Raw genomic sequence first — 143,495 nt, 5'->3', positions numbered from 1 at the left:
GTGTTCCTAATTTATAAATATCTAACCAGCAATTTATCACCTTATTTCCATTCTTATTATCTAAATTTCCAACGTTGTGTCTCAAATTTTCGATATCATTTATTCAAACCTTAAAAATTTAAATTTAGCCTAATAATTATCCAAAATTTGTCTTTTCTTCCAATCTTCTTCCACCGTCTCCTCTCCCAGGTCTCGGATTCTGCCGGTCATCTCGGCCAGTTCCATGTAGTCTATCAGTTGCATCTGCCATTCTTCCAGTGTGGGTAAATCTTGGGTTTTCCAGTGCTTGGCGACGAGTATCCTTGCTGCTGTTGTTGCATACATAAAGAATGTTCGGTCCTTCTTTAACACCCTCTGGCCGACAATGCCCAGAAGAAAGGTCTCTGGTTTCTTAGGAAAGGTATACTTAAATACCTTTTTCAGCTCATTATATATCATTTCCCAGAAAGCCTTCACTGTAGGGCAAGTCCACCAGAGGTGAAAGAACGTTCCTTCATTTTCTTTACATTTTCAACATTTGTTATCAGACAAATGGTATATTTTTGCAAGTTTGACTGGGGTCATGTACCATCTATATATCATTTTCATAACATTTTCTTTCAAAGCATTACATGCAGTGAAGTTCAACCCCATGGTCCACAACCTTTCCCAGTCCTCAAACATGATATTATACCCAATGTCCTGTGCCCACTTTATCATAGCCGATTTGACCGTTTCATCTTGTGTGTTCCATTTTAACAGCAAGTTATACATTCTTGAAAGTACCTAGTCTTAGGCTCTAACAATTCCGTTTCCAACTTCAATTTTTCCACCTGGAATCCTAACTTTTTGTCAAGTTTAAAAACTTCTTTAATCTGAGCGTAATGTAGCCAATCTCGCACTTTGTCTTTCATTTTCTCCAAACTCTGCAATTTCCAATTATCTCCATCTTTTTCTAATATTTCCCAATACTTTGGTCATTCGGCCAACAGGGAGCAGAGTTCTTACACAGCAAACAGACCTTGCCTGGGAGGAGCCTTCAGGAGCACATGAAAGTATCTTCTTCCCTAAACAAGGAACCTGGAAGGGATGAATTCAGGGGCAGAGAAGCATAGCAACAGAAAAACTCAGTAACTAAGAGTGAGGTTGCAGCCATCCCATAATTAGGCAGAGCCAGCCACTTGTCGCCGGTGCAGCTACACACATTTGCAAAGCAGATAAACTTCCTCACACTTATTTATGTATTTAGTAATGCCCTTCATTTGCAGATCCCATGGGTAGCTCACAACACAACTTGTGCAGGCAATTGGTCATCTGGATTCACTTGAGAATCACCTGCATCAAAGGCCACTGACAGGTCCAGCAGTAGCGACACCTGAAGCTGCCTTTTCCTGAATTAGACCATTGAACGTGCACTGTCTGGCAACAATGGCCCCCCAGGATTGGAGGCAGGAGGCATTCTCAGTCTTCCTGGAGATCCCTTCAGGGGTAGCAGCAGGGCAGTCAGGTACTGGTTTACTGGGCAAAGTCAATAACAAGGAGCCTTTACTCCCTACCTCCCTCCCTTTCCCATTTCTCTGCTGGAACAGAGGCTACAGTCCAAGGCCAGCCCCTGGAGAGGGTGAGCTGAGCTTAGGCACCCAGAGGCAATACAACATTGGAAGGGGCCCCTTTGGCCTCTCCCCATTTCTTCAAGAACAAGCAAGTGCCAATTTTACTATTTTGCCACCTGCAAATCAAGCAATTGGATCCAGATTGTTTGAGTTTCTCCCTGTGTGATAAAATATGGATAAAAGCACCATCACTTTATAGCAGCAGGAAGGAAAATAATTGCAAGGATCCAAATGCTGTCTCAGTTCCATGTAAGTAAGGAGGCGTCTCTCTCTCTTTCTGTCTCCCCTGGGAGAACAGCTGGGCTGGATGAGTTTTTCTCCATCGGCAGCAAGAAGCTGGGGAGGGGGCAACACACAATTCCACCCCCCAATGAAACCAATGAGATAATGAACACTCTGGATAAAGGGGTGGCGGCTTTGCAACCATGACTGCCATGGGGAAGTGTTCCTATTTGGGCTAAGATTGTGTGTGTGTGTGTGTGTGTGTGTGTGTTCACATTATCACCTTAAAGCACAGTGAAGTTGTTGTTTTTGTTGGTGGATTTCCCAGCTCTCTCCCTGCCACCCGCCGTTCACATCAGCAGGGCTTCATTAGTGTCAGATTCATTTCTGTTCACAGCATTGATGAGCAGGGATGCCTTTGCCCTCTGCAAAGGTGCTCCCAACTTGCATGGAGATGGATCAGGAATGGCTTAAAGACTCCAGTCGGTTTGAGAAACAAGGCATCAGAGAGGAGCATCTTATAACAAAGTACAAGATATGCCTGCATTTTGGATAGCATTGTGTCAACGTGGATTAAAAGCCCAGGACTGGAAATGCAGTGAGTGCACAGTGAAGAGAAGTGTGGACAAATCCAGAGGGAGGCTGGAGACAAAGGACAGCTTCCTCTTCTTGCCCCTTCCTACAGCAGGTCTACTAGCTACCTGCTGGTTATGAACTACAAAGCCCCATATGGCTTAGGCCCAGGCTATCTGAAAGCCTGTATTCTCCCATATGAACCTTCCTAGGCACAGATCTTGGGTGGAGGCCTTTCTTTTGGTCCTGCCACCATCACAGGTGCGCTTGGTGGGGAAGCAGGAGAGGGCCTTTTCGGTGGCTGCTCCAAGGCTTTGGAACTCCCTTCCCAGAGAAGCCTCTCTCCTTGCTGTCCTTCCACTGGCAAATGATGACAGGCTTTTGGAAACTGTGTGTGTGTGTGTGTGTGCGCGCGCGCGCGCGCGCATGTTCTTGCGTGCGTGTTTAAGAAAATGGATTTTAGTAGTGAGGTGCTGTTTTTACCATCTGTATTTTTATATATTTGTTTTTGCATTGTTTTAATTCCATTACAGCTGAATTATTTTGCAACAACTGTCTTTTATATATCTTTAACCTTCTGTATTTTATCTGTGTTGTTTGAGTCTAGGTCTGAAGGAAAGGCGGGATATAAATGAATGAATGAATGAATGAATGAATGTCTGCCTACAGTCATAGTTCTTCAAGGATTGCTTTCTCTTGGGATTAATCTGTCAAGGACTACATGCTTTTAAGCCACCCACTTTTTCCCCTTCTCTGCCCCCAGCAGCCTGCCAGAGGGGTGCAGATGGCTCTTGCTATGGATCTGAACTGATCGCTCACAGAGGGCTTTTGAAAGGAGGCCAGAGGCTGCCCCTGGTAAGCTACACCAAGAAGTAGTACATGCTCTTTGACCATATAGGCTCTATTTATTTATTTATTTTTAAAGAAAATGATTAGAGCTCACACCCCTCACGCACATAACTAAAGGCCCATTAACTCCAATAGGTCAGCACATGAAAACATTGTTTGCCCCAGCCACAGCTAAGAAACCACCCCATGGTCTGAGCTTGCAAATGTCCTGTAGGCAAGGCATGGTTTCCATTAGTCTGTCTGCTCCCAGTTTCTATCCATTCAGCACTCAGCTCTAGAAATTTGTATTGGATGGATTTTGTAGGTAGGACAGAATATATTATTTTACTGTTTATCCTCCCCGTTACATGTGTGAGCAGAATGCTTAAAGTAATCAGTTTAGTGTTTAGACTTAATATGCTTAGTTAGCAGAGTTTAAAACACCATCCCTTGCAGCAACTTTGAGTCTAGGCTGTACAGCCTTCTTGTATTTATCCAGGCTAAGGTAGCAGACTGGATTTTCCTGTTTCCCCGTCTAATGCAACGGACTGTAAAGTAAGCATAAAAATAGTGTTTACTTACATAAAATCTTGCACTTGATTTCTCCCAGTAACAGTAACAAAAACAAGGCAGGCAAATTCTACTTCTAGATTACAAAATAGAGTTCAAAATGGAGTGTTCGCTGGAGCGGAGTACAGACATCCGTCTGCCTCAGAAGCATACTGAAAAAAAGAAAATGAGTTCTGAGGCAGGAGGGAGTAGGAAAGATTAAAACCTTTTTGTCTTTTTCCCGCCAAAGAACTCACATCACACAGAGCTCTGTCTCTGCCAATTACATTGTTTTTCTTTGCAAGCTGTTTATCTAGAAATTTTAGCTCTCTGGTTCTTAGTCCCTAGAGTTACTAAACATCAAGAATGCATTGCTATTTTGGCTGCAAACCCCCATAGCTTGCTCATGCTTGCCTTCGCTGTAGCAGAAAAGACTCCTGAGGTGAAGCAATGGCAAGAAAGGAAGTCTCTTAATTCAGAGGTAGCAGCAAACCACAGTTAGTGAGAATTGAGGTCTGCAATGGCAGCTTTGACCTGTTGCTTGATATCCTGGCTTGGCAGTCCTCATAAACCGTGAGTTGATAGAGGTTCAGACATAACACAGCCATAGTTTGGCAGGACATCTCAGTGAAGCCATTGCCTACTGAAGCACTTTCTAATTTATTTATATACTACATTTTTATACCATCTTTTCTTCCAAGGAGCTCAGGCTTGTGCACATGGTTCTCTCCCTCTCCACATTTCATCCTCACAACAACCCTGTGAGGTAGGTTGGGCTGAGAGGCAATGACTGGCCAAAGGTCAACCAGTGAACTTCATGGCTGAGTGGGGATTTGAACCCTGGTCTCCCAAGTCATAGTCCAACCCTCTAACCATTGTGCCACATTGTCAGTTTAACAGGTTGGCTGCCAATTCTTGCATTTCTGTGCATCTATAAACTTCTAGTGCATGTCCCCAACCCCAGTTTTCCTTATGCAGTTATATCAGAAGGTGCCTTAAACCAAGCCAGACCATTGGTCCTCCCAGCTCACTTTTGCTTTCACTGACTTGGCAGCAGCTTTCTAGGATCTCATCCAGGGAGGGCATCTTTCCGAGACTGGAACTGGGGCCTTCTGCATGCTGAGCAGGTGCTCTGTCTCTGAGCTCCCCCACTGCTCTGCAGTGTGGCTGAGTTAGCTGCCAGCCACATGCTCAGAACAGCTCAGAAGCCGTCCCAGCAGCAATGTCACCAGAGTCACAAGGCAAGGTGGGCTGCTTAACATGATTAACATCTGGCCTCTTTTGCACTGACAGATGTTGTCACTTTGAAGTCAAGAAGGACTCTTCCGCTGACTGGCAGCAATGGCTCTCCAGGGGTTCAGGTGAGAGACATTCCCAGTCTTACCTGGAAGGGCTTCTAACGGGGAGTGAGCCTGGGAGCTTCTGCATGCAAAGGAGGACCCTTCCCCTGAGTTCCCCCTCTTGCAAATGCAAAAAATGACCCCAACAATGTATTCTGTTCCTTTTAGCAGCATTATCTGGTTCCAGCACCCAGAGAGGAAGGAGAAGACTGGATTGGAGAAAGCATTGGATTTAATGGGGTGGAGGGGATGTCTCCCTCCAAGGGGCAAGTGAGCTATAGGGAGGGAGGAGAAGGCTAGCCAACAATGAGTGGGGCTTGCAATTTTAAGACGGCTCTTTAGATATATAAAAGACTAAGTAGCTGCTGTTTCTGTTGTTCCAGAGGCTCACAAGGACGGGGAAGTGACACTGACTAATTGAATTCTGAACAAGCCAGAGCAATGCAAATATCTGACAAATGGATTTAATTGCATTCACGTACAATGGAGCTGAGATCTAAAAGGTCAGCGAGAAAATGGAAAGGGTCCCTGGAGTGCTAACAGGGAGAAGTTGACTTTAATACACATTCATCACATTTTATCATCTAATTAGTCCACACAATGCCAGACTGATAGACAAGGGCCTAAGCAAAAGTATCGATTGATTATTACCCTGGTATCTATCATATTACCTTCAGCCAGACAGCAACGGGGGCCCTGGCAGCTGGCTATTTAGTGCCTCAGCAGCAGAACTAGTCAGGGGAGGGGGCACGTAGAGTGATAAATTGCTTTTCCTATAGCAGAATTCAGAGGCAGGGAAGTATTTCATGCCTACAGTGAGTGATAAAGAGATCCTGCTGCTGTATCCTCCCCTCCTTACGGCGAATTCTTACAAATTAAGCTGCCCCAGATGGGTCTGGTGCTGCCAGAATAGAAAGTGGTTCTGCAGTCGAAGGCATTTACTCCCTTGTAAAGCATGCTCGTTCGATGGGCTGGCACAAGACATTTTGCTGCTTGGGGCTAAGATGGCACCTTCAGAACGGGCAGTGGGATAGTGTCGCCCAGCATACCATAAGTAACATGCTTAGAGGGAATGTTACTTATGGTAAAAAGCAGAGGACAACGTCCCCACCCTAAGAGGCATACAATATAAAAAGTGACTGCTTGAATTCTACTGGATATTTCAGACCGCAACTTCCACCATCAGCCCCAGCCAGCCAGCACTGCCAGTAGGATTCGGGGGAGCTGATTGTGAGAGGCTGTTGTAACTAGATGCTGGTCCTCTGGGGAGCTTATGTTAAAGAGCAGCTCAGCAACTTCTTACAATACATACATATATTAAAATATACAGAGGATTAGGCTGCATGAGTCATTTCCAAGAGAGAGAGAAACAAACTATCTTTCTATAACTCAGAGTCTACCAATCGCCCATGTACACACACCCACACCCACACCCACACCCACACCCACACCTACACCACTGTTATAAAGTTAGGGCCCTCATAAGACTAGAACTTGCAGACATCCGGCGAAGCTAAATTTGGGGTGATTCAGGACAGACAAAAGACAGGGCTTTTTTTCACGTGGTGCATAGCTAGAACTCGCTCCCTCAAGAGGCAGGGATGGCTACCAACTTGGATGGCTTTAAAAGACAATTGGACAAATTTGTGGATGAGAGAGCTAATGATGGCTACTAGGCATGATGGTTCTGCTCTGCCACCCTAGTTGGAGGCAGTAATGAATACCAGTCGCTGGAAGCAGCAGCAAGAGAGAGTGTTCTTGTGCTTGGATCCTACTTGAGGGCTTCCTATTAGGATACTTTTTAATCAACTGGCTTGCTTTCTCCATCACCTGGCCTGTCTGCCCCAAAGAACTTTCCTGTGTGCCTTTGGCGCTGATACAGACTGAGCATAATGAAAATAATAACGATTCAATTCTTGTACCAAAACTGGCTAAGAGGAAAGGTGTTGAGAGGTGCTGTCTTTAATTAACTGCTCTTCCAAGACATGCTCAGCTTTGTTGTACTGAGAAGTGTTTTCCCTTTGTTATGATCTGAGCTGACATACATCAGTCAATCTGAGGATTGTTGGATTCACGCTCCGTAGTTGCCTCCAATGCATTATCACACATCTAACTAGTGGAGAGCATTCCCAGACTAGTGCAAAGCTGCCAGCAGCCCAGTATGCTTCCAAAGACTGGAAAAAGGAAGATCATGTTATCTTGATATTTGCTGGAGCTTGCTCACTTTCTACTGGGTTACTGCAATGCACTCTATGTGGGGCGGCCCTTGAAGATGACTCGGAAACGTCAACAAGTCCAAAACACATTAACCAAAATAATGGCTAGGATTACATTCATATAACATCTGTTTTCCAACAGCTGCCCATGTCATTTGGGGGCCTAATTCAAGGTATTCAACTTGGTATCTAAAGCACTAAATGACCAAGGCCCCAAATATCTGAGAACCTGTCTCCTTCCCTACAGACTCTCTTGGGTACTGAGATGAGCAGAGGGGAAACCTCTCAGTAGCTCCACCACCCTCAAAACTTTGTGAGAGAGGGGCTTCTCTGTGGCAGCATCAACGTTGTGGAATTCCCTCCCCACAGAGATGCATCTGACACCTCCAGCATCCAGCTTTCATGCTGAGCTGAAGACACATCTCTTTACCCTGGCCTTCCACACCTGAGATATATATATATATATATTAGGACCTATCCTATTCTAGTGTTTGAAATCACCTTACAGTTGTATTTTCAAATCTTGCAGCCTTCCCTGGCCTCTTAGGGTGCAGAGTGGGCAACAACATGTCACCACCCTAGCCTCCAAGCATCATGATGACATCACTTCCTGCTACTCTGTAGGGAGTGTCCTCCACCTGGAATACCCAGAACTGTGTTGTTCATGTTACATTCATTGTCTCCAATCCATCTCTTCTCTTTTGTTGGCTGACAGGCATTTTGTATTGACTCCTGAAATTGATCCATGCCACATCAAGGAGGACAGCTTCCTCCCCTGCTTCCCCCACCCCACGGCCAGCCCATCCCAAGTCTAAATAACCCAGTCCCTCTGTCAACATCAAGGAAACAGAGACAAGCTAAACAGAGGAGGGCTAGGAGAGCAGTATAATTTCCGAGGGGATCAAAGTAAATGGGTCCGAACTCTCAGCAGTTAAATGCTTTATGTACCTTGGAGGTGCCTTAAAAGTCAAACAACCCAACCAATAAACAACCTGCTGAATGAAAACTGAAAAGTATAAGAAGGAGAGCAGATCAAGCTCTCTGGACACTGCTTCCTCTTCAGAGATCTTCTAAAGCTTGTTCTTGCCTGGGGAAATAGCAGTGATATGTTAGGCCAGTGCAGAAAACACAAAGCTGGATGGTCTAGTGGTCTATATTCCTCTGTTCCAAAAATGCTCAAAGAAGCTCTGTTCAATCATCACACTATAGAAGCAGCTCTGAGTGGGGTCCCCAGGGCTCGGTACTGGGCCTGGTACTTATCAACGTTTTTATCAATGATTTAAATGAAGGGGTGAAGAGAAGCCTTAACAGATTTGCAGGTGGCAAAAGACTGAGACAGCTAAGACTGAATAAGTCAGGAGTGAAATGCAAAACGCTCTTGAAAGAACGGGAAGCTGGGTTGAAACGCATGACAACAAAACTCAAATCCAAATGCACAGGTCGGAGCGAAACAATATAAACTTAAAGCTTTTGCAGATGACCTAGTCTTGACTTTGCAGGAGCCAGAATCTAGTACAAAAAGAGTATTATAACTGATTCAAGACTTTGGTCGGGTGGCGGGATTCAAACTAAATAAACAGAAAACTAAGGTGTTGGGGAAAAACTTGACAGATACAGAGTCAGAACGGTTTCAGAGAGAAACAGAACTAACTGTGGTTTAAAAAGTAAAGTACCTAGGGGTAAACATAACAGCAAAAAATCTGAGTCTATTTAAGGATAATTATGAAAAATGTTTGTCTGAAATTAAGAGAGACTTGGACAGTTGGACAAAATTGAAGCTGTCTTTGTTAGGCCGAATTGCTGCTATTAAGATGAATGTATTGCCAAAGATGTTGTTTTTGTTTCAAACATTGCAAATTGTGGACAAGACGGAGTGTTTCCGGAAGTGGCAGAGAGATATCTCTAAATTTGTCTGGCAGGGCAAAAAGCCCAGAATTAAGTTTAAGATATTAACTGACGCGAAAGAAAGAGGGGGCTTCGCCCTGCCAGACTTAAAACTGTACTATGAAGCCGCAGCTTTCTGCTGGCTAAAAGACTGGCTACTTCTTGAAGACACTGATGTGTTGGATTTGGAAGGTTTTAACAATGCTTTTGGCTGGCATGCATATTTATGGTATGACAAAGTTAAGATCAATAAGGCCTTTAAGAACCATATTGTCAGGAAAGCAGTATTCAATGTCTGGACAAAATACAAAGACTTATTGGAAAACAAAACTCCGAGGTGGCTGTCCCCTCTGGAAGCCAAGGCCCGAAAAAGACCCAATATGGAGGCCAAATGGCCAAAATATTAGGAAATATTAGAAAAAGACGGTGACAATTGGAAATTGCAGAGTTTGGAGAAAATGGAGGGTAAAGTGCGAGACTGGTTACATTACGCCCAGATTAAAGAAGTTTTTAAAAATGACAAAAAACTAGGGTTCCAGGTGGAGAAATCGAAGTTGGAGACAGAATTGTTAGAACCAAAGACTAAGGTACTATCAAGAATGTATAACTTGCTGTTAAAATGGAACACACAAGACGAAATGGTTAAATCTGCTATGATAAAGTGGGCACAGGATATTGGGCATAACATTATGTTTGAGGACTGGGAAAGGTTGTGGACCACTGGGCTGAACTTCACTGCATGCAATGCTTTGAAGGAAAATGTAATGAAAATGATATACAGATGGTACATGACCCCAGTTAAACTTGCCAAAATATACCATTCGTCTGATAATAAATGTTGGAAATGTAAAGAAAATGAAGGAACATTCTTTCACCTCTGGTGGACTTGCCCTAAAGTGAAGGCCTTCTGCGAAATGATATATAATGAGTTGAAAAAGGTATTTAAGTATACCTTCACTAAGAAACCAGAGGCCTTCCTCCTGGGTATTGTCGGCCAGAAGGTGTTAAAGAAGGACCGAACATTTTTTATGTACGCAACAACAGCAGCAAGGATACTCATTGCCAAGAATTGGAAGACTCAAGATCTACCCACACTGGAAGAATGGCAGATGCATCTGATAGACTATATGCAACTGGCAGAGATGACCGGCAGAATCCGAGACCTGGGAGAAGAAAGGATTGAAGAAGATTGGAAGAAATTTAAAATTTATTTACAAAAATATTGTAACTTGATTGAATGTTAAGAAGGATGCTTGATCATAAATAATTGGCCACCACTAAACTAGATTGGAATTTGATGATAAGTGAGATTAAGGAAAAGACAAACCCTTTGGGAGAACTATTAGATTATATTTAAACGAGTGGATATAAGATTGTAAACAAGATGATAATTTGCTTGAAAAAACTTTTTAACAATGTAAGTGGGAGCAGGAGACGTGAGGAAGTCTAAACAAGTTATGAAATTTTGTTATGATATAAGCAATGTTGTTTGTTACTTATGCTTTTCTTTTACAAAAATCTTAATAAATATTTATATATATATATAAAAAAAAATCCAAATGCAAAGGTATAGGATGGCAAACTCTCCAAGTGTCCCTATTTTCCAGGGACAGTCCTAGATTTACAGAAGCCATCCCGGTTTCTGATTTTATCCCAGAATGTCCCACTTTTCCTTAGGAGGTCCCTGTTTTCATGGGATAAATGTTGGAGGGCATGTGATATTTAGAAGCACTGTTGCCTCCAGCTGTGGAGGCAGAGCATAGCCATCATGGCAAGTAGACATTAATAGCCCTTACCTCCATGAATTTTTCTAATTCTTTTTTAAAGCCATCCAAATTGGTGGCCATTCCTGCCTCCTGGGGAAGTGAGTTCCATAGATTAACTTTGCACCATGTGAAATACTGTCTTTTCTTTTATCCATCCTCAATCTTCCAACATTCAGCTTCATTGGATGTCCACAAGTTCTAGTGCTAGGAGAGGGAAAGGAAAATCCTTATCAATCCCCTTTCTCCATGCCATGTGTAATTTTATGAACTTCTATCATGTTACTTCTTACTCGCCTGTTCTCTAAACTAAAAAGGTCCCAAATGCTGCAGCTTGTCTTCATAGGGGAATCACTCTGTCCCCTTGATCATTTCAGAAGATTTTCCAACTCTACAATGTAGTTTTTGAGGCCTGCTGGTCTTGTTACATTACCTGCTGTGGGTTTATTTTTCACTATTCCCTTTTGCTCCTGGAAGTGCCATAACTTCCATATTCATAACAATATTGTGCTGGTGTTACGCTGGTGTAAGCAGGCACTCAGCAAGTGGAGCAGGATGGCTGGATCAGCCTGTCAGCCCCTGTGAGCCGAGTGTAGTACATGCATATTTGATCAAGGCGGAACTCCTGGATTAGATTAGATGTTTTGGTGTGAACTAGTTTTTAGAGGAAATGTCAAGGAGAGAATACAGAATCAGAATTGTACTAGCATAAAAAATAATAATAAAATACACGAAGCACCTCGGAGATGAGATGAGCCTGCACTCTGGGTTCAATGAAAACACCACACATTTTAGGAAGGATAATGAGACTTTCAAAGCAATAGGGAATGAGGGGACCTCTGAGGAGAAGAATAGAAACATGGAATTTTAGAGTTGGAAGAGACCCCAAGAGTCAACTGGTCTAACCCTCTGCAATGCTGGAATCACAGTCAACCCTTATATCGCTGTATTAAAAAGTGGGTACTTAGACTCAATGGGGCACCATGAAACTGACATCCCCCCTGTGCCCAGCATAGGTCAAGAAGAATGCTAGGGCTCTTACTGAGGGTGAATCCCACAACATGTTCTTGACACGGTACAGTAACAGTGTATTGGTGGTGGGTTTATTCTGTTTTAGCTGCTTCTGTGATGCTTACCTAACTATGCCGAAATGTGATTGATGTGCGGAGGGGCTGTAGTGCTACAGAAGTGGAACAATCCCCCCCCCCAAAAAAAAGAAAATTGTGGTATGGACAGTTACAGGATTTCAGCAGAAAGTTATGGAATATACAGTGGTACCTCAGGTTACAGACGCTTCAGGTTAGAGACTCCGCTAACCCAGAAATAGTACCTTGGGTTAAGAACTTTGCTTCAGGATGAGAACAGAAATCGTGGTGGCAGTGGGAGGCCCCATTAGCTAAAGTGGTGCTTCAGTTTAAGAACAGTTTCAGGTTAAGAACGGACCTCCAGAACGAATTAAGTTATTAACCCGAGGTACCACTGTACCCTGATTAGAGGTGAAGCGGTGTGATTCCTCCAAAACATTTGTAGGTGCAAAGTGTATTGAAAGTGGGATTGCGTGCGACCACCTCAGTAGCATCATGAGCACAACTCCTCATGAAAGTGAAATAAAAAGGATGCCTGGAGGAGCCCTTAAAACCCACATCCTATCTAGAGCAGATAGAAATGCAGCTGGGGAGCAGGTTCAGGTGCTGGAGATGAAGCCAGGAAAGAAACCAAGGAAGAAGGAGAAACCCAGAGCCCACTGCTTTTTATAAAGGCCAATTCACCCATGAGGTGTGGTGGAGAAACTGCCTCAGGAGGGAGTATCCACAGGGGCTGCAAATCTTTCTTCCACCCTTGTTCCTAATGAAGAACTTCAACCATCCCTTCTTCCCTGGCAGGGGGGTGCCATTGTGTGGTTCGCCTCAGGTGCCAAAATGTCTTGGGTTTTTATTCCTGTGCGTCACACTCCAGATGCTATTGGGGATTGAACCTGGGACCTTCTGCCTTCAAAGCACGTGCTCAAAGCTGTAGCCATTTCCCACTTATGGGGAGGGGAGCAAACACAGGTGAAAAAGAAGTGTGAGTCTACCTGTCTCTTATGCCATGGGGTAGGTTCAGTAGCTAAGGCACAATACAGGGCTCCACATGGAGATTCTCCACAACTAAGGATCTGAGACTCACAAAATATTTTTTTTTTATGTGTTATACCCTTGAATGTACACAAACATTCTTGAATGTACACAAACTAACAAACTGGTTTATGCCCACCTCATGCACACAAATCCTCACCCTTCCAGGTTTCCACATGCAATAGAGACTATCTTGAGGGACCATCTTGGTTGTGCATCCTTCAAGACCTGCTCTCTGCCTTTCCAGCTTCTTTCCCCCAGGTTGAAGAGAGTGGGGCCCTGACTGACTGACTGACTGACTGACTGACTGACTGACTGAGGATGCCTACCAATGGCCCTTTCATAGAATCATAGAATTGTAGAGTTGGACAGGACCCCAAGGGACATCTAGTCCAATGTCCTTCAATGCAGGAACCTCAGCTAAAGCATCCATAACAGATGGCCATCCAACCTCTGCTTAAAAACGTCAAAGGAAGGAGAGTCCTCTTTTAAAGCCATCCAAGTGGATGGCCATCCCTGCCTCCTGTGGGAGTGAGTTCCATAGTACAACTGTGCACTGCATTCAGAAGGGCTTTCTTCTGCCTATTCCAAATCTTCAAATGTTCAGCTTCATTGGGTCTGGCCTTATGTGGTTGAGAGTGGAAAGAAAGACTGGAAATGGAATGAAAGCAAGAAGGACCTGCAGGCAACCCTTTTTGCATTCAGTTTGGCATCTCCCCACCCAAAACAAACACACACCTCCCCAGCAGGCTGCAGCCCCTCCCCCACCCCGCCAGCCCCAAGCGGGCAGCAGAGCCTGTTTGGTGGGAAAGGAAAGTCCTTGAGCGGATGGATCTGAGCAGCCTTTTAAGGAGTAATTTAATGAGCAAAGGCAAAACAACGTTTTGAAATGACTGCCATACGGTGCCACTGGTTCTATCGTATCCTCTTGGTGCCAAGTTGCATTTGCATGGATTTGCATAATTTTTATGTCAGACCATATGGAATGGGGTCTTTGCCAGTGGCAGGGGCTTTTCTCAAGCTGGCTTCGTTAGTATTCCAGAGTATCACGTTGTTTGCATTTTTTAAATAATAAGAATGTGTGTGTGTGTGTATTCCTGTTGCCTAATTTGGAAGGCTTAAGTAACTTGGTGTAGCTGTCACATGATGGAGTTGCTGTAATAATAATATAGCCTTCCTTCTGCAGAAGACCTGCAATACTACAACTGAGGCCACTACCGTGTGAGGTCAGCTTGCCCTGACAGAGCTCACCTTGCTGGCCATCAGCTCCTTTCACTGGTATCCAGAAACATTACTAGCTCCAACTATGTAGCCAGAGTGCAACCATCATGGCTAGTAGCCTTGGATAGTCCTCTGCTCCATGAATTTGACTGGTCCTGTTTTAGAGTCATCCAAGTTGGCGGCCATCCATGACTGCTTCCTGTCATGGCCACCAACTTTCATAGTTTAACCACGTGCTGCATAAATTAAGTGCTGTTCTGAATCTTCCAACATTCGGCTACATTGGATGCCCATGAGTTCTAGCATTAGGAGAGAGGGAGGAAAACTTTCCCCTAGTCATTTTCTCCATGCCATGCATGATTTTATCATGTAACCTCTTCCTTGCCTTTTCTCTGAACTAAGAGGCCCAAAACGTTCCTCGTAGGAGAGTCACTCCATGTCCTTAATCATTCTGGTTGCTCTCCCCCCCCCCCCCCGAACCTTTTCCAACTCTACAATATCTTTTTTCGAGGTGAGGCAAGCAGACATGGTAAGCCAACTCCTCCCACAGGGAGGCTTTCCAATCAGATCAGGAAGTGCAGGGAGCCCAGGCAGGCTGCAAGAGGGCAGGGAAATCTGATAAGTGGAAATTAAAAGCATCCCTCCGCCCTCAGCCACCTCAAAAGGGCAAGGTGAGCTGAAAGACCCCCCCACACAATAAAATCCTAAAGTGCCCCTAGAATGAAGCAGAAATATTGGAGCCTCTTTTGCAGGAGAAGAAAACGTCTGAGATGCTGAAGGTCAGATTTTGGTACAGCACTGCCATCTCCCCCAGATGTATCCAGAGGTTCGCTAGTTCTTTAATGCTTATTTTCTTAACGTTCAGGGGGACTTTTCGCTTCTTGGTTCATGGGTTTTAATAAAAACCATTCTTTAATTTGTCTTTGAGGTTTGGAGTGTGCTTGTGGCGAGCCCAGGGGACCTGGCTCCTCTGATGTGCTCAGGCTAATTGGCTTCCTGATGTCTTCTTGTGCAAAAGGGGAAGCTGGAGAGAAGGAAGCAGGACTCGGCACAGGTGCCCTCTCCCCTCTGCAGTTTCCAGTAACCAATCTTATTCAGAAGCACTACTACCTCCAACAGTGGAGGCAGAGCATAGCCATCATGGCTACTGGTGGGCAGCCTCCCCACCTTCCTATCCCAACAGAAAAGCCCAACTGAGGAGGTCATGAGTTTTTTCAGGAAATGGCCACTGCCAGGAAGGCTGCAGAGGGCAGCCCTCTGGAAAGAGATGCTCTGCAGGACGAAGGAGAGGAACCTCACAAAACAGCCACCTTGAAAGTATGGCAAGCATGACAAAAACCCTGCACCCCAATCCATGAGTATTTCACACACAAAGAAAACCCTGCCTCCTTTCATAATTTCCAAGTGTAATTTTTCTCTCTCTCATAAATTGATAGAGAATGGTCGAAATGAATTTTAAAAGCAGGAGAAATTTTTGGCACAGCACTAGCTAAAAATAATTGGTCCTAAGAGGAAGGGGGAAAAACTTTTGTTGTTCAATGCATTCCTTGCCTGCCAGGAGGAGTAGCTGATCTCTGATCATTCTCTCTAGGCTTTAACACTTTTCCCATCCTTGCCAACAGTTCACATTGGGGAACGCTGATATATCGCCATGTGGCACCATATCAAACGTTACTGAGATGTCACTTGAGCCAATGTCATGAGCCTTCTTTGTTTTATAGAAGCAACAGCAACTAGAGAACAAAGAGCCAAAACAGAGCTACACCCAGATCCTGTTAGCCTCCCTGAGGAAGGGAGGCCCCCTGCAAATCTTTGGCACCAAAATCTGGCACATCCCCACCTCTCACCTTCTGTTAGAATAATAGAATTCTAGAACTGTAGCCTTGGAAGGGACTCTGAGGATCATCTAGTCCAACACCCTGAAATGCAGGAATATGCAGCTGTCTCATACAGGGACCGAACCTACGACCTTAGTGTCATTGGCCCCATGCTCTACCCAACTGAGCATCTGACTTCCTGGTTGTGGTGCCCCAGAAGCTCCATGCACAAACCTATCAAGCTCCCCTTTGATTTATAATTACAATTTATTACTCAACCATCACCCTGAGGTCCCAGGGCAACTTACAACAATTAAAACACAACATTCATGTTAAAACACATTGTTACACAACACTAAAAACACCCTTAAAATTAAAGAAATAGGTTGACTGCAAATCTTCTCTAACCCCTTTTAGTTTCATCCACATCAGAAAGGGTATTTTATGCATCCAACCACAAGTCCTGGAGGAACAGCTCTAGGGACTCTTGCATTTAGGAGTAGCTGCAGGCGTGCAGCTCATTCACAGAGTCTGTGAATTATTTTCTCAGTCTTAAATTTAAAATAAACATGGTAACCGATCATGCCTTGGTCCAGGACTGCTCAAGGCCTCCTAGGGCTGCTTGGCAAAAAAAAAAAAGTCAGAAAAGTTGTAAATCAAAGTCCTTTTCTTACATCTCTTGCTCTTCTGATGTTGTTTCTGGTCTCTGCTGGAGAAAGACCCTTTGCTAGATTTCTTTTCTTTGGAAAAGAGACGAGGGAGCAGAATCTGATGCTGTACTATAATCATTTGCCAAAGAACCCCGCTCCCCTCCCTCCTTGTGGGGTTCCTCAGAGTCCAGAGCTGTGATTCATTTATGAGATCGCTCATGTTTCCCTCCCAATTAGCCAAGAAAAAACCCTGTTAGTAGTGCAACTGTTTCTTTTCTATCTCTCATTAATTCATCCTGAAACAAATTTTCCCAGTTGGGACACTTTGCAGAGCGTAGCTAACTATGGAACTCGCTCCAACAGGAGGCAGTGATGGCCGCCACCCTAGACAGCTTTAGAACAGGATTGGACACATTCATGAAGGGTGTGGGGCATTGAAGGCTTTGAACCACGATGGCTCTGCTCTGCCTCCACAGCTGGAGACAGCAATGATTCTGAATACCAGCTGTTGAAAATGGCAGAAGGGGAGAGTGCTCTTCTGTTTGGGTTGCCAGATTCCCACAGGCATCTGGTTGTCTCAGGGCTGGCCCACTCATGAGGCAAGGTGAGGTGACCACCTCAGGCAACAGGATCCGTGGGGGCAGCAGATCCCAATGGAGATCTTTATTCCCGTCTTGTTACTCATGTAGATCTTCACTTACCCCTTCTTCGTTGGTGGGGAGGAACAAATCATATTATAGTTCACTTCAGGCACAAAAATATTTTGGCCTGACCTGGGCCAGCCACTGTGAGAACAGGATGCTGGACTAGATAGGTCCCTGGCCTCATCCAACAGGCTCTTCATCTATTCCAGGGGTGCCCAAACATTTTTCAAAGAGGACCAGATTTGATGAAGCGAACATGCATGAGGGCCGACCAAAGTTGAAAGTTGTTGAGCTTCTTTTAAGGATTTTACCCCAGGACATATACTGCCACAGGGGCCAGATTTAATTGACCGGTGGGCCGGATTAGGCCCCCGAGACAGACTTTGGGCATGCCTGATATATTCTGATGCTCCTCTGTTCTAGAGCTGCCCTTTTTACAAACCTTTAAACATTGTTCTCCATAATTGTGGGTATCTATCATGTGAATCATAACATGTTCAGTATACATTTGTTCAATATAGGGCTCTTTTTAAAGTAAATCCTCCCTCTTGGTGAAACTTCCCAGTCACATCCTGCTAGGATCATTCATTCATTCGTTCATTCCTCATTCATTCATTCATTCATTCAGAATGCCTGTATCCAGCTCTATTGTCCTGAGAGGCTCTTAAAGTGACTGGCAAAAAATCATCGTAATGAAGGTCACATCCGCATCTCATAGCCAGAACAGAAATAACATTGTGTTTCTGTGGTGCTGGTATTATTCAGGGGGTATTGAGAACATATTGTTACCAGCCAACCCCAATCTCTGCTGAGCAGCGTGAGATTCCAGGGATCTTGGCAGTCAACCAGGGTTTGTGTTTGCCTTGGGGAAAACGAGGCACAGTGGAGACTGTAGTGTCTTTATGAAATATGGTTTATTTACACATATTTACCCCTGAGTCTGGATGGAGAGAAGGTTCCAAGCATCACATCTCAAGAGAGTCATGCTCTCCACAGCATTGGATTCAAAAGCAGCCAAAATGCCATCTCTGGGTCTCCTCCACATGGTGTGTCCATCCCTCAGCCTGCATGACTTATTGCCCCACTCTTCTTCCAAAAACCCTTGCTAAAATTGCAACCCGTGCCTCACACAAAAGGCTATTTTTTCCTGTGGTGACATCATGCCCCCTGTAACCTTGGCAACCTCCCCTCCCAACTCTGCTATTGTCTTTTGTTAACTAACGCACAACTGGGGGAAGGACTCCACCCAGATTGCCAGGCTGCAGGATGACTGTGCAGAAAGGAACAGCCAGCTTGTGATGCAGTGCATTGTTAAACTGTGGAACTCACTCCCACTGGAGGCCATGGTGTCAACCAACATAGATGGCTTTCAATGAAGATTAGACAAATTCATGGCAGGTAAGGTTATCAGTAGCTATTAGGGTTTGATCAGCTGCTGGAAACTGTGGGATGTGATACATAAGTAGCAGTCAAGTACAGTTATACCTCGGGTTGAAGTAGTTTTGGGTTGAGCGTTTTCAGGTTACGCTTCGCGGCGACCCGGAAGTAACAGAATGTGTTACTTCTGGGTTTCACAGCTCGCGCATGCGCATACACTCAAAATGATGTCACATGCATGTACGGAAGCAGCAAATCATGACCCGCGCATGCGCAGACAAGCAGACACGGGTTGTGTTCACTTTAGGATGTGAATGGGGCTCCGGAACGGATTCCGTTCGCATCCAGAGGTACCACTGTACAACATTCCTTGTTTTCCTAGAGTGAACATGAAAAGGGGATGTTTCTTCCAGCCAGTCGAAAACATCCTGTTTCCTCCTGTCCTGGAGCATCCTTCCTCTTGCATGTGTCTAGGGGTGGGTGTGACCTTACCTGTGCAGGTAACAAAAGCACAAGGCATGCAGCCATCTTTCTTTCTTTTTGACTTCCTCTCTTCGTTGCAGCAACTTTTTAGCCAGAGATGCTCTGTTGGCTTTCAGCTTTCAGCCAACAGAGGACAAAGAGAATATATCCATATGGGATGGGATCACATGTATCTGTAACTAAGTGTGCCTTCAGGGATCTATCTGTGAACTGATGACGCTGTGAGTAAACTACTTTTATATCTCTTAAATAAGATTGTGGCGTGTTTATTCTTTTAAGAGGGAAATAAGGGATCTTACCAGGAATCTATATTGAGAAGCTTAAACAAGCTTGCAACCAGCTACCCGCTATGCGTTTAAAGGGGAATGTTAAAACTCTGCTAAGTTATAGAATTTGCTAGTGCAAGTTAGGAAGGATATTAATAAACAGTATATCCTCTCCTGCCTCCCTGAACATTCCCACAGAAACTGCAGGAGGGGAGAGTGCTCTAGTGCTCAAATCTTGCTTGCTGGTTCCCCATAGGCATCTGACTAGCCACTGTGAGAACAAGATGCTGGACTAGATGGGTCATTGGTCTTAGCTAGCAGGCTCTTCTTATGTTCATTTTCCTCTGTAGCCCCAACCCAACATGTATTGTTAATACTAGTTTTTATTTTATTTTTTAAAAGCATGCTTAATTTTTTACTTTGTAGGAAAAGCAAAATCTGGCCCTGCACTCCAGAGCTGGATAGGGTCCTTTATTGCTGCTTTCCCTTCAAATCAAAACTGGTAGTGCTGAGCATGATCACACACACCCCTCCCCATCTTAAAATGTGATTAACGTCATGTGTTGGCTGCTTCTGCCAGCTCACAGCCCCCCGCCCAGCCGCCCCTCGCATTCCGGATTGCTGCCTTGTTTTCTGCGCGAGGCAAAGTGGTTCCCTCTCCTTCCACATCAAGGCAGTAACTCCAGCATCACTCAGGAAAGGCAGAGACCTCCAGAGATGTTTAAATTACCAGCCGTGTCATAAATCAAAGGCAGAAACAAGACTTAGTGAGGCTCCCTCCCGTTGCTGGAGCTGGGAAAGGCTTCTGTATATTTATCGGGATGGTGAAAAGAGCAGCCAGCCATCGCTGCATTAAGGAAAAATTAATCAGATCGCAACGCTTGGCATGCCTGCCGTCCAAAGATGCCTCCCCTCCTTTAGGCAGTGCCATGGCATGGCTCATCTCCCACCCTATTGCCCCCTCCTCATTTGTCTGTTTCTTTCATGAAATTTATACACCACTTGATTACAGTGGTACCTCGGGTTACATACACTTCAGGTTACAGACTCTGCTAACCCAGAAATATTACCTTGGGTTAAGAACTTTGCTTCAGGATGAGAACAGAAATCATGCAGCAGCAGCAGGAGGAGGCCCCATTAGCTAAAGTGGTGCTTCAGGTTAAGAACAGTTTCAGGTTAAGAACGGACCTTCAGAACGAATTAAGTACTTAACCCGAGGTACCACTGTTTAAGAAAAGCCCTCAGACCAGTTTACGAAAAGAGAAAATTATAAAATCAAGAAAAATTTACAGCCATACTTCATGTCTCTGGGGTGTGTGTGTGTCAAGTGCCTTAACATTAGAACTTGTGGGCATCCAACAAAACTGAATGTCGGAAGATTGAGGGCAGACAAAAGAAAAGTCCTTCTTCACGTACAGTGGTGTAGCGTGGGGGGTGCAAGGGGGCCCGGCCGCACGGGTTAGGGGGCGCAAATTACTTGCCTTGCCCCAGGTCTGACAACCCACGCTACGCCACTGTTCACGTAGTACATAGGAGCCAATTCCTAGGGGCTGAGGAGTCTTTGCCCCCCCCAATAAAATATTTGATGCCCCCCCAGTTGATTGGCATTGCCATTCAAATGGTGTGCGTTCACTGTGTCGTGTGATCAATTATACGGGTGGGCTTACCTTGCGTCCCCCCCCAATATTTTATTCAATTTGGCACGGAAACTGTGGGGCATTCATGGAGGAGAGGGCTATCAATAGCTATTAGATCCTCTCCCTGTAACCTCACTTCCTGCAGTGAGGGAACTGCCAGAAGGCCCTTGGTGCTAGACCTCAGTGTCTGGGCAGATGGCTATGCTCTGCCTCCACTGCCAGATGTGGCAATACTTCTGAATATCAGAAACCACAGGAAGGCTCCTCCATGCGGGTGCTGATTGTGAGCTTACCACGAGGAGGAGATGGATTGAGGATTAAAACCGTAAATTAAAATATAAACCTCCTGTCACATGTGTGTGTGAGAAATATGAGGGTAAGTAGGCTGTGAAGCCCTTTTTAGTAGAATAAAAACACTATCCCAGTTTTTTGTGGCCTGCTGGTCTTTCCCCTCTCTGCCCCCATTGCTAAGAATGAACCACATATTTTAGTAAAAACAAAGAAGTTTACTTACATTTCAATGCAGGCAACAAATACTTCAATGCAATTTGTTTTCATTGAAATATTTTCTTGGGTAACAAAGGTACAGTATATACAACATCTCTGTTTTCAATTCATATAATCTTTTCTACAGGTCAGTTACATTTGGTGTGAGACACTGATGTCGTGAGCTTTGTGAGGTTACAGGGAGAGAATCGAGGAGATGGGGGGAGAAAGAAGGGGGAATCTGTTGGGGAATTAATGCAGTGAGCCCCTCCATCTTGTGCTTGGGTATTATATATATGTAAACAAATTCACATATCCTGAAGACACCACAGTCTCTGCTGACCTTAATTCAAAGGAAACTGAACCTGGAACCCCTGGAATCTCTTACCACCAGAAACTGGGGTGGTGTGCGACAGTAGTCTTTAGTTTTTGCAGTTGCCATGTTTTCTTCCTGTTCTATACATCTCATGTTTTGCTTTGCTGTGTGACATTTCAAAGGAAGTCTTTTCTTTTTGGGAAGGAACATGGGATGATTTGGGGGATGGGGACAAAGCAAAACATCAGCCTGAAGCCCCCCAGATAGCAATTCTCCACTCGGCTCCTGCCTGCTTCTCAGCCTTCCCTGACCCCGGACAGCTGCCACGCGCTGGCAAGTTCAGGCCAGGAGCTGCGATGCGTTGGGCTGGTGAGTAATAGCTTCTTATTGGAGTGTGAAGATCTTCCTATTTTCCTGATTTATGCCGCATTTAAACTTTCAAAATCCACTTAGCTGAAGGAGGCCTGGGAGCCAAGCCCTCTCTGCAAATGACCTGCCTCCTCTCTCCCTGATATCTCTGAGGCAGGAGATGGAATAACTTACACTATCTATTTCCATCGTATTATGCCAGGCAGGGGCTCTCCATCACAGCCCGCCTTCCCTCGCTCTCTCTTTCTCTCTCTGATAGCGGTCTCTTTTCTACCTTTCCAAGTGAGGAGGGCCTGGATTGAGCCAGAATGGGCCTAGTTGAGCTTATTAGGAAGGGTCTTGGCTTCCAGCTCCCTGTGAGATGGATCTGGGAATCACAAAACACCAGGCACCAAGCCTAGCCTGATTCCTCTTCATTTCCAGGTAGCGGATGCTTCTCGCTTTCTTCCGTAATAGAGATGTTCTTTCAGGTTTACGATCTGTCGCTCAACATATCATGGAGGCGGAAATGCCAAGCAGGGCCACTCTTATCATTTCACCCTGAAAGGGAGCTGGGAAATGGCAGCCTTGAGGCATGGAAATGGAAGATGTTTTGCCCATTTGCATGTGAAGCTGTGAACGGCCATGAGCAGGGGTGGGGGGGACAGCCACGGCTGGCAAAGCTTTGCTATGGTTCCTCCAAACCATAGTTGCTCACCACACCTTGCCATGGCTTGACCCCATTGCCTTTCTTCTGGACTGGGAGCCACACCCCTCCCTCCCATCCCACAGCATTGCCAGCTGTGGAGGATCTGAGCAAGGCTGGGGCTCCGGCAATTCTTGAATCCAAAATAGGCCTCAGCAATCTTTGAATGCCCAAGGCCATCCTTGTTGTTCAGGCCCGGAAAAGTGGTTGACAAATGAGTTTGGGGCCAAATGAGCAACACCCTCTGTGGGGAAACACCTGACATTTCTAGGAGGGCTTATTCTTTACAGACAAACAGAAGGCACCCCCAGAGTTTGGTTCACACATGAATGTTCCCCCTTCCTTGGTGCCTGCAGTGTGTGAATCACTGATGGGTGTGCCGCCACTGATGCCCCACTCACCAGCTGTGCAGCAACCTGAGAATAATGAGACTGTCCTGCAGCGGAGGGGTAGTACCTCTCGTGGGGGGCACATTGTGCTCCTTCTGGTGTAGTTTGTCCATGTTTGGTTCCCTCCCTGCACTCAGGTCTCACTATGAGCATATCCGGGAGGCAGGGGGCAACTGCCCCCCTAGGTCAAGTAAAACAATAGAAATAACTAACTGACCATTCACATCAGTTCTGCCCATGTAACAAAAGTCCTGTCCCCCCAACAAAAAAATCCTAGCCATGCCCATGGCTCTCACCTGTGGCTCCTAGAAGCTGTCAGCATGTGACAGTGGCCACACGCTAGGAATGGCTTCAACTGAAACCAGCTGAGGGTAGCCGATGAGTCTCAAACCCTTGGTGAGTTAGGGACTTCCCCTGCATGCAAAGACAGGCTCTGATGGGTTGAGCAGACAAAACCAATAGTGGATCCAATGGTCAAGAAGGCATTTTCTGCACATTCTGTAGAGGGAGGTGAGGGGCAGATGGGGCTCATCAACCTGGGAAGGTAGCCCATCTAGGAGAAGGACAACTCTGATCCTAAAGTCCTGCTGCCTTGTGGGATATCTTTGGGAGAAGAAAGGGCTAAGGACAAATCCAGAGTGGATTCCTCAAGACAGTTTGATGGCACCTTGTACGCCTCCTTCCAGCGACTCCTGCAGCCAAGCTGGTGCCAAATGTATTGCTCTGCTTTCTTTTGGACCACATCAGTGAGACTGAGTGGGGAGTTGTGTCATCTGGGCAGCCTAGGACCCCCAAACACATTGCCAAGGCATGTGCCCCAGAAAGGTCACTTTGGTACTGCTAACACAGTCATTTGACTTCACACCTGGAGGCACACACCACTGTCTATTGTGACATATGCCAACAACTCTGCAGCCTTCCATGGTGTGGTGAAAATGGTGGGGTGTGAAACACAAAGCAGTCAAATACAATATTCCTAGAGTGGACATAAAAAGGGGATGTCTGGACCAGCCAGTCAGAACTTCCTGTTTCCTCCTGGGCTGGGACAAACCTCCTCTACATGTGACCAGATGTGGGCGTGACCTCACCTATGCAGGTAACAAAATAGCACAGGGGAGCCATCTCTCTCTCTGACTCCATTCCTCAAAGAAGCAACATCTCCTTAGCCTGAGACGCTTTCTAAGAGAGGACAAAGGAGCTATCTCCTTATGGGATAGATTCCATGTGTATATATTTTGTAACCTAAGTCTGCCTTCTGGGATCCATCTGTGAACAGGATGTGTGAGTAAACTTTTTTATACTTTTATACAAGACTGTGTTGTGTCTATTCTTTTTAAGAGGGAATAAAGGTGAATTACCAGGAAACTTATTTTAGAGGCTTATACAAGCCTGGCAAACCTATCCGCTGTGAAAGTTTAAAAGGGGAATGTTACTCTGCTAAATTGTAGAACTTGTTAACACAAGTTGGGAAGGATATAATTAAACAATATATCCTCTCCTGGGGCCCTGAATATTCCAACAAAAATGTATAGTGAAAAGCTATTCTCCTCCTCTCAGACACCAGACCTCGTAGGCATCCAATGAAGCTGAATGTTGGGAGATTCAGGGAAGATAAAAGAAAGTCCTTGTTCATGCAACGTGTTGTTAAACTATGGAAACCACTTTCCCAGGAGGCAGTGATGGCCACTAACTTGGATGGCTTCAAAAGAGGATGAGAAGAATTCCTGGAGGAGAAGGCTATTGATGGCTCCAAGCCACAATGACTTTTTCCCCTATCAGAGGCAATATGCCTCTGAGTGGGAATCCTAAGTGGGGAGAGTCCTCCTGCTGCTGCTGTTGCACTCAAATCCTCCTTGGGGACTTCCCAGTGGAAGGTGGCACTTGGCTGGCTACAGTGAAAAGAGGATGCTGGGCTAAATGAGCGTTTGGCTTGTAATGTGCAGGCTGGCACAATAGAACAGAAAAAGGGTATCAAGGGAGTAATTAATCTGTGCTAAGGGAGCTGGAGCAGTGTTGTCCATTTGCAAGGCAGTCCTGCAGAGAGAAAGAGGGGCAAGAGAAAGATACAAACACACGCGGGCACACTCCAATACACCACACATTTCCCAGGAATAACCTCTGCAAAAACACCAGTTTGAGCCAGGCTTGCTTTGCTCCTTCCAGGACTTGTCAAAGCCGGAGAAGAGCCTCCTTGCTCGGCCTGTCAGTCCCAGTCTCGCGTTTGCCTAACGCCCGTAAGGGAGCCGAGGGGGGAATCCACCAGTTACAGAAAATGATTTACAGGAACGCCCAGGCTCTCCATTTCAGCGGTCTCATGTGGACCATAAAAATATATTAGAAAGGAATAATCTTTATCTGGACTGGAGCTGCGAGCAGAACCGCTTGTCCAGCGGAGAGCAGCAGCGAGCTGAAATCTCGCTGATGCTGCTGCTCTTGGGCAGCCAGGCCGGACAGGAATCCTGGGAAGGGTTTATGGACGCCTCGGATCAGGACGCGCCACCTTTCCCTTCTCCAAACAACGCGCCTGTCAGATGCTCAGAGTCAGCCCGCGAGCGCCGTCGCGGCCGCCTGGCTAGGCGAGCAGGACCTAACAAGCCCTGCCGAAGGAAAGCCTCCTCCGTGCAACGAGCCTCTTCCCAAGTGACGCGTGAACTCGGGTCTCTGGCTTCCCTTCTCAATTTACGGGCTCTGCAACCTGCCTCGGCCCGGAGGAGAGTAGCGGTCAAGAGCGAGAGCGCTGAGCAGGGGTGGGGCATGTCCAAATGCCACTTCCGACGCAGCATGGCCAGAGCATTGATCACGGAATGTCCGGCCCAAGGATCAGATAGGCGCATCACACGGAGGTGACATCGCTAATTCCGTCACACAAACACACACAGAGCACCCAGGCCAGGTAGGCCACTGATGTTCCCAAGGGGGAAACTGGGGCAGAGAGGAAGCCACGTGTCCCGACCCAACCAGCGAATCGAAAGGCAGAAGCTGGGCGCTTTGGGACCGGGTGTACCCCATTCTAGAGACAAACAGCTCTGAACCCCCTCACTGCGTCCGGCTTCGGAGGCGAGGCGGCTGGCTGTCCTTGAGCCTCCATCTCCGTAGGCACCTCCGTAGGCACCCCCCCGGGCTGGCCGAGAAAGCTCCAGTAGACCCTATCAGGTCAGGGGCTCTCTGGGTGGGCTGCCGGAGCTAGTAGCTGCCGGGCCCGCTGCTTCGTCCCCGCCCCAGCAGACAGCCCTCGCCGCGTCCATCCTCCGTCCATCCCTCCCTCCCTCGTCCCGCCCCGCCCCGCCGCCGCCCCGCCTCCTGCTCAGCACCCAGCACAAACTTTCGCCGGGGACTCCCTCGCTCGGAAGCAGCAGCAGCAGCAGCAGCAGCAGCAGCAGCAGCAGGAGCGGGAGCAGCAGGAGCAGCAGCAGCCTCGGCTGGGCAGACGCGGGGCCCGCCCGGGCGGCTGTGCCATGCGGGGCTCCCCCCGAGCAGAGGCGGCGGCTGGGGGGCCGGGGGCCGGCAGGAGCAGCAGCAGGAGCAGCGGCGGCGGCGGGCCGTGCGGCCGGGGGGGCGGCGGCCGGCGGGCGGCTGACAGGATGCGGCCGGGGCTGGGCACGGGCAGGCGGCATGGCCCCCCCGCCTAAGGGCCCCCCCGCCCGCAAGCTGCTCTGCATGTGCAGCCTCTCGCTCTGCCTCACCTACGCCTGCTACAGCCTCATGGGCGGCCCCGGCGCCCTCCCCTCGTCCCCGCTCGCCCCGCAGGGCTCCCCGCTCAGCCCCTCTGCCGCCGACACCCCTCCGCCGCGCAACGGGAGCCCCGCGTGGCTACGTACCCCTTCGCCGCCCTCTGTCTCCGAGCCCAGCCGCGCCTGGACCGAGACAGACCCACCCTCAGCCAGCAGCGCCCCGGACCGGGACCTCGGTGTTGGCGGCGACAGCAGCAGTAGCAGCGCCAGCGTTGCTGCCGCCGCGGGCTCCGAAGCTGCCGCCGCCGCTGCCACCGCCACGCCGGACTACGGGGAGAAGCGGCTGCCGCAGGCGCTCATTATCGGCGTGAAGAAGGGGGGCACCCGCGCCCTGCTGGAGGCGCTCCGAGCGCACCCCGACGTCCGCGCCGTGGGCACTGAACCCCACTTCTTCGACCGCAACTACGATAAGGGCCTCGACTGGTACAGGTGAGCAGCGCGCGGGCGCGGGAAGGGGGCACTCGCTGGGTAAAGGCGCCCAGAGGTTGCGCTGACACCGAGGAAGAGCGAGCATTGGGGTCCACCTCACTCAGTATTGTCCACACGGGCTGGCGGCGGCTCTCCAGTGATCCAGACAGGGTCCTTTTTGCAGCCTGACCCGGAGATGCTGCCGCGGATTGAAACGGGGCCTTTCTGCTCTGGCACGGAGTAATGGCTAGGACTTTCCGGCGGCCGGCCTTGAGCCTCCTGTTGGTGGCCAGAAAGCGGGGCCCATGTCGCCGAAAGGTCCTTGGGCCAGGACGATTGGAGCTTGCCCCCTTCGGAACCAAGCTTAGCCCTGGGTGGGTGGCGGGCTCCGTCCCTCCGGGACAGGAAAGTCACCTCCGAGGGTTCGATTTCTCCTTGGGGCAGTTCACCTTCGCGAGTGGCGGGGCGTTTGCCGCCACGTGTTGCCCTACACCCTTGGCTTGGGAATCCCAAGGGAGAAAGTTCGTTCTCTCCCGGCGCTTTAGGGCAGCCTCTCGCCTCCACTTGCTTAGACGTGTCACCCTGCAAGCCAGGAACCTAGGCTGGGAAAAGACCACCTCCCCGAGAGGCTAGGTGATGTGGTCTGAGAGCTGCTCTCGCCGCGGAAGGGTGTTAAAGCAAGCGAGGCGCGGAGCTTGTTTGCGCAGCGCTGTCCATGGTCCTGAAAGCCGCCCTGTTGTGGAGAAGGGACCACCAATGCTTGGGAGAGCCGAGTGCCGAGTGCAAAGCTTGTGAGGGGCCAAAAGACCAGAGCGACTCTCCCTGCCCATGAGCCGCAGGTGGCTCCTTGCTTGTCAAAACGCAGTTAGGGAGTCAGGAGAGCTCAGGTGCCACAGGAGAGCTCAGCTCAGCTCAGCTCAGCTCTCCTCCTGAGAGCCGCTTGCGCTTGTCCCTTTCATTTTAAGAAGATTGTCCAGCTTTTCAAAGCTATTCACAATATTTCGGAGATGTCCCCAAACAAAGTCATTCTACGTTCCACCCTCCCACTCACCCCTGAGCAGCAAAGTCCTAGACCTGGTCGAATTTGGGGTTGGAAAGCGGCCCCCTGCCCCTGTGCAATTGAGGGGAACCCCTGAAAACTCAATCCTGATCCCCTGGGATAAGAACTTTGTGTTGAAACGCTCTGAGTATTACCACCACCACCCGGTTTTGTAGTAAAATGCTGTCCAAGGCGCGCTCTCCAAAACCGGCTCTTCTGAATCCCTTCCTGGGGCAGAAAGCAGAAATTCCTCAAGGCAGGCTGAGGGCAGAGTTATGAGCTCCGTGCGAGGTGTCGCCCTGTCGAGCAGGGACTCTACGCCTCTAGGCAAGTTTTCTGAGGGAGATTTGAAGGCTTCAGCCGCCCCTCAGGTTTATGTACCTGAGCGCTAAGCCTGCCTTGTTCAGGTGCCGAGGAGTCCGAGGAGAACCGGGTTGCTGATGGGAAAGGAGATCCCCGCAGCCACTTGCCTGCGCTGTAAAGGTGAGAGGAGCGGGCATGAGGAGGGATGGGGACGCTCTCGGATGGGGCGCCCTCAAATAGCCAAGGCTTCATTTTATTGAGGGCCCCCCTCATGTGTTTTTGCTGAGGTGTAAATTATTATTATCACCTTTAGTTCGTTAGTCTCTTGTTACGCACAAAGGTCTTTATGTGACTCGCAACAAATTTGAAAGCTTAAATAAAAAGGCACTATAAAACTTACGCAAAGTGCATGCAGTTCATTAAGAAATATAATTAATAGATGGGCTGGAAGGGCCAATGCGAGGCAGCCAGTTTGTTGCGGGCGGGGGCCACAGAGGCGGCTTTGCTCTGGGGCCTTCCTGCTTTGCGAGTGCCAGAAATGGGGGGCGCCTGGGGGGCTCGATCGGCGATAGCTTCCTTCTCCTGAAAAAAAGGTTTTAGACCGATTATGGTGCCCGAACAGCAACAGCAATAGCAGCTGGGGGTGCGTGCGTGGGAATGCCCCAGAGGGGTCCAGGGCACCCAGACCCACCGCGGGTGCAGCTGTGCCTGAGCTCCCGCTTCTCGTGGGCAGCTTGAAGTCTTCCTCTGGGGCACCCGAGAACAGGAGCAATTGGTGGGTGCCCCGGAAGAAGCGTTACAGTGACACGATGTTCCCGTTGGTGTTTCCAGGAGGGTTTTCTCCCTGCACATCGCCTTAGATGTAAAGGGGAGGCTCGTGTCTTTCTGTCGGGCGTGCGCGAATCTCTTCGGAATGGTAGTTTGCAACTCCTGCCCCCCAGACCCCTTCCAGAGGACAGTTCCACCGATCTGCTGCACAGAAGGACCCTTTGCTTTCCTTGCGCAACGGAGTGGATGGAGGAGCCACAAGCTGCCTGATCGGCTCGGCAGCCGGCCCCTCCTCCTCCTCCTCCTCCTCCTCCTCCTCCCCTCCCCCATCCCCGCCTGGGCAACGAGAACACCAAGCTTCCTCCAGGCTGTTGATCCCACATTCTCTGTCATTTGCTCTGTGTGTGGCTAATCCGGTTCAGTTCAGAGCCAATTATAATTGGGTGTCTCCGAGTCTAAGATATCTGATTGTGTCTGTATGGCTTTGCTTGCACGTTGCAGAGAAATCAATGGAGTCCCTTTCTCGGCAGGCAATGCTTTCCCAAGGGTTGTGGGAGCCTTGGGCTTGCTGTGCCAAAGTGTCATGCCTGGGCCAGGGATTTAAGCTGGGGGGCCACCCATACATATTAACAGGCTGCTTCTTAGTGTATGTGATAAAGGAGAACTGGCTGTATCCACCAATAGTTCTCTCCTCGCCACCCGCCACCCTCCTTGTCACCAGACAACCTGCTTAGAAGGTTGTTACACTGAGTAAGGCTGTTGCAAGAAAGTGCTGCCCCATAGTAGACTTCACAGGGCCCCTCACCCCACCCCATTTCACCCCAATGAAAGGACAGGCAAAGGCACACACTGGCAGACACCATCCAAATGATGGCACAGATACATTTACCTGGTTTATTTGAAAATGGAGGTAAATGTTAGCTCTTTCTTTCACATTTGCGCAGCCTATAGTATCACAAAACAGCTTTTCAAGATGCACAACCTTTTAATTCAAAGCTAGTTAAATGTGTAAGTCCTCTTCTTCTGATGCAAACTTGCAACAGATTCCTTTCAAGCTACTGCTTTTTCAGTTTTTTTAATTACTAATCCTAAAGTTACCTGTCAGGTTATGTCAGTCTAAGGACATGTGAGCAATGGATCAACCTTACATGCAGGTGGGCGGGCTACACCACTGACACACAGCTACGTTGAGACAGACACATTTCAATGGGTCTACTCTGAGTAGGACTTAGTTGGCTGCAACGCTTCCTGTCTAGAGTGTTTTGTTACTCAAAATCATCTCAAGGTGTTTGTGTGCTACCAGCTTGCATATTGAGCACCCCAAGAATAGTGGAGTTGGCTGCGGCAATCAGTTTTGGTGTCTGTTCCAGTGGCCTGTTTTCATGCATTTGTTTTACCCACAGCTCAGATTTTGGTGACGAGGGGAAAGTGTGCATGGTAGGAGTCACTTGAGGTTGCTTCCAGGTGGAGAACGTGAATTAGCAGAGGAAGGTTGCAATAGGCAGAGGGGGGATGACTCAAGAGCAGAATAAAAGACAGTTCAGCTGCCTACACAACTCTCTGTTTTGGAGGCCCAAGTGCTTGCTGACTGATGACAGTCCTGAATTATCTGCACAGAAGGTTGTGCTGTGTGATGGTTCCTTTTGCCTCGTGGTTGACACCACCCAGTAGAGCAGAGCAGCTTCGTGAATGAAAGCTCTGCACACGTAGCAGCAGAGTCCATCCTGATACTTTGGGTATGTTGGGCTCCACACTGTCTCTACAGGAAGGAATTGGCTACTTCTGATAGACACTGGTGACATAATGGTCTCCGATGTGGGCATGTCCTGTGGCATCTTCTTCTTTCTATTAAGAAATTAATGATTTGTTTTGCAGAAATCCCTAGTATTTGGGGTGTTCACCTGCACTTAAATTACATCCTTGTGGTATGAGGACAACAAAAATAATAATATATTTTGCTTGCCTTTATGGTGACCGAGAAACTGGCTGTGAGGCCAGAAAGACACACTCTTCACCATCTCCTACTCAGGGGTCAGAAAATCTCACTGCCCCTTCTACAGCTTATAATCATCACTCTCACTGAGATGCCTATTTGGACATATGGACTTCTTGTATTAATCTATTTGTTTAAATTAGAACAGATTGAAAGTTCTTCTTGTTAATGTAAGCCGGCTTAAAAAACCCCACACCTTATATCCTTTCTGTTTCCTATATCAAAAACAACTACAGAAGCTCATCGTACAAAATGGGCAAGTGCCACCCCTGCCTGGCACAAGGACATCTCTTTCCTCCAAGCCTTCAGTCTTAAAGAATAACCCTGTGCGATCTGAAAGCTTGCTTCAACCAGTCCTTAGTGCCTGAAATGCTGCTTCGCGGACTCTGTGTGCTTGGCTCACTGAATGACTCTCTCCTCTCATTCATTGACTTTGAATATAGTCATAAACATAGAAATGCAGTGGGTGTGGTTGCGAAATGGAGTCCATTTTCTGCAGGCCCCCTTTGATGGGTTGGGCTGCAGGACAGACTTGGAAGCCTTTGGGCTCTCAGCAGCCAGGAGAGCTGGCATCCGCAACGCCTGCTCCTTCCTGTTAACATTGGAGAGATTTTGAAAGCATCTGAACTGGGGCAGTGTGTTTTTCTTCCTGCCTGGTGATATAAACCATTCCAACCCCTTGGCAGTTCCTGCGTTTTGGCGGATGCTTCCTGTGTGTCTGGAGGGGGAAGGTGTGTTCTATATCCACTCGCTTCTTATATCTTTGGGAAGGGCTATTGATTTTCTTGGCTCCTGCTGAGTGCTGTTCTGTATATCTGAGAGGGGGGGGGGGCTTTCAGGTGCATCATGGATCCATTGCGCTTAGGATGTCTTGGGCTGTGGAGGAAAACAAACTGCCCCAAAGATCCATGGAAACACATGTGCATCCCTGCTCTTTCTTATTACCTTTTGATCCCACGTTTTTTCTTCAAGGTGATGCTAGGGTGGCGCTCCTTTCAGTGAGGTCTCCTCATCTAAGGACCAACCCATCTTTGGGTCCAAGAGAGAAGCAGGAGGAGGAGGTTGTAAGCATGATGCAACTTAAGATACACTGTATCAGTCTAAACAGCAAGTCTGTAGAGACAGGTGACAGGTTAAAGGTACAGTGGTACCTCGGGTTAAGTACTTAATTGGTTCCAGAAGTCCGTTCTTAACCCGAAACTGTTCTTAACCTGAAGCACCACTTTAGCTAATGGGGCCTCCCGCTGCCGCTGCACCACCGCCACACCATTTCTGTTCTCGTCCTGAAGCAACGTTCTTAACCTGAGGTGCTATTTCTGGGTTAGTGGAGTCTGTAACCTGAAGCATATGTAACCTGAAGCGTATGTAACCTGAGGTACCACTGTAGAAGGATATTCTGGGAATGTGGAGGTCGCTCGCTTTATCTGTCTTAACCCCATGCCATGCCCTCTTCTGCAAGCTGAGTTGCAACCAAACTTCCAAGCTATTGGCCATGACCTTGCCAGGGCCCATGCTTTGAAGAACACCAGCTGCAGGGGAAGGTTGTTCCCCTTGTGCCTTGCTTATGAATGGGCAACCCAGACACAATGCCAACAGATGATGATGATTAAAGTTTCTCTACCACCTTTCATCTGAAGACCACGAGGTAGTTTGCAATATAAAAAGACAAAAATACATAACATAATAGCAAACAAAAACAATAATCCCCCCATACACAGTTTAAAAGGTCATAGATTGTTTAATTAGCCAAAGGTCTGGGAGAAGAGGAATGCTTTTGCCTGGCACCTACACATATGTAACAAAGGTGGCTGTTGAGTCTTACAAAGAAGAGCATCCACAAGTGGGGAGCCATTGCAGAAAAGACCCATTCTCGTGTTGCCACCCTCCAGACCTCTAGAGGAGGCACAAAAAGAAGGGTCTCAGATTATGATCTCAGCAGGATCCTAGTCAATTCATATGGAGACAGGTGGTCCTTAAGGTATTGCAGCCCTGAGCTATTTAAGACTTTACAGGTCAGAACCAGCACTTTGAATTGGGCCCTGAAACTAATTGGCAGCCAGTGCAGTTGGGCCAGAATTGCCCCTGTCCCCTACGTGGAGCCAGCTGGCCCTGGCTGTCTTAATTTCTGAGTTAGATAATCTTAGGGCTTATTCGTTGTCCCAGTATGGCACATGTCATGCCAAAGACACTTATGGGCAGTGACCAAGGTTTTGGGACTGCAGTAGAGATAGTTCAATGAGCTCCTAACTGGCCGAAAGGAGCTACACCCAATGGGAAATCTGAAGTTTCACATGTGGGCTGAGCTGCATGTCCAATTTGGCTTTCCTGCTCCCTTTTTTGTGACTGTGAGAGGCACCTTGAGTGTAAAGCAGGCACCCATTTTCACGCTCCTTGCACCTCCTACTCCATCATCCATAGGCTCCCACAGGAGGAAGGGTGGAATAGTCATGCACTAAATAAAAAGTCTATTGTCTGGTTTAGGCAACAGGAAAGTCAGTAGTGGGTGCAGTTAGGTGAATTAACGGGTCTATAGATATGCAAAAAGCAGGGCCCCTCCCATGTCCCATGTCTGCTTGAGAAAGAGCAGCATTCACTGCTCCCTGGGAACAACCAAATGACTTGCTTCCTAGGAGAACTGGAGGCGAAGGCCTTGAAGGTTCCAAGTGAGAGCTGTGGCGGCGGCACACGGCAACACAAATTGGTGACACCTTGTATGGAGGGAGGACTGAATCTCCTGCGTTGCTCTGTGGCTTTCTTCCTTCCTCTTGTTGTCATGGGGACCTTCCCCCCTTTTTCCCTGAGTTATTATACTGTGCACTTCAGCAGAAATTTTATTGCTTTTGGGGCTGGTGGGGCTCATGTGGGACATTTTTCACTGCTCATGGTGCAGTGGTAATTTCTTTCAAATGATTTTTGCTTGAAGTGGTTTCAATGAATTGAGAAGGGTATGAGTATGAATGAACGGCTAAGCTTTTAGCACCGAATCCAGCGCAGGGACACACACCATCAAACTTCCTCGAGCATTCACTGTGGATATTATAATTTTGCTGGCACTACATAAATAGGCAGCGGGCCACCGTAATTTAAAATCTTCTTTGAAATCTGCTTTTCTATCCTCTTTGTAATGTATTGCATGGAGTCCCCAATGACCCCCAAAGTTTCATTGGCAATTTATTTCCACTATCCAAAGTTTTAACCTTCATCCTGTTATCCAAGCCCTTTCCGCCTGCTGCTGTAAAGATTAGGCTGTAAGAAGCTGGGAACTTGCCTCTTGCCTTAGATCTTCAAGGGGTGGGCAAGGTGGCCGTAGTGCAGCCCTCCAGGCCCTCTCTGTAGCCCTGTGGACTTTTCCCAGACCATGTCCAATCCCTGGTCCTGCCCCACATGCTCCGCCAGTGTCCCTGCCTGGCAGGAATGTGTCCTTGGATTGTCACAATCCTGCTTGCCTGGGTAGAGAGATGTACACTTAAGGGAGCTCTGTGCCCTGCATGGATGAACTGCAGCTACAGTATAGTCACACCTGTTACCCTGCCAACACTGGCATGTGGCCCCTGGATCGTGCCTATGAGGAAATTTGGCCTCAGGTTGAAAGAGATTTCCCAACCCACTGAAAGGAGGTGCCAGAGGATGGTGCCACCAGGGGACCTCCCCTATTGATGGGTTCCATAGTCCATTGCCTCTGCCTCATTCCAGCCATGCAGAAGACAGGTTGGCCCTTTTGCCTGCTGGAAATCTTTAGCATTGTGTGCCAATGGGGTACCTGCAGCCCTTTCCACATAAAGGCTTGAGATACCTGCTTCCGCCCCACTCCACACCCCATGAGAGCTACTGAGGTCTGGTGGATGCAGAGGTAGGCTTTGATCTGGGAGACCTGAACCCCATTCTTGGCCATTGCCCCTGGCTAGATCAGTCTATCTATCATTCTCCCAGCTTCTGTTCCTCATCTGCAAAGTGGGAATAATCTAGAGCTATGCATGATCTTGCATATTTCCCATGCAGGTCTAAACCCACTGCTGTGGAATGAGGAAATCAGTGGAGAGAAGGTTCTGCCCCCTTAGCCACTTCTGGTCACCCTACTGGAAACATCCTTCCTTCATCTAAGTGAGCCAGTGTGTGGTAGTGAGAGCTGTCACCCAAAACATGTGGAAGAAGTAAATGCCTCTGAATACCCATTGCTGGGAATTGCAGATGGGGAGAGTGCTTGGATTCCACTTGTGGGATCTGGTTGAAAGAAACATCTGGTTGACCACTGTAAGGACAGAATGCTGGACATACGAGGAACAGCTGAGGGAGCTGAGAATGTTTAGCCTGGAGATGAGAGGATTAAAAGGCAATACGATACCCGTCTTCAAATATCTGAAGGGCCTTCACATGGAAGATGGGGCAAGCTTGTTTTCTGCTGGTAGGACCCAAACTAATAGCAAGAAAGGTCAGTCTGACTGAACCTTAGAAAGAACTTTCTGATGGTAGGAGCTGTTCACCAGTGGAGTGGACTCCCTTGGAAGGTGTGGACTCTCCTTCCTTGGAGGTTTGTCAAGAGAGGTTGGATGGCCATCAGTCAGATATAGTTTAGCTGTGATTCCTTTTTTTTCTTTAATAAATATTTATTAAAGTTTTTTGATACAAATACCCAAATAATAAACAACATTGCTTATATCAAAACGTGGTTTCATCACTTCTTTGGACTCCCTCACGTCTCCCGCTCCCACTTACATCGTTAAAAAGTTTTTCCAAGCAAATTATCAACTTGTTTACAATCTTGTATCCACTCATTTAAATACAATCTAGTAATTCTCCAAAAGGTTTGTGTTTTTCTTTAACCTCACTTATAATCAAATTCAGATCTAATTTAGTGGTGGCCAATTATTTATAATCTAGCATCCTTCTTAACATTCAAACAAATTACAATGTTTTTGTAAATACATCTTAAATTTCTTCCAGTCTTCCTCAATCCTCTCTTCTCCCAGGTCTCGGATTCTGCCAGTCATCTCGGCCAATTGCATATAGTCCATCAGCTGCATCTGCCACTCTTCCAATGTGGGTAGATCTTGCGTTTTCCAGTTCTTGGCAATAAGTATCCTTGCTGCCGTTGTTGCGTACAGAAAAAATGTTCGGTCCTTCTTTAACACCTTCTGGCCGACAATACCCAGAAGGAAGGCCTCTGGTTTCTTAGTGAAGGTATACTTAAATACCTTTTTCAACTCATTATATATCATTTCCCAGAAGGCCTTCACTTTAGGGCAAGTCCACCAGAGATGAAAGAATGTTCCTTCATTTTCCTTACATTTCCAACATTTATTGTCAGACGAATGATATATTTTGGCAAGTTTAACTGGGGTCATGTACCACCTATACATCATTTTCATTACGTTTTCCTTCAGAGCATTACATGCGGTGAAGTTCAACCCAGTGGTCCACAACCTTTCCCAGTCCTCAAACATAATGTTATGCCCAATGTCCTGTGCCCATTTTATCATAGCCGATTTAACCGTTTCGTCTTGTGTATTCCATTTTAACAGCAAGTTGTACATTCTAGATAGTACCTTAGTCTTTGGTTCTAGCAATTCTGTTTCCAATTTCGATTTCTCCACCTGGAACCCTAACTTTCTGTCATTTTTAAAAACTTCTTTAATCTGAGCGTAATGTAACCAGTCTCGCACTTTATCCTTCATTTTCTCCAAACTCTGCAATTTCCAATTGTCTCCATCTTTTTCTAATATTTCCCAGTATTTTGGCCATTTGGCCTCCATATTGGGTCTTTTTCGGGCCTTAGCTTCCAGAGGCGAAAGCCACCTCGGAGTCTTGTTTTCCAATAAGTCTTTGTATTTTATCCAGACATTAAATACTGCTTTCCTGACAATATGGTTCTTAAAGGCCTTATTGATCTTAACTTTGTCATACCATAAGTATGTGTGCCAACCGAAAGCATTGTTAAAACCTTCCAAATCCAACACATCAATGTCTTCAAGAAGTAGCCAGTCTTTTAGCCAGCAGAAAGCTGCGGCTTCATAATACAGTTTTAAGTCTGGCAGGGCGAAGCCCCCTCTTTCTTTCGCATCAGTTAATATCTTAAACTTAATTCTGGGCTTTTTGCCCTGCCAGACAAATTTAGAAATATCTCTCTGCCACTTCCTGAAACACTCCGTCTTGTCCACAATTTGCAATGTTTGAAACAAAAACAACATCTTAGGCAATACATTCATCTTAATAGCAGCAATTCGGCCTAGCAAAGAAAGCTTCAATTTTGACCAACTGTCCAAGTCTCTCTTAATTTCAGACCAACATTTTTCATAATTATCCTTAAATAGACTCAGATTTTTTGCTGTTATGTTTACCCCTAGGTATTTTACTTTTTTAACCACAGTTAGTTCTGTTTCTCTCTGAAACCGTTCTGACTCTGTATCTGTCAAGTTTTTCCCCAACACCTTGGTTTTCTGTTTATTTAGTTTAAATCCCGCCACCCAACCAAAGTCTTGAATCAGTTGTAATACTCTTTTTGTACTAGATTCTGGCTCCTGCAAGGTCAAAACTAGGTCATCTGCAAAAGCTTTAAGTTTATATTGTTTCGCTCCGACCTGAATCCCTTGCACCAACCGGTCCCCCCCCAGGACCGAAATGAATAGCAGAGGGGAAATTGGGCAGCCTTGTCGTGTACCTTTTTCAATTTTAAACTCTTCTGTAACCACATTGTTAACTATCAATTTTGCCTTCTGCTCTGAATATATTGCATCAATCCCATTCTCAAAACCCCGTCCCACTCCCATTTCTTTTAAATTTCCCTTCATAAATTTCCAAGAGATATTATCAAAGGCCTTCTCCGCGTCTATGAAAATTAAGACTGCTTTTATGTTTATGTCTGTTTGCAAAAGTTCCAAAATGTCAATAATGTTTCTTGTATTAGCAAACATGTGTCTACCTGGGAGAAAGCCTGCCTGGTCTTTATGGATTACTTCATTTAGCTGTGATTCCTGCATTCCAGGGGATCGAACAAGATGACTCTTGGGGTCTCTTCCAACTCTTCCATAGAATCATACAGTTCTATGATTCTGTGATATTGCTGGGATCCTCCTGTGCACCTTTCCTCTTCGCTTCTGTCAGGCGCCAGAAGGCTGTCATGATGCAGCAGGCTTTGCAAAACCTTCTGCACCTTCAGAGGAATCTGAGTTCCTGGGGGCAAACCTACCCATTGCAGACCCTTCTCCTTCCCACAGTCTTCATCCTGGGAACTCTTCATTTCAATCCTGTTCCATGTTTAATGCTGCTGTTTCCTTTCAATGTAATTTATCTCAAAAGTGGTAGAAAGGACCCCCTTCCTTTTTTAAAAAAAGGAAAACTCTTTTGAAAGATGGAGACAGAATTTGTAGTTATATAAAAAGAATTGGCTATTTCTGTAAATCTTCCATTTTCCCCTTTCCTTCGAACCAGTTTGGTAAATGTTGTCTCTCTCTCCTCCCTCCGTCATGTCAGATTTTACATCCTGCAAGCATCAAAGTATGGATCATAAACCCCTCAGCTCTTTATGACTTCAGCATTACAATCGCCAGGCACATTTTATGCAAATGAAGGTATTTACCTCCACAAGCTCTCCCATGAAGTGTGCCAGCTTCTCTGAAGAATTTATTTTGCTACATAAACAGGAGAAGAGTGTACCTAAAATTCATTGTAGGCGTTAAAGCCATGTGTGCCTTCAAGGCTGTGGTGCATGTGCCGTTTTGAGGGTTGGTCTAGAGGGGGCTGAGAGGTGAGCAGCAAAGGCACCCACAAAGTCAAGCCAGACAAAGAGAGCTGGAATCCCACTAGATAAGTGGTGGGGAACCTTTTTCTGCCCAAGGGCCACATTCTCTTCTGAGCAACATTCTGAGGGCCACATGCCAGTGATGGGTGGGGCCCAAGGCAAAAGTGGGTGAAGCAACAGAGGTAAATTTTACCTTTGTACAGGAGGCTAGTTTCTTCACACATACCCTCTCTGTGAAGCAGGGGCAGAGAGGATTGTGGCCTGGCAAAAGGGGGTGTGGCTAGGAGAGGGGGTGTGGTCTTGGCAGAGTCCCAAGGACCAGATAGAGGCCAACATTTGGCCCTCAGGCCCTCAGCTCCCACCTCTGCACCTGACCATCCTTCCCCAACAAGGCTATGCCGGCTGGGTCTGATGGGAGTTGTAGTCCTAAATATATGGAGGGTGCCATGTGCAGAAAGGGATAAAAATGGCATCATCTTCTCTGTTGGCCAAGATACTCAACTGAGTAAGATAGCATAAAGTCTACATGCTTGGGTAATATATTACCCTCTTCCATGTTTGGAGTTCTACCTCCACCACCAACAAAAAGTGTGGGCTCACTTGTGCTTTTGTGTGCGTTCTTCATGGGAAGGGGTGACTGAAGGGTGTGTGGTCATATGGAAGTGGTGTGCAGGGTGTGTTTTGTGATGAGGATGGAAGAGCTAACAGCTGGTGCATTTAAGTAAGCAATGAATCCGCTAATGGGTTAGGGCTGGTGGTCTCCAGCACCTAGGCACAGTGTTGACCCCTCATCATGTCCCTGGCAGGCAAAGTAATAGAACAGAGGAGAGAGATCTGTTTGCTGAGATCAGGGAGGCCCCTTCCAGGAATGAAATAGTCCCTGCCTCAATCCCAGCTTCCTAAAGAGACCCCCCCAGTTCCACCTGTCTGTCTGGTGCAACCTCCTCCCTGGGGAGTCCACCAGTCCTTCCATAGAAGAGTTTGGTGTGTCCCTCCAGCTCCATTTAAGTTGTGTAAGCTTCCCCCCCCCCCAACAAAGGGCTGGTAGCTTCCAGATGATTCTCTGGCTTTCCTGGAGGAGGTCTCTGATTGACGATGGGCTGTTCCCTCAGAGGATACAGCCAGGCATCGATCCTGCCCTATTTTGCATGCAAAGTCAGCTCTCTTCCCTTTTGGCTAATTTCCCGACTATTTATTTGAACTAAATGAATCCCAGCCTCATTCAGGACCTCTCAGCACGTACGTTTAACACGCCTCAGCCACTTATTTTCATTAGGTGTTTTACCGGGTGCCTTAGGGTGTGCTGTTGGCTGAAGAGGCCTACAGGAAAGGACCCACACAGGGGAAGAAGGAGACAAGGTATAGGACTGGGTCACCAAACAGGGCCATGGCGTCCCCATCCATTTTGAGAAAGGATCGATATCAGGCTAAAGGCTTCAGCCCACACTGTGGATTTGGGAGGCTCACTTGGGCTGAGAGTGTCTTCATCTCATAATCCCAGGCAAGCCCCATTCTATCACCGACCCAGAGAACAGTTGCCATAACTGCTGTGCAGATCCTTGCTGCCACCCACAGGGGAAGTGCCCTGCCTGAATTGTACCCTGCTTCCAGGCTCAATAGTTTTAGGTGAGTGAGTCAGAAATGCTACAAGGAAATCTCTGTCCCTATCCATCCTTAGTCTAGGGAAGCCTCTGCTACTCTGCTGGATGTCTTGGTGTGTTTGCCAACGCTTTCTCCTTCCTATTCCTTTCTTATGGAGCATCCCTCTGATTTGATGCTTGCTATTTCAAGAGGGTGTCATTCCCGTGCAGAGTGAGAAAAATCCCACTGCACTCAATCCAATCCCATTGAATTGAACAGATTCCTGCTTGGTCTTCCAGGAACCACCTGGTTCTTCTAGAATTACTATTACTACTACTACATTTATACCCCACCTTTCCTCCAACAAAGTGGTGTACATACTTATCTCCCCTCTATTTTATCCTCACAACAACCCTGTGAAGTAGGTTATGTTGAGAGGTGGGACTGGCCCATGATCCCCCACTGAGCACCACGCTGGGTCTCTCTCATACTTAAGAGCGACTGGATTTGTAGGTGTTTTTGGTGATATCATCAACTGCCTTGAATGCTCTTGTCCTTGCTGGCTGCTGGTCCGTTTCTGGGTATGTGAGAAGACTAGAGGAAGGTAGCGATGGAGTTGCCACCACTCCTCCTCTTATGTCTGTGCTATTAGAGAGTCATGCACCCCCACTATTTTTTAAAACTAAAATGAAATTGGCTTTTGCTAAAATTGGGGCTCTCTGTCTGTCCTGCTGCTCCCTGCATAGGTATGATGATGTCACACAAGAAGTGCCCCTACCAGAAGACATAGAGTTGTCAGCTTGTGAAATCCACTTTGCTGGAGCAGTTTGGAAGTGGAGTCAAGAAACCCAGGAGGCTTGGCAGGTCTGGGGGCTGGTCCAAGGTTGAAGTCTAGTGTCTTCTGCATTGGGTTCCATCTCCAAAGCTGTGTCTTTGCCTAGTACAGCCTTCTCCAACCTGCTGTCCTCCATATGTTTTGAACTACAACTCCCATCAGCCCCCAGCCCCCATGGGCATGTTCCCAACCACCAGACCATCTTATGGCCAGGCTAGCTGGGACTGATGGGAATTGTAGTCCAAAATATCTGGAAGGCGCTAGACTGAGGAAGGATGACCTAATACAACTTTTAAAACAATAAGATCAAGCAAATCTCTATAAACAAACAATGGGCCCAGAGCACTCTGTCCTAAAGTGGTTAACGATTTGTTTTCCTATTTGCATAAGATCACAGGAGCCAATTTGTCTTGTCACTATTATCTTGGAGACTGATGTGTTAATTACTAGGACTGCACCAAATATTCTCTTGTGTTTGACTGGAAATAGTGCAGAGCAGGGGGAAGAAGTTTTCCTGAAAAGGCCTTGAATCCAGATAATCAAACCTTCATTGATGCTTTTTGCTGCTGGTGTTGCTTTCATGTTCCCAGAAATAGTCACTTGGCTGATCCCAGCCAATTGGGGATCACACCATGAAAGGGCCGATGTCATGAGGGTATGTAGCCAATCAGCTTTATGCTACATTATGACTTCACTGAGAGAGGAGCATAAGTGAAGAGGCAGGCGTGCTCACTGCCACTGCAGGTAAATGGCTGGAAGAGAAGGACTGTTATTATTTCTGTTTACATGACTGTATTTTGAGAACATTCTCAGCAATTTCAGCCCAGTGCCATTACTAATGCATTGCTGCCTTGCTCTGAAAATTTGGCATTTCTGAAAACTTGTCACAGTGTCAGTTTGCTTGGTTGTCAAAGGAAGCTTTTGTACCGGTCTTCTCTTTCTTTGTTAGATGTACAGTGGGAAAATGTATTCTGGTTTGTGTGTGTATGCATGAACACACAGTCATGATAATTCCCAGCAGTTGCCTTTGGATGGAAGCGGGGAGAGAGGGGGTCTGTGGAGCTGTACAGCGCCCGAACTTCATCAGCCAGCCCCTTTGCGGATGAAAAGGGGCATGTCTGATGCTATGGGCACCCTCTGCGCACACCTAGATGAAGAGGAGCCAAGGTTCCTTACTCAGCTCAAAATCCTCTGGAAGTCTGAACAAATCAAAGTGCCAGAGAGGAGTGCCTGGAGCCACGACTTCATTGGCAAAGCAGCACCTCCGGCCACAGAGCTGGAAGATCCAGCGAGGCACGCAGCTCATTCCTATGCAAAAAGGGTTTTTATCTCTCTAAATGCTATTCGGCATCATTACTCATTGCAGGGAGGTGATGGCTGGCCTTGTTTAATGGGCTGAACTTTGCAACCTGAGCTGAAAGCTTATTTGTGCAGACTTGGGCCTGATGCTTTATTGCTCCTAAATTGTACAGATGATGTTAGAGCAAATGTTGTTAGGCTCCCCATTAAGGTTTGTTAAAGTTTCATACCAAGGGCTGCTTTGCACTCTTTTTGGTCCACAGAAGTAGGTCTCACATCATTGCTGGGTGACGTGAACTCAACTGTCCCTGGGGTCTCGGCAGCAATTCCAGAGCTGAGGCATCACTTTTAAAAAGCAGTGATATAATGTCTGGATGAGGAGTGAGGAGCCCTGGGCCTGGGTGCCAACATTGGCCCCCCAAGCCTTCCTATCTGGCCCCCAGGCAGTGTTAGAAACTCAGAGATATAAGCTAGGCACCTATTGGCTCCGTAAACCAAGGTTACAGTAGCCAAAACTGAATGTGTAGTTGTCATTTTGGGGCAAGACAGCTCTAAATTCTTGTTTCTTAGATGATGAGCTGGTGGTATTTGATTATCAGTTAAACATCTGGCTAGTTCAGATGACATATTTGAGCTAGCTTGAGAACTTTGAGAACTGAAGGAAGAAAAGTCACTTCATCCAGGGAGAGTCCACATATATACTGGCCTATTCTGACCTCTTTTTCTTAATGGTGACACATCTCCCATCACTGCCCAGGCACCCCAGTTATAGCATGGCATCTTTTCTTGTCTGCATCAGCCCTGGTGGGCTATTAGCCATGGTGGTTGTGCTCTGCCTTCACAGTTGGAGGCAGCATTGCTTCTGAATACCAATTGCTGGAAATCACAGGAGGGGAGAGGGATCTGGTCCTTGAATCCTCCTTGCAGGTTTCCCATTGGGGCATCTGTTTGGCCACTGTGAGAACAAGATGTTGGACTAGATGAGCCATTGGCCTGATCCAGCAGGCTTGTCTTACAATCTTATGTTCCACTGCCAATGTAAAAACGTATTTCTTTACCCTGGCATTTGTTCATTACCGCCTGCTGTTCTGCTTCATATATTTTCTGATCTGTATTTATTTATATTGCTGCGTTGGCAATACGTTGCTGTTTTGTTTTGTTTTCTCATGTCCCAGCATGGAGCAGTGGGACAGAAATGCTTCCCAATCAGTAAAATAGAATAATACGAGCCTCTGAAGGCAGGAGCTGGAAAGACTCCGGGATGGGGAATGGGTATGTAGCATTGGTTACAAGATGCACTTGCAAACACAGCAAGTTCAGAAGTGTGACACAATACTTTTTAAAGGGAGGCGGGAGAGAATCTGTTCTTTCCTGCACTGGTTTGGTTCCCCTTGGCTAAAACATGTGGAGGGTTTGATAGATGGGATGTGAAATACCTGTGCTGCAGAGGGTTGGCCTAGATGATCTCTGTGGTTCCTTCAGCCTCTTAGTTCTATGGTTCTGTGAAATGCTTGTGTGAGCCCAGTCATGGTGTGCTATCAGGAAGCCTTTTCCCTGGGTGCTGGAAGGCAAAGAAGTGAGGAGGGGGGCTGGACTGAGCGCCACTGCTCCCTTGGTGTGCCATAATGGCTGTGCTGGCCTGACTGCCCCTCGCTCTCCTAGGTACTCACCCTGTTCCTGCAAGGCTCCTGATCTCTCCTTGCATTCAAAGATTCCTCAATGCAGGCAACGCTCTTCTGCCATTCCGACCTCCTGGAGCACCAATTCCTCTTTGTTAACATGTGTGAGCCCCCGTGCGTGTTTATTGCTTGACTCTTCGGCGTTTAATGAATAACCTCGGTGTTACATTAATGCAGGTTTTTGTGTTGTAATTAATATTTGTGTTGCCATTGGAAATGGTGGTGAGTCAGGGAAGAGCCAGGGCAAGTTTAATTGAATTGCGTGCAGTGCTGAAAGGATGGAGCCATTAAACGTTCAGCTGCAGAATGATGGGGTTGGCTGGATTCCTCCACCCACCAGGTCAGCCTCAGGTGGAGGTGGCAGGAAGTAATTTTGCCGGGTGCTAAAATCTTGGTGGTCTCCAGACCCCAGGTGTGAAGTCCTAGAGCACCAAGGGACAGGACCCTTTTTATTTCCCTGCCCACCAGCAAATGAAAAGGGGAGTTTGGTCACAAAAGGCCAAAAGCAGAGGCTCAGTGCTCCCTCTGGGGCAGGGTTGGGAAAACTTTCCCAACCCAAGGGCCACATTTCCTTCTGGGCAAGCTTCCAAGGGCCACACTCCAGTGGTGGGCAGTGCTAGATTAAAAAGTGGGTGGAGTTTTAGAGCTATTCTTAATGAAATTTGCCGTATTCTACATTTCCGACATGGGTTGCCATACGTCCGGATTTCCCCAGGCAATTGAGCTCCCAGACACTGTTTTCAATGACCAAATCCCGGCTATGTCTTGGAAATTCTGGACGTATGGCAACCCTAGTTTACACACCCACCAACACCCACGCACCCATTTCTAGCCTCGATCCAGGGAAGCAAGAGGCTTCACTGAAATTCATGGGCAGCATTCCAGCCAGGCAAAAACACTCAAGCAGGGTGCAAAACAGGGCCAATGAAGGCTGGGGTCTGGGGAGAGTTCCAAGGGCCAGGCAGAGAGGTCTGGAAGTTTGCATTCAGCCCCTGGGTTCACCACCTTTGCTCTAGGGCAGACATGGATTTGCTAGGCAATTTCTTTAAGGACCTGAGTAGGCCCGTCAGTACCAATCTGTATATAATATAACCCCTGTCTTGGTCACTTACAGTAAGTAAGAATCCTGGCCAGGCAACCTTCATGGGTTTGGGAATGATCTGTAGACTGACTTGCAGGGATGCGGTCAGCCCTGTGGTCTAAACCAATGAGCCTCTTGGGCTTGCTGATCAAAAGGTTGGCAGTTTGTGCGATGGGGTGAGTTCTCGTTGCTCTGTCCCAGCTTCTGCCAACCTAGCAGTTCAAAAGCATACCAGTGCAAGTAGATAAATAGGTACCACTGCAGCGGGAAGGTAAACAGCATTTCTGTGCATTTTGTCACAGTCCTCCATGCGCCAGTAGCAGTTTAGTCATGCTGGCCACATGACCTGGAAAGCTGTCTGTGGACAAACATTGACTCCCTCGGCCTGAAAAGCGAGAAGAGCGCTGCACCTCATAGTCACATTTGACTGGACTTAACCATCCAGGGGTCCTTTACCTTACCTTACCTTATGAATTGACATATAAGCAGTAACATTAGCTGCATGAGACCAAAGGTCTGCCTACACTGAGATGAAAGCCAAGAGTTGGAGAGGCTAAAAAAAGAAAGAAAAGAGAGTGAGGATCCATTTGGATGAAAAGGACTGTCCAGGCTGCAAAAACATTCACTTTCCAAGCCTGTGTGTAAACAGCTCAGTTGGTAGAGCATGAGATTCTTAATCTCAGGGTTGTGGGTTCAAACCCTACCTCGGGCAAAAGATTCCTGCATTGCAGGAGATTGGACAAGATGACCATCTTGGTCCCTTCCAACTCTACAATTTTGTGATGCTGTTGAGGTAAGAATTCACTTCTAAGGACTCTCTTAAGCTGTGGTTGCTGCCTGCCTGCAATGCCTCTGCCCACTGGAGCCTTGTCCAGCCCCTGGCAAGCCATGCCACTGACTCTTCTGTAGAGCTGCTTTCCTCCTTGTAGCTCAGCTGTGACCCAGTCCAGGTTCTGTTTCCAAGAGTCACCAGTCAGGCACCTCTAAAAATACGCAGGCAAGGCACAGTGCAGGTGGTCTTTCTCCTTCATTTGAGCACAGCTTCTGGGGTTTCAGAGGCTGCTCTTCTTTTCTATCAGACTGCCACAAAATGCCCAAGCTCTTGTGGACAGCTAAAACATTTTGTGGCAAAATCTGTGGCATGTCGCGGGAAGTCCTGGTTCTTCCTTCCTCTCCTCCATGGTGAGTTGCGGTGGCTTGGCCAAAGGAAGTTGGGCAGTGTGGCTCTGCTCTTGGGATCTATGTTCTTGTGGCATTTCCTAATTGTCCCATTTGAGTGGGTGAATCCTGGCCTCATGCTGGCACCCCCTGTGCAGCAGTGCCGGCCCACCCATGAGGCAGGGTGAAGTGACAGCCTCAGGCAGCAGGATTCACAGGGACAGCAGAAGTAGATATATTTTTCTTCCCTGACGGCGAGTGGGCACCATTTTGTGGTTTGCCTCAGGTGCCAAAATGCCTTGTGCCAGCCCAGCTGTGCAGGTCTCTCACCTGTTGCTGCTCACCTCACCTTCCAAGGAGATCCTAAGACCTAGGCATTCTGTGAGCACAAGGAGGGTCACCATAGCTCAGTGGGTATAGCATCTACTTCACATGCATTGAGGTTCAAACCCCAATGGCACCTCCAGGCAGGACTGAGAGAGATCCCAGTGTCTAAACCCTTGAATGTCATTGCTACCAGTCAGCGTAGACAATACTGAGCTAGGGTCTCAGGCAGAAGTGTCTTTCAGCCCCAACTGGAGATGCCATCAGGGATTGAATTTGGGACCTTCTGTGTGCAACACTGATGTTCTACCACTGATCTATGGCCTTTCCACATCTCCAAGTCAAGGGCATGAACTCCCTGCAGCTTGGCATCGCTGTGCCAGTGGGAAAGGGCTCCCCCCACCATTGCACATTCCTCTTAACAGTGCCTTAGTTGTGACAGACTTGCTTCCTCTGCGGATTCGGCATGGTTCGCCTCTGGCAACATTCCCATTTATGAAGATGTTTTGCATCCCGAGATTTGCAGCTTCTCGGCCGATGAATATTCAGGACCCACTTTGCCCCCCCCTCCCCCGGCACTGCTGCCCCCTCCATATATGTGCCATCCTCATTCCTCACCCCCACCCCCCCTCTTCTCTCTTCTTCCTCTTCTTCTTAAACTGCGGATTCAATTAGTTCTATTTGCTGCTTTAGTAATAAAACAATTCCCTCTGTGGCATTAAAATGAGCTTCTCTCATTATTTCATTTGGCTCCACGTTACACTTTTTTAAAAGTGGGGAAAGGAGGCCCTGAGGTGGAGGCAGCTTGCAGGCTTCTCCACCAGTGCTTAATAGGAGGAGGGAGGGCCAATAAAGGTGTGTAGCAGGAGAGTTAAATACAGGAGGAGGGTCTTGGGCAAAGAAGAACTCTCTGCTCCGATGCATGCCATAAATCAACAAAAAATATTTTTTGCTAATTAAACAAAAAAGTTATGAAGGGCACTATATGAATACTTAAGTCAATATCATTACTATCCTCTCCTGGATCTCCCACAGACTTGGAAGCCAAAGCTATGAGACTTCCTGAGAGCAGGTCAGGAATGCTCCACAAGCCCACTGGGCATTGCCAGCCAAATGCACTCTTGCTGTTCCTGTTCTTCTCTCCTTCCAAACCTGTCGCTTGGACCCAAGCCAGTGAAGGCACATTGGTGAGACAGATCTTGAACTAGCACAAAGTCGGCCAACCGCAGGCTTCTGCAGTGGTACCTCGGGTTAAAGATGCTTCAGGTTACAGATGCTTCAGGTTACAGACTCTGCTAACCCAGAAATAGTACCTCAGGTTAAGAACTAACTCAGGATGAGAACCGAAATCGTGCGCTAGTGGCACGGCTACAGCAGGAGGCCCCCATTAGCTAAAGTGGTACCTCCGGTTAAGAACAGTTTAAGGTTAAGAATGGACCTCCAAAATGAATTAAGTTCTTAACCCAAGATACCACTGTATTTCAAGATACCGTATTTTCTCAAATGGTTTTTAGGTAAAGCAAGTGAGAGGAATAGGCATGATAGAATTGTCGAGTTGGAAGGGACTCCAAGGGTCATGTAGTACAACCCCTTGCAATGCAGGAATCACAACTAAAGCAGCCATGACAGATGGCCATTTAACCTCTGCTTGCAAACCTCCAAGGAGAGTCCACAACCTCCCAAGGGGTCCGGTCCACTGCTGAACGGCTCTTACTGCTGAGAAGGCTCTTTGCTCCAGAGAAGCGAGTCTTAAAGATGGATTGAACAGGAGTACCCTCTGGGCAGTGCCATCTTTGCCCAAGGGGGAGAAAGCAGTCAGTGTGTGCAGGGGTGGGTAGCTTGAGGGTGGTCCCCCCCATCCTTCCTCCTTCAAAGCTCACCTAAGCCTCAGCCTGCATGCCCTCTGGGAGTCTTGCAAGACTTTCCATTTGGGCTAGTGCAAGCCATGGGAGGAAAGGGATTTTAGTATCCAGCATAACTCAAGGATTGATTCAGAATTTGTGTGCCTGTTTTTGCTTCGCTGTTACAGGACACAAAACTTTGGCATGAGTAAGGCTATAAATGCTAATGGGTATATAAAATAACCCGAACTGTTTCCACCCCAGCCAGTCAAGAGCTGAGGTTTTAAGAACAAGAGCCTGAGCTCACTTTTTCCCTCCACCCTCCAGATCCCCTTTTTCTCGTGTGTCATGCCTTTCAGACTCCAAGCCTGAAGACGGGGACTGTCTTACTCCAGATCTTAGTAAGCCGCTTTGAGCTCCTTTATAAGAGTGTGGTGGTAGTGTACTATATGCGGTAATGTGGGGGGGTGCAGTTGTGTCCCTTCAGGTGATGCCGGACTGTTGTACCAGTCAGCCCTGCCCACTGGCTCTGTTGACTTTGGGGGGCTGATGGGAGTTTTAATTCAAGAGCCCCTGAAGAGCCACAGTGTGGGGGCCACTCCTGCTCTAAGCAAACAATATGGTGTGGGGGCCCTGGAGGCTGCTGCCCCACCCCCCAAAAAGAGTCCACCTCAGCACAGCTGTGGAGGGTGCCCTAAAATCAACATGAACATTATTTTTCTAACTTGCCTATGTTCAGTTTTAGGAACTTAGGCTGCGTACACTCCTTATATTGAAAGAACACTCACACACTCCTCAAAAATGAATCCTGGGAACTGTAGCTTACTCCTCATAGAGCTTCAGTTCATAGGGATATGAATAGATGCTAGGAGAGGACATATTTATCAGATATTATCCTTCCTTGTTCACGTTTGTGAGTTCAGCAGAGTGGCATCGCTTTGCGGCTTGAAAGGGAAGCTTAGGTAGGCTAGTTTTAGCCTTTTAGTTTAAGTAATCCAGGAGGCTTTAAGGCAGACTGGATTCTCCCAGTATTTCCCCCTTTTCTCCTCCTTTAAACAATAATCACACAAACAGTCTTGCAAGAGGTAAAAATAACATTTGCTCACTCAGAATATTTGTAGCAGATACAGCAGCTTTGTTGAGGCAGGCTTAACATGGCAATTCAGTTCCAAAGACATCCTTTAGTCTCGTTTAAAATGGTGTCTGAGCATCGGAGCTGAGACACAGCAGATGTTCTTCACATTTCTGGCTTGGTGATGAGTTGAAGATGAAGAGAAGAAAGAGAGTGTTTGCCCAGGCAGGTATGGGAATATATATAGCTGCACTATCCCACTGTCAGGGCACAGGAAACCTCTGAGAGACCCAGCTCCTATCATGTGCCTATCTAGCATGAATCATTGGTTTTGGCTGCATTTTAAAATATGCTCCTAGCACCCCTAACAAACTATGACTCCCAGGAGTCTTGGGGGGAGCACTTTAAATGTATGGTGTGCATGCAGCCTTACACATGAGGTCGCAGCACCCTTTCCTTCATGCAACTGATGGGCTCCACCCTGCAAGGCACAAGCAAAACTTCCCCAGGCAAATTGAAGACCGATTGCAAGAAGTCATTGCTGTGTGTGCGCAATTTGGGGCAGAGAAACGGCTGGCTGGAAAAGGGCACCTTCTAAATGTTCTAAATGTCTTTCTCTAGAGACTGCTTTTAGCCACCGGACCTCTGAGATGTGGATTTGCATGTAGGCGTTTTCCCCTGAGACTGCAAGTGCTTTTCTTTGAGCGCTCAGAGCCGGGAACTGAGCTGAACCTACAACTCAACTTCAGCCAATTATATTTTAAGCAACTACAGCGGGGTAAAGGAGAGTTGTTTATCTTAGCTATTGGAGGTGAATGTCTTGCAGAACCTCCAGAAAAACAGGTCCAGCCTTTGACTCTCCAGGGCCCTGGGGACCCTCTGCTGTGAGGTAGCCCCCCGGCAGAGTATCTCTCGGGACTTTGTTCTGTTGTTTTCATATTTAGCTTGATCAAAAAGTATCGTCTGAAGTGGCTAAGAACTTGATTCGGAACATTTGGGTATGTTTCAATCCAGGTCTGGTTACAGATGGAAAACTGCCTTGGTCACCTGGGCTGTAGGCTTATACTGTAGAATGGATGCTGCCCTGATGGTTCCCTTGGACCTGTCACATGGTAGAAGGAGCAAGCTCATTTTCTGCTGGTCCAGAGGGTATGGCCCAAATCAATGGATTCACATTATAAGAAAGGAGATTCTGACTAGGTTTTAGGAAGAACTTCCTGACAGTAAGAGCTGTTTGACGGTGAAACAGACTCCCTCAGAAGGTGGCAGGCTCTCCTTCATTGGAGCTTTTTGAGCAGTGATTGGAGGCCACCTGTCAAGGATTCTTTAGCTGTGGTCCCTACATTGCAGGGGGTCAGATGACCCTCAATGTACTTTCCAACTCTACTGTTCTATGATTCTATGGCTTCTCGGTGGCATTCTCGGTGGCCATGTTGCTGTTCTGGACCACGTGGACACGTTTTTTATTAGGAAGTGGATGATGCTGAGGTGGCCCTTCCTGGAGGGGCCATCTCAGAAGCTGGCATTGATATGGGTTTTTATCGGATAATTCTGAACTGGAAAATCGCAAATTAGCTTAATTTATGTGTTCGTGATCTTTACGAAACTAATCACTGTCAGGGTGCTGTGTTGTAATAATGCAAATTAGCCTAATTCATGCATGTGATCTTTAGGAAGCCAATCAATGTTTGGTTGTGTATGTGTGTGTGTAGTAATAATGAATTAATTAAGTTTAATTTATTTTAGATTATTATGGGAATTGAAAAGAATCCAGAGGGGTGTCAGCAAATTAAGGTGTGTATGGACGGGAGGTGTTCTATTTATGAATTCCTTCGATCTACACTACAATGAAATTTATTTTAATTCATCATGAACATTAGAAAGCAAAGTGTTGGTTTGTAATGTGGAAGGTCTTGGAAAAGGCAACCTTGAGTTGTTACCCTCTGCATTTGGTATTGCATGTGAAAGGGAGGGGAGGAGGTGTCATTTAATGCAAACATCTCTTTGGCGCCACCTGGTTTCGTCATATGTCTCCAGTGGGGTTTGCAACAAGACAATGTGATTTCACAAAGGGCAACATGACTTCCATCCAGGCTAGGGAATAATGCCCATTCCCCCTCCTCACCTTCTCCTTGGGTTTAATGGCATTGCAAGGCCAATGAAAGGTCTTTTCCCGCCAGCTGCTAACAGCCTTTCCTTTTCCACTTACCATTTTAGGAGATCTGTGGCATCAGCGGGCACCGAACAGCTTTAGGCAACCCATAAATAATTACTGTTTCGCACTATGCTAAACAGCTGTGCTGATTGGGACTGATGGGAGTTGTAGTCCAAAATGACCACACTGTGTGGGGGCTCATGGGAGTTGTAGTCCAAAGCATCTGGAGGGAATCATGTTTGTGAAGGCTACTTTACAATTTAAAAGAGGAGTTTGGGGCTCATCCACACTTCCACTCCACTTGTCTTGTGCCTAGAAAGCGTGGGTCCAAGCCATTTTGCAGCTGGAAAATATCACTGGAAACCCAATTGCTGATTGGTCCAATTCAACAATAAACCTCAAGTTTGGTGGGGGAAGCAGTAGGGCAAATGGAGGTGTGAACGAGTCCTTGGTCTAAACTGATAGTGGGCTCATCCATTTATTTTATTTAAAGCCTTCCCCCTCACACATGCATTGTTTGCTCAAGGGGAATCTCCTGCCCCAAAGCTGCAAGTGACCCTGTCAGGGAAAAGCTTCAGGTCCCCCAAGCATCTGATGCTTCATAGCAAAGGATAAGGTGTTGGGTGATCCAATAGACTGACCCCCGTATTTTTCACACCTAGATAGGAAAGCAGCTTCACATTGCATTGTTCTGCTAACACACCATGGAGATTATTGAGTGAACCTTCAACATTGTACATGGGAAGGTGTGGCAGTGAAGGGGCCACCCAAGGAGTGCCATTTACAGTTGTTGAGGTGGCTCACATGTCTCCTGGGAGACATGTACGAAGCTGAGCCTTGACCAGCCACAATCTCCGCCCGAGTCCCTGTCTGCAATTTGAGAACACTTCTTAGAAGGTTGCTGTGGAGATCACTAAGTGATTGCATGCAGAACGCTTTGATTTACAGTGGTACCTCAGGTTACATACGCTTCAGGTTACAGACTCCGCTAACCCAGAAATAGTGCTTCAGGTTAAGAACTTTGCTTCAGGATGAGAACAGAAATCATGCAGCGATGGCGTGGCAGCAGCGGGAGGCCCCATTAGCTAAAGTGGTGCTTCAGGTTAAGAACAGTTTCAGATTAAGAACAGACCTCCGGAACGAATTAAGTACTTAACCCGAGGTACCACTGTACTTTAGGCTAGCCACATTTCCCTGTGTAAAATGGTTTGACTGTTCCAGGAGTATAGGAAATCAGACCATTAGTCCATCTAGCTCAGTATTGTCTACACTGACTGTCAGCAGCAACAGCTCTCCAGGGTTTCATATAGGAATACTTTCCTTTTTTATAACTGAATTTTTCATTTTCACATTTTACAAATATTTTAAACAATATCTTTATGAATCCAATTTGCTTTCCCTTTGACTTCCCTCCCTTCTGCAGGTACTTATTCTATATCTTTTTATTACTGCATATCCAATTAAAACCTAGGAATCTTTTCCAACCCTTCCTGGAGATGCTGTTGGGAACTGAACCTGGGGCCTTCTGTGCAGGGCTGTTGGCCTTGTATGTACACCTGTGTCTGCCAAGGAGAGCAGTGTGTGAATATGAGCTATGCAGAATCATAGAATTGTAGAATTGGAAGAGACCACAAGGATTATCTAGTCCAACCATCTTTTATCCAACATGGGGCTTGAACTCAGAACCCTGAGATTAAGAGTCTCCCACTTTACCAACTGAGCGATTGTGCAGGTTCAAGCCAATAATCATGGTGTAGACATGTGTTCCTTGTTCCTCTCTTGTGGCCTGGCTTGAGAATTTCCAGAGTGGGACCCTTGCTTGGCTGTGCTTTGTAGTTTGTGGTCCCCTGGATCTAGGAAGAGCCCGACCGCATGTGGAGAAGAAGCGCAAGCCCTTCTGTAACAGACATTGCAGTGACAAATTAGGATGGCCTCCTGCAGACTCCCCCAGATACAATACAGTACTATCTTTAGGACTAGGTTTTAGCTGATTGGAAGCTCCTGTTAATAATCTAACGGAGTGACAAAGCCCACAAAGAAATGATGTCCATTTAGGATGGAAAACCGTTTAACAGCCAGATGAAAAATTAGACTGTAGAATGGGATGAGAAAGACGTCCAAGTTAAGCAATTAATCAAAGCGATGGGAACGCAGGAAGGAAATAAACGTGATAAAAAGGATTTGCTAGAGCAGATTACAGACAAATTTTCAGGAGTGCCACGCAGGGCATGGCCGGCTTGGGAATTGCCCTCCTCCGAAATCTTCAATCATTCCTGCAATCAATTCTGCATTTCCTTAATAGCTGCCTGCGTGGAAAGAGAAGGAGCCCCTGTCCCCATTGTCTTAAATTAACCGCTAACAGCAATCCATACATTAAACTGCATATTGAATATTTGTCTCACAACAATGCTCTTGGAAGTTGTTTATTTCCCGGCTAGTCCTTCTGCTAGGCGTTTCGGCACTGTACCTAAATTCTGCAGGATGCGTGCTGTGGAATATCACCTCCTGCGTTCGATATTCTCCCTCCCGGCCCCCTGGTGCCAAAAGCAGCTGTGCAGGTGGCGCGGGGGGGGGGGGGACGGGAGCTTGCAATTACAGCCGGCTTTTCTCATAAACTGATTGTTTGTTTCTTGAGACAATTACGCCGACTTTATTATACGATGTATGTTTCGCCGCAGCCACTCACCTGCTTTATAGGGTTTTGCAGTAAAATACCAAGTGGAGATACGCTTTGCCCCCTAATATGATTCAATTGTATTGTGTTATCTGACCTTTAAAGGGAGTTTGCAATCTATAATAACATGACCGAATAGATCCAGTTGTAGGGAAGAATTGGCAGGCTGGGAAATGCGACCTGTTTACAAATGCAGGACTGCTGGGGCCCTACTTAATTTCTCAGTGCCAAGGGAGTTCCCTATATTAGATGTGTGGAAGCTGGCTGGAGAAGGAAGGATGTGTGGAAGCTGGCATGGGACAAACTCTCCTTCCCCCCCTCACCCCCACAGGGGGCATGAGGGAGTTGCAATCCAGGCAATCCAATGGACAGCTTTGTTCACCTCTGGGAACCTGAGAAAGAAGACGATGGTTTCATCAACCAATGGCATGTGGTGAAATTTTGTGTAGGGGCACAGTTTGGGACAGAAACGCTAGCTTGTGATGGCGATGGGGAGGGAGATTACATCACACATATGACATCATAACACCGCACATGTGAGCATCATGCCTCCCTCCTTAAGCTGGGAGGAAGCTCCCAGGCTTAACAGAAAGAGGTGCCAGGTCTTTGATAGAATGGTCTTTGATAGCCCTCCTGCCTCCTTCCCTAAGCCAGGCAGAAGCTTCCTAGCCTTTGGGAAGAAGGTGCCAGGGAAACATTTTGGGGACCAACCTAGCTCCCCATGTCCACTGACCACACTCCACTGGTTTCAAGGGTGTTTTGTCCCTCATTGGGTGTAGTTTAGTTTTGTGCAATGTGATCATTTTAGGAAGCAGACTCTTATCCTGGAACCTGTATGGAGGCCACAATTCTCCTGGAAACTGCAGGAAGGGAGAGTTGCTCTTGTCCAGGGGTCAGCAAACTTTTTCAGCAGGGGGCCAGTCCACTGTCCCTCAGAGCTTGTGGGGGACCAGACTATATTTTTGTTGGGGGGGGTGAATGAATTCCTCACAAAGAATCCAGAGATGCATTTTAAATAAGAGGACACATTCTACTCATGTAAAAACACGCTGATTTCTGGACTGTCAGTGGGCCGGATTTGGAAGGCAATTGGGCTGCATATGGCCCCCAGGCCTCAGTTTGCCTACCCACGCTCTTGTCCTTGAACCCTGCTTGTGGGTTTCCTACAAGCATCTGGTTGGCCATTGTGAGAACATGGTTCTGGACTAGATGGGTCGCCTTTGACCTGATCCAGCAGGCTCTGCTAATGTTCTTATATCCTTGTCTGCATTTCTGGGTGGCATGGTGGTGGGGAGATTGGGGTGGTTGCAGGGAAAGAGGACCCTGTTTTACCAGTTCAGGGGAAAGGTGGGTGTTGCCCAGCACCAGTTGGCTGTCCCTTTGTGTCAGTCGTCACAAAACTAATCTGTCCCTGTTTCTGATTTGATTTGGGAACATCCAGCTTTTCCTTAGAATGTCCCTACTTTCATTGGAGAAATGTTGGAGGGTGTGGAGTTGTGTGATCCCTGAACCAAGGAGATAAGTAACTGCACAACCTTTAGAAGATATCTGAAGGCAGCCTTGTGTAGGGAAGGTTTATTAATGTTTAATGTTTTTAAATTTGTTGGAAGCTGCCCAGAGTGGCTCGGGAAACCCAGTCAGATGGGGGGGGGGTGAGAAGAAGAAGAAGAAGAAGAAGAAGAAGAAGAAGAAGAAGAAGAAGAAGAAGAAGAAGAAGAAGAAGAAGAAGAAGAAATAGGACGTCCCTATTTTCATCAGAGATATGTTGTAGGGTATGTTCTTCACCCTGAGCTTTTTTTAGTGTGTGAAAAAGGGGAGGGGGAGTAGCCTTTAAAAAAAAAAAAAACCAGGCACAGAACAAATGCCTAATTGGGAAAGCCTGCAGGTGCTTGTGGAGAAAATAGTCTAAGGCAAACCGCCCACCTGACACAGAGCAGAAGGAGGCAGGAGAGGTGGGGGGGAGAGAGGAGTTTGGAACGGGGGAGGGGAGGGCGTGAGAAGGGGAGGCTGTATTAGAAGCACCTACTTCTTTCTTGCAGGCGCATAAAGGCACAGCCATTTTGCACAGCCTTGGTCCTTCCTTACACAAACACACACACACACACATTGCCTGCCTGCCTGCCTGCCTTTCCCAGGAGTCGAAGTACAGGGCTGAGCGATGGAAACCCCAAAGGAGGAGGAGGTTCCAGAAAGATGGTAGAAAAGATAATGTGATGCTGGAATATGGGGTTGCAGTGGTTGGGGACCAGCTCTGTTGCTGGAGATCCTCCACATCACTCTCAGTGCCTCCAAGGCATCCATAGAGCTATTAACTAATCTAGACCAGGATTGAGCCATGGGCTTTGCAGAAGACAGTTCTCTGGTCCAAGAGCCACCAGAAGGGACAGCAGGAGGGCTGCTTGGGAGTTGCCCATCCCCAGGGAAAGCAAAGAGAGCAAACACTTTGCTTCCACTGTGTTGCGTCTCTGTCTCGCTAGCATCTCTGTTTGAATCCTAGTATTTAGTTCTACTTGTGCATCTGTACATATAAATGAGCACATGCAAGCCATATGCAAATCTGTACCTCCTCTTGCGTTTCCTCTTTGAGGCTGGGGTTGTCAGGGCCCTCCTCCCTCAACATGGAGCACCCAGAAATTGCATCCTGCCAGGTGGGTGCTGAACCCCAAACTGCTTCTTTGTTTGGCCCAGGGTTTCCTGGGCACTGAGGTTGAGTAGGAAGATCTGACCCACAGAGACTCTTCAGGCAGCAATTTTGCCCTTGTTTCTCTCCAGGCTGCTGGCTTGGGGGCCTCTGCTTCTTCTCCCCCTGGCTCCTCACCTTCCTTCTGCAGTGGTACAGCAAGCCTTGCACTGAGTTTCCCCCAGGTTCCAAATTCTCTTCTTGGGTGGGTGGCTCTCCATGGCTGCCTCTTTCTCCACATTCTGCCCCTCTTGACTGGTTTTCTTCCTTTTCTTTTGATGGCTAAAAAAATTATTTATGTATTTGCTTCAATCCACAAGCAGAGCACAATATCATTATATATACAATGGCAGGTTTACCAAATATAAAATTTATGTTGCAGCCCAAACACAATTTGCATCTGTGCTGTGTGATATTATAATGCTAGTAGTGACAATTGTCTTAAAGTCATCATTTCCAGAGAGGTGTCAATGACTGTTAGCCACTAGCTGCAAAAGCAGCAAAGAGCCCTGGCCCCCACTCAAACATTAGCAAATTCATTACAGCACAAACATTCATGTACTACAGTCCACTTCATCAGGAGTCTGCTAAAGCTTGCTTCAAAATAAATGTGTTAGTCTTTCAGGTGCTGTTTTTGCTGAAAGTTATGCACATCCTGCTGCAGCCATTTTTCAAAAGATCCAATGTATTGATGGAATTGATATGACTGTGATGGATTATGGATTCCAAAGCAGGAAAATGCTGAGGCTGAGTTCTTAGAGCTGGTCCTCCTTTCTGCCCCCTGTTAAAGATTTGTTCCTGCCTCTGATCCCGCACCAATCTCCCCTTAAGGCTGGTTGCAGTGACTCAAGCTGCTGCCAACCTTGTCTGCAGGAATAGACTGCTTCACGGGGGTGTTGTGGCCACTTTGTAGTAAAATGTGAGTTTTTCCGTTAGAGGATGAAACAAATCCAGTGTCGGGGGGGAGATGGGGCCAGAGAAGCTTATTTCTCTGCCTGGCATCTAGTTTTCTCAAACTGCCCAAGGCTTGAGCTTCATACACAAGTATTTTTTGTGTGAAATAACTTCTTTGGGGAAGAAAGTGTTTCTTCCACTTTCACTTGCAGTGACATCCATTAGAAGCTGCTGTTTCTGGACCATCTTTAAAGGCAGCCCCACAAACAACGCATTGCAGCAATCTAAACCACCATCTGCTGCATCAGGCCAAAGGGAGCCCATCTACTGTAGTTTGGTCTCCTGTTCTGACAGTGACCAAATAGATGCCTATTATGGGGAACCTGCAAGCAGGATTTGAGCATGAGAGCACTCTCCCTCCTGTGGTTTCCAGCAACTGGGATTGTTGCCTCCAACTACAGGGGCAGAGCAGAGCAATCACATCAATAGCCCTCACCTCCATGCATTTTAAGGTTAATGCATTGTGGGTTAAACCACAGAGCCTAGAACTTGCCGATCAGAAGGTCGGCAGTTCGAATCCCCATGATGGGGTGAGCTCCCGTTGCTCGGTCCCTGCTCTTGCCAACCTAGCAGTTCAAAAGCACATCAAAGTGAAGTAGATAAATAGGTACCACTCCAGCGGGAAGGTAAACAACATTTCCGTGCGCTGCTCTGGTTCGCCAGAAGCGGCTTAGTCATGCTGGCCACATGACCTGGAAGCTGTACGCCGGCTCCCTCAGCCAATAAAGCGAGATGAGCGCCGCAACCCCAGAGTCTGCCACGACTGGACCTAATAGTTCCATAATTTAATGATGCTCTGAGTGAAGGACTTTCTTTCATCCATCCTAATAAAAGGTGGAGTCCACCACAACCTCTTTGTTGTTTGAGCAACTTTCTCTGGAATTCAGCTTTGGAAAGCCGACTGAATTGGACCTGTGTTCGCCAGCCCCCTTTTAACTGATAGCTTGTTAATGTGGACATGGATCCACTTAATTACTCTCTTGCATGCTTTTAAGCCATCCCTCACTTGTTCATTAAACCCCCTGCCTCCTCCGCCTCGTCCTGCCTCCTCCAGCGCTGAGCAATCAAGTGGAGCCCTTTGTTCTCCACGCCTTTGATGGTGCCTTCGTTCCAGTGTTGCTTTTGTGCAAACTAGTAGCAGGTTCCCCACTCCCCCTCGGCCTCCCATCCTTCTAATTAATAATTACACAGCCCACTTTCAGTTCTTTTCACACGTTGAAGGGCGTTGATTGAGACGGTTTGCCACTGTGGACGTTCCTTCCATCCTGGCTATTGTTTCGTTTGCGTTTCCCTGAGTGTGTTTTGCACCTGACAGGCCCGCCCCCCCCCTCCACTGCTGCCCGCCTGCCATTTCGAGAGGTAAGCCTCCCACCCTGGATTTAGAAGCTTCTCTTTGCCTAATGGTTTATCTTAACATTTGCCCTGCTTAAGATCTCCCCAAGCCTTGCTGGTTCCATGCCAAATTCTGGAATGAAAAAACAACAATCCACAAAGTGTTCTTTAAAAATAAGTAACAAGGAGAAGCTTTATATATCACGACAGCTTTATCATGGAGCCTGAGATGGGCAGCTTTGTCCTCCCAGATGTCCCAAAGCTTAAACCCTCAACTCCACCTGACTTGGCTGTGGCATCAGAGAATAAGGGGCTGCCACCATCGTCTGTCATTTCAGTGCCACTCTGTGAAATGCGTCTTCGACAATGAAAAGTGTTTTTCAGTCTGTGTGTACAGTTGCTCTGGGAGCAGGGTTGCACACACACCAACAAGAGGTTGGGGGTCTTTTCCTCGAGTTATGACATGCGCTTGTTATGAATACATGTTAACCCTTAACCTTATTCCCACAAGAATTTATCACACCAAAGGAATAAATAAATCTTGATTTATTATACGAAATAGAGCTGACAGAATATAGAAATGCTGCTTCAGATAGCGAAATCACAATTTAAGCAGGTTGCACTCCTACAATGCACACACACCTTGATTTGTAGAGTGAAAGATTCCGTTTTAAAAAGCCTACAGGGACCATTTTGCCAGCAGGACCTGTGCTAAGATCAAGAAATAGAAAGTGAAGAATATACCTGTCCTTAAAGCAAAGTGTGTTCGTGCTGTTTCTTGAGAGGGCTGAGAAAGAGACACTTCCTCATTGGAGCTAGGATAGCTACTGACAGCCAACTCACTACTGAAAATCAGGGAGTTTTCTAATATTTTTTCCATCTTAGTGGGGAAGGAAGGGGCTCTGAAATAAGCAATTCCTGCCCATTTCTAACCCTGCCCATCTTGCAAATTAAGAGTTTAATTTCCTAGTGAGAAAATGACTAAAACTGGACACGCTGATTGCTTCCCACTCTGGTGTTTTGCTTAATAAAAGGGTGAAAGACTGTGACCTTAGTAAGCTATTGACTGAAACTGGTCATCGCTTTGTCTGCTGTCTGCCTGACCATTACCTTGAGGGCCCCCATTTAGAAGTTTGAATAGACTGTATTTGGCAACTAAATTTGCATGTTGACCTTTATAAGATGTGAGGAACTCAGAATATGTCCCTTGCCTTCAGGACCCATTTTGAGATGAAGCTAGTAACAGGGTCAAGTGTGGTTCACAATTCTCTCATTTTGCACAAGGAATCATAGAATTGTAGAGCTGGATGAGACCCGAAGGTTTCATCTAGTCCAACCCTCTGCAATGCAGGAATTTTAGCTGAAGCATCCATGGCAGATGGGCATCCAACCTCTGCTTAAAAACCTCCAATGAAGGAGAGTCCACCATCTCCTGAAGGGGTTAGGGTTAGGGTTCTACTATTGAACAGCTCTGTCTCATCTCTGTGTGCAGCCAATGCAAAGACAGATTTCTGGCGCATGAGAGCTGCTGTAGAGTAGAGCTGCATCATCTGTGAACAGGTGTGTGAATCTGAACTTATTTCTATGGTTTATCTCTGTAGATCATAGCATAAGTGAAAAGATTGACATAACTTAAATATGACAAGAGATTCTCCATTCTCCTCCTCTTGTTACTGTGTGACTTGTGTACATGTGCCTGGTGGTAATTTAGACTGGTGGTGGGGCAGAGCTCTTTTATAGCACCATACGGATGGTGTGAGGGTAAACCCAATATCCTTCATGGGAAACTCAAGCACTGAAGGCACCTCTTCTCATGGTTCATAGCTGAGGGGGCAGGGGGGCAGCTTCTCCCCCCGCCCCCCAGATCAAGTAAAACAATAAAAGAATACTTAACTGACAATTCACATCGGTTCTGCACCTCCTAACAAAAATCCTGCCCCCCTAACAACAATCCTGCCCCAGCAACAAAGTCCTGCCCCACCAACAAAGTCCTGCCCCCCCTAACAAAAATCCTGGCTGCACCCATACCTCTTCTGTAATAAACAAAATCTGCCCTTATTCACTTATGGGGGACACAAGAGCCCTTATAGAGTCCTTTGTAGGTTCTCCCATTGGTAGGAGAAAATAACAGAGGCCAACCAGAGAGGACTCTCCTGTGTGGGTGTCTGAGGGCCCTGCTCCTTCCTGCCACTCACCATCTGGCCCGGGGCGGGGCCTGAAGCCCCATAAGGACTGCTGTGCTCTGCTGCCCAGGAGGACTCTCCTGTTGGGTGTCTGAGGGCCCTGCTCCTTCCTGCCACTCACCATCTGGCCTGGGGCGGGGCCTGAAGCCTCACAAGGACTGCCTGCTGCCCAGGAGGACTCTCCTGTTGGGTGTCTGAGGGCGCTGCTCCTTCCTGCCACTCACCATCTGGCCCGGGGCGGGGCCTGAAGCCCCATAAGGACTGCTGTGCTCTGCTGCCCAGGAGGACTCTCCTGTGTGGGTGTCTGAGAGCCCTGCTCCTTCCTGCCACTCACCATCTGGCCCGGGGCGGGGCCTGAAGCCCCATAAGGACTGCTGTGCTCTGCTGCCCAGGAGGACTCTCCAGTGTGGGTGTCTGAGGGCCCTGCTCCTTCCTGCCACTCACCATCTGGCCCGGGGCGGGGCCTGAAGCCCCATAAGGACTGCTGTGCTCTGCTGCCCAGGAGGACTCTCCTGTTGGGTGTCTGAGGGCCCTGCCCCTTCCTGCCACTCACCATCTGGCCCAGGGCAGGGCCTGAAGCCTCACAGGGACTGCTGTGTTCTGCTTCCCAGGAGGACTCTCCTGTGTGGGTGTCTGAGGGCCCTGCTCCTTCTTGCCACTCACCATCTGGCCCGGGGCGGGGCCTGAAGGCCCATAAGGACTGCTGTGCTCTGCTGCCCAGGAGGACTCTCCTGTGTGGGTGTCTGAGGGCCCTGCTCCTTCCTGCCACTCACCATCTGGCCCGGGGCGGGGCCTGAAGCCCCATAAGGACTGCTGTGCTCTGCTGCCCAGGAGGACTCTCCTGTTGGGTGTCTGAGGGCCCTGCCCCTTCCTGCCACTCACCATCTGGCCCAGGGCAGGGCCTGAAGGCCCATAAGGACTGCTATGCTCTGCTGCCCAGGAGGACTCTCCTGTTGGGTGTCTGAGGGCCCTGCCCCTTCCTGCCACTCACCATCTGGCCCAGGGCAGGGCCTGAAGCCTCACAGGGACTGCTGTGTTCTGCTTCCCAGGAGGACTCTCCTGTGTGGGTGTCTGAGGGCCCTGCTCCTTCTTGCCACTCACCATCTGGCCCGGGGCGGGGCCTGAAGGCCCATAAGGACTGCTGTGCTCTGCTGCCCAGGAGGACTCTCCTGTGTGGGTGTCTGAGGGCCCTGCTCCTTCTTGCCACTTAACATCTGGCCCGGGGCGGGGCCTGAAGCCCCATAAGGACTGCTGTGCTCTGCTGCCCAGGAGGACTCTCCTGTTGGGTGTCTGAGGGCCCTGCTCCTTCCTGCCACTCACCATCTGGCCCAGGGCGGGGCCTGAAGCCTCACAAGGACTGCTTGCTGCCTGCTGCCCAGGAGGACTCTCCTGTTGGGTGTCTGAGGGCCCTGCTCCTTCCTGCCACTCACCATCTGGCCCGGGGCGGGACCTGACAGGCCTCACAGGGATGATTGCTGTCACTGCTGCTGCGGCCCAGGGGGATCCGGAGGGGTGCAGAGTTCTTTTTAAAATGTTTAAAAATTTTCCTTTTCCTTTTTATTTCTTTATTATTATTATTGTTGTTGTTGTCATTATTATTATTGTATATGCAGGAATGGGGTGGGGGTGGGATGGATGTTTAGTTGGGAATTTGTTTGATTTTGATGGATTTGTAATTTTTAGTTTTTATTTGTATTGTTTTTTGTTTTTTGGGGTTTCTTTTTTGTTTTGTTTTCATTGTTTTAAGGCCTTATTTTGTTCTTAAGGGGAGGGGTCAGGGCTGCCGGGGAGTGGGTCCCAGCCAACAAAATGGCTGCGGCATGTTCCACAGGGGGGGATGCGTTGGGACAACCGATCTCAGTGATCTTGGGTAGGAGGAGGAGTTACGCTAAGACCAGATCATGTCATTACAGAGGAGGCAGGTTTAGTCGTTGTCTGAGGACTATCCCTGCCTCCAGGTCTGGTCCTGACCAGATGGATACTAGAATCAGCAAGGGATACCCACATGACCTGAAGGTGCTGCTGTTCAATGCCAGGTCAATGATTCATAAGGCCACTGCCATCCATGACCTGATCATGGACGGAGGATTTGACCTGGCATGTGTAACAGAGACTTGGTTGAATGAAGCAGATGGGCCTGTTCTTGCCGCTGCTTGTCTACCAGGTTTCTCTTACGCACAGCAACCCAGGCCTTGTGGGCGGGGAGGGGGGGTTGCAGTGATTTTTAGGAAGTCATTAGTTTGCACCAGGCATCCTATTGGGAAGACCCAGTTCTCTGAGTGCATGTTCTGGAAGTTGGGCAATAGGGGCAGTACAGGATTCCTTTTGGTGTACCGACCTCCCCGCTGCACCAAGGATTCCCTGCCCAAGCTGCTTCAGGTCGTGGCGGATGTTCTCCTGGAGATGCCTAGTTTGGTTGTCCTAGGGGATTTTAATATCCATGCCGACACGACCTTACAAGGGGCCGCTCGGGACTTCGTGGAAAGCATGGCCTCCATGGGGCTGTCCCTGAATAAGTTTGGCCCAACCCATAGCCGTGGACATGCCTTGGACCTGGTGTTTACCTCTACGGATGTTGGTGACCTGACACTAACTAAAAGTGAAACAAAAGAAGTGCCATGGTCAGATCACTTCCTGGTGCAACTGGACTTCTCCGCGACCCTTCCCCTCTGCAGGGAGGTGGGACCGATTTGGATGGTCCGCCCCGCCACTTAATGGATCCAAATGGTTTCCAGAGAGTGGTAGGGGATGCTTTATCCCATGTTGTTGGCCTTTCAGCTGATTCCCTGGTGGCCCGCTGGAATGTGGAGTTAACCAGGGCTATTGACTGTTTGGCTCCGAAGCGCCCTCTCCGATTGCATGGAGCCCGGAGAGCCCCGTGGTTTTCCACGGATCTGAGGGCAATGAAACAATCGTTGAGACGGCTAGAGCGCCGGTGGCGGATAACTCATTCTGAAGCTGACTGGACACAGGTTAGAGCTCAACGTCGAGCCTACCAAGTGGCGATAGTGACGGCGAAGAAGAATTTCTTCACCGCCTCTATTGCATCTGCAGAAAACAGCAGCAGGAGACTTTTTCAGGTGGTCCGCAATTTAGCGGAACCACCTGCAACATCGGGGCCCAGTTCGGGCCACATGTTCTCCTGCAATGATTTTGCAAAGTTTTTTGCAGATAAAATCGCTCAGATTCGGGAAGAAGTAGACTCCACCGTGGGAGCAGGACCGGGGCGGGAGAGTGCTAGAGTTCTGTCTGGTCAAGTTGAGTGGGATCAATTCCAATCTGTTACCTCCGAGGAGGTGGACAGGCTGCTTGGACGAGTGAAACCAACCACCTGTCTCCTTGATCCTTGCCCATCCTGGCTTATAAAAGCTAGCCGGGAAGGACTGGGCGATGGGCTTCGTGGGGTGGTGAATGCTTCCCTCCGTGAGGGAGCCTTCCCAGACCCGCTGAAAGAGGCGGTTATCAAACCACTTCTTAAAAAAACATCTTTAGATGCGGCCACGATGGCCAACTATCGCCCAGTCTCAAATTTTCCATTCTTGGGAAAGGTGATTGAGCGAGTGGTTGCTGAACAACTCCAGGCACGCCTGGAAGAAGCGGACCATTTGGATCCCTTCCAGTCGGGATTCAGGCCTCATCATGGGCCTGAAACTGCCTTGGTCGCACTGGTTGATGATCTCCGGCGGGCTAGGGACAAAGGTGAGAGCTGTTTCCTAGTTCTGCTGGATCTCTCAGCGGCGTTTGATACCATCGACCATAGCATCCTTCTGGACCGTCTTGAGGGGCTGGGAGCTGGGGGCACTGTCATACAGTGGTTCCGCTCCTTCCTCCTGGGCCGTGTTCAGAAAGTGGTGGTGGGGGATGAGTGTTCAGACCCCTGGCCGCTCACTTGTGGGGTGCCTCAGGGTTCTGTCCTCTCCCCCATGCTTTTCAACATCTACATGCAGCCGCTGGGAGAGATCATCAGGGGGTTTGGGCTGGGTGTTCATCAGTATGCGGATGATACCCAGCTCTACCTCTCTTTCAAATCAGAACCAGTGAAGGCGGTGACGGTCCTGTGTGGGTGTCTGGAGGCGGTTGGAGGATGGATGGCGGCTAACAGATTGAGATTGAATCCTGACAAGACAGAAGTACTGTTTCTGGGGGACAGGTGGCGGGCAGGTGTGGAGGACTCCCTGGTCCTGAATGGGGTACCTGTGCCCCTGAAGGACCAGGTGCGCAGCCTGGGAGTCATTTTGGACTCACAGCTGTCCATGGAGGCACAGGTTAAATCCGTGTCCAGGGCAGCTGTGTACCAGCTCCATCTGGTACGCAGGCTGAGGCCCTATCTGCCTGTGAACTGCCTCGCCAGAGTGGTGCATGCTCTGGTTATCTCCCGCTTGGACTACTGCAATGCACTCTACGTGGGGCTACCTTTGAAGGTGACCCGGAAACTACAACTAATCCAGAATGCAGCAGCCAGACTGGTGACAGGGAGCGGCTGCCAAGACCATATAACACCGGTCTTGAAAGACCTACATTGGCTCCCAGTACGTTTCCGAGCACAATTCAAAGTGTTGGTGCTGACCTTTAAAGCCCTAAACGGCCTCGGTCCAGTATACCTGAAGGAGCGTCTCCACCCCCATCGTTCTACCCGGACACTGAGGTCCAGCACCGATGGCCTTCTGGCGGTTCCCTCACTGCGAGAAGTCAAGTTACAAGGAACCAGGCAGAGGGCCTTCTCGGTAGTGGTGCCCTCCCTGTGGAATGCCCTCCCACCAGATGTCAAAGAGAACAACAACTACCAGACTTTTAGAAGACATCTGAAGGCAGCCCTGTTTAGGGATGCTTTTAATGTTTGATGTATCATAGTATTTTAATATTCTTTTGGAAGCCGCCCAGAGTGGCTGGGGAGGCCCAGCCAGATGGGCGGGGTATAAATAATAAATTATTATTATTATTATTATTATTATTATTATTATTATTATTATTGAGAAGCAAAGCAGCTAGTAAGTCTGATCTTTATTGAACTGTTTTTTTTTTTAATATTTTTTATTGAGTTTAAGAAATACAGAAAAAAGAATAAAGGATAGATGTAAGAAGATAGAATAGAAGAATAACAAATTTCCATGTTCTTTTTTCATCAAATCTAAAGGACTTCCCCGCATCCTCCAAACCCTGCATTCTCTGTCATATAAAACATCAGCAATTTGTTAACTTATTTCAAAACTTATTGTATCTTCCATTTTATCATGTTCCCTGATTTCAAATATACTGTAACCCAATTCTTGTACGTTTTGTATTAAACACAATAAAGTTGTTTCATTATTTTACCTCTAAATTCTTGTGTCTTAATTTTCATTTCATTAACTTACATTTGCTGAAGCTAGAGTTTCCTAAAAGGTGCATTTTTTTTTAAACATTCATACAGCTTATAGTGTTTTTTCAAATAGTCCTTAAACTTTTTCCAGTCCTCCTCGATTGTTTCTTCTCCCAAGTCTCGGATTCTGCCAGTCATTTCGGCCAATTCCATATAGTCCATCAACTGCGATTGCCATTCCTCCAGCGTGGGTAAATCTTGTGTCTTCCAATATTTTGCAATCAGGATCCTTGCTGCTGTGGTAGCATACATGAAAAAGGTTCTGTCCTTCTTAAGCACTCTCTGGTCCACCATGCCCAGAAGGAAGGCCTCTGGTTTCTTAGGTAAGGTAAATCTCAGTACCTTTTTTAGTTCATTATGGATCATTTCCCAGAAGGCCTTCACTTTCGGGCAAGTCCACCAGAGATGAAAGAATGTCCCTTCCGCCTCTCTACATTTCCAACATTTGTTGTCGGACAGATGGTATATCTTAGCTAACTTGACTGGGGTCATGTACCACCGGTATACCATTTTCATAATATTTTCCTTCAAGGCAGTGCATGCCGTAAATTTCTTTTTTTTTTTTTTTTAATAAATTTTTATTAGGGGTTTTTACAAAATAAAGTACAGAAATAAACAACCTTTCTTTTATCTCAACAAAGTTTCATAACTTCTTTGGACTTCCTCACATCTCCCGCTGCCATTTTCATCATCATAAATTTTTCCCAGCAATTTATCATCTAATTTGCAAATTTTATAACCACTCATTTAAATATAATCCTCTGTAAATTAGTTTCTCTTAATCTCACTTTACATCCCATTTCGATCCGATTTTGTGGTGGCCAATTATTTATGATCAAACATCCTACTTAACTTTCCGCCAAATCACAATATTTTTGTAAATAAATCTTAAATTTCCTCCAATCTTCTTCAACCCTCTCTTCTCCCAGGTCTCGAATTCTGCCAGTCATCTCGGCCAGTTGCATATAGTCCATCAGCTGCATCTGCCATTCTTCCAGAGTGGGTAGATCTTGAGTTTTCCACTTCTTGGCGATAAGTATCCTTGCTGCTGCTGTTGCGTACAAAAAGAATGTTCGGTCCTTCTTTGGCACCATCTGGCCGACAATGCCCAGGAGGAAGGCCTCTGGTTTCTTAAGGAAGGTATACTTAAATACCTTTTTCAGCTCATTATATATCATTTCCCAGAAGACCTTCACCCTGGGACAAGTCCACCAGAGGTGAAAGAATGTTCCTTCATTTTCCTTACATTTCCAGCATTTGTTGTCTGGCACATGGCATATTTTGGCTAGTTTAACTGGGGTCATGTACCACCTATAAATCATTTTCATTACATTTTCCTTCAGAGCATTACATGCCGTGAAGTTCATCCCCGTGGTCCACAACCTTTCCCAATCCTCAAACATAATATTATGCCCAATATCCTGTGCCCACTTTATCATGGCCGACTTAACCATTTCATCTTGTGTATTCCATTTCAACAGCAAGTTATACATTCTTGAAAGTACTTTAGTCTTAGGTTCTAACAATTCTGTTTCCAACTTCGATTTCTCCACCTGGAATCCTAACTTTTTATCCTTTTTAAAAATTTCTTGAATCTGAGCGTAATGTAACCAGTCTCGCACTTTATCTTTCATTTTTTCCAAACTCTGCAATTTCCAATTGTTACCCTCTTTCTCTATTATTTCCCAATATTTCGGCCATTTGGCCTCCATATTGGGTCTTTTTCGGGCCTTAGCCTCCAGAGGTGATAGCCATCTTGGAGTTTTATTTTCCAATAGGTCTTTGTATTTTGTCCAGACATTAAACACTGCTTTCCTGACAATATGGTTCTTAAAGGCCTTATTGATCTTAACTTTGTCATACCATAAGTATGCATGCCAGCCAAATGCATTGTTAAAACCTTCTAAATCTAACACATCAGTGTCCTCTAGAAGTAGCCAGTCTTTTAGCCAGCAGAAAGCTGCGGCTTCGTAGTACAACCTTAAGTCTGGCAGGGCAAAGCCCCCTCTTTCTTTCGCATCAGTTAATATCTTAAACTTAATTCTGGGCTTTTTGCCCTGCCAGACAAATTTAGAAATATCTCTCTGCCACTTCCTGAAGCACTCCGTCTTATCCACAATTTGCAATGTTTGAAATAAAAACAACATCTTAGGCAATACATTCATCTTAATAGCAGCAATTCGGCCTAACAAAGAAAGCTTCAATTTTGACCAACTGTCCAAGTCTCTCTTAATTTCAGACCAACATTTTTCATAATTATCCTTAAATAGACTCAGATTTTTTGCTGTTATGTTTACCCCTAGGTACTTTACTTTTTTAACCACAGTTAGTTCTGTTTCTCTCTGAAACCGTTCTGACTCTGCATCTGTCAAGTTTTTTCCCAACACCTTAGTTTTCTGTTTGTTTAGTTTAAAGCCCGCTACCCGACCAAAGTCCTGAATCAATTGTAACACTCTTTTTGTACTAGATTCTGGCTCTTGCAATGTCAAAACAAGGTCATCTGCAAAAGCTTTAAGTTTATATTGTTTCACTCCGATCTGAATCCCTTGCACCAACCGGTCCCCTCTAATCAAGTTCAAGAGCACCTCCAGGACAGAAATAAACAGCAAGGGGGAAATCGGGCAGCCTTGTCGTGTCCCTTTTTCAATCTTAAACTCTTCTGTAACCACATTGTTAACTATCAGTTTTGCCTTTTGTTCTGAGTAAATCGCGTCAATCCCATTTTCAAAACCCCGCCCCACTCCCATTTCTTTTAAATTCCCCTTCATAAATTTCCAAGAAATATTATCAAAGGCCTTCTCCGCGTCTATAAAAATTAGAACTGCTTTAGTGTTAATATTTGTTTGCAAGAGTTCCAAAATGTCAATAATGTTCCTTGTATTAGCAAATAAATGTCTTCCTGGGAGAAAGCCTGCCTGGTCTTTATGAATTATCTCATTTAAAACTCTTTTAAATCTTCCTGCCAAAACGTCAGCAAATATTTTGTAATCCACATTTAAAAGGGAAATGGGGCGGTAGTTCTTAAGTTGTGTCTTTTCAGTTTCTGATTTTGGTATCAATGTGATGAAAGCTTCCTTCCACGATTCAGGCGCCTTCTTTCCCTCCATAATTTCATTGCTGACCTCCAGCAGTGGTTGAATCAAATAGTCACTTAATGTCTTATAGTACTTGGAGGTCAAGCCATCTGGCCCTGGAGACTTGCCCAACTTCATATTCTGAATGGCCTGTTCTATCTCTAGTCGTGTTATTTTACTATTCAGGAGTGATCTATTTTCTTGTGATAGTTTTTTAAGTCCATTTTTCTCCAAAAATTTTGCAATCTCTTCCTCCTTTTGTGGCCCTTGAGTGTATAATTTCTTGAAATATTTCTGGAAACATTTTCTAATTTCCACCGGGTTCTGAATATTCCTTCCTTCTATTTCCAAATTTGTTACTATGTTCAGCTTTTGTCTCTTCTTCAACTGCCAAGCCAGCAGTTTCCCACATTTATTAGCCGATTCAAATGTTTTTTGTTTCATTGATTTAATCTTCCATTCTATTTCCTGATTTATCAGTTTGGAATATTGTGCCTGATGAAGTTTAATTTCTCTCAAAATCGGCTGTGACTTCGGGTTTACTCTTAGTTTCTTCTCTAACTCTTTAATTTTCCCCAAAATCTTGTCCTTTTTCTCATTTTGTAGTCTTTTCTTTATGGCGTTCTGTTGTATCAAGAACCCTCTCATCACAGCTTTGCTTGCGTCCCAGATTGTTCTTTTTTCCACAGCAGTGTTCAAATTTATCTCAAAATAGTCCTTTATTGTTTTTTGGGCCTTCTTGATAATCTCCTGATCTCTAAACAAGTTGTCATTCATCTTCCATCTAAAGGAGCCGGTTGGTAATAATGTCATGTCCATTTTCAACGCGTTATGATCGGAGCAGGTCTTTGGGCAGATTTCCACTTTCTTCACCTTAGGAGCCAGACCTCTAGAAATCCATATTTGGTCAATTCTTGTCCAAGTCAGTTGGGCTTCAGAGAAAAATGTTCCTTCTTTCCCTAAGGGGTTCTTTGTCCTCCATATATCAATCCAGTCCATGTTGTCTGTCATTTCAAAAAAGGTCTTTGGTAGTCTGCCTTCTTTAGTAACCTTTTGGCTTTGTGACCTATCCATGTTTGTAGAAACGATCCCATTCATATCTCCCATCATAATGATGTTATCATAGTCCAGATAATCCAGCATAATCTCATGCAACTTCTTGTAGAATTCTGATTTCCCTTCATTTGGAGCGTAGATTCCTAATATCAAAATTTTCTCTCCTTGGTGCTGTATTTCAATTGCCAAAATTCTTCCATGTTCATCTTTAAATAGAAATTTTGGTGAGAGGCTCTCCTTTGCATATATCACCACTCCTCTCTTCTTAACTAAATCCGAAGATATAAATTCTTGGCCTATCCTTTTATTTACCAATATTTTTCTGTGGAGCCTAGTCACATGTGTTTCTTGTAAACAAGTAATGTCTAGTTGCTCCTTTTTTAATAAGTGAAAGATTTTCTTCCTTTTTTCCGGGCTGTTGCAGCCATTTATATTCCAACTTAAAAGTTGCAGAGACATCCTGGATAGATCTGTTTAGTTTCCTTGGGATGGTATTTTGTTCTGTGAGTCTTCAGGGTTCTGAGGTACAGGCACCTGTGGTGGTTCAGACCCTGAGGGTAGTTCAAGTCCTTTATGAAGGTCCTCACCGTAGGCAGTCAAAAACTTATCCCTATCTTCCAAAGTTCTAATTTTGATCTTCTTCCCTCTAAAGGTAAAAGATAGTCCTTGGGGAAAGTCCCACCTAAAGATGATTGAGTTGCTTCTCAGCAGTTTTACTAAGTCCAAATATTCAGATCTAAGATCCAACAGCTGTTTAGGAATGTCCTTAAAAATCTCAATTCTTTTGTCCGAAATGTTCAAAGAGCTTCCGTAGTGCAGGCCCAAAATCTTGTCCCTTTCCTCCTTTGATCTCAACGTAATCAAACAGTCTCTGGGCCTTTCTCTCTTTGTAAGTCTTCCAAGTCTGAAGGCTGACACAATTTTAAAATCTTCCTCCTCTAAACCCCAGAACTTGGAGAATTCTTTGGTCAGAAACTCAGCTAGATTACCTTCTTCCACTTCTGGTATCGATCTTATCCTTAAATTAATCTCCCTGTTCCGAAGTTCCAACATAGAGAGATAGGTCTGATGTTCTCCGACCTGCTTACTGAGCGGCCTTACTTCTTTTTCCAACTCTCCCACTCTTTGGCTGGTCTCTTCGGCCAGTTTCTGATTTTCACCTGCAGCCTCCTTCAGTTGTCCGATTGCTTGTGCATTCTGTGCAACTTGCCCAGATAATTTGTTTAAAGTTTCTGTATTAAGGTCAATTTTCGCAGTTTGTTGGTCAACTTTCCTCTCCAAAGACTCCAATTTCTCAAGAATTCTCTCTAATACAGAACCAGATCCTCCTGAGGCCATCTCTTCTAGTTGTAAATCCTCAGTTTCTTCCTCCCCTGCCTGTGACAGGGAGGTAACTTTTTCCTCCGAGGGCAAAGTGGGCACAGATGATCTGCGTGCTTGTGAGGCTGCAGTTACGGTTGTCAGAGTTGTTTGTCTGGTTCTTAATCCCTTTCTTTTTGCGCCACTCATTCCAAAAATATCTAGCAGTCAAGGTCAAGCTGAGTTATTCCCATGGGAAAGCTACGGCCCAGATGGTAGCAATCAAACAGAGGGCCGGGAAATAGAAAGTAAAACAATGTTTTTGTTGTAAGTCCTCAATCCTCTAGGGGGAGCATAAAATGTCCTAGGAAGAAGAGTCCATTCCACATACAAAATCTAAACCAATTCTTAGGGATCTTCACAAAAGTAGTTTTAGCAGAGTTGGTTTTAGGTTTGCCACAATATTTCAAGTTGTGCTTACTGGAGTTCCAAAATGCAAGAACGTAACCATTCTGAACTCCCTCAGACTGTCTCCAAGTTTAAATAGAATGTATCCAAATTTGCAGTCTGACAGTTCTACTGCTCAGGCAGTTCTGACACCTGGGCTTCTTAAACAGAATTGTAATCCACAAAGAAAGGAATATATAAGTCCTAATAAAAGTCCAAAAATCAATTGCTTACAGTCTTTAAAAGGAAAAGTAATTTCTGCGGGTGCTCAATCTGAGCTGTCAAAAGTTCTCTCTATGCCTCCACTCCTCCTGCTCTTTGCTTTAAAAATCAATGGCTGCGGAGGACGGACTTCCTTTTCCTCGTCTCTCCGCTTTCAGCTTATTTTCAATATTTTAGTCCCGAAATTTAGTAAAGTCCTCAATTACTCACGGGTTGTTACGTTTTGGAATCTTGTGTTGAAGGAAGAAAGGTCGGCGCTCACCGGCAACGGCAACGCGGCTTCGCTCCGCTGAATGCGCATAGACCCACAGCGCCGCTACCCCCTCTGCGATCCGGAGCCCCTTACGGGGTTCCCTCAACGTTTCGGGGGTAGCTCCTGGCGCCCGCCGGGTCCCGAGACCGCAGGCTTCCGCTGCCTGCGGTTTTCCAGAATGGGTCTCCGCTTCGCCGTAGCGGACGACCCTTTTCCAGCGTAGCTTCCCTCTCCCGGTTAGGAAAGGGCAGCCATTACCGTTCGCGCCGCCTCCGGAAGTCGCATGCCGTAAATTTCAAACCGGTGTTCCATAACCTTTCCCAGTCTACAAACATAATGTTGTGCCCCACATCCTGCGCCCATTTTATCATGGCGGATTTGACTGTCTCATCCTGTGTATTCCACTTAAGCAGCAAGTTATACATTCTCGAAAGTAGTTTATTTTTTGGCTCTAACAATTCAGTCTCTAGTTTCGATTTTTCCACCTGGAATCCAACCTTTTTATCTATTTTAAAGACCTCCTGAATTTGCGCATAGTGCAACCAATCTCGCACCTTGGTTTTCAGTTTTTCCAAGCTCAGCAACCTCCAATTGTCTCCAATTTTTTCGATTATTTCCCAATATTTAGGCCAATGGGCCTCCATGTTAAGTCTCTTACGTGCCTTGGCCTCCACCGGTGAGAGCCACCTCGGAGTCTTACTCTCCAATAAGTCTTTATATTTGATCTTTATTGAACTGTTGCAACAGGGTGCTCTCCTCACACGCAGGAAAGGAGGAGGACCTAGAACCAAGGTGTGCCTTCCCTTATATAGACATTTTAAATTCCCTGCCCTGGACCTCAAGACCACCCCTCCATACATCATACATACATCACAGAAGGATTGTAACCCAAGACCACCCCCCACAAAGATCATACCTACATCACAGATAAGTTAGTCTACAACAGGAATTTGAATGTTGCTGTTTTTTCTGTCTGCCAGGTTATCTGATAATGCCTTATCTGATTGACTTTCCTGGTAGTCTGGCCATTCCTTTGAGATGGTGATTTCCCAATTCCTGAGACAATGGGAAGGTTCACTCACCCCCTCCCTCCTTGCTGAGAAAATATTTGGTCAGTTTGGGAGTTAAAATGGTTTCAGGGTGGTCTTCCTGTGCTGCTCCAGACATATGGTCCACATATCTATGTACGTGCTTGGTTGGTACATTTATGAACATTTATTATATATATATAAGACCTTAATTTTTTTTATTTCATCTTCTACCCAGGCTTTGGGCATTCAGACTCCCTCCCCACCACAGGGCTCCAGTGCAGTGTCTGCCTGCCTTTCAACTTGGAGGGCACCCTGGATTCTGACTGATTCCTTTGATTTCCTTGTGAGGATCTCCTGAAAATAGTGAGCCCTTCTCATAACCAGGCAGGTCCCTCTCCAGGGTCCTTGTCAAATCGGCCTCAATTTACTCACAACACACTCAGGATTGGCCACCATTATCTTGGCTGTTTTGTCTCCTTGGAACTGACTTGTTAGCTCAATTTACCATCCCTTTAGAGCACTTGGCACTAACAATTCTAATGATTGTAGAAACAAGCTAGAAATTTATTAGAGTGGTGACTAGGGAAGGAGAGATCTGGAAGGCAAAAAGCTGGATTTGTTGCAAAGACAGCAGGAAGTCAAGCGCAGGTCTGAGAGATAGTAATAGAATCATAGAATTGTCGAATTGGAAGGGACCTGAAGGGTCATCTAGTCCAACCCCCTGTGCTTAAAAAGCAATAATGAAGGAGAGTCCATAACCTCCCGAGGGAGTCTGTTCCCTTGTCGAACAACCCTTACTGTCAGAAAGTTCTTCCTAATGTTTAGTTGGAATTTCCTTTACTGTCATTTGAACCCATTGGTTCATGCAGCACTTAATTAAACTATGGAACCTGCTCTCACAGGAGGCAGTAATAAAAAGGTAAAGGTACCCCTGCCTGTACGGGCCAGTCTTGACAGACTCTGGGATTGTGCGCCCATCTCACTTAAGAGGCCAGGGGCCAGCACTGTCCGGAGACACTTCCGGGTCACGTGGCCAGCGTGACAAAGCTGCATCTGGCGAGCCAGAGCTGCACACGGAAACGCCGTTTTACCTTCCCGCTGGTAAGCGGTCCCTATTTATCTACTTGCACCCGGAGGTGCTTTCGAACTGCTAGGTTGGCAGGCAGTAATGGCCACCAACTAAAAGAGGAATAGACGAATTTGTGGAAGAGATGGTTATTGGTGGTTAAGCTCTGCCACTATGGTTGGAGGCCCCCTCATCCAAGTAACAAGTTGCCACCCTGCCTGACAACCTCCCCTGTAATGCAAACAATCACTCCAAAAGATTTGAGCAAATCAGTCAAATTGCACATGGCAGGGACTTTGGCTAAATCTCTCTTATGGACAAAGAGCTTGAGGAAGGGTCAGATCCCAGAAGTTCTCTTTGTGTATGTCCATGTACGGAGCCTGTCCTCCCCTTTCCAGCAGCTCAGGCCAGCCCTTGAAATGTGAACATGCTCCCCGGCAGCCCTTCTCCTCATCTTCTCCCTGTTCTGGGTATCGCTCCTGCCATCTTCCGTTTTGAAGGCATGACGGCTGACGCTGCCAAGTGATTTGCTTGACATGAGATATTTGGCCTCATCACGATACATCTTCCATGTGTGTGTAAATTATGCATTTGAAAATGTTCCTTTATTAAATCTCCTCCGTTCCTTTTCAACTCATCTCGGTTCTGTCATTCACACGCCGGTTTGCCAGCTCCCGCTGAATGAACCCAAGAATGGTTTCTGAGCAGATGTAACCTGCTGGGTAAGTCCTGGGTCCCAAGAACAACACTGCTCAGAATTTATGCAGCACTAGGTGCTTCCTGTCCATCATATTCTTCTAGAAACTTTGGAAGGAGAGCCAGCATTCTTCTTCCCCTCGGTGGAAGCCCCACAGTGAGTTCAGTAGGAACCCATATAGTCGTTTTGCTGGCACAAGGCCCCTCTCATGCTCCAGGTTGCTTGAAGTTCCCAACAAGTTCAATTTACTCTCAAGTGGAGGGTTAAGGTTTTAAACCTCCAATTCTGAACCTAGTGGAAATGTGACTCTTGTGTGCAAGTTCTGCTTGTTGGTTTCCCACAGGGTTGGCCACGGTCAGAACAGGATGCTGAACTAGATGGGCCATTGGCCTGATCCAGGAAGCTGTTCTTATGTCCTTATGAAACTCTGAACATGCTCTTGAGCTCAGAATGGCTGCCAAAACTACCAAGTGTGTGATGGATTATGCCCCATCTGTTTTAGTGGGGTACCTACAGAGAATACAGTGGTACCTCTGGATGTGAACAGGATCCGTTCCGGAGCCCCATTCACATTCTGAAGCAAACGCAACCCGCGTCTGCATGTGCAAGGGTCACGATTTACCGCTTCTCTGCATGTGTGTGATGTCATTTTGAGCATCTGCGCATGCGCAAGCGGTGAAACCCGGAAGTAACACTTTTCGTTACTTCCGGGCTGCTGAGGAGTGCAACCCAAAAACGCTCAACCCGAAGATACTTCAACCCGAGATATGACTGAATTCGGGTCCCAGACTTTGGATCTAGTCCCCAAACTGAACCATTTGATCAGACACTGAACTTCCAACTGCTGATCCGCTGCAATATTTCCTGAGTGTTGGCCATGGCCATTGGACTCTATGCAGCTCTGCTAGTGATACGTTGGGTCATGGCACCGGGGGAAGCATCTGATGGCTGCTTCTTTCCTTTGATGCCACTGCAGATGCCCCTCCCCTGCTGATGCAATGGCAGCTGCTGACAATGCTGCCACCAGTAAGTTGGGTGGAGCACTGGGAGGCTATCAGAAAATGGGGGGGGGGGTCAGAGCTGGCCCATGGGCCAGTGGGTCTCTGCCCCTGATGCAGAGTATAATCAATACGCACTTCCCCCTTTTGGTTTTAATAAAGGCAAAGCTGGAGATGCTGGTCCTCCTGGCAAACTGCAAAGTCTTAGGGTAATCTAGCCTGCAGGAGATAAAGACAGGAGCAGCTTCTGAGCTGATTCTCATCAGTTGGCTTAATGCTAATGGGCCCTTAATACGCTGCTGAACATCGCAGCCTGGAGCTGAGCCGAGCACCCCAAAGTGACTCTGAAGCTTTGCGCGGCTGAAATGCCGGGGCCAGTGCCAGCCTGCAATGCGGCCAGTGCCAACCACACTGGGTCTTTGCAGAGCTTGTGCACTTTGCTGCCCTTCCCTGGAGTTGCTCCTGCCCTCCTCTATTCCAGTTGCAAAGAAAGGAGCCAAAGAAAGGAGTCAGAGAAGGAGCCTTGGAGACAGGGGAAGGCCTCAAAGGGCTTACAGGGGTCCATTTTGTTTGGGGCTAATGGAGAGGCAAAGCCCCAACCCAAGCCTTGGACAGGAAACAGAATTGCCACATATCCCAGGGTGCATTTCAATCTCCCTTTGCAGGGAGTCAGTTCTGCAAGTGAACTCTTTGAGCTGTCAATATTGGAACAAGAGAGAGTGAGTTTCTCTCACCCCCGAGGGATGTCATGTTGGAAACATCTTGGGCATATTCTAAGGTGCCACCATTTCTCTCCTCCCAGCACAGCTTCACCCCCCTCCTTTGCCTCTTCTTCATTTGCATTGTGCTGCATCTGTGTGAATCATTCTCCCCCATGCAGCATGTTTTGAGGAAAAGGGATGAGGCTTATCAATATGCACCTTAGGCTACCTTAAGCAGAGGGAAGGGTAGAGGGAGGACAGTTCTGGTTTGGCCCTGGTGTCCTCTTCCTCACATGTGGCCCATCAAGACTTCTGGGATAGCAGAAATGAAGGTCTTGGTGGCTAGGAGCAAGTGCAGATGTGTTGCCAGGAATCGCTCTGCTTCTCCACAAAAAGGGAACTTTTCTGCAGAATCATTTAAACTCAAATACATCAAGCAAAGTCAGGCAGCTGACTCAGGTGCAGGGCCAGCCCACCCATGAGGCAAAGTGAAGCAAATGCCTCGGGTACAGGGGAAGCAGATCAGATCTCCAAGGAATGTTTTGCCTGCTGCGGCGGCAGCGGCACACTCATTGGAGGCCAGATTTGCCTCTTCCTTGGCAGCCCCTGCCCCACCACCATGCCACCTCTACAGTGGCTTCTCAGTGAATAGGAGGCACTGCTTGTTGCCTCCCATCCCTAGGGAGGAATGGGGGGGCTGCCTTCTTGGGTCTCCTAGTCTGTGCCCCTCACCTGGCATGATTCAGAGCAGGCCACTTCCTCCCCTCTGATGGCTTTTGATTCCCAGTTCAATCATCAGGTAAAGTTGATCTGATTCCTTGTCTTTGTTCCTGATGTTGAACTTCACTTACTGCTTCTTCCCTGGTGGGAGAGGGGGTGCCATTTTGTGAGTCACCTCAAAATGTACCAAAATGTATTGGGCCAGCTCTTCTCAGGTGGCAGAAAGTGGTAGGGAGGGACTGGCCACAGGTTTCACACTCTTACCCCCTGGGGAGGGGACGGGTGCTGTTCTGTCAAAAAAAACAACCCCCCTCCCTTGAATAAAGATTCAATTGCCAGCCAAGTTGCCTGTGGGGTGATGGAAGGGGGCCCCCTCTTGTCCTTTGCATCCAGCAGCAAAATGCCTTCTGTCCGCCTCACCAACTCACATCTCTCTTAAGCACCAGTTGTCATAGTGGTTAACATAGGAACCAGCTCCTATTGGCCCCCACAATAAAATATTTGAGGGGGTTGGGCCACCACAAAGTTGCTGGGCATTCTCATTCAAATGGTGTTTGTGCACTGCATGATGCGATTATGTGGGGCAGGGCTTACCCAGGCCCCCACAATATTTTATTCAACCACCTGGTGGTTTGTTTTTTTAAAGATATTTATTAGAATTTTCAATATTAATACAATAAAAATCAAAAAGAAAAAATAGCAAAAATACAAAAATAAATATAATTAAAAACACACAAAGTTTCCATAACTTATTTTCCTTTAACTTATTTCCCAGACCTCCTCATACCTCCCTTTTTTGTATTCCAATTCAAATTGTTAGTTCAGCAAATCCTTATCAATAAACTTTAACCTACTTCTAAACCTTTTTTTCATATTCTCTTAAAACATTACAGCTGGAAACCACTTAATTTCTATCCGACATCGTTCTAACATTCATTGATTTTGCAATATTTCTGTAAATGGTCTTTGAATTTCTTCCAATCTTCTTCCACTGACTCTTCTCCTTGGTCTCGGATTCTGCCAGTCATTTCTGCCAATCCCATATAGTCCATCACCTTCATCTGCCATTCTTCCAGAGTGGGTAGATCCTGTGTCTTCCATCAACCACCTGGTGGTTAAAGTGTCAGACTAGGACCTGGGAGAACAGGGTTCGACTCCTCACTTGGCTATAAAGCTCACTGAGTGACCAAGGGCCAGTCACTGTCAGTCTAACCTTCCTCACAGGGTTGTTGTGGGGATTAAATGAGGAAAGGAGAGAACCATGTATGACACCTTGAATTCGTTGGAGGAAGAAGATTGGATATAAATGCAATCAATAATGAAATGTTCCTCAGAGACAAGACTCTAACAGCAACAAATATATAAAGATGCAGGATTTTGAAAAGCATGAGACACCCCAATAATCTCCCCCTCCTTCTCTCTCACTGCCCCCTTCCCCTCAAGCCAAGGAACTTGGAAGTTCCAAGTCTGCGAGGTTTGCCTAAGAGAGAAGGAAGCCGGCTGAAGCTAACGGGGCTTCAAAGTATTGGATTCCACTGCCTGAATTCTCCCACTGGGCTCTGAACGTGATAAGCTAAGTGGCAGAGCCGTCCTTTCACTTCCAGGCCGTTCTGTTCCCCCAGGTGGTTGCAATGGTGCTCGTAGATCATCCTGAGCATCTCCTGGCAGCTCTCTCAGCTCCAGGGCTGGGCAGAGAGGAAGAAAGACCACTCCATCTGCAGCCAGCACAGAAGCCATGGGAGTTTTTTTGGGGGGTGGTCAAAGTCACCGGCTCACCCTGTGGGGCAGAATTCCCTACCCCCTATTAAAGGCTCCTGCCACCTTTCCAGTGCAAACCATCCTTGGGGATTGGAGTGGCTGTGGAAATGCTTCATCTGGTCCTAATTAATATCACCCTGAGGATTCTAAGCTGCAGTGGAGACAACCTCCACCCCAGCACTCAGGAAAGGCTTCCCCGTCTATCTGCGCCCCACCCCCATTCACAGAACAACTCTTTCCAGTACCCCCAGTTTGTTCTTAACTGTTAAATGTTGTCTGCCTGCCTCTTGGCTACATCTGTGACTTGCTAGCAGGCTAAAAGGCTAGAGATGGTCAAGGGGTGAGGGTGCAGAATGGGGAAGGTTCATTCCCTCTCTGGAGGTTCCCCAAATCTCCTGGAAAGACATCTTGGCCATTGAGCTTCCACTGAGCTGCCTGCTACACATTCCTGACTCTTAAAATACTAAACATATTCTGATCTGAAGGCTTGGAGGTGTAGCAGGCAGGTCAGATGCAGAAAGGGGGCTGCTGATACCTTTTTCTTTTCTATTTTCCCAAATACAAGGAATTTGGGGATGTTTAGCTGGGAGTTGGGAAGACTGAGAGGTGATGAAGGGCTGTCCCCTGGAAGATGGAGCGAGCTTGTTTTCTGCAGCTCCAGAGGGCAGGACCTGAACCAATGGATTCAGTGCCAAGGAAGGAGATCCCAGCTGAACATTAGAGATAATTTCTTGATGCTAAGAGTTGTTTGACGGTGGAATGGACTCCCTTGGAAAGTTGTGGACTCTCCTTCCTTGGAGGTTTTTAAGCAGAGGTTGGATAGCCATGTGTCTGGGATTCTTTAGTCTGCATTGCAAAGGATGGTACAAGATGGCCTTTAGGGTCCCTTCCAGCCCTAAAGTTCTATAGCACACACCATGCTGTATTTCTGTATCCCTGCTGGCAGACAGGACCAGCCAAAGGCTGGTCCTTTCCCCAGTCAGCCTCCACAGCCCAGGCCCCACAGCCCAAGAACAAGAGAGCAAAGGGAAGCTTGTCAATTGTTGCCCCCCCAAGTGGGTTGGCTTTAAAAGAGGATTAGACAAATCTGTTGGGATGTGAATAGAATAGATGTTAGGAGTGGATATATTTATTCGATATAAATATCCTTCCTGCCTCACATTTGTGAGTTCAGCAGAGTGCCATTCCTTTTCAGCTTAAAAGGAAACTTAGGTTAGTTTTAGTAATCCAGAAAGTTTCAAGGGAGACTGGATTCTTCTGCTATTTCCCCCTTAAAGCAATAATCGCACAAACAGACTTGTAAAAGGTAAAAATAACATTTACTCACTCAGATCAGAATACTTGTTGAAGAGAAACAGATACAGCAGTTTTGTTCAGGCAAGCGTAAAATGGTAATTTGGTTACAAAGACATACTTAAGTCTAGTTTAAAATAGTGGACTGAGCTTGGTGTTCTTCCATTGCTGGCAGAGTGGAAAAAGATGGAAAGGGTAAGAGGGTGCTGTCCAGGAAGGTAGGACAATATATAGTCATGCCCTCCAACTGTCAGGTCACAGTGGGAGTATCTCTCACAGAGTTTTCTCCAGCAAGTTTACAGGAAAACTCTGTGAGTTTCAACTCCTATCATGTGACTTTCTAGCAAAACATGTGGTTGCTTTTGACTGCATTTTAAATATCCTACAAAATCCTTGGAGGAGGAGGAGGAGTCTATCAAGGGTTACTCCAAAGTTAGAGGCAGGATGCTTTTGAATCCAAGTTTCTGAGTGTTTAAGAAAGCAACATCTAGTTGGCCACTGTGAGTACAGGATGTAGGACTCGATGGCCCCCTTTGGCCTGATCCAGCAGGCTCTTCTTACATTCATTAGGTAGTAATTTGGCCACCAGGATGACACTAGCCATGGGTAATCTTGTGCGTGGGCAGGTGTCTCCGTCAAAGGGGGATTTCTCTTCAGTTAGATTCCCATGTGAGTGCAGGAATGCGTACGCACACACACACACTAGAGCTGAAGCTAAGCTCAAAGGGATCTGTTACCTAAGTTTGCTCTGAATCCTCCTTGTTCTGTTTCCTTATTCTGAGCAGCTGCTGCTTGTTACAGAGATGCTTGCATTATTCATGGGAACAGAGCAAATAAATAATGGATCTGGCAGCACAGAGGGGGATTAAGAAGCTATGCCCTAAGAGGTTTCCTTGGGTGGTGGGCAAGAGCATCTCCCACCCCCACCTCCACCAAACCCCACTCTCTGGACCTGTTACTATAACCCTGATCTCTCCCTCATTGGTAGCTTGCAGTGAGACTGGGGGCGTCTGGCTTCCTGCTGGTCTTGGCTGCCACAGCTTGCTCTTATCTGGCTCTGCATTCTTTTGCCACTGGCTCCCATTTTCCACCCAAGAGCTAATGAGGCTTTGGTGCTGGGCTGCTGCAGCCAGTGCTTTCAACTTGGACTCTATGAGCTCCAGCACAAAGGCCCTGGCAAAGCAGACACAATGGCTTGGATGGGGACAAGGCTTTTTGTGATCGCTCAGAGGACAAATGGTTTTGGAAGAGACATTGGAGTTCAGCGAGAGAACACCTGCTCTGCATGCAGAAGGTGCCAGGCTAAATCCACAGGGATGCAAGGGCCTGAAACCCTGGAGAGATGCTGCCAGGCAAGTGTAGACCATACTGAGCTAGATGGGACAACGGTTGATATATAAGGCAGATTTCTATATTCCTAAAGGGAAGGAGAGCACCTGCCTTGAATGTCCCAGGTTCAATCCCCAACATCTCTAGGGAAAGCTCGGAATTTCTCTTGTCTGAACCCCTGGAGAGCCACTGTCAGTCAGTGTTGACAACACTGAGCCAGATGGACCAAGCTTCCTCTGTTCCTAAATACTGAACTAAAGTGTCAGGTGCTGGTGTGGTTGCTCGACAGCAAACAGGCAAGACTCCGACCTGTCTTTTCCAGGTTTTATTCTTAGTGAAAACTATTTACAGTGAAGAGCGTCATAAGTTCATGTCTGGCTCAATCGCTAGCAGAATCTGGGAGTGGTCTGTCTTTGTACCTTCCCCAGCATAACAGTCGCGTGACCCTCAGCCTTGTTCCGCCCCTCCCTGCACCAAAACCTACTGCGCAGAATGGGCGCTGGCAAAGGGGTTCTTCCCTCCCCTCCGGTTTGCTCAGGCTTGGTGCTGAGGCTCTCCCTAGCATCCCCTGGTCCCTGCACCGCCTCTCCACTGGAGGTGGGGCTTTGCTCCTCGCCAGAGCAGGAACTGCTTCGCAAGATTTTCGGAGGTTCCCTATAACACAACTGCCCTTCCACCTCTCGCCTCTGAGCTGATGGCAGTTCCCTGCCAAGAAGGATCCACGGTCTGACTTTCTATGTCCCATAAAACGGCTTTCTGTGTTACTTTCTCTATTCCAACTTGAGAACTGAGCCTGAAAGGGTACGGCAGCCAGTTTTTGTAAGGCCTTGGAGAGACTCATGTGGGTGGGCAGAGATGCCATTGGCCAGAGAGGAGACACCTCCTGTGATGTGAACAAGGGAGCAGTTGTGTGCCTTCTCCGCAGGGTTTGTATTGTTGATTTTAGTTGTCTTTTCTCGTATTCCTGGTATCTATCGCACCTTGAGAAACTTGCATTCCTGGTATGTTTTTGGTTTTTGTTTTTTATTCCTGGTATCCCACCTTGAGAAACTTTGGCTGAAGGGCCATCTAAACATATACAGTATAAACTATAAATAAATAATAAGTAAAGTAAATGTATTGCTATTATTAATATTAATGATATTGATAATTTAGTTTATTTCCTGCCCTTCACCCTTAGGTCCCAGGGCTGGTCACAGCAATTTAAAATGCAACATTTAATAATTGTTTGAAAAATTACAGCCAGGTGGATCGTGCACCCATCCCATTTCTCTCTGGATTGTGTAAATGGAGTTTGGTGCAAATATCGCTCCTCGAGTTTTGAGCTTCTCAAAAAAGAAAAAAAAAAGCCTTTAGGAGCATGGTGCAGTGACACTCTCTCATGGCTGAGCACCCAGCTCTCTGTTCCATTGAAGAACCTGAAGAAGCTGTGGCTCCTACAGTGGTGCCTGGGTGACCTTTCTGGCTTCTACAGAAGAGTCCTGTGGGGGCAGCAACTGTCCTGCTGAGAGCCAGGTCCTGAGCACCTTCTCTGGCGTGGTCCTGAGCCAGCCTGCAATGTGAGCATTTGCATCTTGCCTACGAAGCTGTGAAGTTCTCCTTGTCACCAACTCCTGGAACAGCTGCATTTTGCCATTGTCTGGAGATTTGGGATTGTATATAACTTTACTAGACCTGTTGAAATGAATGGACCTAAGTTAATCATGCCCATTAATTTCAATGGGCCTGTCCTGAGTTGCATTAGCCTTTGAAGCACCCCTTTGTCCTGTCCCCATCTCATTCCCCTTATGGAGCCAGTCCAAGGTGGTAGCAGTCTTGAAACAGAGGAGAGCTTACAAAGCACCTTTTCCTCCTACTACTAGTCATGATGGTTCTATTCTACCAGTCAGGAGAGGGTTGCTATTGCCATCCTGCTCCCCTTGCAGATTTCCCATTAGGGCATATGTGCGCCCTGGCCACTGTGAGGACAGGATGCTAGACTTGATGCCCTCCCTTTGGCCCAATCCAGCACTACAGAGGTCTTCTGGTGTTCTTTGTGGGCATCCCCATCCCCACTCCCCACCCCGCAGCTGCTATTTGCATATAGGAAAGCCAAATCCACTCCCTCCCATTTTAGCTTTGTTTTTCAAAACAAGATCGAGGTGTTTTGGTTTTTTTATCTGAGACCAGAGCTGGCATTTAGGGCACTTAGCAAACTGAGAAATTTGGAGGTGGAGACTATTGAAAATCCAGGCTAAATTGGTCAATCCAAACCCTGTAATTTGGACTTCACTGAACAGAGAGAGGGAAATGGCCTGACACCCATCAGTTTTTCCGGAACAGGTGGTGATAAATTCTGATCTGAAATATGCAGATTGCGAGGATGTGCTGCAGAAGGATAAGCTTTGGTGTCATCCATGAGCACCCTACATAGGTCTTGTGCCTCCCCAGGTGGACTGGGTCCCAGTGAGGTGCTGCAGACCACCCCACCCTCAACACACCCAGCCTCCTGCATGGAGTGAGAGCTGGACTCTACAGATATCCATCTTGTCTTTCTTCCAGCTTCTGAGTCTCCCCCCTCGCCCCCACCCCCGCCATAATTGATGGTGCAAAGCAGCCTTTCCCGTGCATACAGTGGATTAGAAGCCGCTGGTGCTCCCGCAGAGCCTGTGTAACCTTGAACAATGAAGCCCTATTGGCAGTATTTAACACAAATCTGTTTTCCATCATTGTCAAATCCCCCTGGAGGGTGGGCCACAGGAAGGAAAGTCGAAGGCCATTGATTTCTTTAATGGGCAGTGCTCTTGCCAAACACCTGCTCTCCAGGAAGCACATTAAGGAGGAGGCTTACACTTGGCTAAAATGGGGCCTTTCTTGCTCCACCCCCACCAGCCTGGAGAGCTGTCCTGTCAGCTAGATGGGGGCCGGGTGGGGCAGGCACACACCCTCCGTCAGCCAACAGAAGGGTTGTGTTCTCACAGGCAGAGAACACACACTGCATGTGGAAAATCCTAGCTTCAGCCTCTGGGCAGGGCTATGAGTGTCCCCTGCCTGGAGCCCTGCAGAGCCACTGTCATTCAATGCAGACAGTAGTGAGCTGGATGGAGCAATGGCCTCACTCAATATAAGGCACCTTCCTAAAAGGAAGTCCAGTGTAGCTCATTTACAGAGTATCTGCATTGCCTGCAGAGGGTGGCCAGTCTGTTCTGTTCTCCTTTAAGAAGAGACAATAAAGTTACATACCTCCCAACATTTTCATTCCCCAAATCATACTGTCGGGAGGGGCGCCTTTCAGTCCGGTGCTCTGCCGATCATCTGCAGCGTCATCTCAGGGAGCTGGAAGGAAGGCTTATAGGTGCAACCCTGCTGACTTGCCCCAGAATGCCAAAGCAGAAGGAGTTCTGGTGCTCCTCAGCATGGTCACACCAGAGCACCTTTTGGTCCAGTGCTCTGGGGCAAGTCAGAGCTGGAGTGACCCTGCTGATTCGTGCCAGAGCAAACGTCTTTTGGTCCGCCTGAGTACCGGACCAAAAAATGAGACATTTCATGATCCAAACAGAAGCTGGGATTGGCTTCTGTGATCTGGAGTGTCCCACTTAAAATGGGACACTTTTTGGGTATGAAGTCCATATCCAGTCTCCTGACTGGGCTGCCTTCGAAGCCAGTAGTGGGGAGGCTCTTGCCTCGCAGGATCTACTTTGTTTCTTGCTACAACCCCAAAGTCCAGCAACCAGAGCCAGGTGTAAAAGAGTTGCTTATGGGGGCAGTCACGGACCCTGGAGTAAAGGCTGGGGCTTGCTCGGCATGACCACCCCGTGTACATATAGACATACACACATAATTTTATTTGTATGGCGCCTTTCCACAGTTCAAACCATACTCAAGGTGGGTCACAACATGAAAAAAATACGTAACCAGCAGTCATAAACAATAAATAAGACATTAAAAAATTACACCAAACTGAACAAGCTGGAATGTGTTCAAAGGAGGGCAGCCAAGGTGATCAATGGTCTGGAGCCCAAGCCTTATAAGGTTGAAGGAGCTGGGTATGTTTAGCCTGGAAAAGAGGAGCCTGAGAGGAGACATGATAGCCATCTTCAAATATCTTAAGGGCTGTCAAATGGAAGATGGAGCAAGTTTGTTTTCTCCTGCTCTGTAGGCTAGGATCCAAACCAAAGGATTCCATTTACAAGAAATGAGATTCTGACGAAACATCAGGAAAAACTTTCTGACACTAAGAGCTGTTTGGCAGTGGAACAGTCTCCCTCAGGAGGTTATGGACTCTCCTTCCTTGGAGCTTTTTAAGCAGAGGTTGGATGACCACCTGTCATATATGACCTGGTTGAGATTCCTACATTGCAAGGGGTTGGACTAGATAACTCCCAGGGCCCTTCCAACTCTCCAGTTCTACGATTCTATGAATTTCAACATAAATCACAACAAGATATAAAAAGAGAGAGAACAGCAACACACACCCCCCTCCAACAAAACACCCCAACTCAGGAGCAACTCAGCCTAGTGCCACCTACTGACTAAACTGCATAGTGACAGTATCTGCCTAGGTGGACTCTGGGAAGAAGGGTCAAGTGGGAGACAGAGGCTGCAGCCCAAAGCTGGGAGGGGGGCAACTGTGCCTGGACTCCGACAGGGTGAATGAGCACATGGGGGCAGTGAAGAAAGAGCCTCCCACTCCTGCCTTGCTCACTAGCCACTGGAGTGGCCTCTGTGGGGCAGGGTGCAGTGAGTGGCAGTTTGTGTGAGCCACAGTGGACTATTATGGGGGATAGGGATGGAATCCAGGCTCCTTCCTCCTCCTTCCTTCCTTCTCCCCACCACCTCCCCACCCCCTGTCTTTGCTGCCAGGGTTAATTCCTGAGCCATAAAGTCCTAGCAGCAGCAGCAGCAGCAACAACGTTCCAGGTGGGAAGTGCTGAGTCAGGCCTGCCTTAAGGAGGTGGAAATGGAGCCGCAGTAAAACAGATATATCAGAGTTGTGGCTACTATAAAAGTGACTTACAAATCTGACTGGCAAAGCCAGCTGTTCCCCCGCAGTGCCGGTAGGATTTACGGCTGCGGGAGGCAGAGGTGTCATTGGCAAATTGGCTTGTAAAGGTTTGGGGCTCCTTTTGCCCTTGATATGAAGAAGCGTTTCTTCCTCAGAGGGCTCTGGTGGGGTGGGGGGTGGGCTTAGCTGCTGCCGCTACCACCACAGACCCCGCATAAGCCGCGGGCTGCCTTTGCCAAACCCTTTTGCCACATTGAATAATTGAGTTGCTGAGTTGGGATCCCCAAGAGTCATCTAGTCCAACCCCCTGCAAGGCAGGCATCATAGCTAAAGAATCCCTGGCAGATGGCCATCCATCCTTTGCTTTAAAATGTCCAGTGAAAGAAGAGCCTATCACCTTCCAAGGGAGTCCATTCAGATCTCCATTCTGACCATCTCCTTGTCAGAATGTTCTTCCTAATGTTGAGCTGGAATATCCTTTCTTGCAATTTGAATCCATTGGTTTGGGTACTCCCCTCTGGAGCAGCAGAAAACAAGCTTGTTCCATCTTCCATGTAACAGCACTTCCTTCCACTGAGGTGGGAGCCTCCTGGTGCTCTAGAGGGAACCATTAAACTTCTCTCTACCACCACCTCTGACTTTGGACCCATCATTGCCCACCTCGCAATAAAAAGGTAAAGGTAAAGGACCCCTGACAGTTAAGCCCAGTCATGAACGACTCTGGGGTTGCAGCATTCATCTTGCTTTACTGGCCGAGGGAGCCAACATTTGTCCGCAGACAGTTTTTCCAGGTCATGTGGCCAGCATGACTAAGCTGCTTCTGGTGAAACCAGAGCTGTGCACAAAAACGCCATTTAGCTTCCCGCCAGAGCGGTACCTATTTATCTACTTGCACTTTGACGTGCTTTCGAACTGCTAGGTTGGCAGGAGCAAGGACCGAGCAACGGGAGCTCACCCCATCGCGGGGATTTGAACTGTCGGCAAGACCTAGGCTCAGTGGTTTAGACCACAGCGCCACCCGCGTCCCCTCTCAATAACTACTGATAAAAACCTGCATGCCGCTGATTCAAATGGTTGCTCTCACTGATGCAAATTGGTGCCAGGATGATAGTATCTCTCTCTCTCTCTCTCTCTCTCTCTCTCTCTCACACACACACACACACACACACACACACACACACACACAGATACACACACACTTTCAGAGCCATTCTGCTACTGTAGAGCATCTGCTGTGGGGTAACCCTAAGAGAGGCTGCTATCACTGCTCCTTTTTAGGTGTTCAGAGAAGCATATTTGATTCCAAGCAATGCCTCACCCCAATGGGCGCCTACCTTTTTCATATAGAGTCTGATCACCTGAAAAGGGACTGGGTTGCCCCATGGCAAAGTCACCCAGCTGCTGTCTGGAGAGCAGAGCATCCAGCATTTGGCTAAGTTAGGCTAATTAGGGCAAGGACCAGGGAGGAGAGAGCTTTATGTGTCAAATGGGCAGTGACAGGGCCAACCCAAGACATTGTGCTGCCTGAAGCAGAGCTGCAAATGATCTCCTGTCCCCTGATCAAGGTGCATGTTAGTACCCAAAGTGGCCAGCCAAGTTCTTTTGGCCCCTGAGGCAGAAAATCCTGCAAGCACCTCTCCCCTTCCTTGCAGTAAAAATTAAAGGGTCTTTTCAGTTGTCTCTGAACCACATTGGTGGAATGTCCTTCCCAGTGAGAGGTCTGCCTGGTGCCAACTTATCGTCTTTGTAACACCAGGATAAGACTTTTCTCTCCTCCCAGGCATTGAAGGCATTTGGCGGTATCTGATGGTATCTGAGTGATGGATATCAAGCTGTGTTTCATATCTGTTGACTACACTTGTCTTTGCCACATTATAAGATGTTGTCATTTCTTCGGATTCTGTGTTGAAAATATTATTTCCTTTTACATTTTGTATGCTTTGCGTTTTCTGCAAGTCACCTGAGGACTTGTTTGCAGTAGGTGACTAAGAAATCTAGTAAGTCTAAACAATTAACAGTAAGATATAAATAACTACTTGCTGCTTTTCAGTCACACCCCAGACTCTCCCTGCCTCAAGGTGGGGTTGATCTGGTTGCAGAGGGTTCTGGAAGACAAGCCCTGCCCACCAGTGATGGCATGTCACTTGAGATGAAAGTGCCACCTTGCCCTGCCACTGCCACCATACCTGCTGGGGCCAGTGCCATTTCACCGCCCACCCTGCTGTCTCCGCTACTGGTGGAGAAGTGTTGCCTCCATTGGCATCAATTTGGGGTAAGATCCCGCCTATTTTGGTGAGATCTCACCTAAATTGCATGAGCTCTCTGAGCACTGCAGGATCCCGTGCGATTTTGGATGCAATTTCAGCAGATACTGGTGCTGCTTCTGCACTGGTGGCAGAGCAGGTGGGGGGCCTGTGGGGCTGATGCTTTCCAGGCTTCTGCCACCTGAGGCAGCCACCTCAGTCTGCCTAATGGCAGAGCCGGCTCTGCTGCCCATCCCTAGTGGAGATCCAGGGGATCCGACAGGGAAACCTGACAGTTGGTGACTGTTGCTCCTTCCATAGCACTGTCCCTGCACCTGCTGCTTTGAGGCTCTGAGTGGGCAGGATCCTTCCCTAGGCAAGAACTGAATCAGGCCCATATCATGTAAAGGTGTTGTGCAGGAGCCTTGATAGCTGAACAACATTTTGTGTTACTAAGACATCTCCCTCACTTTGCTCTGTGCCTCAAGAGGGGAGTGCAAGGGGGTCAGTGAGCGTTGCCAACTCCCCTCCTTTGCTTCTAGCATGGAGCCCTTTTGGAGCACAGCACAGTGATGGAGGGGATCCCCACCCCTGCTCCATGGAGTGCCTTGGAAGTGCAGCTCCAAAGAGAGCACTTCCCCTGCACATTGCCCAGCAAAGTTTGCCATTTCTGCCTTGCACTGCTGTGGGCTGGGGCCTCCTAATGCTCACCAGGGGCAGCAGAAGACTCACTGGAGCACATGCAATTGCAGACTCCTGGTTTTGTAGGAGCCTCACTGCAGGAACAGAGGCACTATTGATTTGAAAAATGTAGGGAAAACTGAGCCCTCCAGTAGCATCGCCTGATCCCCAGGCAGCAATGTGCAAGCGGATTCTAAGGGCAGGAAAATGACACAGACCCTTTTGCTGGGCTCAGTGCTCAGGCCTCAGTTCCAGCCTATGTTCTCCTTGCCACTGGTATTTAACCCTGATAAAAACCAGGAGCTTGCAAGCAGCTGTAAAGGGGGCCCTGGGCAGAATTCAAGTGGGGTGTTCTCTGGGGAACCCCTCTACCCTCTGGTGCATTCTCCTCCCCACATAATCTGAAAGAACTACCTTATTCATGCATACACACACCCTATGTGGCTGCGCAAGCCAGCTGCATTCCTGTTGCACCAGCCCTGCCCTTTGCCTGCAGATTGGATTCAACATCTCTCTCTGCAGCAGAAGGGCCAGGTCACGCTCCTGGGCTGGGAGAGCAGGGCGCAGTCCACAGTGCCCACTCCCCTCCTCTTTTTTCGCAGAGTGTTGGCTGGTTCTAGGTGCTCTGCTGCTCGCTCAAGGCCCCCTTTGCCCCCTCCAACCCTGCTCACTGCCTCCGTGCCCGCAGCAGCCCATCCCACTCTATATTCTCTTCACAGAAGCCAAGTTGCTTCAGCTAGTCAGCAGCGCCCCGAGGCCTGTAGAGCAGGTTTACTTGAAGTGCATCACCTGTCAAGCAAAATTGATTTTGGCTCTGACTTATCTGAGATAACAGCGGAGCTGCCCGAGTGCAGAGAAGGCTCTCCATTTAACAAGCACATTTAGGATTTCACAGCTCTTAATGCGGAGGAGAGGCGGGGAAGAGGCTGGGGGCTGCTTGCTTCTGTGTGCCTGGTTGTGCTCTCGGCACAGATGGGCACTGAACAGAGCAGCAGCCGAGAAGCTGCCTTGTACCGAGTCGGAACATTCATTGCATCATCCACGCTGAGTAGCCCCCATGGCCGTGTCCTCCCTCTGCTGTAAGAGGCATGGTGTCCCTGAATGGCAGTTGCTGGGGATCACAAGTGGGGTGAGTGCTGCTGCTGCTGCACTCAGGTTCTGCTTGTGGGCTTCCTGGAAGAGGCATCTGCTTAGTCCCCTTTGACTTTATCCAGGAGGTCCTGCCTTATGTTCTTAGGACTGGCAGCAGCTCTCCAGGGTTTCCTCTCCTCACCCCACCTGGAGATGCTGTCAGGGGTTGGAGCTGGGATTCCTGCATGCAGAGCAAATGCTCTGCCACTGAGCTGCCACCCTTCTTCAAGAAACCAGGCTTAAGACAGAGGGGATGGGAGGGAACAAAGAAGCAAGTAGCCCTTTTCCTTCAACATCCCCATCACAAGCATCCAGGTGTGAAAATAATGGCCTGGGCAGGCTTTTTCTGCTGCTGCCAGTGGCATAGCATGGGGGAGCCACAAGGGTGGTTGCCCTAAGCACAAAATTGTTGGGGGCACAAAATTTCAACCCCCAGTGCTGCCTCATTACAGCTGTGTGCTTCCATCGCTGGGCTCCATTGAAAACGACTTTTCCATGCAAACCAGGAAGTGACCTCTCCAGACAACAGAATGACTCTTCCTTTCTTATCTCTGTGGCGGCAATCTCCTGAGTGATGCATATACCATTAGGCAGTTGAATGTGCATGGGTGCTCCCTGCATTTTCCTCCCTTCCACTCCCCTCTGCACAGCCCTGGGTGCTGGCAACCCACGCTACACCACTGCCTCCTGCCTTGGATGCCTTGGTAAGACAGGATTGGCTCTCACTCATCTTGCCACCTCCACACAGACACACACTTGATCAGAGGGAGGGTCTCTTTCTTTCTCTCTCTCTTGAGTTTCCTTGGTATCATCCTACCCTGAGAGTTCACCTTGCTCCTTTGGGACCTGTCCTCCACTCCACTGCTCTTGTGGGGTTTGCTGCTCATTGCAACATCTCCCCTCTCCCAGCCTGGGGAGCAAGAGGGAGGAGTTTCCCTTGTCTCAAGATGTGCATCTGCTATTTGAGAAGGGCAGGTGTCTTCTGCCTCCCCCATCTCAAGTTCCCTTTCTGCCCCCTTTTAGATAATCATGGAGGAGTGTTCAGGATGCTGGCAGCTGAGCCCAGCTGAATTGTAGAGTTGGAAGGGACCCAAGAAGTCATCCAGTCCAACCCCCGGCAATGCAAAGAGAGAAGGTGGCAGGTGTCCAGATTACCCTTAGCAGTGCAGGAGAGGATGGGGCAGAAGGAGCTGGGCAGAGCCTATTGTGCATATTGATTCAACCTGTCTTTGCTGCCTGGGAAGGGTTCTTGGGTGTCATTTTGGGAGTGGATGGGTTAGAGATGCTGGAGCCTCTCCCCACTTGACAACCACCTCTATCCTTGGCTCTTTTTATTAATGAACCCTGAATGGGGAGGAGGAGGCGGCAAGGGTGCTGCTGGGCAGATGGCATCCCTTCTCCAGCCCATTTGGTATCTGCTTCCAGGAATGCCAGGTGGAAATCCTGACACCCCCACATTCCAAGCACAGCAGGGAAGCCAGCGGGGATTGCAAAAAGGAGGCAGCCTCAACAGCCACTTCTCAGCTGAAACTGCTGGGTGCACAGTGGTTTGCCAGCCTGCCATCTCTGCAGGAAAGCCTTTCGCCCAACTGTTCTCCTCCTGTGGGCTCTGCCTACTACATTTGCTGGGTCTCCCCAGCTGCACCCCCCTTCCCTTTCTGGCTCTGTCCCAGTTATGAAGCTGCGTCAGCTACACAGAGAGCATCAGGTCCTTGGTTGACACAACCTTCTGTTGTTACTGTCAGCATGGACAGGGGCAGTGTTTTGCCATCGGGGTTCCATCTCCTGAGTTGGTGGTGGGCCATGACTTCAGACTGGATTTGTGGCGAAGCATTTGGAGGACCTGCTTCACCTCTTGAGTCCCCCCCCCCCCGTGGTGAGAGGGGAGAAAGGAAGCCACACAAAGTGCCCAGGGGACCAACCTCAAATCCCTCTGCAAAGAGAACCTGCCTCTGTGAAAGGGGAAACCTTCCATTGGTCCAAGCCTCCTGCTGCCCTGCCAGTCTGCCATCTCTGCAGGAGAGCCATTCATCCAGCTGTCCTCCACCTATAAGCTCTGCCTAAACTTTCTAGGTTTTCCCATTTAGCATGTGTCTAAATATATCCAAGAACAGAAAGTCAGTCCCTGCCTTTGCTGGCACAGCCTGCCAACTTCCTTCCCTGCCCCTGCCCCCCCCCCCAGCACATGCCACAGCTATAAAGAGACATTACTGGATGCAGCCCTGGCTGTTGGTGGCCTTGAATTCTGCACCAGTGGCAGGGGGAGGGCAACCCCCAGTGAAGAAATGCCTAACCCCAAACCCCTGGTGTGAACCCTTCAACAACAAAATTAAGAGGCAGCAGTGGCTGGGAGATGGAAAACAGATTCCCTCTCTGCTTGTGGCTGAGCCGCTCCATGAAGCATCTATCAGGGGTCATCTGGTAACCACTGAATCTACAGGCATCAAGAACCCATCCAGGCCAGCATCTTGTTCTCACAGTGGCCAGTCAGATGCCCCAATGGGAAGAAGCCCACAAGCAGGACACTATTGTGGCCTCCTGTGCTGTGATCTTGTGCCCCTTGCCCCATTTGCCAAGCCTTCAGATTTTGCTCTCCTCCTGCTCGGGGCTTGGGGTGGGGAGGGGTGGCCTTAGCACAATACTGACAGTGACCACTCCCTGCCCCCAGCCTTAAGAACATAAGAAGAGCCTGACGGATCAGGTCAATGGGCTATCTGGTCCAGCTTCCTGTTCTCACAGTGAACAACCAGATGCCCCAACAAGCAGGACCCAAGCACAAGGGGCCTCTCTCCTCCTCTGCTTTCCAGCAACTGGCATTCAGAAGCATCGGTGCCTCTGACTGCGGAAGCAAAACATAGCCATTGTGGTTAGTAGCCATTGGTAGCCATTTCAAATCCAGCACACACCAGAGCCTGAGACAGTCCTCTGCCCAGGAAGAACCTTTTCCTCCTTTGGTGTCTGGACTAGGGAGCAGAATTCAGGAACTGTTTTTTTTGTTTTGTTTTAAAATGCAGCATTATCATTGCGCGCACACACACCCCACACCCTTGCAGCACCAGGGTCCTTGCGCAAAGCCAGCGTGGGTGTCCCGCTCCTCCTGTGTGTGGCCTGCCTGTGATTTAAGAGCCGCCGTGCTCTTTTTCTTTGCCCTTAATGAAGTCAGTCACATTTTATTGCTAAATCGCCCTCATAATGGCCACATAACTGCACAGAAGGAGGTGTTGAGGCCCTTGCAGATGAAACCGTAAATCTGTGATTGCTTCATCTTGGGGGGAAGGTCTAATTTGTCATTGGCACTTGAGCTGTGGCTCACCCCAGCGCCCTGCTCTTGCTCCCAGGTAAACTGCAGTTTCCATGCCCAGGTAGGCAAAGGGAATCTCTGCAGTGATTTGAAGAGATTTGGCTCCCTTGTAGCTGCCTCTCCAAGACAGAGGTGAGGGGCAAGAAAATGGTTCAGGAGGGCACCTGGGTATCTCTTTAAAGAAGGCACTTGGTACCTAGAAGCCACTTTTTGCTCTCTGGGCTTTCTCTTCACCCCCACCCCCATCATCTAGATTATAAGAGTCTAAAAGCCAGTGGTTTGCTTTTCCCAAGGTTGCTCTGTCCAGGACCAGGGAGGCAAGTTGCTTTTTTTACACCCCTCTACTTGGTAGGACTATTGCTTCCCCAGGTCCACTTGACTTGCCCGTCTGCAGAGGTACCTGGAGGCTCCAGGCAGCTCTGTATCAACAGCCAGTCATGATGTGGGAATTCTCAGAAGTTGCCCTCTGATTTCCTACACATCCTCAGGGGGCATCCAGACTGCTCTTCCTTGCCTGGATGGAGCATAGAGATTGGTCCTAAGAAAGTTCCCAAGGAAGGTTTGCGGCCCCTGGGACGAAAACGTTTCCCTGCCCTTGTATCAGAGCTACCCCTGGTTAACTACCCAGTTTGGGAGCTTGACCTTCTAGGATGATTGCGCGTAAGAAGGGTGTATGTCAGATTAGCTGTGATTCCTGCATTGCAAGGGGTTGGGCTTGATGATCCTTGGAGTCCCTTCCAACTCTACAGTTCTATTATTCTATGTCCCTCTGGCTTGCTGGAGGCTCAGGGGCTGGCTGGGTGCTCCACACCTCCCAGGAGCAGCAGTTTGTCTCAAGCTGCCCTGCAGCTGGGCTCTTTTGTTGACATTACAAAAGGCAGAGGAGGCGATTGCTTTCCGGCTGGCTCCTGCTGCCATTGCTGCATGCAAACCAGTTTCCCCTTTCGCCCCTGTACACCCCCCCCCTCCCCTCCCTAGCTCAACATGTGCAGAGGCCTGCATGCTGATATCTCCCAGCCGTCGCTTCCCTTCAGAAAAATAAAACGAGCTTGCCAGGGAGAGCGAGAGCTGGCGAAAAACATGCGGCCTCATCTTTAAACAGTGGTTGCTCCCTTTGAAATGACATTGTCAAGCCCCATGGAAAAAGGCAGACACAGAAGGAGCTGCCCTCCTCGCCCACATCACACAACCGCTGGGGCTCTGTGTGGATCACAACAAAGGAGAAGACACAGAGATGACACCCTCCCCGATGACATATGGCAGTCACTCCAGTGGTGGTGGTGGTGGGGATAATTTATGAAGATCCTTCGAGGCTCCATTCCCAGCTCAGCTGTAAATCATTCATTGTCCCAGCAGCTCCTAAGCAAAGGTGGAAGGGCACCATCCAGGGACGCAGAAGAGAAAGAGAGTAGACTTTCTGCTGCCTATAGCCAAGGATAGGATCCAGATCATCAGCAGAACGGCTAAGTGGTTGGCTGGCCAAGATGAAATGGCTTTTCAGCCTCTTAGTCCTTGGCTCAGAAGAGAAGAGTTGGAAGCTCTTCCAACCTCTGTTTTGGGGATCTTGCCCACACTTGGCTCTTCTAAAACACTTGGAGCCACTGGTGGCTGGTCCCTAAAGGTTGTCTGGTTCAACCCCTGTAGTGCAGGAATCACAACTAATTTCATTTAGTTTGGGCCCAGGTCTCCAATCTGTTAAGGTCATTTTGAATCCCAATTCTGTCTTCTGTGGCATTAGCTACCCCTCCCAGTTTGGTGTCACCTGCAGATTTGATGAGCATCCCCTCAATTCCTCGATCCAGTCATTTATAAAGACAGTGAACAACAATGGGCCCATGACAGAACCCTGCAACACCCCACTTGTTACTTTTTTTCCAGGATAATGAGGAACCATTAATAAGTACTCTTTGAGTTCAGTCAATCAACCAGCTAATCCGCCTAACACTTACCTCATTCAACCCACATTTTACCAGCTTCCTCACAAGAATATCATGGGGGACTTTGTCAAAAGACAAAATCAAGATACACTAATGCATTTCCCTGATCCACCAAGCTTGTAACTCCATCAAAAGAAGAAATGAGATTTATCTCATTTTGACACACATGATTTGCTTGTTTTTGCTCTGGTGCCATCTACAATTGGCTTCCCTGCTTTCCTCCCTACCAGCCCCAAGGAGCATTGGCTGCTGCTTGGACCTCTGTAAGGCCATGTTTGCTCCTTGACTATTTTGTGAAGCAGAACTGCGCATCTCCCTGCTTTCTATCATTTCTCCCACAGCAGGCCAGGTGTCCCCAAAGGTATTTGTCCCAAATCAGGGGTAGCCAGTCTGATCCCCCCCGCCCCCAATGTTATTGCAACTACCATCCTCATCCCTGACCATTGTGCATGCTGGCTCCTGGGGCTTATAAGCATTGGAGTCCAACAGCAGTACCTGGAGGGCTAGATGTTGACTGCTACCCCTGCACTGAACTTAGAGGAGACAGGATCTCTCATTTCTGGAAACCAAGCCTTATGAGGAATGGTTGAGGGAGTTGCAGAAGCTCAGCCTGGGAATGAGAAGACAGAGAGGCGATACGACAGCAGCCTTCATATATCTGAAGGGCTGTCCCTTCAAGGATGGAGCAAGCTTTTTTCCTGCTGCTCCAGAGGGTAAGACCCAAATCAATGGATTCAAATGACAAGGAAGTAGATTCTGATCAAATATTAGGAAGAACTTTCTGATGGTAAGAGCTGTTTGCTGGTGGAATGGATGCCCTCAGAAGGTGGTAGACCCTCCTTCATTGAAGACTTTTAAACAGAGGTCAGATATGATGGAGATGGATCGAGGATTAAATCTGTAAATTAAAATTTAAACCTCCTGTCCCACATGTGCGGTAGAAATACAAGAGTAAGCAGGCTCTGAAGCCCTTTTAGCAGAGTAAAAGCACTTATGCGCTTTTGCAGCTTATTGGAAGCTAGGAATTATCCCTATTTATTTGTGGTCTGCTGACCTTTCCCCTTTCTGTCCCCGTTGCTAAGAACGAACCACACATTTTAGTAAAAACTAAAAGGTTTACTTACATTCCAATGCAGGCAGCATAGATATTAAAGTAGTATACAGGTAAAAATCCATCTTATTTGCAAAATACAAAATTAGTTTCCAAAATAGAGTCTAGGCTCTGAGCCAACCCCAGGCATGGATGTCTGCTCACATTGCTGGCTTGAAAGAAAAAGATGAAGTGAGGCAAAGAGGAAGGAGAGAAGATTAAGATCATTTGTCCCATTTTTTGCCACAGGAAGTAGGGGATATGACATCACACAGTCCTGTCTTCACCAGGAAAACAGGAACTCTGCAAGTCTCAACCACTTTGTATGCTTATTTAGCCAACCTAATTGTCATTTTAACTACAAATTTCCCCACAGAATGGTCATCTGTCAGGGATTCTATAGTTGTGATTCCTGTCTTGCAGGGGGTTGGACTAGATGGCCCTTGAGGTCCCTCCCAACTCTACAATTCTGTGATTCTATATGCCAAACCTGCCATGAGGACTGGTGACACTGACATTCTGTTTCTTGGGCATGGCAGGAAAAACAAGTTCCCTATCAGTGTGGGTGGGTGGTTGGCTAAAATGCCATTTCAGTGCCTCTGCCCAACAGTGCTGACATGAGACAGGAACTCTCTGCATCTTCATGGCTTCAGTCGTCAGCTCACAGAGCCCTGATCTGCTGTGTCTCCAGATCAAGAGTCCCATCTTGCTCCTTCTGCAGGCAGCCTTACCATGGGGACTCCCTTGAAATGCTCTCCGACTTCTTTGGTGTAGGTGCCTTTTGAAGCACAAGTCCCTCTGGAAAAAATGTGCCCTCCTTCCTCCTCCTCCTCATTTGGTGCTCTGAGTTCCCTGGGATGCTTTGGAGCAAGAGAGGGAGCCACAAGGCGAGGGTTCAAGCTTAGTCCAAGCTGAGCTCAGCTGGGTGTCTGCCTGGTCCAGGTCCTGCTGACTCTACCCATGTTTGGGGAAGGGCTGTGGCTCAATGCCAGAGCTCCTGCTTTGCATGCAGAAGGTCCCCCATTCAGTCCTCACTGGTAGCATATCTAGGTAGGGCTTGAAGCGAACCATTCTTGAACCCCAGGACAGCCATTGCTGCCAGTCAGTGTAGACATTACTGAAGTGGATGGACCAATTGTCTGACTCAGCAGAAGGCACCATGTCCCTCTGCAGACCCTTGAGAGCAGCAGCAGCAGCAGCATCCCGAGTGCCTTGTTTGCTGATGGGAGCAAGCGGGAGACTTGCCTTTAAGCAAATTCAATTACTGTCAGTTAATGATGATTAATTTGCAATTAAGGGTCTCCAAAGGGTAGCCTACATGTTGAGTAAATATTGATTGAAGGCTTGTGGCCGCCCACCCATCGCCGCCCTTTCTGGGAAACATCCCAATGGCAACTGTAGGTGGCAGCTTGGTAGGGTGACCCAGGCTTCCTTGGGAGACAGATTTAGTTTGGCAGGAAGAGCTGGGTGCTGTGGGTGCTGCTGGGCTTCCCTTCTGCCTGTCTCTGCTCCCACGTTTGTTTGGGTTTTCTTTGTATGTGTGCGTCCCTCCCCAGCTTGATCCATTCCAGACTTGAGTGGCATAAAAGCTGCCAAATGGGAGGGCTCAAAATTTCTTACAAAGAAGCCCTGGGATGCCTTGTTTCCCAGGAGAGGTGTCTCCTATGTGTTGAGAACACTTCCCTGCCCCTTGAACCTTTTTGTTATGACAGAGATTGGCCAGCTGCTCTAAATAAAATAGATTTAAAATAAATCTATGAATGTGGAAGCAGTGACCAGAGTTAAAAGGAATGGGACCCAAGTCTTTCCAAAGGCTCCCCCTCCATCCTGGGCACTCTTGGTTCACTCAAGCCAGTGTGCTGAGGGTATTGGCTCCACAAATGGTCTTAGGGAAGCACTGCTGTGGGGCCAAGACACCGAGAGGTGAAGTCAGAGGGGCTCCAAGCAAGACCTATTCCTGGTTAAGCTATGGACCAGGGCTGGGGAGCAGCTGGAATGGACTCTGAGCATCCCTCACCTGGAAGCCTGGAGAGCAGCCATGCCCAGCTTGGTGCCCTGCACACATTTTGGACTATGGCTCTCATCAGCCCTAGTCAGCATGGCCAATGACTGTGCTGGCAGGGAATTGTAGTCTGAAGGCTTTAGAGAGCTGCTTTAGAGTTCCTGATGCACGAAGGCAGCTCCAGACGATGTGGCTGCTCTCCTGTCTATGGCTTCCTCCTTTGGCCAGAGCTGTGGGGATGATGCCATGGCTGGATTGCTGGCTGGTGCCCCTCTGCACATCAAAGTCTCAGGACCTGCTGTGGGCTTAGCTCCCTTTGAGGACCCTGTGTAAGTCTTAGTGTGCTGCTGCTGCTGCTGCTGCTGCTGCCTCCTCCTCCTTGGCTGGAGCCCTGGGCTGCCATCCCTCCAGCAGACGGGCTCCCTTGCAGGCAAGCAGATGGTGTGAGGAGCACATCGGCCTCCTTTGTTATCGGGAGCAATGGCTCAAAACGCGCCTCTCCTTGTTCCAAATGACTGAGTTGCCTCATTCCCAGGCCCAGATTCCCTGATTTGGAGTCAGCGGGGCTGTTTATGCTCAGAGTGTCTGTAAAAATGTTATTTTAGGCCTGACACTGAAGCGTATGAATAAAATTTAGATCTCGCTCAAAAGTGCATTAGCTGTCACCATTTGGCTCCCTGCTAAAGTGTTAATTTTTATGGAGAGGAATTCTCTCTCCCTTCGTCCTCCACCTCCCCTCCACGGCTTGGTTCTGCGGAGATAATGAGACCTTGCTAGCTAGTTACTCACTGGCCCACCCTGAGTTTGCAGCAGCCAGACTTTGCTTGGCAAGATGCAGTCATGACTGGAGCTTCAATTACCTTTCATTAGCATGAAGCGCAGAAGTCGTTCCTTCCCGACCACAGCAGGAGAGCTTGAATGGGCTCTGCCTGAGTCAGCGGCCTGTTGGCACAGCCTTGCTTATTGATGCTGGCCCACAATGGAGGCAGGTTGGCACCAATTAGCTCCCCTGACTCTCCCCCTCCCCCTTCCTTGATGCAGGCTGTTGCTGCTGCTAACAGTCAAAAAGACTTGAGCACCTTTGCAAAGGATAATTTTTTAATGGATTCCACCTACAAGGAGGCGCTGATGGGCAGATTCCAAAACGAAAAGGAGATTTATTTTTAATCAGTGCTTGCTGAGGGCTGGAGCCAAACTGTCTGCGCCTTGCTCCAAGCTGGCTCTCCTGGCCTGTCCACCTTGCAAGCCGCACTGCCAGCTGTGTCCCCCTCATCTTTTATTAACCTTGTTGATGGCAGCAACACCTGGATGGCATTGGAATTAGCTCATGCAATTAGGCATGTTAGCAGATGGCTCTCTCAGCTCCCACTCATGCATCTCGCTGTCCTGCCCCTCCTCTGAAAGGGGAACAGCTCAGGCACTGCCCCACCAGGTTGGACCCAAACCTCAGGGCTTTTTGCAGCTCGAACTCACTGGAACTCAGTTCCAGCACCTCTCAGGTGGGTGCCATTGCACACTCTTAGAACAAGGGAGGTGTTCGTGTGAATTCCGGCACCTCTTTTTCTAGAAAAAGCACACACTGGGTGTCCCTATTTTCATTGGAGAAATGTTGGAGGGCCCGTTAGCACCGATAAAGTGTTGCTCTTCCACACACAGCTGGAAGCAGAATTAAAACAGCGGTTCAGAAAGCCCCTAATAGAGTGTTAATTCCTCTTAGAAATCCAGCAGCACCCTTTCTCCATGAGCAAGACCCCACCATCTTTCCCACAGAATCAGAGAACTGTCGAGCTGGAAGGGAACCAAAGGGTCATCTGGTCCACCTACTGCAATGTAGGAGTAATCTCACATCCTGCTTCTCCTTGCAACTGTCCCTGTGTATTCATTGCCCTCTCTTCTCCATTTTCTCTGAAATCAGCTCTGCTACTTTAGTGCTTCCTGTTCACTTGCAGTGTTCTTGCATCCAGCACTTAATCCCGGCTCATTCACACTTTGCTTTTGCCCTACACTTTCTAGGCACAGATCGACACCTTTTTTTGCCTCACTGCTTTCTCCAGGAAAATCTGATCTTTACCATCGAATTAGAGCAAATAGCAATTCAGGCTTTTCACGGATTGCTGTTTGCTCTGATTCAGTGGTAAAGAGAGGGTTTTTGCAGGGAAAGCATTGGGAGAAAACAAAACAAAACCCAGGACTCAGACCTGGAAAGCCAGGACTTGTGCATAGAAATGCAAAGCAAAGGTAAGTGTGGGTGAGCTCTCAGTCAGTTCCTGTTCCTTCCTGGGGGGGGGGGGGATCATGGCAATGGCAGCTTTAAATTCTAGTTTCCTCTTTGCATTTTTAAAATTAATTGCAGTTGTAAAGCTCTGATCCTTACAAATAAAATAAAATAGTGTTGGGTTGAACTTTCAGAATCCTGAAAGGGGGTGGGTCATGGTGAAAGGGGAGTGCAAAGCAGCCTCCCCACTTTCATATTTCAAGGGTGGGGTGGATTTTGAGGGTGAGGATCACTGCCACTTCCCCAACTCCTTGTGGATGATGCATTCCTGAGCCACTGTAGAGATTTAAACATGTCAGCCAGCAGCAACCAAGGTGCCAGGGGAGCAACGGTGACTTTGATACCGCCACCCACCAAAAATAGCAAAAAATGCCCTCCCCTCTCATGGTCCATGAATGGAACCACAAAAGCAGATGGAGGATTTCTGCTTACTCCTAAAAAGTAAGTAATTGCTCTGCCCACGCAAGAGGCATCTAGTAATTAGAGCCACCATCCCAGGAATTTACTGAATAAGGGGCTGGTTCAGGAATGTCATGAGTTAAGAGGCTGAAACAAATCAAGGGATAGAAAACTAAAGGGACAGTAGCCCTGGAAAGCCTCAGTACTACTTTGCAGGCCATAGTGGGCAGGCTGGTGCTGCAGCTGCATTTCAACACACACACACAAAAGACCACGACAAATTAGATTTTTTATATATAAAAAAAGACAACACAAGCAGAGTGGAATGCAATAACCTGGCAGCAACAGCATCTGGATTCTCCATAAAAATTGAGTGAATGAATTATTTGTATTCCAGACTAAATGTGTGGAAGAAACTGTGGAGACAGGAGAGCAATGCTGCTCTCCAGGCCACTGTTGTCTATTCCAGCAACCAACTAGTGCTGATCATCTTTTACTCCACCAGGCTATCCTCAGTACCATACTCTGGTCTCAGGAAGTTCTCCTCCTCTAACAAGCTATTGGGCAATAATTGATGTCCTACCATCATATCCTCCATCATCTCTCCAATGAAAATAGGGATGTCCTAAGGAAAAGTGGGACATTCCAGGATCAAATCAGAAACCAGGATGGGCTTCTGTCAATTTGGGACTATACCTGGAAAACAGGGACACTTGGAGGCTCTGTGCTAATGGGTTTGTGTAAAAATGCCCTAGGATCATCTTTTGGAACATAGGGTCCTTAAACAAACAACCACTGCAGCTGTTCCAGGCTGCTTGATTTAGTGAGAGGGAGCAGGGACTTCAAGGTGTTGGGCACCTGAACATGAGTCATTTTGAGGGACCCACATTCTTTAATGCAACCATTGCTGAGAGCCATCCGTAGGGTGGGGGTGGGGGAGATGATTTCAGCAACCCCTTTCAATAAGGCTCCCAGCCAGTGCTGCCTTGTTTGGAATGCCAACAGGCTCTTTAGCAAGGTCCCTGGCCAGAAAGTAACATGTGTCTTCTGGAGCTGGGCTTTTGAAGGTGATTTACCACTAGCCTTAGGAAGAGAGAACATAAGAAGAGTCTGCTGTGTGAGACTCTATGCAGGTATGCCGTACATAATTTTATAAACTTCTACCATGTTGCCTTACTTGTCCATTCTCTAAACGAAAAAGTCCCAAACACTGCAACCTTCCGTCATAGGGAAGTCGCTGCCTCCCCTTGATGATTTGGGTTGCCCTTTTCTGAACATCCTTTTTCAGGAGAGGGGAGACACATGCTGCAGCCCACCCCCTCGAGGTAGGTTGGGTCTTCACTCAGCACACCTTCATCAGCTTCTCAGGAAATGTGAGCTTTGGAAGGAGTAATTGCCTTCAGTTTTGCTGAGTTTGGGATCGTGTGAGGCTGGGCTTTACGAAGAAATCAATGTGTGTTTAGTGTCGGGCTTTGTGTTTGTGCAAAGTGACATGGGATAAGCTGACTGGAGAGTGTTAATTGGTTTGTGTTGAGCATTTATGCTAATCAGTATGTGCAGCAATGCCCACAGCTCTTCAGCACCACTAATTCTGTTTACCCAAATTGGGCTCTGTTTACCTTATTGACTTGATGGAGAATTGCTCTTGGGTTTCACACATTGGAAGCTGTGAGTTGAACCCTGTTTTATTCCAAGCAGCTTCGAACACCAGCATCAAGGGTGGGCAGTATTTGTGGGAAGGTCCATAGCTTTATGGTACAGCACCTGCTTAGCATTTTTTTTTATTATTGCATTTATATCCCACCTTTTACCCATGGAGCTCCAAGGTGGTGAACATGGTTCTCCCTCTCTTCCATGAATCCCCATAGATCTGTGTGGTAGGTTAGCCTGAGAGGTGGTGGCTGGCCCAAGGTGAGCTTCATTCATGGCTGAGTGGGGATTTGAACCCATCTCCCAAGGTCCTAATCTGACACTCTAACCACTACACCACCACGGCTCAGTCCCCAATGGCATCTCCAGGCAGGGTGGGGAAAGATGCCCCATCTAAAACCCTGGGCAGCCACTGCCACTTTGTGCAGGTAGCATTGAGTTATGTGGTCCAAGGTTCTGTCTCTGTACAAGGCAGCTCTCAACATTCCTAAGGAAGGAAATTAAGATGACTGTGCCCAAGACTTTCCAGGTAGTGCATCCATCTGGCTGCCTCTCCAAAGGATGCTGAGCCCTTTTCCACCCAGTGATACTAGAAATCCACCCCAGGGAAGGGCCCAGGGATTTCTTGCATGGGTTTCTCCAGTGGTAGCTGGTGCCCACTAGAACTAGGAAGTCAGGAAGCATGGGGCCCAGTAGTAGGTGGAACCCGAACCAATGATGAGTGGATGTTGTCTGCATCCTCATCCTCCTCCCCGCTGCTGAGACTGAGGAGGAGAAAGCTGACAGCCAGCACCACCATCCCTTAGATAGGAGTCAGAAGGCAGGTAGGAGCTGGCTGAGAAGACACTGGGACTGGTGGGGTGGTGCCCCATTCAGTTTTATGATAATTTCTTATTGTTTTATTGTGCCATTTGCTGTGGATTGTTTGTATGTCCACTGCTTAGAAATGCAAACCATTAAGTGGTATATAAGTGTCTGAATTATATAAATAAATAAAATTGCCACCACTGGGTTTTTCTGAGGTTTAGGGGCAGGGCCGTCTTTACCCGGGGGTGCAAGGGGTGCAGGGCACCTGGGTGCCAAATTATGGGGGGCACCAGGCACCCACCATTGAAGCCACCTAAGCTCTTAACTATCTACCTGTTATGAAATAATAAATAATTTTGATCAAGCAAAAAAACAAAATACGTATATACCTAGGTATTACCGAAATGAATACCTACTGTTTCACTAAAGGACTTTTGACTTTGTGCACTTATTTAACAAAGCCGCGCTGTGCCAGCGCTGGCGGCAGTGCTTGTCATTCACAATGGCGGCGCTTGTCATTCTCAACGACGCCGTGCACGCGAAATTACCGTAACTCTTACATCAAAATATTATGTTACGTATTGTATTGAGTTGCTATGCGGCAGCGGCGGCAGCGGCACCTTTGATTGACACGACTGATCTCGTGGCAGGCAGGCAGGCAGGCAGGCGGCGCGAGATCAGTTGTGTCAAAGGTGCCACTGACCCCGAGTGAAACATTGCAAGTTGTGTTATAATTCCATCACTTACAGTTCATAAGCACAATAAAAGTTAATTTGGGGGCTAAACTAAATTGGGGGGGCACTGGGCAGATCTTTGCACCCCGGCAGCACATACTGTATGCTAAAGGCATATGTTTAGGGGCTTTGTTTTCATGAGGATGGTTGTAGTTGCATCCTCATAAGTTTTTTTGGAGTGGCCCAGGAAATGACATTATCTGTATCAGACCCTGAGCTGTGGAATTTCCTCCTCACGGAGAGATATCGGGCACTTTCTGCGTGTCATTTTTTGTCATTTGCTGAAGACACATCTCTTCCTCTGGCCTTGGACACCAGAGAGAGAGAGAGAGAGAGAGAGAGAGAGAGAGAGAGAGAGAGAGAGAGAGATGGAAAGGTCCACCCTATTGCTTGTTTTAATATTGTCTTTTTAAATTGTTACATCCTTCCCAAGCACCTCATGGTGAAAACAACCATAAAACCCACTACCACCACAGTTGTTAAAAGGAAATTCAATGGAATTTATGTGGCCCAGTCTGAAAAGTGGCTTCACTGAGCTTCTCTTCCGTCTCCCCCACCAGGACAATCCTGGCCTTTCTGGGTGGCAATGAGCATCTTGAAGTGGAGACCTGCAGCACCTCCCCTTCCCTCCGGCCATTGCTATCAGCCTGTGATGGCCTGCACAGTTTTGGCTCACAACTAGCAGAGGCCACTATAGCTACTTGTGATAGAAGGAGGCATGGCTCAATGATGCAGCAAGTGCTTTGCATATGGAAAGTCCCCACTGGCATTTCCAGGTTGGGTTGGGGAAGTCCCCAGCCTGGAACACTGGATAGGCTTTGCTGCCAGCCTGTGTAGACAATACTGAGCCAGATGGACAGGTACCCTGATGATTTGTGAAGCAGCATTCCTGTGATGACGTCAGGTGGGCTAGATCCTTCCCACTGGCTTTGCTTCTTAAAAGCATCACCTCCAGGAAGACTCTATTGCCCTCTCAACCTCTGTTAGATGCATGGAGGTAAATGGCTCCTGGGCATAGATGCCCACCTTAGTCAGAGGGAAAGTGCCGATCAGAAACAGTGTGTGTGTGTTGTTTTGCCCTTATCTGCAGCAGCTGACGTGTTTTGACAGTTTGCAAGATGGACATTAAATCTCCCGCACGAGGGAGAGCGAAGCCTTCGCCAGCCAGCCGGGCTCTGGGAGAGGCAGCACCGGAGCCGTTCCAGCTGCACTGACTGTGTGATCCGGACTCAGAATGAGCATCATAAATCTTGATTATTCTCTGTCTCAACTGATTTGAACCAAATGCCTTGGACAGGGATGGAGTCTACATCTTGCTGAAAACTGCAAAAAATCTGATTAAATGTACAAACTGATATAAATAGCACTCTATCTATGTTAATGCCCAAACTGTCACCCGGTATGCCAGTGCGTGAGCGGGTCTGTTTTGCTGGCACTCCTGGCCAGGCACTGCCCGTGGGCCTGGGGTCAGGCAGCTCTCCCCTTGCCCCCTCCAATCGGCTCCGCCTGCCACTGTGGCTGTGCTGGGCTGGTGTTTATTAGAATTCAGTCAATTACCCGCCACATGGCTGGCTCTGATTGCACCTCTGTTGCAATTAAGCACCCTACAGAACAGGGAGGGTGCAGGGACCATAATAAGGCCAGCCAGTAAATGATGGGGGGGGGGGAATACTTGGAATAATAAGGATGCTGGATGCTACACAGGCAGATGCAGGGGGGAGGGGGGAATTACCATAGTTGCATGCATAATGAATGAAATTCAGCCCTGGCACGAGCAAGGCAGGGAAGGCACAAACAGCAGGACTGCCCTTGGGTGCTAGCCTGGGTGACAGCTGCCTCCTTCTGGCTCAATATTAGGTGGGTGGGAGTTGTGGTGTCCTTAGGGTCAACTGACTGCCTCAGGCGATAGGAGGATTTACAAGTTCTTCCCACCCTAGAGAGCTGACGTAACTCAGAGCAGTCAGTGCTGGGCAAAGGGGTTGTTGTTGTTAAGATTTATTGTCAACCACATGGGCCAGTGGCCTGGCTCAGGGTGGCAACCTTTGCTTGTTCATAGCTAATACTCAGAATGGGGAGGAGAAGGAAGGTTCTCTAAAGCACATCTGACCACCAGGCTGCTGGTAGCAGAACTCTCTCTCTCTCTCTCTCTCTCTCTCTCTCTCTCTCTCTCTCTCATGATACTGAGCTTACTGCCACATGACATCCAATGAAGCTGAATGTTGGAAGATTCAGGGCAGGCTCTGATCCTGCTTGGCCCATGACAAGGTCAAAGGGCAGACTGTTTGAGTGGGGGCAAGCAACTCAGTGGGAGGCCACACCAGACTTAGCAGCTGCAGAAAAGAGAGCATAGGAACTTGCCTTGCTCCATCTAGCTCAGTATTGTCTACACTGACTGGCAGCAATGGCTCTTCAGGGGTTCATGGAAGGGATTTTACCCAGGTCTACCTGGAGGTGCCATTGGGTGCTGAAGCTGGGATATTTTGTATGCACAGATGGCATTGGTGGTGGTGAAGAGGCACTGGCAAGCTGAGCAATGCTGATCTATTTTCCCACCGCAAGAGCAGTTTCTGGTGTGAAGGGAGCAGGGAACCTACTCTTAGTTGGTGCAGGGCAAGTGCCCAAGAAGGGATGCTTCCCAGGAAAAGAGCATTGCAGAACCAGACCATTTCTCAGTTCTCTTCATGAAGCCTCCTGGGTGCTCTGGGTAGGCTGGTTTGGTCCATCTGCGTACCTTCCAGCATGTTGCAGTTGAAAACCTGGACACCTGTCTTTTTGGGCCATGCTCCTGCATGACTTGCATGACCCATGTGTGAACATGCCCCCCAAAAAATTGGATTTCACAATTTAATCAGTACACTTGAGGGGTATGCATCTGGTCTGTGGGCTGGCAAGAGACCAGAGCAGGCAAAGAGGAGGACCTGAACCAATGGATTCAAACTACAATAAGTGAGATTCTGACTTAACATTAGGAAGAACATTATGAGGGTAAAAGTTGCTCGGCGGTGGAATGGACTAACTTAGAAAGTGGTGGGCTCTCCTTCCTTGAAGGTTTTTAAACTGAGGTTGATGGGATTTTTTAGCTATGATTCCCTGATTGCAGGGGGCTGAACTAGATGGCCCTTGGGGTGTTTGCCAACTGCAGAATTCTATGATTCTGTATTCCACCTACCTGCAATCACTGAAATGGCTGGGAATTCCCTTCAAGGCCAAAGGGAAAGGACCACATGCTCCCCCTTCTTCTCTCTGCAAGCCTAACATATTTTATAAGGGCTGTGTCATTCTGCTGTTTGAGCTTTGTGGCGCAAAACCCACCACTGTGAGTGACTCTCTTTCTAGCTGCTAGGAGGACCAAGCTACATTTTTGCAGGCAGAACCTTGTAGCTGGTTAAAGGGAGAGTTCTGGGTCGTCAAAACATTATCCAGATGACTTTTCCAAAAGTTGCCATTTACATCCTGTTTCACCCAACTTCACCACTACGCCCACCTTGCTGCTGCTGCTGCTGCCGCTGTTCTTAAGAGTTTTGCTCTTCTTGTTGGCTGTGTGATCCAGCCAGTCAGGGATCCTGGCACCAGTGTCATGATGTCACAGCAGCCCTACTCGCACTCTGCTCAACCATGTGGCATAACTGCATAGTTGTTGTTGTTGTTGTTGTTTAGTCGTGTCCGACTCTTCGTGACCCCATGGACCAGAGAACGCCAGGCACCTCTGTCCTCCACTGCCTCCCGCAGTTTGGTCAAACTCATGCTGGTAACCTCGAAAACACTATCCAACCATCTCGTCCTCTGTCGTCCCCTTCTCCTTGTGCCCTCCATCTTTCCCAACATCAGGGTCTTCTCCAGGGAGTTTTCTCTTCTCATGAGGTGGCCAAAGTACTGGAGCCTCAGCTTCACAATCTGTCCTTCCAGTGAGCACTCAGGGTTGATTTAGACCAGCCTCCAAATCACATCTTCTTTCAACAACCTTGTGCTGTGTGCAGATGATCAGAAAAGAAAGTACAACATGCAGGCACCTGCTCCCAAGTAGGGACTCCCACATCATTGTGGCACCTGGCTCTGTGGGCATCCCGGATGCAGGGATCCCCTCCAAACTGACACTCCCAGGTGCTCCCAAGTTGGTCTTTCTTGTACAGACAACTGCATGCAACATCAGGACCCACTCCACGGACTACACAATGATGCCCAACCTATGAATAATGCATGAACAGGGCCCATCAGATTTGATTTTGAAACCAGGACCGGGGTGATGCTTCCTCCCCTTTGCCAATAAATAGGAAATTTCTATTTAGCACCCCTGCCTAAATTCCTCCTGAAATAGGAAGACAATGAGGGGGGAGCAGGATGTGCGTGTGCATGTAGTCCCCCCCACCCACCCCGCCTCTCCTCCAGCTCAATCATAGCTGCCACTCTCCCTTAAGAGTTGCAATCTTCTTAGCTGTTGATGACTCCCCCATTACTATCGCTCTGGCTATTCGTGCTGGGTTAGGATAACATCCATATCCACAGCTCAGCAGTGGAATTTATTTACCTTTTTTCCTCCTAAAAGCTTTTAAAGCTGATCCAGTGGGGGGTGGGGGTTTCATTTAGAGGGCCATTATTTCTCATCTGCTCTTTTGGGTGGGAGTAAATTCCCCCAGCGATGAAACTGAACTCGTCACCACAGAGACCTACTGCATTATATTTTAAACATTCCATTTTGACAGCCTCCTCTCTTCTTCAGAAACACCAACTGCTCTCTTTTTTTGGGAGGGGGGTGCAGGGTGAGATAGCCCTAAATTGCACAGATGAGTCAATTTTTTATTTCCCTTGGTTTGGCTGAAGCCGCCTGGTTTCCCTTTGCTGGCTCACTTTGCAGATTCACACCGGCAATTGAAACCCATAATATTAATATTGGGTATTAGCAAACCCCTTGACACTTCTGTAGGATCCACAGAGGAAAGCAGCTCTCTTGGAGGTTTGTGATTCCTGGCATCCGTTACCCAGGAAGGAAAAGGGATTCCATCTTTGTTTCTCCCTCTCTGCTCCCTGAAATCCCAGGTTCCCCTCCTGTGACCCCTACCTAGTTCACTCTTCCTTTAGCATAAACCCTCAACTTAGCTGCAAAGAGACCCTATGCCCCTCAGTGCCAAGGACTGGACTTGGGATTGCAGGGAGCATCTGGGATGAAAAAGGCCTTCTTCACATAGTGCAGAGTTAATCTATGGAACTCGCTCCCACAGGTGGCAGTGATGGCTGCCATCCACTTGGATGGCTTTGAAAGAAGATTAGACAAATTCATGGAGAGGTCTCAGATCCTGCTTAAAGGTTTCTTATAATGGGCATCTGGCTGGCCTCTGTGAGTACAGGATGAGCTTCGTTTGACATGATCTGGCAGGGCTCTTCTTATGTCCTTGTGTTATGAGTAGCTGGGAAATGGCCCAGAAGGGAAAATCCAGGGAGCAAAGGGATCAAGACGGTCAAGGCATTTTCCTCCAGGCCCTTTAGAGATGGCATTAAAGAGCAGAGAATACCCCACTCAAGACACACTGCTCAGTCCCAGCCGCACCCCATCCAAAACTGATGCAGGCAAATGATAGCAGGAAGGCTTCTCAAAGCTCCTTAGAGCTTTAACAAAAGAAGAGAACAGGCTTTAAAAACTCTTAGCCCGGATTCCCTGCATTCCACACACACCCTTAGTCACAATGCAAGCTGATCCGCACAGCTTATTTGAGGCCAAGAGCGCGTTACCCTAACTCCTCTCTTTCTACAGATAGGTAGCCGTGTTGGTCTGCCATAGTCAAAACAAAAAAAATTCCTTCCAGTAGCACCTTAAAGACCAACTAAGTCAGTTCTTGGTATGAGCTTTCGTGTGCATGCACACTTCTTCGAAGAACTGACTTAGTTGGTCTTTAAGGTGCTACTGGAAGGAATTTTTTTTGTTTTTTCCTCTCTTTCTGTTCACTGGGGGGAGGCATGCCTGATGGCTGTACTCTACCTCCACTGTTGGAAGCGGGGAATGCCTTTGAATAATACCACTTGCTGGGTATTGCAAGTGGGGAGAGTTTCTGCTGTTGTGCTCAGGCCCTGTTTGTGAGCTTCTTTTGGATGGCCACTGTGAGCAGAAGACTATGCTGGATGAGACGCACACCCTTTGGCCTGATTGAGCTGCTGCAGAGCTCTTCTTAGTTTCTTATTATTCCTAAATGGAACCTCCATGGACAGAGCCAGTCTGCTTTGGAATGCTGGAGAACAAGAGTAGAAGAAGGCTGTTGTTCTCAGATCCTGCTTGGGCTTCCCTTTGGGGCATCTGGCTGGCCAATGTGAGAGCAGACGACTGGGGGTCCCTCTTTGTCCTGATCCCCCTGCAGGGGTCTTACATTCTTATGCTGCAACAGCAGGCTTCCTCAAACTCCAGAAGTTTTGAGACTATAATTCCCATCATCCCTGACCAATGGTCTTGCTAGCTGGGGATCATGGGAATTGTAGGCCAAAAACATCTGGAGGGCTGAGTTTGAGGAAGCTTGTGCAACAGCTACAATGGTTGGCAGTTACCAATCCCCTGGAGCTGCATTGCTTTTCCCCTCCCCACAGTGCCTTTCTCTTCCCCCAAAGCCTTTGAGGTACTTGCAGGGGGTACTGCTTTGCAGAGCCATTCTTGGCTACCTCCCAGGGCAGGCCTGCTTGGCTGAGATGGCAGAAATGGGAGGCTCCTGCATTGCTCAGATGTAAAAATGTGGGGTCGGAAATTGAGATGGGAGAAGGTATCAGTTTCCATTCAAATCCATCGCCATCTCAAGCAGCGCTGTTTCTCTTCCTCTGCAGTCCAGCTTCTGACAAAATGTACTTTATTCATCTTGCTGTCTGTTGTTGTAGAATTTCATGTTACTAATTACATTATTGTTACACTCCACACTATCCATTTTGGCACAAAGAAACACAGTACAAATGTGGGAGGGGAAACTTCATAAATTGCGTATGATTTACAAAATGAAAACAAGAAAAACAGCAAATCCCAATCTTACTCACTGGATCAATTTCCATTCTGGGCATGGGGGAAAAATAAGTGAGCACCTGCAATTCCTTCCCCCATTTCCATTTCTCTTGGAATTTTCCAGCATTCCTAGTGGGGAGAGGCTGTAAACTTCTGTTTATAAAATTATGCAAAGCATGGAGAAAGGGGATAGAAGTAAAGTTTTTCTCCCTCTCACAAAAGACTAGAACTCATGGAGATCCAATGAAGCTGAAGGTTGGTGGATTCAGGACAGAGTCTTCACACAGTGTATAGTTAAATGATGAAACTCATTCCCACCAGAGGCAGTGATAGCAGCCAACCTCTAGATGGCTTTAAAAGAGGACTGGACAAATTCAAGGGGGAGAGGGCTACTGATGGCTCCTCACCATGATGGCTTTGCTGTGCCTCCATAGCTGGAGGCAGCAATTCTTCTGAATCCCAGTTGCTGGAAACCGCAGGAGGGTCTCTTTTGCTGGTAGTTTGGCGTAGGTGAGTTGTCTGATTGTTCAGTCTCCTAATAGGAACCACTAAATGAATTGCTCCTTGTGGATATAATGTTGATATTATTGGTGTTGAGGATTTCGCTTCATCCTTGTTTAAACTGTTGTTATGTTTTAAATGAATTGTAATGGTTGAAATGTCAATGGTACATGGCAGGACATCTTTCTCTTTTTTCAGCTGTTATGGCTATTCGACTTACTGTCTTCTGTGAACCACTTTCAGCATAATACCCTCCTTATTGTATTTACTTTGTATCTCACTGTTTAGAGGGTCCCTTCCAAGGCAGAATAGAACATACTCAAACCCAGAATATTAAGTACCAAAAAATCATAAATTCGTAATGTAAAGTGCGAGGCATGTAAAAAATATATAACACCAGCAAAATATAAGAACAGAAGATGCCTGCTGGGTCAGGTCATTTTTCTTACAGAATGGCTGACCAGATGGCTGTGGGAAACCTGCTAGCAGGACCCAAGCACAAGACACAAACACACACACACACACACAGAGAGAGAGAGAGAGAGAGAGAGAGAGAGAGAGCAGAGCAGAGCTAAGTGTCTAAAACTGACTGAACAGAGAGCCTTTAGGGTTGTCCTACAATCAAGTTTCTCAGCTAGGAGTTTTCCCAGCCAGCCTGGAGATGACGCCCATGGGATGCTCCCCCCTGATGATCTACTGTGGTGTTCTCCCGAAAGGGGGTGCAGGTAGCACTCAGCATGCTTGTCTCCACTTTCCCTCAAATGGGGAAGTTCTTGAAGGTTTGTTTTAAAAAATACCACTTTGAAATTATTTTGAGGGGCCTTTGCTAAATGTTTTTGGGCCATTTATGCACTTTCCTCTGAACATGGATGGTGGTGCCCAGAACTGGGGCTACATTTCAGATGACCACTGCATCATTTCTGGGAGCAGATTTCTGGGAGGAGGGTTTGCTTGGGAATGCCCCCCGCCCCCCACAAACACACCTAGGGTTGCCATACATCTGGAATTTTCCGGGCACAGCTGATATTCTTAAGCAGCAACTGGGCAGTAATCACTGAAATGTCCGGGAAAATCCAGAAATATGGCGGCACACGTTGGTAGTGGGGAAAAAAAAGCTCAACACTTTTTGAAATATGGCAACCCTAACACACACACAAACACAGAGTTTGATTCCATCCCTCACTCGACTTGTTGACTGGGGTGGGGGACAGTCTTTACCTCCTCTCTCCTCTTGGAGATGGAAGCAAAGTAAGGTAAAGGTGAAGGACCCCTGGATGGTTAAGTCCTGTCAAAGGTGGCTATGGGGTTGTGGCGTTCATCTCACTTTCAGGCCAAGGGAGCCGACGTTTGTCCACAGACAGTTTTCCAAGTCATGTGGCCAGCATGACTAAACTGCTACTGGTGAACGGAGGACTGTGATGAGTGCGAGAGTGCACAAAAACACCATTTACCTTCCTGCCGCAGCAGTACCTATTTATCTACTTGCACTGGTGTGCTTTCAAACTGCTAGGTTGGCAGGAGCTGGGACAGAGCAATGGGAGCTCACCCCGTCATGGGGATTCAGACTGCTGACCTTCTGATCAGTAAGCTCAAGAGGCTCAGTGATTTAGATCAAAGCACCACCCACATCCCTGGGAGCAAAGTAAGGGGAGGAGGAGACAGGTGGGGGGAAAGTTCCTTGACCCAGACGCCCCCTTCCGATTCCCAGACATTCCTTTATTTCCTCCTGCCATGCAGCAGAGACCTCTTGAGCTCTGTCTGTGGAGAGCAGCCTTTGGGCCTTGCGCTGCCTCACAGGGAGCCACAGTGTCTGCTGAGGCCCTGATGATTGTTATCTCTGATACTTCTTAAGATTGGCTGGTCACATCTCTGTCTCTCTCTCACACACACACACACTCTCCTTATTTCCTCTCCACTGATGAGCTCTTTCCCCACCCCAGGGGAGTTCTGAGTGGCCTCTTTGCAATCTGGGTGAATTGCTGTGCTGAGATCGTCCCCCTTCCTTGCTGGCAGAAGCAACAGGCAGGGAGAGGGAAAGATGCAGCCAGAGTGATTGAGAAAGTCGGGCATCCGTTGGGAGGGGTCGGGAATGACCTCTTTGCCTCACTTAGTGAGAGGTTATAGGGTGTTGGACTGGGGATGCTGTCTCTGTCACATAGCCAGATTAAAAGGGATGGTGGATACTTTAGATGTCCTCAATCGGGCACATTGTTCAGGCTGCCTTCAAGCACTTTAGAACCTATTCCTGATCCTGGTCTTGCAGAAAATGCCTGTCTGGAACTCACCAGCACTGAGGATACTCCAGGGCAGGGGTCAGCAAACTTATTCAGCAGGGGGCCGGTCCACTGTCCCTCAGACCTTGTGGGGGGCCAGACTATATTATGGAGGGAGAAAAATGAATGAATTCCTATGCCCCACAAATATCTCAGAGATGCATTTTAAATAAAAGCACACATTCTACCTGTGTAAAAACACCAAGCAGGCCCCACAAATAACCCAGAGATGCATTTTAAATAAAAACACACATTCTACTCATGTAAAAACATGCTGATTCCCGGACCGTCCGCAGGCTGGATTTAGAAGGCAATTGGGCTGGATCCGCCCGCCCCCCTCCGGGCCTTAGTTTGCCTACCCATGCTCCAGGGGTATCCTAGAGGATGGGGTGCAGCCTTTATTGCTAAGGGAAATCCATCTATTACAAAGGCTCAGAGTTGAGCCAGGAATGGGGAAGTTGTATGGGGAAGAATAATATTTGGGCAGGGGAATGAATGGATTCAAGAGTGCAGGTCTGGAGAAAGCTAAATGCACGTATAAACCAGTGGTGTAGCGTGGGGGGTGCAGGGGGGGCCGACCGCACCGGGCGCAACATCTGGGGGTTAGGGTTAGGGGGCGTAAATCCACGGGTTAGGGGGCGCGAATTACTTGCCTTGCCCCGGGTGCTGACAACCCACGCTACGCCACTGGTATAGACACACGCAGCATCCACACCGGCACACAATCAGGAACCTTGCATTATGAGCCCCACCCTGGCCAGGGCTTCTAAGCATTTTCAGGTGGATATACTGGTGAGCCGCCCTCAGCCTTTCCTGCTCAATTTGGGGAAGTCATTGCAGGCCAGGAGCCAGCCGTTGTGGGGAGGTGCCGAAAACACACCACAGCGCATGCACCCTCTTCACCCTCTGCCCATGTTCTTTGAATGCCTGATCAGCAACACTGCTGTTCACATAGTGGCGGGCGGAGATACCATTTGATTTCCTCTGTAACTTGTCTGTTGACACAGTCTCCAAATCCACGGTCTGGTTGCTGTAGCAACTTCACTCCTTTCTTTCCATCCTCTGCTTCTCCTGATCCTATCAGGTTGTAGCTGACGTTGGCACCTTGGTTGTTATGGTAATACTCACAAACACATTCCATTGACATGGTATTAAGGGCGGGGGGGGGGTGAGGAGAAGCATCCACACTTTTCTGAGGATACCAAATGCAAGTTTCAGGTGGTCACAGAGAAAGAAGCTGCCCTGCTGCCCAGTTTGAAAAGAAACCTTTGCTTAGGGCGTGGTCTCCAGGCTTAGATTCCTGCCTTCAGCCAGATATGGTGGGTAGGTGGGTTGGTGTGCCTTTAGAGACCTGTGGACACCTTTCAAAACTGGAAAAATTGGATATTTGTCCCTTCCAAAGAAATCAAACCCCCCCCCACAGATTTGATCCCAGAATGTCCCTATTTCCCCCACCAGTGCTGCAACTGCTGAACTTGGGGAGGACGGCAAACCGGTGCATGTTCTGAGTGGCAGTGACAAGGAGACCTTGGGCTGTTTGGAGATTGCACTCCTAAACAGGATTTCCTAGGAGGCGTGTCCCATCAATATGAAAGGGAATCACTTCTGAGTAAAGATATGTATGATTCCAGAGGTCAGCAAACTATTCCAGAGGTCAGCAAACTTTTTCAGCAGGGGGCCAGTCCACTGTCCCTCAAACCTTGTGGGGGGCCAGACTATATATATATATTTTTGGGGGGATGAACGAATTCCTATGCCCCACAAATAACCCAGAGATGCATTTTAAATAAAAGCACACATTCTACTCATGTAAAATCACCAGGCAGGTCCCACAAATAACCCAGAGATGCATTTTAAATAAAAGGACACATTCTACTCATGTAAAAACATGCTGATTCCCAGACCGTCCATGGGCCAGATTTAGAAGGTAATTGGGCCAGATCCAGCCCCCAGGCCTTAGTTTGCCTACCCATGTTCTATTCTATGCAGTGGCATAGCTGGGAGAGGGGCACAGGTGCAGTTGCCCCAGGTGCAAAATTGTTAGGTGCACAAAATTTCAACACCCAATGCTACCTCAATACAGTTGAATGTTTCCATCACTGGGCTCTGGTGAAAACAGCTTCTCCATGTGAACCAGGAAGTGACCTCTCCAGGCAATGGATCAACTCTTCATATCTCTGTGACTGCAGTCTTCTGGGTGGTGCAGACACCATTAGGCAGTTGAATGTGCATGCATACTCCATCCATTTCCACCTGGGCACTGGCGACACATGATACACCACTGATTCTGTTTCAGGGGACATGAACTACCTACTTTGGGTTTTGGAAGCACAACTGCCCTCCGCAGTTTGGAACTCCTGTGTGACCCTGGCCAGATTTTAAGGTCTGTGGCAGGAATCTTGCTTTCGGTTCCTCTGACTTCAGAAGTTCTGTTCCCTGTGATGGATAGTGAAGAAGACAACGATAATCCCCATAGCTTTTCATGGATGGTTAATTTTATTCCTGTAGTTTCTCGGTCTTTATTGCTGCTCTTACTGCTGTTTTTGTTATTATTGTGCTGTTTTAAAAATACTTTAATGTTTTAATGTTAGACATTGATTATTTTGTGTCAACTTCCTTGGAAGCACCTGCTGAGCAGCAGGACAGACTTCTTTCCAACATAGGAATGCTTCCCTTAAGCAGAGCAAAAGAGACCTAGAGGGGAAATGACTTCACTTACAGGGCAGCCCCTCTTGCAAGGGGGGGTGGTTGAACTGCAAAAGCCTCTCTCCATTGTGGGGTGTTCCTTGCTCTCACCTGTAGCAGGAATAGCCTCTTCTTTGTGTGCAGGAGATCCCAGATTCAATCCCCAATGGCATATCCAAGGAAGATTCCTCTCTGAAACCCCAGAGAGCTGCTGCCAGTCAGTGCAGACAATACTGAACTATTGGTCTGGTTCACACAAGGCATCCTCTGCTGCCCTCCAGTGTTGAGGTCACCTCCATACAACCTGGATCACCTTCTGTCCACATATGGCAGTTCCTTGGAGGCCAGACTGTACCCCTCCTTCCTGCCACATCTGAAGGCCCCCCTCTGCTGCCCCCCAACCTGTCAAGCACCTTCAGTGCACACCAATACCCTGTGGAAGATGGCTTCCACATTTCCCTAGTGTGGGCTAGTTCCTGTTCCATGAGGAGCATATGGGCAACCAGGATGTTCCTCAGTAAAGCTCTTTACAAGCCGTGTTTAAGGTTTGTTAAAAACCCCAGGGAATTAAAGCAATATGCCCCCATTATGGAGTGGCAGCTGTGGGGTCTGTGTTGCTTATTCAAAGGGATTGGAGGGCACACTTTGGTGATGGGGCTTTGGAGAGATTAAAATTATTTTCAGCATTAAGCACAACATTTCAAAGTTAATGCTTTTGGTCTTGAATATGGATTCAGAGAGCAGAAAGAGATTTACAAGACATTACTTCTATGCAAATTCCAGCAGAAACCAAGGGTGGGTTCCCCCCCCTTCTTTCCCTTCTTTCTTTCTTTCTTTCTTTTTTCTTCTTTTTTTTGTTGAGCAAATTCAACAAGAGATTTGACTCGGGGGCTTACAGCAAATAGACTTTGGTTTTCATGCAGATTGCTGCCTTTAATGGCAGGCAGGCAGGCAGGCTCAATCCCCTTGAAAATTCCTAGCTTGTCTGCCTGGGATACTAACAGGGCACAGTTGAGAGGCCAAGCAATTACAGCCGGATGTGTTAATGTACAAATGGGGAAGGAGGAGGAGGAGGAAGCCACAAGCTTCTTGTTTAAAGATGAAAACAGATGTTTCTCCCATGCTATGTTGGTGAGCAGCTGGCTCCACGCCACTCAGAGGAGACGGTTGCTGCTCAGAGGCCACCCCTGGCGAGGCACCCATTGGACACCTTCGCTTCAGTGGTCCTGATCTGTGGGAGTTCCTGTTAAACTTCTGCAGCAAAAGCATCAAAACACAGCCAACAAAAGGTGCCTTTCCGTGCAGGGTTGCAGGAAGCCCCCACCCGTATAATGAACAAGCAGCCTACGCAGAGATAAATGACAGCTGTGACTGAAGGAATAAACAGGATAATCTGGATTTAAATAAGTCACAAAGGGGTGGGGGGTGGGCTGGCAACATGCAAATTCGCAAATTTATAAAATGTATCCTTTCAGAATTAAGAGCTTGTTTGAAGCCAGCAGTTAAGAGCCATTATTCAGCCACCTTCTTTCCCCCCTCAAAGGCATTTCGGAGCCAGCCTTCACTGCCGCAACCAGGGACGGGAGACAAATTTCCTCCCGCTTGCAGATAAATAATATGTGCCCTAAATGGAACAGAGAGGTGGGCTGTTCCGACAGGAGAGGAATTATCCCATCAAGTTTTCCTGCCTGAGGCAGGGTCATAATCCAGGGAGAATGTCGGAGCTTCGCATCTAGAGGATGGAGGCACCATCAGCCCCTCTGAGCACCCCAAGAATACCCCCAATATACCAAGAGACTTCTGGGCCCCATTTTGATGCAGAGGAGCAGCAGCGTCTGGGGGCGCCACTGTCAGGCTTCCCAGAGCCCAAAGCAATGGGTGCAGCTGACCTAGAGGGCTGTGGGGAGGTCTGATTGCCAAGGGGAAGGCTTGAGTGCCCACCAGCTCCTGCATTTGGATTGCAGTGCCAGCTAATCAAATATTTGGCCAGCCAGAGCAGCCAATGACCTTCTCCAATAACTCATGAAAATTACAAGGAGGGATGCGGTGAGAAGGGAAGAGCATGAGGTTTTTTCTGCTCTGCTGGCCTCTCCCTTTTATTCATGAGCCCTGCCTCTGTGGCCCCAGGAGTGAGAGAGAGCCAGACTTGGTGGGACATTGTGCGATGGGCCCCCAAAATGCCCTCCCCAGCATACACACACACACACACACACACACACACACACACACACACACCTTGCATCAGTCCTCAAGATGCACAGCCAAGATGACCTGCCTGAGCTCAGTTGCTCCCTTTCTGGAAAAGGTGGCAGCATAGGTGCCAACTTTCTGGAGCCCTGGGTGCGAAAGCACCCACAAAATTCCCCATGAAAGGGCTGGGAACCCACAGATTTTGGTGCCAGGACCCTGCATGCTGCATGGCACCCACGGCCCTGGGCACCCACAGTCATGGGGCCAAGCTGGCACTCCTGGGTGGCACCCTCCCTTTTGCACGGAGGCACTGGCTTCATTTAGGGGAGCGGGGAGCAAGCTGGACCTCACTTGGGTGGTTCTGCTGTTTGCAAACAGATATGGGATCCAGACCTCCACAACATTCAAAAGGAATAATGACAGCAAGGAACTAAGCCCCCCGGCTAATTTCACTGAAAAATGGCTGCTGCCCATGTGTCCTTACAGTAATGTTGCTTAGCGGCTGACTCAAATGATTTTGTCTTTGGCATTAGCACCATCCCTTGCTGTTGGCAAAGGTCCTTCCCTCTCCTTCCTCTTTTTGCATCACAGACTGCAGGAAGAGTGGGGGCTTTCCTGGGAGGAAATGCTGAGCTCGCAAGGCTCCTCCAGGACCACCTGTTAGATGTGCCCTCTGCTATCTCTGGCCTATTGCTTCCTATGCTTTCATTGCTGCCTGCCACTATTCCATTGTACCCAGCTAGAGGTTGTTGCTGCTGCTGCTACTGACCCTGCTGATATCCCAGTCATCCAGGGACCAAGGCCCCAGGCCAGCAGAGGCTCCCCAGGAGCACCACTGCCACTTTGTCACTGCAGTAAAATGCTTGCAGTGTTCCTAACACAGAGGGTTCTTCTCCAGAAAGAGGCATTATAGGTGAGGTGGCCACAGACAGCACTTGTTCAAAGTTTCACACTTTGTTGTGGTTCTTGACTGCATTGATTTAAATGATGGGATTTCTGCTATTTATTGACTGGCATTGATTTTTATCTGTAATTTTTTGATGGTGTTTTAATTTATGGGTTTTGCTTACTGGCTGTGATGTCTCCAGACCACTTAGAGATTTTCCTTTTGGAAATTCCCAGCAGTATATAAATAATCTAAAACCAAACAGTTAATTCAACCTCCAACAGTATTTGCCACTGCAGAAATGGCAGAGGTGCTGCGCAAAGACATGTGATCAACAATGCCTCACTCTGAGGAAGGACCCTGAGAGCCTCAGACTGAGGTGGACAAAAAGGTGGTGGATCAGGCAGTGATAGGAAAAGGGGGAGGGAGCATGGAAGAGCCAGCTGTGGTGGGTGCTAGAGCTTGATGGGTGGCAGCAGAAGCAGCCCCTGGTAGCAAAATGCCTTTCATATGGATGCCGCCACACCATCTTCCTCTCAAAAAAAAGGCTGGGCATTTCAGAACCAGATAACTCCTCACTTTTCAGGAAAGTTCTGACGGTTCTCCTATCCTGCAGCTTAGGCTCCCCACCCCTACCTCTCACCCCAAAAAAACAACCCCAGAAGCTACCAGAGCAGAGCTGAATCTGGGGGATGTCTGTCTGTCGGTCATCTGTCCTTCCACCCGTCCATCTATTTCCATTTACAGTGGTACCTCAGGTTAAGAACTTGATTTGTTTTGGAAGTCCATTCTTAACATGAAGCTGTTCTTAACATGAAGCACCACTTCAGCTAATGGGGCCTCCTGCTGCCGCTGCGCCGCTGGAGCACGATTTCTGTTCTCATCCTGAAGCAAAGTTCTTAACCCGAGGTACTATTTCTGGGTTAGCGGAGTCTGTAACCCGAGGTACCACTGTATATTCCACCTTTTTCTCCAAGGAGTTCTCCCCTTCCTCATTTAATCCCACAACAATCCTGTGAAGTAAGCTAGGCTTTGAGGCAGTGACTGGCCCTAAGTGAGCTTCGTGACTGAGTGGGGATTGAAACCCCGGTCTCTCCTAAGTCCTAGTCTGACACTACACCAAACTGGCCATGCCAGTAGCCATTTTCTCTGGTTGCTGCCCAATTGTGTCTGAGCAGCTGGCTAGGTCCAAATGGGAATCCACAGAGTGTCATCATAAACATTTCAGTCTGCTGCACCCTCCAGAGCTCCAGGGCTGGGGCCAAAAGGGGCATCTAGGATACTGGTGGACCCCCTTCTGCTGGGTCAGCCTTTGCTTTGCAGCTGCCATGGTGCGCAGGCAGCCGCATTGCCAAGGAGCTCCGTGCAGCTCCGCGACTAGTGAAGTGGCAAGCAAGTTCCTCCTGCCTCATAAAAAACACTTTGCAGAGGAACCTCAAAACCCAGCAGCAGTTAATTATTGACAGAGCATGTGAATTAGAGATAAAAGAAAAGTCGTTCCTCCTTTGCACGCAAGATAGTAAATAAATTTAATTATGGGACAAGAGGCAGGGGATCTTCGTCTGTATTAAGTTTTATTAGCAGAGACATTTAAAAGCATGTCATCATAACAAAAAGGTCTTGTGTAATCCTAAATGTACCACTTTGGTACAAGGCTCTGAAGTGAATAGGCTTAATTGAGCAGATGGCTTGCTGCTCAGGCAGGTATGGGACAGGTTTATTGTCAATTAACTTTTGTCTACATATGCCTATGGCAAATTGACTGTATAATGGCTTCCTGAGGCCACTTTTAACACTTGTCATGCCCTGGAGCTCAAAGGCAAGGGGTGGCCAAGCTCTACGTTCTGTTGCAGCGAAGGGCTGAGAGCATTAGATGAGCCTGTTGGATGAATGGCCCATCTAGTCCAGCATTCTGTTCTCACTGTGGCCAACCAGATGCCCCCGTGGGAAACTCACAAACAGAATTTGAGCACAAGAGCTCTCTCCTCTCCTGTGGTTTCCAACAACTGGAATTCAGAAGCATTAATGCCTCTGCTTGTGGACCCAGAGCATGGCCATCATGGCTAGTAGCCATTGATAGCCGTCTCCTCCATGAATTGCTCTAATGCTCTTTTAAAACCATTCAAGTAGTGGCCACCACTGCCTCCTGGGGAAGGTTGAGTTCTACAATTTAACTATGTGCTGTGGTCAGAAGGTCTTTCTTTTATCTGTCCTGAACCTTCAGCTTCATTGCATGTCCAAGAGTTCTAGTGTCACGAGATATGCCATGCATAACTGTATAAACCTCTATGATGTCACCGCTTACTTGCCTTTTCTCTAAACAGCCCCAAATTCTGCAACATTTCTTCATAGGGGAGCCATTCCATCCCCTTCATCATTTTAGTTGCCCTTTTCTGAAGTTCTTCCAACTCTGATATGCTCATGCTGATCCTTTGGCCGGTGGGTGGGACATCCGGCACTGCCTTTGTCTGTGGCCAATAAAACTTCTCCTTTCTCTTGCCCTCTAGGGATGTGATGCCCAAGACTCTGGAGGGCCAGCTCACCATGGAGAAGACGCCCAGCTATTTTGTCACCAATGAGGCCCCCAAGCGCATCCATTCCATGGCCAAGGACACCAAGCTGATTGTGGTGGTCAGGAACCCCGTCACCAGGGCCATCTCCGACTACACCCAGACGCTCTCCAAGAAGCCGGAGATCCCCACCTTTGAGGTGCTGGCTTTCAAGAACCGGACTCTTGGGCTGATCGATGCCTCTTGGAGCGCCATCCGCATTGGGATATATGCGCTGCACCTGGAGAGCTGGCTCCAGTACTTCCCGCTCTCCCAGATCCACTTTGTCAGCGGGGAACGGCTCATCACGGACCCTGCCGGAGAAATGGCCAAAGTGCAGGATTTCCTGGGCCTCAAGAGGGTGGTGTCGGAGAAATATTTCTATTTCAATAAGACCAAGGGGTTCCCTTGCCTGAAGAAGCCAGAGGACAGCAGTGCCCCCCGGTGCCTGGGCAAGTCCAAGGGCCGAACTCACCCCAAAATTGATCGGGATGTAATCCAGAGGCTCCGGAAATTTTACAAGCCCTTCAATGTCATGTTTTACCAAATGACGGGCCAGGATTTCCAGTGGGAGCAGGAAGAGGGGGATAAGTGATGCTGTGGCAGGCAGAAAGAAGTTGTCTCCTATCCAGAGGTAAATGAATTGTCATCAGCAGTGTGTGTGTGTGTGTGTGTGTGTGTGTGTGTGTGTGTGTGATGAAACTCTTCTGTAGGGCATGATAGGGTTGCAAAACTGGACTTTGAGTTCCTGGAAGGCTTTCCCATTGGAAAAGAACTGCTAAGATTCTGCCTGGGGTTTCTCCAGATGCACTCCTTAGGACAGGGGAGACAACCAGGTGTGGTTGGACTCTAGGTGTGGTTGGACTCCAGTTCCCATCAGCCCCAGTGGCCAGCTTGGGCAATGGTTGGGGATGATGAGAGTTGGGAGACCAGCAATATTTGAAGGGGGTCACTGAGTTGGCTACCCCTGCCTTAGGGCTTCCATCAGTGACTCACTTTCTATTGACTGCAACTAAAGGGAGGGGCTCCAGGACACAGATGGAGAATTTCTCCTTCCCTTGGAAAAAGTTTTTTTGCTAGGGTTAATTGAAATTGCACTGCTTCTGGGGAAGGCGCATCATAGCTCAGAGGTAGAGCACCTGCTTGGCATGAAGAAGGTCCTGGTTCAATCCCCACTGGTGGCATCTCCAGGTAGGGCTGGAAGAGACACCCTGCCTGAAACCCTGGAGAGCCTTTGCTGCTAGTCATTGTGGACGACACTGAGCTTGATGGACCAGTGGTCTGGCTTAGCGTAAGGCAGCTTCCTCTAGCCTTCCTAAGTTCAAGCCAGACTGCCCAGTTTCCTGCCTGTCAAAGCTACCTCCCTGGTCTCTCCTCAGCCCACGTAAGTGGGTATGAAAACAAAGCTTTGTGAAGAAGAAAGTTTAGAATCATGGAACTGTAGGGACCCAAAGTCCAACCCCCTGTCATACAGAAATCACAGACCTACATTTTCAGTATGTTTCCGAGCTCAGTTCAAATTGTTGGTGCTGACCTTTAAAGCCCTAAATGGCCTCGACCTAGTATGCCTGAAGGAGCATCTCTACCTCCATCGTTCAGCCCAGACACTGAGTTCCAGCTCCGAGGGCGTTCTGGCAGTTCCTCACTGCAAGAAGTAAGGCTACAGGGAGCCAGGCATAGGGACTTCTCGGTAGTGGCACCCACCCTGTGGAATGCCCTCCCATCAGATGTCAAGGAAATAAACAGCTATCTGACTTTTAGAAGACATCTGAAGGCAGCCGTATTTAGGGAAATTGTTAATGTTTGATGTTTTATTTCAATAATAATAATAATAATAATAATAATAATAATAATAATAATAATAATAATATTCTGTTGGGAGCCACTCAGATTGGCTGGGGGAACTCAGCCAGATGGGCAGGGTATAATTTTTATTATTATTATTATTATTATTATTATTATTATTATTATTATTAAGAATCCATGACAGCTTGCCATCCAACCTCCATATAAAAACCTCCAAGGAAGGAGAGTTGACCACCTTCCGAAGGAGTCCATTCCACTGCCATTCATGAATTAGGGGGGTGGGGAGTTTGAGGCAGTTCATTTCCACATCAGTCCATTTTAGTCCCCCTCTGGTTTTTTTAATGAGAGTTAGAGCCATTTCCGCAGCTGTTTTTCTTTCCCCGCATCTGTCAGCCTGGCCTCATTGCCACAGATGCACGTGCATGACGCCTCTTGCCAAACTCCAGGCTCAGCTTTGATTCTGGCATGCAGACGCCCTCTTGATCAAGCTAAATACTGGAAATGCCACGGAAGGCAGCTATGGCTCCATAACGAGGCAAAGCCACCCTGGGGCTGAGAGCACATCATGCGCTTCATTACCCAGTCAAGTGGCCCCCAAGCTTGGGATCAGGAAAAAGGTGCTAAATTCATTTGTCAACTTTTGGCAGGAGGCTGGGCTCCAGGATGGGACCATTTGTTTCCACACAAGTAAATGTCAGTTCATATTAGCCCGATTAGGAGTAAAAACAGCATCTGACATAAAACATTCTTTCCTCCCACCCCCCACCCCGCAATCTCCACCCCCCACTCAAATTATTATTGCATGAAAATTGGAAATCTGCACCGGGGCTGACTTTAAATTGTTTCACATGTTATTAAACTGTCATTTCCTCTGCTAAATGAGAGCCATGTTGTTGTGCAATTTAATTCACAGTGATGAATGGATTCAGGTGAAGGACTCATTTTTAACTCTTACCAGGTTTTTTGAGCTCCTCATTGACTAGCTGGGGGATGCCCCTCATTGAGGAAAAAAAACAGTATTCAGTGGGGGGGGGAATCACTGGGCACAGCTGCGCCCTCATCATGCAGCTCAGCATGATTCCCTACCCCCACAATCCTGACCCCATGGTAAAATCAAGCATGTTGGGCAAATACAACGGGAGTTGTGTAGCCACCCCCTCTGCTCAGGACCAAGGCAGTTTGCTAGCCAAGTGGGAGTTGGGACTTTGCTGTAAAATTGGAGCAATGGCACTCACCTGCTGCTCCTTTGTCATCTTGCACCACCCAGAACAAAACAGTGACAAAGTTTCTTTGGTTCTTCCTCTAGGTGAGAAATGGCAATTGGAGATCAGCTGATGGAGGGGGAACATTCAGGTTACAAGAGGCCAAGATCAGGACCATTAAGAAAAACAAATAGGAGAATAACTTAAAAAGTGGAGTGGCCTGCCAGCCACAGCTATTCAAACTAAACACACACACGAGCTACAGCAAAGTAGCCGTAGCTCTTTGCAAAGCCAAAGAGATCCTCATGTGTGGGACTTTGGAGCCATAGACAAGCTGGAAGGTGTGCAGAGGAGGGCGACCCAGATGACAAAGGGTCTGGAAACCAAGCCTTATGAGAAACAGTTGGGGGAGTTGGGGATGTTCAGCCTAGTTAAGAGAAGACTGAGAGCATGGTGTGATAGCCATCTTCAAATACCTGATAGGCTGCCACATGGAAGATGGAGCAAGCTTGTTTTCTGTGCTCCAGAGGCTAGGGCAGGCTTCCTCAACCTCGGCCCTCCAGATGTTTTTTGCCTACAACTCCCATGATCCCTAGCTAGCAGAACCAGTGGTCAGGGATGATGGGAATTGTAGTCTCAAAACATCTGGAGGGCCAAGGTTGAGGAAGCCTGGGCTAGGGCCTGAATGACAAGAAAGGAGCTTCTGACATTAGGAAGAACTTTCTGACAGTAAGGGCTATTCAACAGTTGAATGGACTCTCTCTAGAGCTGGTGGACGCTCTCCTTCACTGGAGGTTTTTCAACAGAGTTTGTATGGCCACCTGTCAGGGATTCTTTGGCTGTGATTGCTGCATTGTGGGTGGTTAGCCTGGATGACCCTTGAGATTCCTTCTGACTCTACAGTTCTATGATTTTATGTCTTGGCTGTCTCTAACTGCTGCCTTTCTCCTCCTCGCTCCACAAAGAATCTGCCTGAATTGGGGAAAGGGCCGGACTTGCCTAGCCTGAAATCTGGGTCCAGAACTGGCCACCACAATTGAAGGGAATTTGCTCAATGGACAAAGATGGGGGCAACACCATCCCTTTTGCACCTGGACAATCGCCTCCTTCCGCCCCACATTTCCAGACCAGCAGGATCCTGAGCATAAAGGACACGCCGAGGGAAGACCCTCTTTGGCCACACTTGGTGGAGTCAACTGATCCTCTTTGTGCATCCAGAGAGGAAGAAGGATTGACTGAGACCTTGGCAAGAGATGCTAGGAACTTCTTCCTATCCAGGGTGCCCTTTGCAGCAGGAGGTGGCCACTGTGCTGGGGGAAATGCCCAGTTGATGCGAATGAAGGGCAAGAGCCATTCCACACACACCCTGCATCCTGCACCATACATTCAGATGTTTATTTTTGATATGGGTGGAACCCCTGAGACTGACTTCGGGAGCGGCCCCACAAGGCCAAAGGGAAGGGAAGGCCTGGGTCTCGCCCACCCAGAGATTCAGGAAATCTGACTAGCATCCCAGTGTTCTTCCCAAGCACAAAAAGTGGGGCTATTTACGTGTGTGCGTGTGTGTTGTTTTTTTACCGTTCATGTGACCCACCCTCCACCTCTGTGGAGAAGTTGCTGGCCTGGAGTCTCAGCATACTGGTGAGCTCCCAGTGCAAAGAGCTGATGGCATCTGGGGGATTTATTCTTCCTGGCAATTGGCCTGCATCAGCCACAATGGTGAAAGTCCTCAGCTCCACCCATCCGCTTTTGCTACGCAAGAAGACCTCCTCATTCACCACCAGCTCAGAAAGCGCTCCCTTGGATTTGGGCTTTTGCCTCCCCTCTTTAAATGTCAGCATTCCCAGCACACAGAAGATTGAATTTTGTATTTGATTTCAATTAGCAAAGCATAAATTATATTTAATTTTCTACTCACAGAGACTGGATGAGTCATTGTCCTGGAAAGCTGGGGGAGGGGGGAGTTCAGAGATTGACAATGGGAGCATTCATCGCCCAGGAGCTAAATTGCTTAAGCTGCCTCCCTCTTCCATCCATCCGCTGTTTTCACGCCTCCCCTCCCCCCTCTGTGTCATCACTCTCTACCTGAGAGATATGGAAATACCAAGCGTGAATCTGGAGCCAAACCTGACTAAACAATAAAAACCTTGTCATGGCAGTTGCCTTTCTCTACTCCCTTTACGAGGTGGGCAGGGGGGGAGGGGGAGGGCTGGGCTTGCTGCATTTGCCACTGTTGTTTCCAGGGAGGGGTGGGATTTGATCGGCCAGCAGGAAACCTGACAAAGCCACTCTCTGTTTTACCTGAAGAAGGGAGGATTAAATATGAGGCAGTGAAAGAGCACAAAGCACAACAGACACACACAGCCTTTGAATTTTAGCTGGGGCTATTTGTGTCAACAGAAGGAAGCCTTGTTGCCTCTTTGCTAGACAGAGCTGGACCTTGATTGCAGAACTACAGGTGTGGAAAGAGGCAGGAGGAGAGGTCTAAGGAGGAACCATGGCACTTATCCCACATATGTCTCCATCCTCTTATTTCTACCAAAGTCTGCAGTGCTTAGGAATGCCAGTTGCTCGAAACCACAGGAGGGTTTCCCATTCAGGCATCTAGTTGGTCACTGTGAGAACAGAGTGCTGGACTAAATGGGCCCATTTGGCCTGATCCAGCAGGCTCTTTTTACATTCTAAAAGTGCTCGGGAAAGTTTCCTTCTTGGTTCTTGCCACTAACCCTGTGAGACAGGGCAGCAAGAATGAAAGACTGGGGGGAGCACTGTGAGCTTCATTGCCAAGTGGAGATCAGAACCCAGTCCCGGCCACCCCAGCCTCTTAGCTGCCTTATCTCGCCTCTTCAGCTCCTGATGTAAGCTACAGAGCTGCCTGTCTCCTTGCCCTGCACAGGAAAGGGCCCCTCATCTCAGTGAGGCTCAACTCTGACATCACACCAAGCTATGATTGGCACTAACCACAGTTCTGCATGATCTGAGCTTCCCAGAGTGCAATGGGTAGGTGGTGGTGGCTGCTTGCCTGCTTTTGCTCTCCATCTGTTCAGCTTCATAAATCCATGTGAGGAGGAGCCATGGCCATAATGGTGACTTGTGACTCTACCTGCCAACCAGCTTGTGGCTTAGCAGGTCCTTCATGAACTGTCCACTTTGAAGCTGATGGAAGTTCAGGCATGCAAGATATTCCACAGCTGGGCTTTGCAGGGCATCTGAATACAGCTGTGGTGATGCCTTTACCTGGACTTCCTGGCTAAAAGGAAAGTGGGTAAGGTCAGGTCTGTTAAATCCTCCCTTTGTGCTGCATAATGACCACAAAGGGAAATAGGTTTGGAGGTTTCCTGTCTGGCATTCACACATCCCGATTCAGGAAGCTGGGATTAGCTATTTCACAACCTCATGCTATTGTGTCATCTGATAAAAAGCAACTGGGTTTTCCCTCCTCTTTTTTTTTAATCAACAAAATGAAGAAGTAGTGAACTATAAAATTGCTAATTATTTTCTAGTAAATTTACTTTTGAATAACTTGAGACACCAATTACAGGCACCATTAAGCACTATTAGCGGTGGGTGTTACCAAGGCAGGGTGGAATATTCATTAGGCAAAAGAGAAAGGTTTTGGTGCCAAAGCCCTTCCTGCTCAGGAAGCATCTCTGAGGGCACTCACTCTCTTGCAGCCACTCCACGCCTCCGCCAGACGTTTAAAAAGTCACCAGAGGTTCAAAAATGACGATGTGGTGGCACTGTGTTAGGCAAACAGGCAAATATTTTGAGTAAGCTTTTCAGCTTCAGTTAGACAGTTCCTTGCAGCTGTACAATATAATCACCAGAATTAAGATGAAAGCAAGGAAAAGGCAGAAAACTCTCTTCTTTGTGTGCCCTTTGAAGATGCAAGGGCCATTGTACTTTTAGATAATCAGACAGAGGGCTGTGCCCACCTGCTGTTCCCTTGAAAGCTTTGCAGGGCTCTGCCATCAGTGTGCCAAGCAGAAAGCTGGCTCCCTTCCCCCTCCTGCCTAGGCTGGTGCCCCACAGTTGGAGCCACTGCCCAAAATAAAGTGTGGGTCTTGCTATTAAAGGAATGCTTCTCCACCCCCCCACCCACAAAGAGCACCAGCCTTGGGTGAGACAGCAACAGAGTCCTGAGAAGTGGAAAGTGAAATCTGTGTACATTGCGTTGCTGGGTGCTTATGGTATAAGCCTCAGATAACTGAGGGCTCAGTATAGATCAGGGTTGGATGAATCTCAGGCCTGGGAGCCAAATGCAAAAGTGTAGAATGGAAATGGTAGGAGTCCCTCATGGGTTGGCATTCTTCACAGGAGGATCAAACAAGGCAGCATTTGGAGCAGAGGCAGACCTTTATAATATGCTACCCAGTGCGAGGCCATTTGATGCCCTCCCCACAGCCCTTGCAGCCCTGGCTTAAGCCAAGCCAGGCTTTGAGAAGGAGGCATGAGGCTCTGGCAGGGTTCTAGAGCCCTCACACCTCCTTCCCAAAGCCTGAAAGTGTTTGCCTGGCTTTGGAAAGGAGGAAGGAAGACTTTAGGACCCTGTCAGAGCCATCATGCCTCCTTCCCAAAGCCAGACAAGCACTTGCTGGGCTTTGGAAAGGCACCCTGCACGCCTGGTGTGGGCTCACACCACCCTAAATCTGCCTCTGATTTAGAGCAGGCTTGGCTGCAACTCCCATCAGCCTCAGTAAGCATGAGGGATGATGGGAGTTGTAGTCCAAAACATCTGGAAGTTACTTGATTGGCTACCCCTGATTTAGAGTTTGCAAAAATGGAGCAGGACTGGCCGTGCTTCCTGCCTAACGAGCTTTCAAATGACGAATTCCTTTCAGAAATAGTGCCTCTTCTCCTTAATAGGATAGTGAGTCACAAGACTTCTCTATTCCCTTTCATCTGGAGACGGAGTTCTATGAGAAAAGGTTGAAAGAGTTTGGTATATTTAGCCCAGAAAAGAGGCGATTAAGAGGTGCAATAGCCGCCTTCAGAAATCTGAAGGGATGTCAGGAAGTTGAAGGAGCAAATTTGTTTTCTGCTGCTCCAGGTGGCAGGTCCTGATCTAGAGGGCCCAGTTGCTAGGAAGGGGATTGAGGCAAAACATGAGGAAGGAAGTCCTAATGGTACAGGCTGTGGAGCCGTGGAGCAGGGAAGGCCTGGGAAGTTGGCCAATTCTCCCTCTTCAGAAATTATAAGTAGAGGTGTTCTATAGGAATGCGTTGGAAGTGGATCTCATGAACTAAGAACACAAGAAAAGCCTGCTGGATGAGACCAATGGCCCATCTAGTCCAGATTCCTGTTCTCACAGTGGCCAACGTGTTGCCTGTGGGAAACCAGCAAACAAGACCTGAGCACAAGAGCTTTTCTCCTGCCTGTGGTTTTCAGCAACTGGTAATTAGAAGCACTGCTGCCTCTGACCATGGAGGCAGAGCATAGCATGGCTCAATAACCATGGATAGCCTTCCCCTCCATGAATTTGTCTAATCCTCTTTTAAAGCTGTTGGTCTTCAGTGCCTCCTGTGGGAATGAGATCCATAGTTTAACTCTGAACTGCATAAAGAAGTACTTCCTTTTGTCTGTCTTGTATTTTATAATACTCAGCTTCATCAGATGTACACAAGTACTGAGCAGGTAAGGTTGGACTGGAGGAACTTTGAAGTTCCTTCCAACTCTATGATGATTGATTGATTGGGCATTTCCACTCTCCCCTGAACTTGAGCCTAAGGGAAAATGCTGTCTGCTGTTATACAGCATTAAATAAAAGCAGCTTGTGAGAAAAGCAAAGAATTCTGGGAGTTGTGTCAAGCATCTTAGCAGATTTTCTTAAAGAGCAGATCTGCACAATTTGTGATGCACCAAATGGAATACATCCCTGTCTCCATGGGATGTGGTCTGCCAGAATCTTGAGACATCCCTGCTCAGTTTCTGCAGCCCCAGACAGGCACACCAGCCCCAAAAACCCATTGAGTCCATACATGAGTGGCCAGATGGATGCAGCCCCTGGTGGGGGCATATGAAGCAGGTGCACGCCTGTAAAGCAACATCAACAAGCTGCTCTCTGTGCTCTAAGTACCATAGCAGAGGCAGCAGGAACAGAACCGTCTTGTGCCTACATTCAGGGAGCAGAAAGGCTTTCACTTTGGTTTTGCCAGAAGGGATCCTACAATACCTTCATCTTTTTCTAAAGGACCCTCTGAGCTACCTAGGGCTATCATCGCTATCATCAGGAACCCCAGCAACCAGGAAGCTAAAGGGCTAGCTTGTTGCAGGGAGCCATGAGGCAGGAGGAGTGATGGAAATCACCCTCTTTCCCTAGATAGATAGATAGATAGATAGATAGATAGATAGATAGATAGGCAGGCAGGCAGGCAGGCAGGCAGGCAGGCAGGTATTATAATCATCAACATCATCAGTGCTTTTTTTCTAAAAAAATGTTTAGGGGTATCCTCATTTTCCTACTCATATTGAAATACTGCCCCTCAATGAGGCCAAACTTAGATTCACAAAATGTTTAGGGGCATGCGTCCCCCTGCGTACCCCCAGAAAAAAAGCACTAATGACAACAACAACAACAACAGATCCCCTTTTATATGTATCTCAAGGCTATTAACAAATGTACGATAAGAACAGTAGAGAAAATAACAAACGGGGTTTTTAAACAATAAAAAATGAACAGGTAAGGCAGGTGCCTTCATCCACATGGAAAAGTTTGTCAAAACATCAATGTCTCCAATTGTTTCCAGAATGTACAGAGAGTGGGCGCCTGTCACATCTCATCAGGAACACTATTCCACAGAACTGAGGAAGTCGATGTTGGAAGCTCAGCTCTAAGTTACTGTTATGAGGCAGGCATCCTTTCCTGCAGTCTGAAAGGCCAGTTTTTGTTTGTTTATTTGTGGCATTTGTCAACCACCCAGTAAGATGAAGTTATATTAAAATATGATACCTGCATCTATATACATACCACCCTTATAAAAGGCCTGAGTGAATAGAAAGGTCTTCATCACCTGGAGCCAACAAGACTCCAAGGAAGTGCCAGGTCAGCCTCTGTGGTTTAGCTGTCCCATAACTCGGGTCCAGTACTGAAAAGGCCATCTTCCAGGTGGTTATCTGCCTTACTTCACTGAGTGGTGGCCTCTGGAGCAGGACCTCTGCAGCGAATCTTAAGATATGGCTAGGTTCATTTGGGAGAAGATCCCCTGGCCTCAAAGCTGTGCAGATAGGGTGTTGAAGGTTTAAACCAGCACTTTAAACTGGGCCTGGAAATGGACTGGTGCTCCTAGCCAGTGCAGCTGACAGGTGTGTCCTGCACCAGAGGGTGGTCTGATGGGAGCCAACCCCTCTGTCATTTGGGCAGAGGCGTAGCAAGGTCAGGTGGTACCCAGTGTGAAAAAAGTTTTTGTCACCCCCCCACACACACACATTTCAATACAAAAAAAATTCCTTCCAGTAGCACCTTAAAGACCAACTAAGTTAGTTCTTGGTATGAGCTTTCGTGTGCATGCACACTTCTTCAGATACACTGAAACAGAAGTTTCCAGACCCTTCTATATAGTGAGAAGGTGAGAAGGTGGGGAGGAGTATTACTCAGAAGGATGGTTTCTCTGTCTTGTGATTCCTGATGTCCGATTTACGGACATAAATCGGACATCAGGAATCACAAGACAGAGAAACCAGTAGGAGAACACTTCAATCTCCCAGGACATTCTATACAAGATCTCAAAGTAGCTGTTTTACTACAAAGGAATTTCAGAAATAGACTGGAAAGAGAAGCTGCTGAATTGCAACTTATCACCAAACTTAAAACCATGGAGAGACCTGGTCTGAACAAAGACATTGGATTCTTATCTCATTATACATGACAAAGCCATTTTTCACCTTCTCACCCCTTGCTTTTTCCTGTAAGACCTATTGCAGTCGTTAAGAGTCGTCAACAGGCTCATCACAGCTATCTGCCAATCACCCATTCCCACCACCCTTCTGAGTAATACCCCTCCCCACCTTCTCACTATATAGAAGGGTCTGGAAACTTCTGTTTCAGTGTATCTGAAGAAGTGTGCATGCACACGAAAGCTCATACCAAGAACTAACTTAGTTGGTCTTTAAGGTGCTACTGGAAGGAATTTTTTTTGTTTTGACTATGGCAGACCAACACGGCTACCTATCTGTAACTGGAACACATTTCAATATTTGTTTAATATTGTTGACCTTTTTTAGGGTTGGCCGCAAAACAGATTTGCCTACTGCCTGTGAGCACCGCTCACCAGGGGGTGCAAATGCTGGCCGCTGGGGGGGGGGCGGTGCCAGGCTGATCATTGGGCGTGATCAGCAGGTGGATATTCACGACAACGATCACTTCAGTGAGGCCAAAGGGGCAACTTGGCACTCAAAGCGAAAGGTGTGGCTACTGATCAGAACAAAGTATGTTGAGTCCTCTTGTTAGAGAAGGGCCTGCTGGTGAGTTGCCCAGGGATTAATAAGAGGTCTTGGCTCAGGGGGGCATACGGTGCCCCTCATCTGTGCTCCATCACTCCCAGGGTTATATTGATATTTGGGGTGGGGGTCTCCTTCCTGCCTCCTCCTGCTTGGGAGAATTTAGGGACAGTTCTTGCCTCCAGCCTGCTGGCAGAGAGGTCAAGAGAGCATACCCCTCAAATGTCCTACTTTTAGCAGGTAATCCCAGAATTACAGAAGCCATCTCAGATTCTGACTGGATCCTGGGATGGCCCCCAAAGATGCCCATTTCTGGTCCGTGCTCATGGACCAGTCACCTGGCCCCTGCTAGAGTGTTGCCCTCATGCAAGTCACATAACTCATGTGGGAGTGCAGTCCCAAAAGACATGTGTTTTTTTTGGGGGGGTATACTCTTGTGCAAGTCACTTGGCTCCAAAAAAAGAGGGCAGCCCCAAAGTTGCACGTTGTGATTTTCCTCTGTGACATGTTGGGGGGTTTGAGAGAGAGAGGCTTTAACTATAACTGGTGCTGGCTGACCCCCTGAACCCATCCTGGTTGCTTTGGGCTTGCCTCTTCTTGGCTTGCTCAAGAAGAAGAGGAGGTTGGATTTGATATCCCGCTTTGTCACTACCCTAAGGAGTCTCAAAGCGGCTAACAGTCTCCTTTCCCTTCCTCCCCCACAACAAACACTCTGTGAGGTGAGTGGGGCTGAGACTTCAGAGAAGCGTGACTAGCCCAAGGTCACCCAGCAGCTGCATGTGGAGGAGCAGAGACGTGAACCCGGTTCACCAGATTATGAGACTACTGCTCTTAACCACTACACCACACTGGCTCTCAAGATGTGGCCTTCTGTGACTGAGGGCAGCCCCTCCAAATGTCCGTTTATTGGCAGCCTATTTTTCCTGGCCTTCTAGTAGTTGAGCTGTCAAAGGCAGCTGGGTTCTTGCCCTTCATTCTTGCCATCACCCCGTGGATATTTTATTGCAATGAAAACATTTTTAAAAACCCATCCAGGAGAGTGCTGGGAGGAGAAAACACAAGCAGCAAAGGGGTCCCAGGCCTTACTGGGGGGTGTGAGGAAACTCTTTTCCAATTCTGCCCCTGGATCATTTTCTGGAGTGCACCTCTTAGCCTCCTGGTCCTCAAGAGGTGGCTGCTTGCTCTTCAGTCAAAACCCTCTTCCTCCCAGTCAGCCCTCTCCACCCAAGAGGTTTCTGCAGTTTTATCCCATCAGTAAGGGGGGGTGATGGGCGGAGGAACTCAACCGGCTGCTGCAAGTGACTTGAAAGTTTTCGAGATGAGCAACGGACAAATTTGATCTTTTGTAAAATATTTAGTCCATTCGCGCTGTCTCCTTTCCCCCAAGGAAACACTTCTCGGCACCAGCTAATTTTGAGCTCCGTCTTGCCGTGTGGGTTTTCTAATGTTATGGAACAGTGAACCTCCTGAATTAATTAATGTGCAGCTCTTCAGTTATGCAGCTAATCTGCATATTTTACTAACTGGATGCAAGATGTTTCTGTGCAAGGGTTGCAAAGGCACCTAGCACAGCTCCAGCTCAGAGCCCATAGACAGCCCCATACCTGGCCGTGTGGGGAGTGGAGGAGATGGATGTCCTGGAACCTGGTAGGACCAACCACAAGAGAAGGAGGGGCATGGATTTCATGGCATACCTGAAAAGGATCCTTTTGATGCAGGGTGGCAATTTGTATTGGGACCACCATCCAGGGAGAGGGGAGGTTTACCCACTCCCTCCCCAGCCATAATGCCAATGCACACACCTCAAATATCCCTAGGGAAGAAGCTCCCCTTGGGTTGTATTTCATTTTGTTTCTTCCCAGCAGCAGAAGGATTGTACAAGAAAGCTCTGGGACAACTTCCTTTTTTTCTCATTATATTCATAGACAGTCACCGTCCACTTTCTTTTGAGGTCCCATTCCTCATTTCCCCCTCACTACAACAACACTGTGAAGTAGGCTAGCCTGAGAGACAGTGAGTGTCTCAATGTCATCCAGTGAACTTCATGGCTAGGAGAGGATTTGAACCTGGTCTTTGAGGTCCAAGTCTAACACTCTAGTCCAACCACAATACTTGACTGGCTCTCTTGAAATGTCTCGTGGAATCTCTCTCTTCACAAATGAGGGGTGACTCTGCTGGTCAGAGGGGGAAGGGGGAGGAACCATATCATACCTGCCTGGGGTTCATTTCTATATGTGACCCCCAGGTCTTGTGAGATTTGCTGGAGCTGCACAGAAGCAGCATCAGGACAGAACTAGGAAGAGGTTGAACAAACAGCTGCTGGCCTAGAATCTCAGGTGGTGGGCAACACACAGGAGAGACCAAGGAAGGTCTGGGACTGGAACTTTGAATGGTATGTGTGGTTCTGGGTTCCTGCTGGCATTGCCTGTGCAGAGGCAGAAGGAGACATGAGAGGGGTGCAACAGGAGTGCCCAGTTCTGATCCAGTGAAACAGCTGAAGGTCAAGGAAGTGCAGCAGCAGCAGCAGCAAAGCAGAACCTTGGAGAGCTCCAAGAGAGCAACTTCCTCTGACAAGGGTTGGAAGCGAACTGAGCCCTTCTAAGCCTCAGCCTCAAGCTCTGACCACATTTGGCAAACTAAAATCTGGCTTAAGGACAGTCACTTCTGTGCTCAAGGACCTCTTGCCTGGTGTGTTCCCTGTACCATTAGACTGGTACAGGAGTGTTGATGTACTTGGCTCCTTGAGGGCCAGGGAAAGGTTCCCCTAGGTGTCTGTACCCTAGTTCTATGGGCCTGGGTGCTGTGAGGTCTGATGTAAGTGGGATTCTGTCTACTAGCCTCAGGCTGTGAGCATCAGGTCAGGAACCAGCTCATTAGCCAGGAGCGCAGTAGCCTCTGACTCTGGCTCCTGGTCACTGTTGGTCTCCTGGGTTGTTATGACAAGGAGGGAGGGAGGAGCCCCTCAAAACCAGAGCTCTTGAAGTCCCAGGGGCACCAATAAAGTAACAGGAGCTTTCCAGGCCCCATCTCAGGTGCACAAATGAGTTTGGTTGCTGGTTTCTAGGATGGAATGGTGTATTGGGGAACTGTCCCCAGGAAGAGGGTGGGGCACCCAAAAGGGCATTTGCTAGTGCACTCAGGTGGAAATCAACATACAGGCACATGCTACACAGCCAAGTCTGGCCAGAAATACAAATCAGGCAGCCAGAAATATGAGGAGCCTGAACAAACAGAACAAAAAGCAGGTAAAGGTCACCAATCAATTATCCAATTTTTCAAAACAAACAAGGGAGGGAGGAGAAAAGGCCCCTGTTCTAAATGTGTACCTGGCCCAGAGAACTGATACACTCAGCAGGCATCACTGTGAAACTGTCACTGAAAGAGTTTGCTCACTATTCTGGGACATTTCAGATGGTCCTAACAAAGATGTTGTTTGATGATGGATTTGTTTCACACACACACACACACACAGAGGAGCAACATGGCTGCCTTTGCTTTTTGAGGAACCTCTTTGGAAACCAAATTCAGCCTCTCCCAACCTGGGAGAGCATCATGAAGTCCTATTTGCCGCAGCATCATGAAGTCCTATTTGTTGTGGCTGATGGGAGTTGTAGTAATCCACTGATATCAGGTTGGGGATCAGCTTGTTGAAGGTTGCAGCATTGCTTCATTCTTGGCATTGCATCTTTCCCCTTGTCTTCTCGTAAACGCCTGTGCTGTCTTTATCTTGATGCACATGTTGATTCCTGCTGGACTGAGGTGTCTTGTTTCAATCTCTCATGCAGAGAGATTCCTATCTGGACGTTTTGCATACTGCAATTTGTAAGTTCAATGCATTTAAATCTGGTCAATTAGAGATGGCTGTGCAAGGACAAGACAAGGGAAGGGAAGATCCAACTTAGCCCAATATGAATTAGACAATGGAGGAGGATAAGGGTATCAATGATTCCCTCTTTGGCCTGATCCAGTTGTGACCAGGTTTTTCCAATATTCTTATGAGCAGCACAGGGGCTCCCTCAGCTGAGTTCAGCACCATCAACTATGGCTCAGTTCAAGATATTGGTTCTGCTTGCCTTTAAAGACTGGCCTGGCTTAGGAATCAGGTATGTGCTGGACTGCCTTGCCCTGTGTGAGGAGATCTACACCTGAGGCTCTTTTTAGGATGTCCCTAAAAAGCAAGTAGAGGGACATGGGTGGCGCTGTGGGTTAAACCACAGAGCCTAGGACTTGCCGATCAGAAGGTCAGCAGTTCGAATCCCCACAACGGGGTGAGCTCCCGTTGCTTGGTCCCTGCTCCTGCCAACCTAGCAGTTTGAAAGCACGTCAGCGTGCAAGTAGATAAATAGGTACCACTCTGGAAGGAAGGTAAACGGCATTTCCGTGCACTGCTCTGGTTCGCCAGAAGCGGCTTAGTCATGCTGGCCACATGACCTGGAAGCTGTACGCTGGCTCCCTCGGCCAATAAAGCGAGATGAGCGCCGCAACCCCAGAGTAAGCCACGACTGGACCTAATGGTCAGGAGTCCCTTTACCTTTAAAAAGCAGGTGGCAGACAGGGAGAGACACTTTGCAGTGATGGTTTCCCAACTGTGGTGATGCCCTTCTTGCTCTTGGTGCCCACTTTGCCACCATGGCATTGCCAGCCAAAGACTTTTCTTTCCCTGCTCCCCCAGGCCTGTGAGCAATGCTGATTTATTAACCCTCCTGCACTGTTCTGAGTGCCTACTTCCTGGAGTTATATTTTTCTGCTGTTTTAGACTTGGGGGGGGGGTGGTCTTTTCACTCCCTTGAGGACCACCCTAGGAAGGATCAGGTGTCATTTTCAGAAATAAACAAATGTTTTTAAATATACATGCAATTAACAATGATACTACTACTACTACTACTACTACTACTACTACTACTACTACTACTAATAATAATAATTTTAAACAACATGATTCCATTGAAAGCAACATTAAAAACAAGGGATCAGGAAAACAATGGTCATAGGAGCATGTCATCCAGTAGTGTTAAGCCCATCGGAACAGGGTGAACATCATCTTTTTTTCTAAAGACAGGCAAGGAAGGGTCTAGTGTGGAGTCAGTTCCAGAATTTGGGTGCCACAACTGAGAAAGCCTTGCCATCCCCCAGTGATTTACCTGTTAGTGTGAGGAGTCTTCCTGGGGATGGGCTGATCACCAGACCAGGCATGCCTTGTAGCAAGAGTAGATTGTGTCCACAGTGCCAACCTGTGGGGCTCTCCTAGAGCCAGCCTTGAACACACATCCCCACCTGGGAACTGCAACAGTCTCCCCTCCTTGACCAGAGTTCAAATCCTCTCCTAGCCAGGATGCTCACTGGATGACAGTGAGCCTCTCACTGTCTCTCAGGCTAGACTACCGTACTTTGCAGTGTTGATGCTGTCCAAGGGAAATGAGGAGTGATACCTTCACAGAGCAGTCTTTCAGTTGACCTCTCATAGACTGGCTACTTATGTGTTCCAGTCATGACAAAGAGGTAAAGTCTCTGAATACCACAAATGGCTGTGCCCTAGAACTCACCAGAGGGGCAGTGACATTGCACTTAATCTTAAGTGGTGCCCAGGACCTGGTGCAAGATGTAAGTGTTGTTGATCCAATTGGGAATAGGCAATATTTACTGCTATCAAACCCAAAATATATGCAAATGTCAACTGCCAAGGAAATCCAATGTTGTTATATTTTGCTTTGAAAGAAATGAGGGGATCGGTAAAAAAGGAAACTGAAAGAGAAAGACAGACATATCTCTCCCAAATGCCTGGGTGTTGTATCAAACCACAATAAGAGCAGGGAAAGGAAACAACAGATTGGGGAAAGTACCACCAGGGCCAAGAGGACATCAGTGTGGTTGATGAGCAGAGGCAAATAAGCTATTTGAGCCAAGAAGGCTTCCTTCATTTTGCCCAATCTATAGCCAGCACAATGCAAAAAGGCAAGAAGGGATGCTAAAAAATAAGTCGAGGAGCACATTGCTAAGAAGGCCATAATGTAAATTGGATTTGGATGGAAGTTTGTTAGTTTTGACAGGGGTGGCAGGGACTGTGCATACACCCAAATCTCTCCCATCCTGCTGGGAAAGGAAAGACAGCCTTTTAGCGCAAGCCCTGACCTGCCTGGTCCAGCAGAAGAGAGTTGACTGCACAGCATCTCCACAAAAGAAGAGGGAGCCTCCCCACCATCTCCTTGCAGCCATCTTCTGCTGGAAGCAGGAGAGGCAGGATGCTCACTGTTGCTATTTCTCACCACTTTATCCCACACATGCTCTTTCTACTTGCTTCCATTTAAATCTCCCGCTTGCCACTCCTAGATGGCACTTCTAGTGCAGTGGTTGCCCAGGGGCAGGTAGTGCCACCTACAGTGAGTGAAGAAAGCTCAAAGGGCACACCTGGGGAAAGTGCTACAATCCTCACATCCCTCCCCACTTCCCACCCCCAGTTCTTGGGGAAAGAACTCACATATTCCAGGCACTTTCCATTTTCTCGTGACACCATTAAACATGTAAATCACAAATCACAGCCCTTGCTTGGGAAAGAATTGCTTCCCTCCCAATTACAGTTAATAGGAGAAAATTAATGTACCAATTAATATAGCTGCTTTTAAAACTCCATCTCGTGTGTTAAATGCTGCTTCTGGTGGTGTTGGTGTTTGAGATGTGGGCCAAAGAAAGTGGCGGCTGAGCAGAGGAAGCTCATAAAATTGTGCCTGCCTGTTACTTAAAGTGTTTGGCACGAGAGGCAACACCTCAAAAAGGAGGTTATTTAACATTTGAAGGTTTGTGGGGACCATAAATCACAGCACACATGCCAGGCTGGTTGAAAAGGATAGAATACATTCAATTTTACAGTATATTAAACTTCATCTAATTTGAACATAGGAACGGACCAGGCAAAATAAATGACCAATTTCTGAAGCAGAAATTACCATTTGGCTGGTGCCATTATGAAGCTGCTGGCATTTTATCATGTTCTTAACATAATATTGCCTGTCTATTGATGCATAGTTATAATGCCAGCACAAATTAGAAGGCAGCAAGAGAGGAGAGTATGGAGGGTTTTGTAAAAACCGGCATCATTTGTCAGGCATTCCTCTGGAGGACTTTTGCACTGGCTGATAATATGCAGATTAAAGCAGAAGTAAATAAAGGGGAAAGGCATTGGCAGGGGGAGAAATAGAATGAGACCACAGGCCTGGGGAAGG

The 143,495-nt window shown here is 47.8% G+C and overlaps 1 protein-coding gene and 2 long non-coding RNA genes across 3 annotated transcripts; 1 reads left to right on the top strand and 2 right to left on the bottom strand.

The window, feature by feature from the left end:
- The first annotated feature begins 26,971 nt into the window (after window positions 1–26,971).
- On the top strand, window positions 26,972–130,000 carry LOC310832017 (heparan sulfate glucosamine 3-O-sulfotransferase 4-like). The gene is made up of 3 exons (XM_083713347.1): window positions 26,972–27,581; window positions 124,793–125,468; window positions 128,808–130,000. Exons 1-2 carry the CDS (start codon window positions 27,034–27,036, stop codon window positions 125,427–125,429), a joined length of 1,185 nt encoding a protein of 394 aa, XP_083569473.1. The 5' UTR covers window positions 26,972–27,033; the 3' UTR covers window positions 125,430–125,468; window positions 128,808–130,000.
- LOC310832026 lies at window positions 117,264–118,946 on the bottom strand. Its single transcript, XR_014558108.1, has 2 exons — window positions 118,826–118,946; window positions 117,264–117,761 (listed from the first exon to the last, which is right to left on the bottom strand). It is a non-coding gene; the product is annotated as an uncharacterized lncRNA (long non-coding RNA).
- On the bottom strand, window positions 125,014–129,900 carry LOC310832024. The gene is made up of 3 exons (XR_014558106.1): window positions 129,761–129,900; window positions 127,876–127,971; window positions 125,014–125,148 (listed from the first exon to the last, which is right to left on the bottom strand). It is a non-coding gene; the product is annotated as an uncharacterized lncRNA (long non-coding RNA).
- Window positions 130,001–143,495: the final 13,495 nt, after the last annotated feature.

The sequence above is a fragment of the Podarcis gaigeae genome (genome assembly GCF_964106915.1).
Source record: "Podarcis gaigeae genome assembly, chromosome: 14".
Lineage (NCBI taxonomy): Eukaryota > Metazoa > Chordata > Lepidosauria > Squamata > Lacertidae > Podarcis > Podarcis gaigeae.
Note: the sequence above shows the minus strand (reverse complement) of the source record. Positions and strands in the feature narration are given on the sequence as shown.

Bases quoted from the DNA above. Each gene is read 5' to 3' on its own strand.
- LOC310832017 (XM_083713347.1), top strand. From the start codon at position 27,034: ATGGCCCCCCCGCCTAAGGGCCCCCCCGCCCGCAAGCTGCTCTGCATG. The intron at 27,582-124,792 runs GTGAGCAGCGCG...CTTGCCCTCTAG, and splicing joins AAGGGCCTCGACTGGTACAG to GGATGTGATGCCCAAGACTC.